Here is a 144,179-nt window from a genome sequence, read left to right as displayed (position 1 = left end):
CTTGTTGTGTGCCAGTTTGTCCTGCATGAATAGAGATGGAGAGACTGTAAGCAGGATAACTGCCAGGCCAGACAAATATGCCTGACATGTGCGGGATTAAGTGGTCCCATGGATGGGATGAGGATAATGACGGTGTGTATAAGAGAGTGAATTGTGATGTCCCTTGAACTGGCAGTGAGTGAGATCCCTGTGGCTGTGTGATGGGTTTGTGAGTGTGTGAGTTGAGAGTGATGAGAAGAGTGACTTACCCTGGTGGAACAGAGATCATTCATCCTCTTTCGGCACTGGGTAGCTGTTCTCTTTTGTAGGGTATTGGCACTGACCACCGCTGCCACCACCTCCCATGCTGGGTTGGTGATGTTGCTGCCCCTCCTGTGGCCAGAGCAGGGGTAGAGGACATCACGGCATACAAAAGGCACTCGAGGGATGTGTCACTAAACCAGGGTGTGGGGCGAGGGTGGCGCTGCAGCCTTCTTGCCTTTCGGGGCCATATCTTCTATGTGGCAGTCCTGGGCTGGAAGCAATGAGAGGTGTGTGTGCAGCTGCACTTTAAATATGGCACCTGGCCTGAAGAAGCAGCGAGGTGACAGCATCGCGGGAAAATGAGAGCCTGCCCGCCATTGAAACAGTGTGTTTTCCGGGAATGTATGATTAACGAGGCAGGGTTGGAACGACATGGCGTGAAAAGCCGCCATTGCGGCCGGCAGATAAGACATTCTTTTTCCTGCCCAAAACCGCACTTAGTGCAAATCTAGGATGATTCCACACTAAGAGAATGCACAAGGGTGAATAGTTTATTTCCATTTGTATAATTCCATGTGTTGTTGAATAAGTGTATTAAGGAAGTCTTTTGGTGGCTTTTATTATTGAATGGTCGCCAAGAGGACGCTTCGATGGAGTATCTCATTTGGGTGTAACTGATGGTGAGTCCATGTAGGTGTGGGGAAGTTGTATCACCGAAATCAGAGCCTAATAATCTGTTCTCTCACAGCACCTCTGGTTAAAATAGGTCCAGGATGCCTCCTCCCTGTGTCCTTTAGTTCCTCCTCCTCCTCTTCTTTGGCCTTCTCTTCCTCTCCCTCCACCATCCGAATTGGCCTCTGGACCCCTGGAGCTAATGGCTGTACCGTCATGGTGGTGTGGTTGTAGAAGATGCAGAAGATAACAATGAACTTCGAGACCTGCACCAGCGTGTATTACAGTACTGTCCTCGAGTGATAAAGACCACAGAACCCTTGTTTCAGGAGATTGATTGTCTGCTCCGCGATATTCCAAATGGTTCTGTAGCTTTTGCTATAGCTTCACTCTGTACTCATGGTGGAATAGTGGGATGGGGTGGTGGTGGTGGTTGGGAGCGACGGTAGTGGGGGGGTGGGGTGGTGTTGAGGTGGAGTGTTGTTATCAGATATATACAGAGGACCAGCCATTTTCCTCAAGCAGCCAGCCTTTGGTTCCTCAGGGATGACTGAAGATGGTAGGGAGGGGTGACTGGCACAGGGTGAATGCCACATTGCTGCTGCCAGGATAGCAGGAATTCACTGTAATGACGGTCTTGGCGATGTCGTAGACCAACTGCATATTTATGGAATGGAAACCATTGCTCCTGTAACTCGCCCTGTTGACATAAGGGTCTGACAGAGCCATGTGCATGCTGTCAATGGCACCCTACACCATCAGGAATCTTGTTATCCTGGCGAAGCCACATACCATTTTCTTCCCGATTTTCCCTCCTCAGTGAAAAGACAATGAGCCGGCCTCGTCTGGAATAGATGGCCTCCGTGACCTCCCAGATGCTGCAATGGATGGCATACAGGGAAATGTTACAATGTCTTCCATTCCTGCCTGGAAAGACAAAGAGGCATAAAAACCGAGGGTGACAATAACCTTTGCAACTACTGGCAGGGCTGCTATGAGGCTTCACTTAGGTTGAAGGAGGTTGCACAGTTCAGTTACTGCTTCCTTGTTGAATCTGAATAGCTTCCGGCAGCACTTGGATCAGTTGTAAGTGGGAGAAGTGCTCTCAAAAAAACCCTTGGTAAGTACGGCCTTCAGTGAGGAGCCCTGCTCCTCCTTCCTCCTCACAGACTCCTATCACTGCAGTCTCATTTCTGTAGAGTAAAGGGTTAACTCTAACACTACTTTAATAATAGCTACTGAGCATGTGTAAGGAGCTATGTCATAATGATGTCACTTAGAGAGAGATGAGTGAGAAGTACCTAAGAGAGGAGCAGCGGTTCTGTTCTGATGATCTGTAATCTGGTATATAGATAGTTATGTAAATAAAAGTACATTTAAGGAAACAAAAACAAAAATACCTGGAAAAACTCAGCAGGTCTGGCAGCATCTGTGGAGAGGAACACAGTTAATGTTTCGAGTCAAACAGATGTTTTTGTTTTTGTTTTGGATTTCCAGCATCTGCAGTTTTTTGCTTTTACATTTAAGGAAAGATCTTTGCCTCCAGGCAGATCTCTTACAAGAGTAAGACACCCAATATCTTCCAAGGCAACCTCACAATAACGTATTTCCCCGCATGTTGCAGACCATGAGGCTCTGCCACCACAGCCCCCACATCTCAGACAGGTATTCCTCTCTCCTCCCTGATTGTAAGCACCAGCCATCAACAGCCAATTCCAAACACACAGCACCTTAGCTCAACCTAAACATAAATCAAAAGTACCTCACCGGCAACTTGTTGACTGGCCCTTTAAAATGTGCTGGCGAAGGGTTCATCTTGCAGCTAAACGCTTGATCTTTGTTGAGTGACATACAAATTCGCTGAATGGACCTACATAGTCCCCAAATTTGGAAAATGGGCACCCCATTAGCTGGTAGGGCTGTGTGGTATCTTAATCTCACCAGAGCCATGGATGCCTGGATGCCTGTGTGAGCTAACACCCTTCTCAAGATATTTCAATGGTGCTACTGATCTGAATCTCACATTCTATTAAAACAGTTGATGGAGCAATAATGGGAAAAATGGTCAAATATTTAAGTGTCTTATATATACAATAGATATTCCAGGCGCATGTAAATTTCCTTTGCAAGACTCATAACCTGATCCTTGAAATACAAAGCATGAGAACAATTCCATCAAAATGCTGCACACAAAGAATAAAGAAGTATTTTAATCAATATTTAATACATTAATATGCCTCCATTGATTGAAAAGGTATTGTGTATTGACTAGGAGTGTTGTGTCTGCCTTTTAACAGAAAGCTAAACCGTGTGTTACAAGCAATCGCTGAAAAGGAACTGTAAACAGCATTTGACCTTTTACCCAGTAACTTGTAGTGCTCAGCACTGCTTGGTATATCATAATGTCTGTGTGCCACCTATTGGTTTGGCTGAGCAGTTGGTAATACTGCTAATTGACAAAGGTCTCATTGTAATGCAAATATTGGCGTACTGCCTGTGCACTGCAGTCTTTTTAAGCTACAAGCTATCTAATTTTATTCCATGAATTGCTTCAGAAGACACAAAACATCCGGGTTTCATCTAAGAAAATAATTTCAAAAAACAGCACATTTCAAAAAAATAACAAAAGGCATTCACCAATTTACGTAAGAACACGAGATCATTCAATAAGATCATGGCTGAACTTTTACATCAACTCTACTTTCTTAAAGTATCCCCTTGGTTTCCTCATAGTGCCCAAAGGTCTACAGATCTTAGTTATACTCCATGACTTAGTATCCACAGCTCTCTGGGTGAGAGATTTCCAAATTTTCACCTCCCACTGAGTGAAGAAATTTCTCCTCATCCCAGTTCTAAATGGCCGGCCTCTTATTCTGAGACTGAATTTTGCCATGGAGGCAGAGTCAGGTTCAGAGGTGGGCATTGGTGAGGAATTACAAATAGTTGTGTGTCGGGATAGCTCCCCGACACTGTCCTGTCTCTAGATGAGATTTCAGGTGGGCTGCATGAATCAGCAACCCGTTCCATGGAGGCAGGTAGGCAATTAGATCAATTAAGGTCCCACTTAGAGGCCATTTTTAAACCAGCCGGCGTTTTACTGGCATGGGACTGCCCCACTGCAGGGCCCGGAGCCCAGCCGCAACAGCCTCCAGGTGGCAGGTCAAAGGACCATCGAAGCCTGCTTTCACTGACCCGATGATTGAGCTGCAAATATGAAAAAGTTGCAGCCATAGCCAAAGCCAATCCTGTGGAGGGCTCTCTCCTCCACACTGATGGCCCGAACTGTTGGCTTTTAATCTAAAATTTTCAGTGGACTTCCAAATAGCGTCAGCATTTTAAGGCGCCCTCACACTCATCTTTCTGCTTCATCAGCGCCCACCTCTCCCAGTGGGTCTGCCAGCTGGGAAATGCTGTGGGACCTCTCATTGGGCCTTCCACCACAGGAACCGTCTACCACCCTTAATCGGATGGCAAAAGTGGAGGTGACCAATGAGGATCTCGCCTCATGAAAAGTTGTGCCAGCATCTTGACAGGCATGGGCTCGATACCCTCATATGATCCTGAAAATTGGTTCCTTGTAGGAAAATTCAGCCCTCTGCCACTAGTTCTAGACTCTCCAGCTATTCGAAACAGCCTCTCAGTATCTATCTCTGTTGAAACCCTCATTACCAAAATGCTATTTAAAGAATATAGGACTCATTAGTTAAATTGTATTATTTAGAAAAATGGAAGTTATTCTGATATTGATGAGGTTACATTTAAGAAGTGTTTTCGTTTTCCTGTCAAAATGGGCCTTAGCTGGTTGTATAAGAAGTTGTTAAATTAGTGTTATGATCTATCAAAAAATACTCACTTTATTCTAATAGGTATGTTTTCTTGGCCGGTAAGAAAAATAAAATATAATTTATACTATTGTGTATGGAGGATTAAACACCAATCAGAGAAGGAGGTAATTCAGCCCATTATGTCTGTGTTGGCTCTTTGAAAGATTAGTTCTATTCCCCTATTCTTTTCCTATAGTCCTGCAAATGTTTTCCCTTCAAGTATTTATTCAATTTACTATTTTGAAAGTTATTATTGAATTTGTTTCCATTACTCTTTCAGGCAGTGCATTTCTAATTGTAACACATTTTACGTTAACAAATTCTCCTCATCTCAACTCAGCTTTTCTTACCAGTTACTTTGGGCAGAATTTTGCCCTTGATGGGCAGGCGGGCCCGACCGACTCGGTGGCGGGCGGGCAGCCAATCGCCGCTGCCGAAAAGGGCCCCGCCACCATTTTAAGTGGGTGGGCCAATTAAGACCCGCCCAGCGTGATGCCCGACGGGAAGCGCTATGTGCTTCCTGTGCGGGCGAGTGGGGATTCCCCAACTGTGAGAGTGCGCTCTTTTGCGCATGTGCGTGAAAGAGCGCACATCTCTCTGAGGCTAAGTGCTGCCTCAGGGAGATCGCTGAAAGGCACTGAAACATTAAAAACAGAAAATTTTTAAAATCATTAACATGTCCCCCTCATATGAAAATGTGACACGAGATGGGACATGATAATGAAATACACAAAAACTTTATTACAATTTTATAATTCCGATATCAAACCTCATCCCGCCACTGGATGAGGTTTGTAAAAAAATCCTGCCCTTTGGGCCTGTGCGTCGACCCAAAGTTCGCACGGGCCCCTCAAAATCCTGGTCGGTTGAAGAGTTAATGGCCTTAACAAATGTCTTTAATTAATGGCAGGCGCGCGTCGCGCTCCATAGCGCACCAGCCGACCGAAACATCGCGATGCCGCGCACTGGCGTCGGGGTCGCGCGACATTTTAAGCGCTGGTGTGCGGGCTCCGCCAGCCGCACGCCAGCCAGAAGATTCAGCCCAAATATCTGTGATTAGGCCAAACAACCTGTTTCCATATTGTGATTTCAATGTAATGCTATGTAATCGCTATTATACACCAACACACTGTCCCACAAAGACGTTAACTATTTTCTCTGATACTATTTGCTATTTCATTGCTGACATTTGTGAAAAATTACTCCTTGTTTCTTATTTTGTCTAAAATAAACCAGACTTTTATATTTCTACTCCTTGAATGTTTTCCACATATGTGAAAACTGGCGAGCTCTATTCAGAAACAAAAAATAACTTTTGCATGTTTGTGCACCCTATTTTCTTGCACCGGGTCTGGAGCTTGTTAGTAGACCTATGCTATTTGTCAAGGTTGTTTCGATGGGTGGACTGTCAACATTTAATTAGCCACATTGTGCTGAATGTTGGTACATTACTTCCTTTCTTTAATTAACGAAGTTTCTCTTGTGCTGGCCCCTTCTACTGACACTTATGATGCAAGTAACAAGTCAGAATGCTACTTTACCATTTTTGCAATCCTTCACATAGATTTCAAGACACATTTAGAATTCCTGTTTAGGCGTTTAAGAACTTGTTGGAGCAGCTTACCGCAGAAAAATAGCTGTAGATACCAGTGTTGTAAATAGAATTTTGTGTTTACCTGTTGGTTGGTTGTTGCACCATAATTTACTTGGAAGACAACTAATGTTTGCTAACCTCCTTCAAAGACAAAAGAGAGAATTTGCATTTATATATTGTCTTTGAAGTACTTTTGAAGTCTTGTGGTTGTTACAATGGAGGGAAAGATGGCAATCAATTTGTGCCCCAAAAGGTGCAACAAACAGGAATGAGATATATCACTAGTTAAACTGTTTTAGTGCTGTTGGTTGGGGCATAAATATAGGCCAAGACACCCCTCCTTCACTCCTTCACATAATGCCATGGGATCTTTTACGTCCAGCTGAGCAGCTAAATGGAGCCTCAGGTGTGAACATTTCATAGAGAATAAACGATACTTTAGTGACTCCAAACCGCAAGTGCTTTGCAGTAGCCTGTGTTGTGATTTCATATCCACGAGCAAGATAACCATATAGTCAAGTTGCTGAAGAGTTATTCCTGAAAAATTCCAGCAACTCCCTAACCTCCTTCGATAACACTTTCCAAACACACAACCTCTATCACCTAGAAGGACAAAGGGCAGCAAAAGCATGGGAACACCATTATGTTCCCCTCCAAGCTACACACCATCCTGACTTGGAACTATATCACCGTTTCTTCATTGTCATTGCAGCAAAATCCTGGAACTCCCTTAAAAGCACTGGGTGTACCTGCACATGGACTGTGGTTCAAGTGGACTGTACTGCCATCTTCTCAAGGACAATTAAGGATCAGTAACAAATGCTGGCTAAGCCAGTGACACTCATGTCCCATGGATGAATGAATTTTTAAAAATGACATATTTTTGGGGTTTTCAAGTAAGGGGTATTTTGCATATTTGCCAGCTCCCAATGCATTATTCTCCCTGCCTGACTTTACCAACCTTTTTCTGCATCCTCCCACATCCCCTGACCTACGGACACCTCCTGTCTCTGGACTGACTACCATTTTATCCAATTGTCAGCTGGCTGAATATAACACAAGGAACACAGGTGAAGAAATTGTTATAGATGTCCCTTAAGTGTATTGTGTTATGGGAATAATAATTCCATAGGCTCTGCGATCAGATGGCTTCTCCCAAAGCAAGTTGTGCCATGACAGTTTACAAAATGGCAGCAGTTGAGGAGTGAGAAACAGGTTAAAAGATAAGGAAAAATTGTTGACATTAAAACTGGAAGCCCATGTCTAAAGGTGGAAAAATGCAAAAAGGGGCTGGTGAGCAAACAGTAAACCAGATAGTAAAAACAAAATGTGAATAGTTGGCAAAAAATAGTGTACCACAACTTAACACCCTCAAAGATCTTACTGTGGAAGTTGTTCACAGAAAGCTGTACAGTGTAGGTAACACAGAAATTGAAGAAAAGGAATTGGCTTCAGGTTCATTTAATTCTAATTGCCTACCTTCTAAAAGCAAAGGTGTTTCAGCAAGTGTAAAGTAATGATTATATTACATTTAAAAATGTGTCATGTATGGACTGCAACTATAAGACACCTAACTATATGCATTGACTTATTAAATGGCCATTTCGTATTTGTCTACATTACAGCATTTCAAAGTGAACCCTTTTATGTGAAGCACTTTGAAATGGTTCTAAAGGATGGGAAGAAGAATGATATAAACACGTGTCTATTTTTTCTTAGAGGTGTTCCTCAATCCCAGGACTGGCAATGAAACTCATCTCAGCAACAACACATACCAGAGCTCCAGGAATCACCATTTCGAGCACACATTCCAGAAGGTCTTAGTAATTTTGAGTCAGCAGGGGGTGAATCATTTCTGGTTGATATGGAAGGGACAGAGGAGGTAGATGATAGAGGAATAGTTGCACCTATGTAGAGACACAGCAAACTCATCTGCCCTGCTGATTTGCTTTGATTCCAGCTACACTGAGCCAGCTAGGCTATGGAGCATGAACACTTGCCTTCCCGCAGACCATGCTGAGGACAGTTAGCAGCACTTGTAGAATCTGCTAACCAACTGGTTGAAAACAAATTTAGCTTAAAGGACTTGAAGAATTCAACAAATTCAGAAATAAAAATTTAGAACAATAGCTGAAATAGCCATTTTAGTTACTTCTTAATAATAAACAATATTCAATAGAACCTGAGGTGCTTTGAGAAATGTTTCTACATTGAAGATACTAAATAAATAAAAGATCTTGTGAAGTAATTATCTGATTTTTGGTAGATCATGGATCACTGCTATAATCTACATGGAACACAGCAAGATCTCTGTCTATACTAATATAAGATATTGTACTCAACATTCTCCGATCCTCATCTGCAGAATAGTGATCTGCCTAGGCCACTGATCTAACAATTTGTGCATTATTCATGTGATGTACAAGTGAATGTTTGATAGATTGGATTGATAATTTTATACCATAATTGAGTGAGCATTGAAAAATGTTTATTTAATTTTTTAACTTAAAATCTGTTTTGACCTGCACACATAAATCTAATGTATCGTGAATTTAAGGGCTTTAAACTGCAGACTGGCCTTGAAAAGTAGTATGATCTTGTAATAACCTGTCACTATCTGTCATTCAAAACAACAGAAAAGAGTAATTAAATTTTGACTTGGTCACCACAAGGACTAAGCAAGGACAATATTCAGTCATTTTTGGTTTGTAGTTCTTCCAGCTAATGAGTCAACATGATTTTCTTTATATAAAATAAGTAACATTTCTACACGTGTTGTTGTAACATATATATATGTTTGCTTCATATATAATATATAGTATATTTATGCTTGTTATATGTGTACAATTCAATATCAAAAACCCTGAAGGAAGGCTTTTTGGGCCATAATTTAATTTTAATTGGAGGAAGTGTGCAATTTGAATTTGCGAATAATTTTGACATTGATGATAAAGTTGATAATTCAGCAGCTGAAGGAGCAACATTGTTAAACAATTATACACCAGGGCATTGAGTTGGAAGTTATTACAATCAGTTGAACTTTTTCTAAGACACTATTATTATAACATAACTAGTTGTAGATTAATGTGATGATTCCTTTCCATAAAGTTTGACCAGATTTTTTTTTCTCAGACCAAACAACAACATCAAAAATAATTTCCAACCTTAATTTTTGACCAGTCAAAGGTATTGTCTGAACAACAAGCCTTTTGGAGATGTTGTATAAGAGAATTTATCGTACCTAAAACTCAGGATACATTCATACTGCAGCTATCAGCCTGAGGCCAGTCACAGAATCTCAGAATTTTAATTGCACAGAAGGAGGCCATTCAGCCCATCATGTCTGCACCAGCTCTCCAAATGAACATTATGACCTAGTGCCATTGCCCTGCCTTTTCCACATATCCCTGCACATTGTTTCTATTCAAATAATCATCTAATGCACTCGAATGCCTCAATTGAACCTGCCTCCACCACACTTCCAGGCAGTGCATTTCAGACCTGAACCACTCCACAGAGGTGCTGAACTCTTTCTGTTTCTATTTCTACTTTTCCAATGGTGCAAACTTTGACCTGAGGGAATCTTGTAGTGTATGAAGGTCTTTCAGCAGGTTTTCCTTTTCCTTTCGGAGGTTGCTCATCACCTCATCTCGAACTCTGTCCTTAAGCATGGTCACTTCGAGTTCCTTCTGCTGTTCTTCCATGTTTTGGCTTAAGACAGCCTGCATTTCTTCAGGTTGTTGAGTCTGTACACACTCCTTTTCCAAAGCAGAAACGCTTCCTGCTTCCTTTTGGAATCTCAATGGTCCCTCAAGGTTGATTTCCCTTATCCAGTTTCGCCCTAGGAGGCTTGATCCTCTGCCTTTCAATACCAACACTGGTAGCTTTACCAATCGGCTCCCAGAACGAACAGTTACTCTACTTATGCCTTTGATTTAGATGTTTTCACCTGTGTATGTTGTTAATTGGGCAGCTGGTTCTTCTTGATGTTTGCCATTACTCAGATATTTGAAGGTATGTTCCCCAATTACTGTAGTGGAAGCTCCATTCAAGGAAGCTCATTGTGTCCACTTCCATTCAAACAGGTCTACCATTTACTTTCACTATTACATAGATTGGGTCTGCTCTTCCAACCTTCAAGCTATACAGTGAATAAATACCTGAATTTGTTGCTTCAAGCTCTTTCATATTGTAGATCTCTCTGATTTTTTCTTTTGTTTAAGAGCCTGTTTGACTCTTTCCTTACACTGTCTCATTATGTGTCTGTTTTTATGACAATAAAAACATTCTATTTTTTTAAAGTGCCAATCATTGAAAGGTTGTTTGTTTCCAACTCTATTTATATTACTCCTTGTTTTCACTGTTAAGTCATTTTTTCTCATTTTCCTGCTGTTTCCCGGCTCTTGGCAGAGTCTTGCATTTTCACGCCCTTTTTGGCTGGAGCTTTCCACCCGATGTGGAGGATGGTGCCATTTTGCGCGCCCTGTATGGCTTTCGAATCTCTTACTACTCTTTCCGTTAGCAGTGCAATCTCTAGCGCCTTCTTAAAATCCAAACTTGTTTCAGATAACAACTCGCTTCTGAATCGTATCCTCAATCACACTACACGCTAAACGATCTTTAAGCATATCATTTAAGAATGTACCAAACTCACAGTGCTCTGTTAATTGCTTCAAGCTTGCCACATAACTTGCAACTGTCTTCCCCGGGGCTCTAATTCTTGAATTAAACTTGAACCTTGCATCGCTACTGTGGGCATTACTTGGTAATGGTGCTTCACCAGGTCCATTAATTCATCAAAATTTCTCAAGCCTGGGGCACTGGGTGCCATCAAATTTCGAATCAAGCCATAAGTCTTATTCCTACATTTGAAGTATTTGGAGGGCTTGGGTGGGAATGTCCAGACACTAAGCACGTTTAAAAAAGTCTTGGGCATGTTTAAAAGATGCTCAGGAGGTCCATGTGCTGTAAAGCTGTCTCCTTCAGGAGTCTCACACCCCTTCTTGGTGGGACTGTAGGAATAAACTGGGACTGTTGCATTCTGGAAAGTGGAACCTCTATAAACCCTTAAATTGAAACACACCCTTAATGAGCAATTGTATACTCCTTAAAAAAAATGACATAAAAAAATTTTAAGTATTACTTCTGAACAATTTTTTAATCAGTGAATGCTGATGACATCATCAAAATTGTCGGTATACAAGAATGACATAGCCAGACAACAGGAAGGAACTGACTTAACGTTCAGGTGGGAAAAAAAGTGATAGAATAAAGTGAATATTATGGGGCTATTATATTGATCTATTCTCTGCGACCATGGTTATATTAAACAATGTTCCTTGCTCACGTTCAGTGATCTGTATTTAACATATAATTCTACTGAAACAAGGACAGAGTTTAGCTGTGTCAGACCCCAGGCTATTTTCCCAAAATATTTGTTCTTCCTTTCTCCAGTTTGTGCTCACCCACTCTCGGTGAGCAATTGCACAGGCTCTGGCTCCCAGAAAAAGTCTCAGGACACCCCGCCACTGACCTATCAATATTGGATACCTGGACATCCCTTGGACACAGAGTTTGACTGATGAACATGCTAAAAATAGTTAGCTAATGGAGCAGCGCTCGGGAAGATCTCAATGGAGGCAATACATCATTTCGGACTGAGATTTTGTGTGTCATTTATGCCCAACTTACATTGCTGTGGATACAAATTTGAAACAATAACCAGAAGTGAGTTCATCAATGACATACGTTAAATTCATTCAAATCGCTGGACTCAATAACTGGCAAGCCTTTCACTTATATAATTGCTTAAATAGATGTCATTGGGAGGAAAGAAACAAAAATAGTGAAAAATGTTGATGGTGATACTAATTAATTGAACTAAAACACAAATGGAATTGACCTGCGATTCCTCAAAAACAGATTCTTTTCCACCTCTCAAGAAATATAAGCCAATCATGCTTGAAAAACAAGGTTCTCTTTTAGTTACTCATCTATCCTATAGACAATCAATGACTCCACAAACTGGATTGGAATGGGCTAGGTAATCTCTGCACAAACCAATCTAAATATTTTCACCAACCCCCTTTGCATAGTCTTATGGGGTAATCCTCTGCATATTTGAATGCTGTTCACAGTCTTTTCTTATTAACTGCTGAAGTTAATGAACAATGGTGTAAAGTTCCACAGCACCAATGTGATATCTGAATGATGAGTCATGTATTTATGGGGTATGGTAACATAGTGGTTCTGTTACTGGACTAGCATAGATTAATGATCTGGGGCATCCCACCAAGGCAACTGGGGAATTTCATTCAGTTAATTAAATAAATCTGGAATAAAATGTTGTTATCAGAAATCAGAACCCCTGAAAGGTGATATAAATGCAAGTCAAGTTTGATGAAAGATCATTGACTTAAAATGTTAACTCTGGCACAGATCTTTTGGTCTCTGGATAATGGTTCCCCAGAGATACCCCGGAAGATGCACGGGAGCACCCCTCGGAGGTGTCCACACACTGATTACACGGGAATTGCCCAGGAAGTTTCAGCTTCCATTGGGCAATTCGCCTGCATCTGGAACCTTCCGAAACTCGGATTTAAAGTCAGAGACTTCGGATGGTTCTGAATTACTTAGCAGAATAGTTACCAAGGAAAAGTTAGCAGGATTAAAACCAGTTCTAACTCCTAAGTAACTATACTACTGACTCCAACCCCACCCCCCCACTGGACCCTCCGACTACCACTCCGTTCCCTGACCCCCTCCCCCAGACTACCCTCCCAACTACCCACCCCCAACAATCCAACGACCTCCAACCTCCAACTAACCCTGACTCCCTGTCTCCATCCGACTACACCCTCCCCGTCCAACTACCCTCCCAGCCCTCAGACTACCCCCCACCCCCCCAACTATCTTCCAGACTCCCTAACTACTCCCCAGTCCTTCTGACCACCTGACCATCCCTCATTCCCCAACTACACCCTGACCCCCACTGACCAGCTGACTATCCCCACCCTCAACTACCCCCAAACCCCCTTGACCACCTAACTAACCCCCAAGCACCCACCCCCAAATACCCCTGACTTCCCCTACACATCTGACTATCCCCACGCCCCCACATCTCCTGACCACCCCGTTATGCCCCCAAAACCCAACTACCCAATACCCTCTGACTCCCCAATTACCCCCAATTCCCTGACTACCGCTGACCGGCCCCCGACCACCCAACCCGCCCTACCCCCTCACCCACTTACACATTTACCTTCTCTCCTAGCTTGTCAAAGTGGCTGGGGCATTTAAACTTACTGGTACACAGCATGCCATGAGGGCATAGCTTCACTTCCCCTGATGATCCTTAACTATGAGGAAAGGACTCCAGAAGAATGTTCTACGTTTCTCAGCAGGCCTGGGTCAGAAGTCCAAGTGAGAAATGTGGAGCTCCGGCATAGGGCAAGTAGATAGGAGCAGAGTGGCAACCCGGCTGTGAATCCCGGAAGATTCGGCCCTCTGTTTCTCTTTCCACAGATGCTGCCAGACCTGCTGAGCTTTTCAAGCATTTTCCATTTTTATTTCCGCTTTGCAGCATTTTGCTTTTGTAAAGACATTTTAATGTTTCAGATAAAAATGTTTCTCTCAGTTAATGCGCTGGATTTCCATTTTGTTCTTTTGTTTTAATTTGCAATCCCCATTTGAAGTTTTTACTTTTTACTCCTAGTGCTATCAAGATTTTTCCTCATGGTCATCATCGCCAAAGTTCAATCTCGTTTCATTTGATGTCCAGCAATGTACTTTCTAGATGGGTTTATTGGACAGCAATCAGGAGTGACTTGTAGTTGTTGTTTAGCACGTCTAGCCCCGGGTGAGCAGGCTAATTGAAGTGCCCTTGTTGTTACCTCAGCTGAAATCAGATAACCACAAATCAAATCTGGGACTTTCATAGTTTCTCGCTTGAGTCAGAAGGTCACAGATTTCAGTCTCACTCCAGAGACTTGAGCACATAATCCAGGCTGACACTCCAGAGCTGCACTCAGGGAGTGATACACTGTCAGAGGTACAATTTTTGGATGAGATGTTAAATCAAAGCCCCTTCTGTCATGTCCAGGTATGGTGAAAAAGATCCTGTGACACTACTTGAAGAAGAGCAGTGTAGTTCTTCCGGCATTCTGACCAACAGCTACCTCTCAAACAATACAAAAGGGGATATGCTGGCCTAGTGGTGATGTCACTGGACAGAGGCCCAGGCTAATGCTCTGGGGACATGGGTTAAATTCAATTAAATAAATCTGGAATGTAAAATTAGCCTCAGTAATGGTAACCATGAAACCATCATCAAATGTCCTTTAGGGAAGGAAATCTGCCTTCCTTACCTAGTTTGGCCTGACTCCAGCCCCACAGCAATGTGGTTAAACATTCAGGCAGAATTTTACAAGTCGGTGTGCAGGGGCGGGGCCCATTCGCTGATGTGTAAAATAACGCGCGGTGACGTGGGAGGAACTCCCGACGTCGCGGCACCTCATTTAAATTTTCAGGAAGGCGGGGCTGCAGCAAAATCAGCTGCCCGCCCACCGACCTGTCAACGGCCAATTGAGGCCATTGACAGGGTCAATTAAGTAATTAAAGGACCTGCCCGTCCAACCTTAAGGTGGCGGCAATTAGAAAAAACATGAAACCTCATCCACGGGTGGGATGAGGTTTCATGTAGGCTTTAAAAAATTTAATTAAAGGTTTTGTGAAAAGTATGGATATGTTCCAATTCATGTGACATTATCACATGAGGGGACATGTAAGGGAAATTTTATTTTTCTATTTTGTCTTTTTCACATTTAGAGCCGATCTCCCTGAGGCAGCACTAAGCCTCAGGGAGATGAGTGCACTCTTTTGTGCGCATGCACAAAAGAGCACACTCTCGATTTTAGGATTCCCCCCGCCCGCACAGGAAGCATATAACGCTTCTGTGCAGCCATCACACTGGGCGGGCCTTAATTGGCCCACCCACGTAAAATGGCGGCGCACCCCCAATCGGGGGTGCTGATCGGAAGCACGCCCGTATGTGCCCGACAGGGGGAAAATTTAGCCCTTAAAGTACCCAGCAAGCCACTCAGTTCAAGGGCAATAAATGTTGGCCTTGCCAGTGATGCCTACATTCCATGAAAGAATAAATAAAAATAAATCTAAAGCAGTTGATCTGATCATTTGTTACATTGGAGCTTGCTGTGTTCAAAGTGACTGTGTTGTTCCCTACAGTGGCACACTGGTTACACTTCTAAAGTACTTAATAGGCTGCAAAGCACTTTAAGATGTCCTATGGTCATGAAAGGTGCTATACAAATGCAACTCTTTCTTTTCTTTGACTCAACACCATACAAAGATATTCATTTATTCACTGATCAGTCAGGAGCTTTGACAGTAATATTAAACTAATAAAATCAGAATTTTCTAGCAAAAGACAACACAAAATCTATTGACAATATTCTGCAGTGATCAGTTAATAAGCATTACTAGGTCTTTGGTCAATTTGCTAGCTATTTTATTGAGAGAGGATTAATGACACAGCATTGTTAATTTTCCTAAATACTTTTGCATTTACTCAGAATATCACACTTAGCTCCAAAAATAGATTTTCCTATGCAATGATTTTATTTTACTGTAATAATTTTCTATTTTACAATTATTTCACACAAAACAATCAAAACTGTGAAATGCATATTTAATTAATTTGTTTAGATCCACTAGGGCAGAATGAAAAGAGTAGAATCCTATTGGGTGCTTGTTAACTAAATTGTTATCCATTTGTTTAATTAAAATGGTGATAAATTATTAAATAGGACACCAGCAATATTAAAATAGAATGTTAATTATTCCAATCAGATATATTGCTTGACATAAAGAAAATGAGCTATGGTATCCTTTCTATTGTGACAGATACTTCTTTATATGGTACAGCCATTTTGTGTCATGAAAGATTGCTAACTCAGGTCAAAATTTATCTTTCACTTCTACCGAAAAGAGACTTAAAACAATAAAACCAAACTGCTAATCTGTGAAAACTATTAATTTAGTATTGAGTAGCAAATGGTGTAATATTATAGGAACAAATGACAATGCAAACCATTTTTGCTCCAACACATGATAACTTAGGGCAGAATCATCCCAGATTTGTACCAAGTGCATTAGCGGGCAGGAAAAAGGACATTTTACCCACCAATCACAATGGCAACTTTTTGCGCCTTATCATCCCATTCCCACCTCATTAATTATGCGACCACAGGAAACATGCCAGCTCGTTGGCGGGCCGCCTCCGATTTGCCCACCATGCCATTACCTCATTGCTTCCTCACATAGGGCGCCATATTTAAACTACAGCTGCAAGCACACGTCTCAATGCTTGTAGCCCAGGGTGGCACCAGTGAGGACATGGCCCCAAAAGCCAAGGAGTGTGCAGCTCCCCGAATCAGCGACGCACCCCTGAGACACCTTCTGGACACCGTGAATGTCCTCTATCTCCACTCCGGTCATAGGACACCCATCAGTCTTACCACTCTGTCTTGGGAGGGGGTGGTAGAGGCCGTCAGTGCCAATGCTGCACACAAGAGGTGATCAGCCATCCAGTGTAGAAAGCGGATGATTGGCCTCATCTGTGCTGCCTGGGTAAGGCAATCATCTCATCTCTCTAAATCCACACATTCACAAGCCATCACACATTCACTGGCATCTCACACACTGCCAGCTCAAGGGACATCACCACTCACTCTCTCAAACAAACCCACACATCACCACCTGGCCTCATCTCCTCTGGCTCTCACCATCTTGAGGCCACTTGCACAGAACAATATGTGCCCCCACACGCAGCCTGGAATATCCCTCTTCCCCAGTACAGCTCTCACCCTGCAGCCTCTTCCCTTGCCTGAGGCCACTTCTCCCCCTAGCCATGCAGCCATTGAAAAGCCACCCCCGCCTTACGGCTGGTCTGGTAGGTAGAAACTTGCCCATGACCCCTCCCCCCCCACTAAAAGTGATGTGGTGCTGCCTATGAAGCCTGGCATTGATGACCACGAGTGCTGCCTGAAGAAAGGTAGGCAAACAAACCTCGAAATCCCAAGGGAAGTGCAGCTCACCAGGTGCACGTCGCTTATGTACAGATGTGAAACACGTCGGCATGCAATCATGCCAATGTGACCAGATAATCCAGCGTGGCAGGATCATTCTGGTGAGCAGGGCTTATAATTAGATGCAAATGGATTGAAATGATGTTCGCAACATTGGACAGTGGGAAACCGGGCCCGCCATTGACAAGTGGAGCGGATCACAAACTGGTTTCACGATGGCGTAAAACTGATTTTTGGCCTTCATATTATCCCACCCCACCCACCATGACACCGAACGCCAACAGGGGCAGAAAATTCCAGCCTTAGATCTTTATGTGTAAAGTTCTTCCAGACTCAGCTGGAAATACCCACTGTAAAATCTAAAGCATATTAGAAACAATTCTTAAAATGGAAAATTAAACTAAAATAACTAAAACAGAATAGGCAGAATTTTCTGCCTGTCGGGCGGGCGGGCCCGACCCAATCTCCGGCGGGCGGGGAGCCAATCCCTACCGGAGAAGCGGGCCCCTCTGCCATTTTACGTGGGCGGGCCAATTAAGGCCCAGCCAGCGTGACGTCCGCCAGGAAGCGCTATGCACTTCCTGTGCGGGGGGGGGGGGCGGTGGGATTCCCCAAAGGCAAGAGTGCGCTCTTTCACGCATGCGCACGAAAGAGCGCACATCTCTCTGAGGCTAAGTGCTGCCTCAGGGAGATCGCTGACACTTCTAAAAACATTAAAAATAGAAAAAAAATACTTAACATGTCCCCCTCATGTGACAATGTCACATGAGATGGGCCATGTTCAAAATTTACACTCAAACTTTATTAAACTTTTTAAATCCCTACATGAAACCTCATCCCGCCGGTGGATGAGGTTTTATGTTTTTTCTATTCCCTGCCGGGGCTCCTGGCCTGCCCGCCAACCTTAAGGTTGGACTGGCAGGTCCCTTTAATTGTTTTAGTGATCCTGTCAATGGCCTCAATTGGCTATTGACAGGTCGACAGGCCCACAGCTGATTTTGCTGTGGGCCCACCTCCCTGAAAATTTAAATGGGGCGGGATGACGTTGGGGGTTCCCTCTGATGTCATCCCGCGTCATTTTACACGTCGGCGAGCGGGCCCCGCCCCCTGCTCACCGACAACAAAATAAATGTATTTATAGCATCAGTAGAATACTGTTTGTGGACAATTTATCTGTGAGGATGACTTATGTCATTGATAAACAGCCTTGTGTCTGGAATATAAAGTATCAGAAATGCCTCAGCATGCAATATAATTAAAAATATTAACACTCAGAAATTATTATTTTATAAGTAATGTCCACACTCATTGTTATTTTCAGTTATAGCATATTGAGGTTATAGAGTTGTTTTCATGAATTTTTATGCTGTGTCCCCTGTATCACTAATCTAAGCTTACCCCACATGGGAGATTGAAATATGAAGGATTGGGAAGGTACAGCAAGCAGAATAGGAAGGGATGAGCGTAGGATTGGGATATGGAAAAGGATGCTGGAAAGAATGAGCAGAAACAAGGCACAAAGGATTGAAAAAAAGTGAGTGAGCAGAACTTGAGGAGAGACCAGAAGAGGCGTGAGATTAAGCACTTGGACAGGGAGCAGGTGGCAATGAGCAGAGGTTGGCTACAGATGGAGTGGGAGGAAATGGTCCAAGGCTGGGTAATTAAAGATGCTGCAGGATAGTGTTCAGGAAGTACAAAATCACTGATTAATTACTCGCAGTACAAATGGAATTATAGAAAACTGTTCAAAGAAACACAAATAAGAAAGACCAAAATATAGGAGAACACGTTTACTGGGAGAAGTGTATTCTAGATCATTCCAGTTTAACTTCATGACTGATTTTACTGAAAATCTTTGCCTATTATGTTAAACCTTTTAACTTCCAACCTTTGACATAAAAATATCTCTAGTTAATTTATTTCACAGAAAAATACTTTGAAGATAACTGCTTGAACTGAAAAGAGATTTTGTTGCAGAAATGAAAGCCAATCTAATCTGTTACACAGGAGAGTGTGATATTGACTTGTTTGGTCAATACGCTATCAGTATGTTGTAATGAGTGTGTAGATTGGAAAACATCCTTTCACAATGTTTGGCTTTTTTTGAAGGTTGCTTACTTCAAAAGAAACAGGAAAATTTCCATTCAAGAGAAAGAGAGGGGGGGGGGAGGAGAAAGAGAGAGAGGGAGAGGAGAAAGAGAGAGAGGAGAAAGAGCGAGGGGAAGAGGTGGAGAAAGAGAGAGTAAGAGAGAGAGAAAGAAAGAGAGAGGAGAGAGAGGGGGAAAGGAAGAGAGTAAGAGAGAGAGAAAGAGAGTAAGAGAGAGAAAGAGAGTAAGAAAGAAATAAAGAGAGAGAAAGAAGAAAAGCCATTGAAATGATATTGATCCAAAACGTCCCATAACCAGTTAATGTTAGCTTGTTCCCTTGCCCATTTAATGTTGACAGATATTTTGTGCTTTAAGTTGCAGCAAGTGAGATGGAAACTGCACGGTGCCCTCTGCAGGGCATTTGGAATATGAATGAATGGGGCAAGCAAAGCTGTATCTCCTTAACCAATCAGATTGAAGAATTGTGAAGTGTACAACATAAATTCTGAACCTGGAATTGTACATTAGGATAATGAATGTAAAGCCAAATCAGGTATAAAAAGTAAAATCAAGAGAGGGAAAGTAAAATTGGATTAAGAGAGTGAGAAAAAAAGGAAGAAAAAGTTTTTTTAAATTATATTTTTAAGCATCTCCCACAGCAATTGAAATCTGAAGGAATACACAAATTAATTAATAAAATAATTAATTTTCAGTATCAGAAAGATTAATGGCCGTATTTAACACATCACATGGCTAAAAGATTACTTAATCTTTGAATGACTTGACTTAACTTCCTATGGCAAGTTTACTTCCTATCTACTGTGCAAGGACAGGAATTTCCCACCACTCAATGGGCCTGATTTTAACTCTACGCAAATGAATGGGCTTTGAGTGAGCTAAAATCCGACTCAATGCATTTGAATGAAGAAGACACTGAGATCGCTTTTTATGGAGCTAATGGTGGAACGGTACATTTCCAACAGCAACATTTCCTAATTTCTATGTTTAATCACACATCTGCCCTTACCTAAAGTTGCTGTGGCATTTTAACTTAAGTAATAGAGAGCACTATAACCCTTGTCATTATTTTGATAGCATTTGTGGGCTGGTTTTGATGACCTCAAGATATCCAAAGGTGCTTTACAGCCAAGTAAGTACTTTTGGAGTGCAGTGACTGTTCTAATGTAAGAAAGTTAGCAGCCAACTTGTGCACAGCAAGATCCAACAAACAACAATGAAATAAATGACTAAGTCATCTATTTTGGGTTTGGCTTGAAGGGAATGTTTTGCTAGGACCCTGGGAGAACTCTTCTTCCTTGAACGGTGTCACATGTGCTTTTATGTCTTCTTGAAAGGCCAGACAGGGTCTTGGTTTAATACTTGATGCAAAAGATGAGACTAGCACTTGAAACGTCAGCCTAGATTTTGCGCTCATGTTTTGGGAATGTGACTTGAACCCATGACCTCTGACTCTGAAATGAAAATGCCATCAGTGAGCTAAGGTTATAGCATCTAAACTACCTGGAATTACTGATTCTAGTACTTATTGGAAACATTGCACCATTATTTTACGTAAATATATATTATACTTGGAAAAGCAACCAATCTGCAATTTGTTCTGCCAGACTGCATTAAACAGGGCTTTCAAAGAATTAGCACAGGCATAATGAGCCATTGGCCTTCTTCTGTGCTTTAAGATTCCCTGATTCTTCAATGATTTACTCTATACATATATCAAACAGATGTAATGTGGCTTAACTTTCTATTCCCCTTATTTCAAACAAAATGAATTCTGTTGAAGTTCTACTGAAGCTACGACAACCATTTGAGACAACCCCCAAGGAAATTAGTGTCAGATGTGCCTAATACTGGATAAATTTCTACAGATTGTTGCATATGTCAAATTAAGCTCATATTGTTAGAGTTCCTTTAACTCAAATACAATTTATGATGCAATCAAAATGTCGTTTTCAAAAATCATCCATTGCTTAAGTTACTTTAAAAATATCAGGAATTGAACCATAGAAGATTAGAATGCATATATATACTCACAGAATGCAAAGGATATTTATGTCAAGAATATGATACCAGTGAGTAAGAATCAATATAAACTAGAAGGGCATAACGCCTACTTACGAACACGTTTTAACCGTGTTCAAATGGCAGGATGATACTTGTGTGATTTATTCGAATGAGATCTTGTTTCTGACAATAATTTTTTGAGCTGAATAGCTCCTTTGAAAGGAAATAAAATTTAAACAGGATCACCACAGTAGATTGCCTTGTGTCATTGGAAAACATATTTAACTGGTATATATATGATGCTGAAAAGAGTGATTGATTTGGAACTTGTTACATGGTGTAATGTGACTGAGATGCTCTGGTAGTGTTGAAACTTTTAACACAGTTAAGGATTGTATTACACTCAGTAATTCATTCCAGTCTTTTAGTCTTTTTGTACAGCATATGCACATATATAAGCTATATAATTTTCTTGCTCCCCCAATTTATCTCTTTATCACAGGTTTTCTGAAGGTCATGCTCAGGTATGGTTCCAGGGCTACTGGTCATCCTCTGCTACCTTTCCATTTTTAATGCATAAGCTTGAATCATAAATACTTATAGCTTCTGTAATCATAAGGACTATCACATCAATATCCACAAAAGCATACTGCTAACAGCATTGACCGAATAATAATCAATAGCAGGAACGCTTCAAGTCATAGGATCATTCTTATCCCACTCTCTCTCTTTCTTTCTCACACATACCTCAGATAATTCAGTACAGCCAATGGACCAAACCTGGGATCTAGTATGAATTAGTGATAGATACTGTAACTATCATTTGAGACATCAAGCAGTGAACTACCACATCTATTTTTAAATGACTATGTGCCATTCCAGAACTCCATTATCTGTCACAACTGGGAAGTTCACCATGTTGGTTCTTTGAAGCTGACTATAGTTTACACGTCACAAGAATCAAGGATATAACAAATCTTGGGATAAATGCTCTCAGTCTTATTTTGCCAGGTAGCAGCTAAGTCCAGTGATATGGGGATAGTCTTCACTGTGTTATACAGAAATTTCCTGTATCCTACAATTTTGTGGTATTAATTCCAACACTTCAAAAATGTACAGTTCGATGAAATACTGATACAAGGTTTTAAAAGGCTTTTACGAAACATTATTATAAGCTGGATAAGGATTGTCAACACTACTAATGAGATAACTACCGAATGCCAGATGTCTAATTGCCTTTCTAGCCTGTTTTAAGCTGTATTAGTTCTACTTGTAAGCAATGAGTCTTAAAAAAAACTTTCACAATCCATATACTTGGCCAACCTCATCCACATGGTTTGAATGAAATGAGACCTCTAAAATGCCAAAGGTCATTATCTATTAGAAAGACACATCTGTTCAGTTTTACTGCTCTCACTGACCATTTAATTTTACCCTTCAGACTGATATTTCACTTCATTTAGTCATATTGAGCCACTGACCAAAAGACACATAGGCACCCTGACAACAAGAAATAAAAGTGCAATGCCAACTCATTTGTCAAATTAACGACAACTCATCAAACAGTGGTCACATTTTTATAGACAGCCTTCACCTCAGGTCACCAATAATAACCCCATCCTCTGTAAGCAATCCCTTGCTGCTACTGATACCAGTAAGATTACAGGCTGTTGCAGCATTCATTTAACTTGTGAGCTCTTGAAAATGTCTTAATGTATTGTCACGATATAAAACAAAAGGATCAAAATGAACAGATTTATGTGTCTGAGTTAAGCACAAAGGTCATATCAGCTAAACCTGCAAATTTGGTCTTGGTCTTCGAAATCAGATAGCTTAGGCATTCATAGAGCTGAAACCAAAGAGCAGAAAGCAATTCTTTTACCAAATAAATCTTCCTCCATCATCAGACAAAATCACTGAAGTGCTGTATGTTGGCAAATGTCTCTAGATTGATCAACCTACCAATACACTAGAAGGATGTAGACAAATGTTTGCCACCAGAGATTGAATGTGCCCAATTGTTCTGCTAGTAAAGTCGAGTTGTGAGATGGACTGATAAGCCTCGACATTAAATACTCTGGGATTAGATACGCATCCTCAACATTAGGTTGTCAGAAACAAAAAGACCAGGGGATTAGGTCAAATGCCTAATAGTTGACCATGCAGTCAATTGTAACAATTGGTTTAGAAATAAAAACGCTTTTAATAAAAAGTACACATAATATTCAAATGGTACCAAATGACATTTTATCGCATTTTTCTTTATACAAGTTGAACACAATTTTCTTAGTTCACCAACTAATATAGCCTGCCAAGGCATAGTATTAACATACTATGATGCTGCTGTCTGTAGTTGGAGCCACAACAAGTGCTACTTTTACTAATTATTTTAATTTTACTAATTACTAAATGGAACCTGGTCTGTTGAGTGCAGAGGCAGCCAATCCCAAATATATGTTTATTTTTGCACTGAGGGTCCTACAAACAACGTCTGAGCGTAATATGAACATTTCAATAAGGCCTGTTGTGTGCAGGAGGCCTCATGGTCCACTTTAATGCCCACTTGAAAATTGAGTTGGGTGAATCTTGAGCCTCCAGTGGGTAGTGTAGTGTATTGATAATTGCATTGTGCAATTTGTCCACTTAAGGCTACCGTACACATATACCAGCAGAGGTAGTCTGCTAGAGGGAGAATAAATGAACCCATATTTTAAGAGCACCTGCAGCAGTTCTGCTTCTTATTGAATACTGTTGAATCTTATTCCTTCTTCCCAATAACTTCACAGTGGCGCTGAAGAGGGTGAAAAATTGGAAACATTGTTTTCAGGCAAGTAACTTTTGGAAGGTGTTTGCCTACATTTGTAGACAGCATTTTAAATTGGAGATTCAGAAGGAACATATTGAGAATGTAGCCTGTTCTTAGACACACAAGAGGCACTCTAGCTTGGGATTAGCAACAGGAAGGCGTGCATAGTGTACACACACACTGATCTTGTAAAAATAACCATCCAACTGGAAAAAAAAACTTGGATCATTACAGAGGAATTTTTTATTTGGAAGGAATGCAATCTGGGATCCTTGATCATGCACTATCACTTCATTGCTGGTTAAGATGGTGTTGCCTATGCCCAATCTACCACATTTTGATATGCATTCAGAGCCATCATTTATAATCCCACTTTTATCAAAAATGGCTGCAACATTATGAAGGTGCAATGGCAGATTTTACACTCACAGGTGACAAAAGAAAGAGGGCCTTATTTCTACACTATGGAGGAGAAGAATTGGAGGATACTTTTGAAATACTTACAATAGCGCAAGATGAAAATGACTACGACTCAGCAACAAATGCGCTAACAACCTATTTCATGCCCCTAAGAAAAATACAATACATGAAACAATTGTCTCCCAACATACCAATCAAGAAGCAAACAAGACAATTAACCAAAATTGTGTGTGATGAAGGCAACAGCAATCAAATGTGACAGTCAGTCCAACTAGTCGTGAAGAAAGGGTTGCCAAGCAACACCTTAACTATGTAAGCCTAACTGCAGTGCCAAAGTCACTAAAACCAACTGACATCAAAGCAGTAACAAGATAAGATAACATGTTGCCACTATGCATTATGACTATGGAATTATGAAACTGGAAAGACGTGATTGGGGGAGCGTCTACAAACAAAATCACTCACACACTACAAGGCCTTCACAATTTTAAAAATAAGTTCACCAGTGCAACCACATCTGATCTTGTAAAGCAGCAACTGTATTGTCAGGCACGATGTTCCCTTCCGGGACTAAGTCCAGTGGCAGCAGTGGGGATGGAGAACATTTCCTGCTGTGGAAGCCGATGGGAAATCGCGTGGTTTCGCGCGACCCTGGGCTCCTTTAATTATGCAGTCAGGGTTTCCCGATGCATCGCGCAGTAGGTGGGCTGGGTGATGCATGCCCCGTCATCAGATCCTGGCTCCGTATGTAAAAGGCACCCGGAGAGCATCTCACTAACAAGGCCGATCCAGATGGCAAGAACAGGACAGGGGCCTTCAGCACCAAATTTTAGTGACTCATTCCTTGGCATCCTCCTCGACCAGCTGGAGACCAGGAGGGATCTCTTCTATCCAGTTGATGGGAGGAGGAGGCTGAGGAGGGAAACAAACCCTGCATGGGAGTAGGTTACTGCTGCAGCCAGTGCCCAGCCCTCCAGCACAGGTCAGCCCTCCAATGCCAGGGGGAATTAAACACCCTCACCTGCACAGCCAGGGTAAGTGATTCCTCACATACTCACACTAACCACAATGAATGGTACAGGCGAAATAATCCTCAGTGGCAATGCCATAAGGTCATACCTGATAGCCCTATTGCAGTCCATCCATTCTGCAGATGGAGAGGCCACTGTGCCTCCCTAACCCTTCCACACAGAGAGCTCACATGCTGTCTGGGAGCAGGAGGCAGGGGAGAAGTGGGGGCAAAGGAGCTCAGATATTGAAAACACCAGAAAGCTCCGCAAATGACATGCCTCTCTGAGCCTTATCCTTATATCTGGATGGATTCACTACTCTGGAGGGTGGTGGTCCTGAACCCTTCTGGACAATCTGCAGTGCATCAATGAAATGCCACACAATTCAGTGGGTTATCTCTAAGACAGGAAGCATGAGCGAAACATGAAATTGCTATGTGCAAATGGATGCTACATACAAATCCTGTCAACTCCATCTTCTCTGTCCTCACTGAGCAGGAGAAGTTAAGCCATAACTAGCAAGAGAGGGAGAAGACGGGAGGAGGTCAGCCACACCTGAAGGACTTGACTGAGTTTGAGAAGAGAGCATTCCAGCTGGCAAGGGTGGAGCGGAATGGAGTGGGGCAGATGGAGAGATTGGTGTACAGCCTCTAGCCAGTGAGGATCCATGCATGTCATAGAAACCTCAGGGTCAGGGGTGCCTCCATATTGGGGGCAGCTCATACCCTCACTTGTTTTCTCCTCTCTCACTTACAGATGTCACCAGAGAGAGAGCAAGGGCTGAGCCACAAGAAGCCCTGTCCAGCTCCAACACAATCCCTAGCCCAAATGGAGCAATGACATGACAGAAGAGCAAAGCGGAACTGTAGAGTCACCATAGTAGTCACCTGCACCCGCCACCATCCCAGTAACACACACCTCGGTAGGTCTTAACTCCAGTGTAGGAATGGTCTCACATTCAGGTGGTCAACGCATGTGTCCACAGCAGGAGAAGGCAGGGTCAGTTGAGCTCACTGGCGCTTGGACGAGTGCTGGGGAAGAGGCATCTATGATGCCTGAGTCTGGTGATGGGCATCTGGAATCGGCCTTCCAACTTATGGTGGAAAGGTAGCAAGAGGATGGGAACATCACGCAGAGGTGTTTGATGCCCTCAATAGGGTGGTATGTAAGGCGGAAGAGTCCATCCGCCTGCTGGATAATGAAGTGGTGCCAACATGTGCACACATCAAGGTCTCCATGGGGAGGATAGCAGACTCCATGGAGATCCTAGTCCAACAGATTCTGCTGGAGATGCACGCAGACCTGCACTCTACTGCGGTAGCCATGGGTGAGCTTCTGTAGGGGTTACACGAGAGGGGGGTGGGGGCACCTCAACCTCCATCCAGGTGCCCCTTCCCCTCATGGAGTCAGGCACAGGCCTTCAGGCACCCAAAGGGAGGAGGACCTGCAGCTAGACACCCCTGGGACCTCCACTTAAGACTCTCTGAGGGTGTCTGGCCCCTTTGCCTGTGACCCCTTCAACCTCTTCCTCTGTCACTGCAATGGGAGCAGCTTTCCCATAGCAGGACAGCCAAAGTAAGCCGGAGCCCTCCAGAAGACGCTGCCAAGATCATCCAAGGCAATTGGGAAAATTGGTCAGCAGGCTGCCTCCGCCCCTACTGCAGATGTCAGGGGATCACTTAGAAGTGACAGGCAAAGGAAAATTAAGAAATACTGAAATCACAATTGGTTACACGAGCAAACTATTGAATGTCGCAAAGATCAAACTTCTTTAAATATATTCACTTTCACTTTAATAACTTTTAGCATGTTGTTTTAGTTATAGTCCTTAAAGCTTGTGCTCCCACCCCCTTCCCCACTTCATCTTCATGGGGACACCCCATCCCTTGGAATGAGGCATCCACTGGGAGGCAAACATATATATCAGGACACATGCAAGCCATGTGCAAACACTCTCCCGCGCACACTGAGCCTTTGGTCTTCAAACTTCCATGTGTCCCACGGCCCTAGCATTGTAAGTACTACATGCTGGGGTTCCCCTTCAGTTGTCCAGTTGAGCTGACCTGCATCTCCACCCACTCCCGTTGACCCAAGTCCCATGCAGCATCTCGAGATCTCCACCACAGGGCCCTGTATAGTTGTGACCAGCCCAGCAATGGTGGTAGTGACCTTCTACCTTTGCTGCAACACCTTTTCACCTACCCCAGTCACCCACACCCTATCCCTCATAACCATTGACCCCACACCATCCCTCCAGGCTAACTTTCAACCTCCCCACCGTCACTCTTCAAACCTCTGCCATCACCTTTGGAAATGTGCAGATTATCGTCAAAGTCCCCTTCCTCCCTGGGAATCCCATCACCGTTACCACTGACTTGCCTGCCCTCATCCTGCCCACCCCCATCCCCCGAGTCTGTGTCTATCTCCATGTCTCCATCAGTGACCCTCGGCACCCCATCATGTGACATCATTGCACCCTCACCCTCTCATCCTACTGGCTCCCTCTGCATCCTGTAACCCTCACCAAACCATCGTACCACGCTTACCCACAATCCGCACCCCAGGGGTCCACCATCAACTCCATCGACCCTTCCCTGTGAACCCCTTCAGACCTCTGCACCCCACCGATAGCACTTCAGATCTGCACACCCCTATAGCCCTTCAGACCTCTGCACCCTCCCTTCTATACCCCTTCAGACCTGCATAAGCAGCATCCCCCCAAATCCCAACAGACCCGCGCTGCCCAACAATACCTCCTGCAGCCTTCTAGCTGCAGCTGGAGGATCCGATTCCTGGGCAAAGTCTCTGGATGAAGATCCCTGGAAGAAGTCTCTGGATAAAAGTCCGATCCCTGGGCGAAGTCTCTGAATGAAGGTCCAATTCCTGGGCAAAGTCTCTGGATGAAGGTCGGATCCCTGGGTGAAATTTCTGCCCCGAGAACAACCACCTCCTGAATGCTGCTGTGCAGAGAAGGTCCACGTGGTTGATGCTCCACCCAGTGCTGCGTGTGGTGTTCCAGGGTACCGTTGCTGGAGGCCTCCATATTATCTTCCTCTCCACGAGCTGCCTAAGGCCGTCTTAAGGTGTGTCCCGACTTTTACATGCCACGTTGGTCCAGACGTGTTCTGGACAGGCGTGATTTCCCATTGACATCGCTTTCAGCTTGAACCATGGGGGAGACTGGTCCAAACCGGGATGATGACATTGCAAGGGGCTGTGAGTGCCTCCACCAATGACTGCTCCTTGGCCAACTTTAGCAAGGAGATTGTACAACATGCCCAGTCGTCCAACTATTCTGCAGTCCACTGAAACACTCATTAGTTTGCAGCCTGTGCCCAGTTGGTGGCACCTTCATGCCTCTGCATTGCTTGAGTGGGCAGATAAGCTAGAGACCCAACTCTGCGCATGTCAAAGTGGCTGCGTCTGAGCTGTCTCAACTGCAGAGGAATGGTCACTTTATACAAGGATTCCCTAATGCATGGCCGCTTCTCTCCCCCCACCTGCAAATGATCGTGCACTACCTTCAACCGCAGGACAGCCCTTTCCCCCCCATCCCAAGTCGCCTCAACCTTGAAGTCCAACAGATGACACTCGCGAGCACTGCCCAATGTTACTGTGCACTTACCTCCAAGTTCCCCTCAAAGTGCACGCCTTATATGTGCTGTTGTGAAACACGTTGGCATGTTTTCCCGCCGACGTGGGTGGACAGTCCAGCGTTGGTTGGGGGGTGGGAGGATATTTCTGGCAAGCTGGCCTTATAATGCCATGTAGCTGTATTACAATGAGGTTCCTGGCATCCGATGATGGGAAATGCGGCGTGCCACTGACGGGCTGAGCGGATGATCGCAAACTGGTTTCACGAAGTCATGAAACTGATTTTTGGCCTTCTCGCCATATTGTCCGCTCACGCCGTCTAACACGCCCAACACCAGTAGGCACCGAATATTCCGCTTTATGCCTCTCATTCTCTGAGAGGGGTGGGATATAGTGTATTGAAAGTAGCATTGCATATTTTGTCCACTTAATGCTACCATACACATTTACCAGCAGAGAGGGTCAAGAGGAAGAATAAGGGGATCTATGGGCAGGATTTTCCCTTCATCGGACGGGATTGGCAGGTAGACCCAGGAATGGCTGCAAAACGGACTGCCAGCATGAAACACGCGCTGAGAGCCTCAGCGCTGCCGGGGTGAGGGTGGGAGGAACATGAGCTCTGAAGCCTGCGCATGCATGGGGGAGCAAGCAATGAAAGCTCCTTGAACGCACAGAGCTGCCTCAGGGAGCTGAAGAATTTTAAAATAAAAAGTAAAGACCTTACAAATGATATAAACATATCCCCACACGTGACTCAGTCACATGAAGAAGGACAAGTTAAAAATGATGTTAAAAAAAATTCATTGTTTATTTATTTACCGTTGGAAACCTCATCCCGCCCGTGGATGAGGTTTCGTAAAAAATGCAAAGATGCCTTGCCAATTCTCCTGCCTGCAAACCAAATGGTTGAGCAGGTAGCGAAAAATACAAATGAATTACTTGTTTAAGGACCTTAATAGGCCTCTTAATTGTCGGCGGGCACGCTGCCAACTCTCATGTGCGCCCGCTGACCAATAGATCACGAGAGTGCGTGATGATGTCGGGGCGCTCGCCTGACGCCATCGCGGACTATTTTACACCCGATCGGGTCGGGCACCCACCCGCCCAACAGGACAAAAATTCTGCCCCATGTTTTAACAGCATGTGCAATCCTGCTTCATACGGACTCTTGCTAAATCATTTTGTTTTGTTTCCAAGAAATTCACAGGTGGTAGTTTATTATTAAATATTCATCTGCTTACTGTGCTGTTTTTCCACTTGATCAGGGCCAAAAGGCAGACAAAATGGCCCTAATATATCAGTTGGAATGAGGAACAAAGAGTGCAAGAGAAATTAGCCTGGATTAACCACCCCATTACCACCAACAACCACTTTGCTGCCACATTAACAGGAGCCTATCGCAGGGCAGCCATTGCCTGTTTCAGACATTAGGGCCCTTTTAATATGCAAATCATGGTTCTATGATGTACATAGGACGTCAGCTGATGTGTGGCATACACTCTCTGACCATTAGCACTACCAGAACGGGAGATGCCAAAGCATACCATTGCTTGGCCATCCAGAGTTTAAATTGGCCCTATAGATTTGGTGTGTAATTGAGAGGCAAGTGAAAATAACAAAACATTTGATGGTTTGATCCTAAATATTGTATTTAATACATTAGTAAACGTTCCTGGTGGTTTTGTATGAAAATGTTAAGTTGCCTTGAGTTGAACATTACACTTCTGCAGCAATCTTCACACCAGTGACCAGCACACTAATTATCATCTTGTTGTGAGCCCCTAGTGTCTTAAGTGTCCTCTTACCTACCCTAATGCTTCTTACAAGGTGGTTCCCTCATTGGTTGTTGTGGCTTAGTCAAGAGTTTGTGTGATGCATTAGAAGCTCAGGTCAAATGGGGGCCCAGCTATAGACTGCAGCAATATTCAATTTTTAAGTATCAAATGTATTTTTGGATGCTCTAAATGAATTTCTTCTGCTTTGTTTTCTGGAGGTCCTTTTCAAGTCATGCCTGCATTGCTATGAATACAGTTTGTGCACACATTCATAAAAAGGGAAAAGCTTAAATATTAGCTCCTGAAATTGGTACAAGTTTATAGCTTAATTCAAAACTTGCTCTTTGTTGGCACAAGACCAATTTGCTTGAACTCTGCTTTTAGGTTATGTTTTCTTGCCTGAGCTATTACTAAGTCCCCCCCCCCCGCCTTTTTTCTATATATTATATTGTAATATTGCTTCAAGTCTAAGCCCAAATGTTTGTGAAAATCTTACAAGTAAATTGGACTTTGTTGAATGCATGAGCTCATCCAAATTTAAGAATAATTTTCCCCTGATAAACTGGGATGTAAAGTTTTCCAGTCCTAATTAACCGGAATATTCTGTAGGGTATTTTGTCGAAAGAAAACTGCCAAACCAAAGACTTCTGTGTGATTCTATTGTACTCCAATAGTTGACTTTTGGAACAAACCCTGCAGGATAAATTGTAAGTCTCACAAGATATTAACTTGAGCAATAATTTGCATTTGTGAACAAAAATATGAGCCAATAAATGGTTCTCATGATGGGCCTTGACATTTAGCTAGAGGAGCCATATATTAATATATTGCTAAGAACTCTTGACAGATCAAAGCTATTGCAAAACATTTTGATGATTACTGGTTAACTTCACAAACATCCGAAGCACCATGTCTCTTGGAAGGTATAATGAATGTCATATTGCTATGTTACATGATTCCTGTGTACTGATAGGACAGTAGTATACTGGCCATAAAGTATATATCAAATTAGACTTGCAGCCTTGACATTTAGTTAAAGCACTGGAACTATAAGTTGATGAGGACACTTGGTAAAGTTACTTAATTTGATTGTTTGTTCAAGCGTTCTCAGCAATGATGGTGATTTCTGCAGATACTTTCTAGTTACATTGTGGCATCAGAGGGTACAGCCATTGTAGTCTGTTTGGATCTAAATGCTTTAGTTACATCAGGTATTTTTAGAGGTAATGCTGTAAGGGAGCTGTTGAGATTCCAAAAATCAGTTTCATTCATTCCTTCCTCTTTGCCTCCCTTAAGAATTCCCTTTGTTTCCTTATTTCCTCCCAATGGAAGGCTGTAGGGCTGATTTTAACTTGTTGAAATCAACGTTAACTGTGCCTCAAAATGGAGTCAGCCACTATCATTCTTACAGGTGACCTGGTGCTGGGTGGCGAAAGCATTGCCTGTTACAAGGGAGAGACCATTTTTAATATACAAACAAGGTTCCTGTAATGCACATATGCAATTGCCATTTTTGAACAGAACTGATCAGAGTGTGTACTGTGCACAATTTGACCAGTTTTGCTGGTGAAGCATTGGAAGAGACCCAAAAAGATAAGCTTCAGATTGTTTTCTGCAGGTTGAGGAGGAGCAGGAGCGACATTGTAACATTGAAGTGGAATTGTTGCAATTGTTGAATCAGAAGTTTCTGTAAGGCTCCCTCCCAAATCCAATAGTAAATACATGCAAGCACAGTTGTGCAGTTAAAATGGAAGATCCAGAAGTTTCTGTCCAAGATGCATCACTCCTCTGTAGGCTGCACAGAAGCGGCATCTCCCCATCAGGTTCCTCATTCAAATGTATTGAATGTCTTCAAGTTTCTGTAGTGACATCATAAACACAGATTAAACTTGTGACAGAAAGTTAAGGCTTGTCCTTTTTAGTGTAGGTATTTTTTTTAATGGTGTGATAAATCTAAATTACTGCCAAACGGCCACCTCTGCATTTCAAATAACAAATTTACAAAAATGCAGCCTCATTCTTTCAACTTTTAATTATCGTAAATTTTATTTAAAAACATGTTTACATACTTTTTTCTTTGTTTCTTTCTCTCCTCATCACATCTTTCTTTCTCACATTTTATTTCCGTTTATGTACCTGAGTTAACTATTCTAACTGATGCTTCTTGGTTCGGGGTCTGTGCTACTCATTAACAGTTCTTCAGTCTAATTAGTTAAGGAGTTACCCAGTTGCTTGCCCTGTTCACACATACCCCTGATGTCCTGTGAAGAGCACCATGACATTGGAACTCTAACTTCCAGTTAGACCAAAAAGTTAGACCATAGCAATTTTTTCCAATTTGTTTATTTTTCTGGCTGGTTTTAAATTTAATTTTCAGCTTTGAAATTTAAATTTTTTTGCTGTTGACCTATTCATCCTTTTCTTCTGGATTTGGCCTCCCCTTAATTGTTTACTTGAGATTCTGCATATCTCTTTGGGCCCTTCTCTGCTTCCCTCTCTCCTGCTCTTCCTATCTGCCACTTCTGGTGCTGGCCTTTGTTTTCCCCCCTGCGGCTTCCCATTGCCACCCCCCTCCGCCCCCAGCACCTATCACACCACTCAACAGAGCAGGAATGATCTCTATTCCAGTAAGTAGCCCAGAATTTACTTTTTGTACATTTTTAATAATTGCATAAATTACTGCCCATACTTCCACTCTACAATCCACTTAATTAAAAAAATCTTCTGTTACAGCCACCTGGTCGCCTTACACCTGGCAGAAAGTCTTGTTCAAAATGTACCCCTCCCCTCCCTTCACTGGCTTTGTTACCCTAGCTTTTTAATTCAGCTGCTTCTGTCACTCAGTCCCAACCCTGTCACTCTCACCTCCATCACTTCCACCTCTGCCATCCTCTTACACCTCTGCCCCAATAACCAAAGTATGGCAACCAGTGTCCCCTAACCCACCGCCCCCACATCTGGTACTCCCTCACTGAGGATTCAGCTGTGGCCCTGTCTCAGATTTTCCCACATCTCCTTCTCTCATCTGCACCCACCACCCACCACCCCACCTCCACCCAACCCCCTCCAACCCACCACCCCCACGCCTGAAGCTCCTTCCTTCAACTATGATTGGGAAGTCTGTTCTCAAAAGCACTACCTCCTCCAGTACCACAGGCAATCTTGCAGCCCAGCTTGCTCCAAACTCTTGGTGTAAAAACTCCTTCCCCAAGTAATACTTGTAAATATAAAAATAAAAGATATACATCATATAGATAATAAACAGCATATATAAAATTAAAGCAAAATAACTGCTCATTTTTCAAATTTTGTGGGTGCCATCTCAGAACCCCTAAGGACCCCCCCTAGTCACTTGTCCCCCTCCCTGCCCTGCACCATCTTACCTGCCTCTGTGGGGCGGGAGGCACTGTTTATCACCAGCCTAAGGGATTCCCTGTTGGAATATCCTTGTGACTGACTTCTGATTCCCTCCTGCATGTCTAACCAGCCATTCGCTCATCAAAGTGGTCACATGCCATGCTACCTGAAAATGCTATGGCAGTGGCACAGGACCAGTTGGGCCTACAGCCTCCTGTCCTGCTTGCTTTATTGCCATGAGCATCAAGGACAGGACAGGCCGTACCTGGTGGAAAAGCCAAGTGACAAAGAGGACATGATCTCCAGCTCTGAAGGGAACAACAGTGACAATGAATTTACATGAGAAGTGTTAGATTCGCAGGTTACCAATGCAGCAGAATATGCATTGTCATTTACGAGCTTCAATTTCAGCACCATTGTACACAGGTCAGTCATTTAAAGTTAAAGCTTTTAACAACCTCTCAAAGCACAGGTACCAAGCCATTAAACACATACAATATCATTTACAGACTGCAGTGAATGTCATGTAACTGAATGCTATGCACCTAAACTCCAGGAATAAATCCAATCAGAGTTGGCAACTTTAGAAATCAAGAGGGAGGCGATTTTGAGCAATATCCTTAGCTGCCGCTGGGAAAAGCTGGAAGGAGGTTTGGCACTTATTTTTTACTGCAGTCACTTAGGCTTTTGATCTGGCTTCCAAACCACCTTACTGCTGTTGGTGCTGCAAAAAAAAAAAACAAAATGCCTGCTGCTCAAAACTGGTGGTTCCTTTCACTAACAATCTAACAACATATCCACCTTTCCACTTTAAGGTGTTGCTGCAGGCCCTTCACAGCCCCCAGATCAGTGAACTGCTATTAGGGAGCATATTTCATGTTGGCAACTCGCTGAATTAAATGAGGCCCAGTCACAAATACACTGTGAACAACCCACTTACTAACTCCTCCAGGCAGGTCCAGCCCACACCCTCCCTACTGTTCACCTGAAATACACTGGTATTGAAAATCACTCCCACAATATTGTGATTCTGCATCGTAACATCGTGCAATCAGGCTGAGTACACTTGACAGAACAGGTGGCATGACATTTCTAGTCAATCTGCTCACGACACTGCTGTGAGACCAGACGATCTTTTCCACGTTCTTCTGAGACATAGACGCTGTGGCAATTCCCTCCAGATTGGCCATTGTAACTTTGGCAAATTTCAGAGGAAACCCTGAGGTTCTTACTGAGGTTATGCTGGCAATTGGGAGAGCTCCCAAGGAAATATTGCGAGACACTTGGAGCTCCTTAGCATTAACAGAAGGCCTTAATGTAGGTTTGGCTGTATTTTAATCTGCGGTAGAAGGGACAATGGATAAATCCTCCTGTAGTTTGTTTACTGTTTCAGAAAATAATAGGATAAATTTTATTTCTCAAATTTTTATACAAATTACCATGTTAAAGCAGACATTGCACTGAGATACATATTTAATTGCTTCATACAGCTCATCTTATCAGATGGACAGATCAAATTATAATGGAGATAATTACAATTATTATGTTACTTTTCATTGAATAACATTGTATTACATTTATCTGCAATAGCTTTCCAGCCACTGAAGTAAGAGATGTTAGTACTTTTCATTCATGTCTCCAGTGTTGTGTCATCTTTTGCTATCAGTCTTCCAAAGTTAATTCATATAGCTTTCAATGTGGCTATTCTTACCCCTCCTGTGAGGAACTATTTTTCTGAACATTAGTAAAGTTGGGATTTTTATCATCTTGGGTTCGTTGCAATATTGCTATAATCATGTAAGCAATGCCCGATCTGGGGCCAGTTGCACGAGTTCAACATTTCCTCCATAGAAATGTTGCACCACTATTAGAACCTTGAGTACATCATTTTGCTTGTGTTCTAACAGGATTTTGTGCCACTGTAATACATTCAGATGTTTTGAACAATGTGTTTGCTATACAAAACAAAAATAAAAATACCTGGAAAAACTCAGCAGGTCTGGCAGCATCTGCGGAGAGGAACACAGTTAACATTTCCAGTCCGTATGGCTCTTCAACGGAACTAAGTAAAAATAGAAGAGAGGTGAAACATAAGCTGGTTTGAGGGGGGGTGGGACAGGTAGAGCTGGAGAGCGGGCCAGTGATAGGTGGAGATAACCAAAAGATGTCATGGACAAAAGGACAAAGAGGTGTTGAAGGTGGTGATATTATCTAATGAATGTGCTAATTAAGGGTAGAAAGCAGGACGAGCAAGGTACAGGTAGGCCTAGTGGGGGTGGGGTGAAGGAATCGAAAAAGGCTAAAAGGTAGAGATAAAACAATGGATGGAAATACATTTAAAAATAATGGAAATAGGTGGGAAAAGAAAAATCTATATAAATTATTGGGGAAAAAAAGGGGGCATTGGAAAGGCGGTGGGGATGGAGGAGGGAGTTCATGATCTAAAATTGTTGAACTCAGTATTCAGTCCGGAAGGCTGTAAAGTGCCTAGACGGAAGATGAGGTGCTGTTCCTCCAGTTTGCGTTGAGCTTCACTGGAACAATGCAGCAGGCCAAGGACAGACATATGGACAAGAGAGCAGGGTGGAGTGTTGAAATGGCAAGCGACAGGGAGGTCTGGGTAATGCTTGCGGACAGACCGAAGGTGTTCTGCAAAGTGGTCACCCAGTCTGCATCTGGTCTCTCCAATGTAGAGGAAACCGCATTGGGAGCAACGAATGCAATAGACTAAATTGAGGGAAGTGCAAGTGAAATGCTGCTTCACTTGAAAGGAGTGTTTGGGCCCTTGGATGGTGAGGAGAGAGGAAGTAAAGGGGCAGGTGTTGCATCTTCTGCGGTTGCATGGGAAGGTGCCATGGGAGGGGGTTGAGGTGTAGGGGGTGATGGAGGAGTGGACCAGGGTGTCCCGGAGGGAACGACCCCTGTGGAATGCCGCCAGGGGGGTTGAAAGGAAGATGTGTTTGGTGGTGGCATAATGCTGGAGTTGGCGGAAATGGCGGAGGATGATCCTTTGAATGCGGAGGCTGGTGGGGTGATAAGTGAGGACAAGGGGGACCCTATCATGTTTCTGGAAGGGAGAGGAAGGTGTGAGGGTGGATGCATGGGAGATGGGCCGGACACAGTTGAGGGCCCTGTCAACCACTGTGGGTGGAAAACCTCAGTTAAGGAAGAAGGAGGACATGTCAGAGGAACTGTTTTGGAAAGTGGCATCATCAGAACAAATGCGATGGAGGCGAAGGAACTGAGAGAATGGGATGGAGTCCTTACAGGAAGCGGGGTGTGAGGAGCTGTAGTTGAGGTAGCTGTGGGAGTCCGTAGGCTTGTAATGGATATTGGTGGACACTCTATCACCAGAAATTGAGACAGAGAGGTCAAGGAAGGGAAGGGAAGTGTCAGAGATGGACAATGTGAAAATGATGCAGGGGTGGAAATTGGAAGCAAGATTAATAAATTTTTCCAGGTCCAGATGAGAGGATGAAGCAGCACCGAAGCAATCATCGATGTACCAGGGAAAGAGTTGTGGGAGGGGGCCGGAGTAGGACTGGAAGAAGGAATGTTCCACATACCCCATAAAGAGACAGGCTTAACTGGGGCCCATGCGGGTACCCATAGCCACACCTTTTACTTGGAGGAAGTGAGAGGAGTTTAAGGAGAAATTTTTCAGTGTGCTCACCGTCCAAGGGCCCAAACACTCCTTTCATGTGAAGCAGCATTTCACTTGCACTTCCCTCAATTTAGTCTATTGCATTCGTTGCTCCCAATGCAGTTTCCTCTACATTGGAGAGACCAAACGCAGACTGGGTGACCGCTTTGCAGAACACCTTCGGTCTGTCCACAAGCATGACCCAGACCTCCCTGTCGCTTGCCATTTCAACACTCCACCCTGCTCTCATGCCCACATGTCCGTCCTTGGCCTGCTGCATTGTTCCAGTGAAGCTCAACGCAAACTGGAGGAACAGCACCTCATCTTCCGACTAGGCACTTTACAGCCTTCCGGACTGAATATTGAGTTCAACAATTTTAGATCATGAGCTCTCTCCTGCATCCCCACCGCCTTTCCGATGCCCCCTTTTTTTTCCAATAATTTATATAGATTTTTCTTTTCCCACCTATTTCCATCATTTTTAAATGTATTTCCATCCATTGTTTTATCTCTACCTTTTAGCCTATTTCGATTCCTTCCCCCCACCCCACCCCCACAAGGGCTATCTGTACCTTGCTTGTCCTGCTTTCGACCCTTAATTAGCACATTCCTTAGATAATATCACCACCTTCAACACCTCTTTGACCTTTTGTCTATGACGTCTTTTGGTTATCTCCACCTATCACTGGCCCTCTACCCAGCTCTACCTGTCCCCCCCCTCCCCTACCTTAAACCAGCTTATATTTCACCTCTCTTCTATTTTTACTTAGTTCTGTTGAAGAGTCATACAGACTCAAAATGTTAACTGTTTTCCTCTCTGCAGATGCTGCCAGACCTGCTGAGTTTTTCCAGGTATTTATATTTTTGTTTTGGATTTCCAGCATCCGCAGTTTTTTGCTTTTATCCTAGTGTTTGCTACACACTCTGTATTGAGACACCAAGCTAGTTGATATATTTTTAATGCCGCTATTCACATAATACTAAAATATATTTTTATAACACTTACATTCAACCTCTGGCATTAATATGAGGTCTAGTTTTACTTTGATTTATACTTCTAGATGAGTATGTCACCTAGAAAGATGATTTATAGTGAAATCATAAACATGTATGAAGATTGCTTTTATGATATTACAACTAATAGTGAACAGCAAAAGCCTTCCACACGACAATACAACATTACAGAATGTCATGGGAGCCAGTCATTTCTTTGCTTGCCCATAATAATTGGCTTAATTGCTGTTTTTAGTGCAGCAGCATAAAAGATTCACCATCTTACGAAACCCAATTGTAAACCACTTTTACTAGCACCCAAATACATCTTTATCCTTAGTGAACTATCTTTGTCATGTGAAATAATTGTTGACAGGGAATCCTACACAATCTCTGAAAAATATATTTTGGTGTGAATTACATGGATTTGTGGGTTATTCTTTTACAACATAATGACTTCTCAAAACTTTAGTTATTGCTTTCTTATTATTTTACATTACACGTTCCTTAAAATACATGAAGTAGGAAACATCCTGTAGAAAATACCCAGCACATTGAGCATCTGTTTATAGCAGGGATGTACCCTGTTCATTGAAGTTATAAAGGTCAATAGTGTTTTTCCTTTCTTCAGCTGAATTCACTGTGCATTGTACTCATTCTCAATCAGAAATATGTCATCCAAGATATATGAGTAGATAGCGTTCAAATGAGTCCCCAGTTCTCTGTGGTATTGTAAGTAGTTTCAGGACAGATGTGAAAATAAATGACCTATTTCCTGTTTTTATACCCCTCTGAGATCTACATAGAATATTGATAGATGCTTATGTAAAATTAGCAGATAATTAGCTGCAACACTATTACCAGCATCTGCTACTATAGGAACAGCATCTTTTTTTTTACCTTTTAGAAATAGATTGTTAATTTGCAAGCATCCTTCTTACAGAAGATAATTTTGGATATCCTCGTGAATGATATCATCCAGATGTTCAGCTCAGACAAAGGTTTGCGAAAATGTTTCCAACCATCCCAGACTCATACTGACAAGCCAGATTGGTGCTCATTTAAAAAACTAATGGCTCAGGGTTGCTCAAAACTTTCCGGCATAACCACAGCACAAGAGCAATATTGCCTCATTTCTTTCTGAGGAAATTTACTTGTAATCAATTGTTTAACAGCAAAACGCCAGCAGATGCAAATTTACTCAATGCTTTGTGATCCATCTGCTGAAATCCTGTGCTGCTCATTTACATAGCCGAATGCCCATGCAAAAGAGAAGCTTATGCAAGTTTTCTGAATTTACACCAGTTCTGTGTTAGTATAGATTTTCACGCAAAAATGTAGGTGCAGTGCAGCTAAAATCATTCAATATCAGTATTATTCTGATTTCTGGAGTTTGATCATAATTTTCTTTAAAAAAAATTCATATTGAGACTTGAACGACACTTACCAAGGTCAGTCTTTTTTTGGTCCCCCTACCAAAACAAAAAGTACATTCAAAAGGACTAATCAGATGGAATTATGAAAGAATCCAGCTATAAATATGGAATTATAGAGCCCATGGTGTTAGAGGCAAGGTACTAGCATGGATAGAAGATTGGCTGTCTGGCAGGAGGCAGAGAGTGGGGATAAGGGGGTCCTTCTCAGGATGGCAGCTGGTGACTAGTGGAGTTCCGCAGGGGTCAGTGTTGGGACCACATCTTTTCATTTTATACATTAATGATCTAGATGAAGGAACTGAGGGCATCCTGGCTAAGTTTGCAGATGACACAAAGATAAGTGGAGGGACAGGTAGTATTGAGGAGGTGGGGAGGCTGCAGAAGGATTTGGACAGGTTAGGAGAATGGGCAAAAAAGTGGCAGATGGAATTCAACGTGGGGAAGTGTGAGGTCATGCACTTTGGTAGGAAGAATAGAGGCATAGACTATTTTCTAAGTGGGGAGAGAATTCAGAAATCTGGAGTGCAAAGGGACTTGGGAGTCCTAGTCCAGGATTCTCTTAAAGTTAACTTGCAGGTTGAGTCGGTAGTTAGGAAGGCAAATGTAATGTTGGCATTTATTTTAAGAGGACTAGAATATAAAAGCAGCGATGTGCTGCTGAGGCTTTATAAGGCTCTGGTCAGACTACATTTAGAATATTGTGAGCAATTTTAGGCTCCATATCTCAGGAAGGATGTGTTGGCCCTGGAGAGGGTCCAGAGGAGGTTCATGAGAACGATCCCAGGAATGAAAGGCTTAACATATGAGGAACGTTTGAGGACTCTGGGTCTATTCTCTATGGAGTTTAGAAGGATGAGGGGGGATCTGATTGAAACTTACAGAATACTGAAAGGCCTGGATAGAGTGGACATGGGGAAGATGTTTCCATTATTAGGAGAGACTAGGACCCGAGGGCACAGCCTCAGAGTAAAGGGAAGACCATTTAGAACAGAGATGAGGAGAAACTTCTTTAGCCAGAGAGTGGTGAATCTATGGAATTCATTGCCACAGAAGGCTGTGGAGGCCAGGTCATTGAGTGTATTTAAGACGAAGATAGATAGGCTCTTGATTGGTAAGGGGATCAAAGGTTATGGGGAGAAGGCGGGAGAATGGGGTTGAGAAACTTATCAGCCATGATTGAATGGCGGAGCAGACTCGATGGGCCGAATGGCCTAATTTCTGCTCCTATGTCTTATGGTCTTATGGTCTTATAAGAGTAAAAGGGAGATTCTCCTATGAAGTAGGGGTTAAAACTTTAGAAAGTAGAGTTCATCTGCTGGACAAAGGTTTAGAAATTTATAAACGTGCCTGGGCATAATTGTCTGCTCAAGAACACTAACATCCTGTAGCATAGCATATTGTATATCCTTTAATACAAGGCAGTTCTTAAAAAAAATTCAGGAACCAGCCTCTACATCACCTCAGCAAGGCATTGATAAATTGTAATATACCACAATCTGATGATTGATAATCTTAAGGATGCCCCTAAATCACTTGTTAACTGAATCCTTGAAACCAGGCATAGTGACCACCATCTACACCTCTCGATATCCTGTTTGATGTTGACTAAAACAGAGGATGTTTTCCAGCATGTGCTTCTTGCTGGTCCAGCTCTTTTATGGCATAAATATTGGAACCCACATAATAGGATTTTTATATTCACTGGATTCACTCCAGAATCTCTCAAGGTAAAGGCATAGCTGCTGTAGTGTAGTTCTCCCCTTAATCAGGATGGAGATATCTCACTAGACTTTGTAGCTTTCTATTCTGGGATTTAAGGTAAATACTACTTTAAATATTAATCAACATCTTAAGTATCTCTCTGTAACATTAATAAGACTTGGATTCTCTATTAGACACAAGATTATAGTTTCCTTTCCTAGAACTATCAATGTTGTGATTACCATCAAAATTGAATTGCATGTTTGGTTCTTTACTAAACTTTTATATCATTTAGAAAATATATTGTCTCATACAGTCTTCTGTATCCAAGCATGAGAACCCATCTCCATACCCTTTTCAGGAGAGGTACATTGTTGAGGAGAGATACCCGAAAACTTATAATAACCGAATTGTTATAATCTTATTGAAATGCGTTTCAAAGGCTATCTGGAGGATAGTAATATTCTTTGGTGGTTCCTTTCTTTCAGGGAGAGCTAGACCAATTCTTCAGGCCCAATTAAGTGTCTGTGGGGCCTGTCTTTCTCAACCTTAAGTGAGAGTGATCATCAGGGGAGTATGCCTGATCTGGAATAGTCCCAAAGAGGGGCTAGAGTTACAGCCCACTTCAGAACGGCCATCCCAACTATACCCCTGTTCCTCATAATCATAGAGGAGGAACAGCAGTGGTAAAAGATTCTGAGAATAAAGCTCCATGGCAGAAGAGAACCCATTCACTTTTACCTCTATCGGCACTTGCTTTAATACCAGTTTTTATGTTCTGGCACAGGCGAGAGAACCTGGCGGGAAACTCCGGAATAGATTTCCATCGACAGTCATGACATTGAAACTGTCATAAATTTTGCAGTAATCTGCATAAATGGAACCCAGGAAATTCTGCACGATTATTGTTTTATCCTTGGTTTTGTTTCTAGCCTGTTCTTTTTGCAACGTGATCAATCACCTATAATGGAATTGACTGCTGCTTTTATTGCAATATATTGCATGTATTTTTCTGCTGTCTGTTTGTACTTGTGTTCTTTGTATTTTGACTCCCTTGTGAAACGGCAAATAATAAAGCCAGCCAACATTCTCCCTCATTATCTGTGTACTTGACACACTCTTCTTCTCTGTCTGCTTGCTCACTTTCTTATTGTTTCTCTGCACTTTCTATATTATTTATTTTCTGTCCCTGTCACTTCAACTTTCTGGTAGCCCCTCAGTTTCTTTTCTTATTCACTTCTTGGATGTGGGCGATAGAGTTAGGAGGGGCTGCTGACAGTGACATCATTTATTGCCCTTCTCTAACTGCCCTTGAGAAGGTGGTGGTGAGCTTCTTTCTTGAACTGCTGTAGTCCATTTTGGTGTAATTACACCCACAATGCTGCTTGTGAGGCTCTTTCTTCCTTTCACTGTTTTTGACTATCTTTCTAACTTCCTTTTGTCAAAACTTGATAGTTAAGGTTGTCAACATCATCATTTAACAGTCAAGGACTAGTAATGGGCAAGCAAAATTCTGGAAAATGGGTTCAATGGCCATTTCCAATTACAATAGAAAAGTTAAAATTGTTACTCCAATTAAGTGCACAATATGAAGCAAAGGTATAAATATTTGAACATGCATGCTCTTCCATGTGCCTTGAAGACCTTGAGCTGAATTTTGATGGGATGGGCAGTGTAGGCCAGGTGGGGGTTGCAATTTGGAAACCCAGAAGTTTGCATTGACCCACCTCCTGTGGAGTATTGTCAGTCTGACTGTCAGGCATGGCTTCCAGTCAGACAAAGAGCATTCTAGAACAAGCTGCAGGTATGTCACCTGCAATTGTCAGTGGAGCATGGGGGAGGGTCCAATCTTCAACATAGTTGGGGATGGTGGGGTGAATTGCAGGGGCATGTGATTATGGGGGTTTGACCAGGAGGAGGCGTATCAGAGGATCTTGGAGCTGGATTGAAGCACTTGCCTTCTCTGAAGCAAGCCTTGCCTCCTTTCAACTGCCAGATTTCCAGAGGCTTGCAACTCCCAGCTGACCGGGGTTAAACTGGGTTAAATCCTGTCAGCCACTTCTAAATAGTTAATTGGGCAAACTGCCTTCCAGGAGCGGGTTAATTGCATGCTGCATGTCCCACCTCCATTAAACCTAGAAGTGGGATGTTTCAAGGCAGGTTGCGATTGTGTTTAAGATTGTTAAGATTTGAACCTCTTGCCTAACCTATCCATTTTTTGAGGTGGTGGGCTTTGGGGATAGAGAGTGGGTGGTTAAGGTTCCGACCACCTGTTTCACTGGGCGCAGCAAAATATTCCCAACATGACACAAACATCTGTGGAGAGAAAGACAGAATTAACGTTTCGAGTCCTTATGATTAGAGTCCACAGATGCTGTCAGACCTGCTGAGTTTTTCCAGCAATTTTTGTTTTTGTTTCAGATTTCCACCATCTGCAGTTTTTTGCTTTTATGACACAAACATAGCATACTTAAAATAAGAGATTCTTATTCCAGATGTTTACGTAAGTATCAATGTTTGCTGTACACATGAGGTTTAATGTTTGCTGATCATTGACTCGTATACATTTTTAGGGACCAAAATTATGAACAGACACATATGTTGATTTTCCAAATGAGCTTTCATCAGTGGATACAATTGGAAAGCATTGAGCAAACAGTCAATTAATGCTGTTTTTTGGCATTAAATTTTCCCTTTTTTATTTCTACATGTCCCTATAAATAGCAATTTGCAGATGTTACCAATGGAGAGAATCATTTACGGAGAATTGCATTTTAGTGCATCAGCAAAAGATTTGTGACTTTTACTCCCTTAACATCTAAACACGGAAAGTCTCATTCATCTTGATATGTATTTACTGTCATTGCATAAAGTCCCATCGTTGGGTTTCTATTTATCTTCACTGACAAATGCTGTGTGGTGATCAGTTCAAAACATAATGTATAATCTGTAAAGTTATTCTGAGTCTGATATCATGATTGAAAATGGGATTTATTATGAAATTTTTGAAAAAGCTGGTGTAACTTCAGTTTTCTGGATGGTGCTTATATGATTCTTATGTGCATCAGGATTTTATGATAATGCTTTAACTTATCAGCAGACCTAAAATATGCAATAAAGAGCAGGAATTCCATATTCTTGTCTATAATTAAAGATCGTAAAACAGATACAAACTGAATAAAATGAAGGTTATGAAGGAGAAGGAATTCAAAGGGTGGGTGACAGTGATTAAAAGGCTGTATGGTAGAGAATTGGGAAAGCAAGGGCACTGTAGGCAAAGGAGTGAAAAAAGACAACTTTGATGTATTTACATATCATAGATGCTGTTCATGTAGGCCAGAAACTGACGCACAGGTAAGATTAATGTTCACTGCACACTGAGTCTTTTTACAGCATAATTGTGTTTTGAATATCAGGTAGCATTATCATCACACAGCTTCATTTTTTACCACTAATGGGGCCAATTTAGTATACCTTGTAATGATTTCAATGGATGCTTACAATGGGGGACTTGCTTTTATTCAAAACTGGCTATGCAGTGAATATTGCTCCAAAATTATTTCTCACATTCACAATGCTAAAGGGAGATTATAGAATGTCTTCAGAGAGTCGAAGTAAAGGGTTGTTGAAGGTGATGAGGCTAAAGCAGGCTATTTGATTCAAATTGAGAGGTTTTCAATGCATCTTACCTTTGACATTTGGGGGCCTTTCGACCAACTTGGTATAATATGATTTCAGCAAAAAGATACACTGTTGCACCAGTAAATAAAGATAGAATACCATGGATTGTAGTGTATAAATTGACCTTTGAAGCTTTGAAAAACGGGGGTCTATTTATATGCCAAGTATAAAATATGAACCACTGTTGTTGGTTTAGGAAATATGAAAAAATTTTAATCGTTCATCACTAACATGGCCCATATCGTCGATTTGATCCCATGCGCTGAGTTATAAGGTGAGTATAACCCTAGTGACGTATATCTGAGCTGAAAATTTGAAGACAACACCTAATGTGAAAATAGCCCAAAGCATGTATTTATTAGCTGAAAAATGGGAATATAAGGTGGCATTTTCCAGTCCTGCCAGCAGGAGGCTTCGTGGCAGGTGGGAGCGGAAAATTCGGTGAGAGGCCAAAAATCAGAATCCTGCCGGTGGGAAATCGGTTCGGGATTTTCCCCTCACCATTTTCCTCACAGACTGATGGGAGGTCGGGTTTCCTGCTGATCCATGTCTGGAATTCCATTTGCATGCATTACCATGTCATGAACGCTCATTAAAAATGCTACTTGCCGGAAACATTGGGGAAAGGCTTGTGCATGAGGTTTAGGTTGCACAGAGACTCATGGAGGGTGGGGGGGGGGGGGCGGGGGGGGGGGTGAGGGAGACTATGTTGCGATCAGTACAGAAGGAACAGGAGAGTTCATTGAAAGACAGCCATAGTCCCTGGTCTGGGGCCAAGAGATTGACATGAGAGATTAAAGGCAGTCCTGGGGCTTTGTAGGCCATGTTACAGGGCTATGCGTGGGCACGCATGTCATAGTCCCACTTCAGGGAGGGTCAAGGCCTGTGTGCTGAATTGGGATAAGGCACAGCTTGGTGTTCAGGGTGTGTTCATGCTCTTACAGTTGATGGCAATGGTGTTGACTGGCTTGATACTGGGCTGCAGATGGTCAAGGTTAAGGGAGGCATCTACAGCCAGTAAATGGAGAAAATGTAATAAAGGCGGTGGGGGTGTATTTGAAGCTCTCCTGGATGGAGTTGGTGGGGTGGTGGGTGGTGGTGGTGGTTTCCTCTGTAGGTGACTATGCACATAGCCTTAAGATGGGGAGGGGTGAGGTATGCATGGGGACATCAACAGTGATGGGTTCAGGGGGAGAGCTGGAATGTCCACCACAATTGCAATGGATCCAGGGTTACTGGGAGAGGCGAGAAAATAACTGGAGGGAGCTCTGCTGCACATCATGAGGTTCCAGGAGGATTGGATGGACCCAAACACTGACAGGGGGAGGGTTGAAGCTGATCTCAAAATAAAAATGCAGCACCGCCATCTTGAAACCCCAAAGTTTTTGTGCATTTTAAAATCGAAACTGGAAAAAATCTGCATGGAAAGGGTCTGAGGCAGTGTGGGAGGAACCCATCGCTGGACTAAGGGGCCCCCTCAGGGGGCACCCTCAAACTGCTTAAAGCCACAACGTTGAAATAAAGTCAGAGCTGAGAGAAAAGAGGAAGACTTCCTTGAAGTTGCAATCGGAGCCACTGCCTTTTGGTGTGCTTTGACGAGAGACTGCAAGAGTCATTGGCTTCACAGTATAGTTGCTCCAATTGAGCACTAACGGAGAGGTATGTGAGAATGGAAAATGACAGCAACCATTAAGGAAGCATAGCTGCTGCACATCTGCCAGATCATCAATGAAAGCCTATCAAGGCTTTCTCCAATTGGCATGGATAACGGGCCAAAGGGCATCCAGTCATTGCTGAAGTACAAGTTGACCTTAATCAGTGTTACAGAGTTGATCTTCAGGCAACTTAGTGGAAACATTTAACTTTATTTACAAGACAGCAGCAGCAACTACACGTGTGCATCAAACTCCATAACTAAAGAAGTACTCCCTCCTAGAGATTCCCCGAGCTGCCGACACATTGGTTTACACAGATCATGTGATCTTACAACACAGGATTATTCTTAAAGCTACAGTGCTATATTTCCCAAAACTATAATTATTACATTCCTCCCCCTTTAACTTTTCTGTACATTTTTTATTTACACGGATATTTATCTCATGACATTACAATATTTAAACAGGTCATGACATTACAAGTTCAGTCTTTCAGGTGGTTTGCTGATCCGTGTGGAATGTCACAGCTCCACGACTTCAGATTCTTTTGTAGGGAACACATTCTCTGGAACCGCTTTAACATCAGGTACTTCATTAGGCACTTGCAGTTCAGTGTCTTTGACTCCAACAGAGACATTGGGCATGTCTGTCCTTGGCTGAGCAACTTCAACAGGAACCATTGGTTCAGTAATGGTTACAGGTGGAACATCATTTTATCGGGGTATCTCTCTTTTTCTTAAATGATCCATATGCTTACGGGTGATCTAGCCCTCCACTTCCACGTGGTACGACAATGGCCCAGTCACAGAACTTACTTTACCAGGCAACCACTTCAGTCCTCCACAGAAATTCTTTACATATACTGCTTCTCCAACAATAAATTGTCAGTGCAGTCTTTACGTGGTTGATACCATTGAGGCTGATAAAACGTTGGAACTCAGCACTCATAAATGCAGTACCATTATCTGAGACGATTACCTCTGGCAATCTGTGGATGGCAAAGCTCTGGTATAGTTTTTCTATAGCAGTGCCAGACGTTGGCAACTTTACCTCAAAAACACCTAATCGCTTGGAATGATCATTTATAATCAGTAGGAACATGGTTCCAAGGAAAGGGCCTACATAATCAATGTGCAATCACCACCAGGGTCTACCAGGCCACTCGCATGGGTGTAATGGGGCTGCCACCAGCAATTTTTGTAGCTGTTGACACTGCACACAATGTTTTACTACATTTTCAATATTGACGTTCATCACCAGCCACCAAAGATAACTCCATGCTATCTTCTTCATCCAGGAGACCCCTGGATGGGCACTGTGTAGCTCTATTAAAAATGGTTCCCTTCCTTGTGCAGGAACTACTACCCATGCACCCCAGAATAGAATACCATCTTGACTGCTCATCTTGTGTCCTTGGTTGAAAAACGACTTCAATTCATCAGGGTCTGGTTCCTGGGACCAACCATACTTGGTCTCTCACTCAAGACAGGACTGAATCACAATTCTCCCAGTTTCTTATCTGCCTGGCACAGACTGGTGAGGAATCTAGAAAATTCATCACTAGCACAAGCTCCTATGGGATTGGAACACACACATCATTTTCTTGCAAAGGAAGGCGACTTAGGGCATCGGCATTTGCTATATGAATCCCTAATCTATGTACAAAGGTGTATTCATATGCTGCCAAAATGAGGACCATCTTTGTATTCTTGCAGAGGCTATGTGAGGTATAACCTTTTCCTCGCTAAACAGACCCAAATGTGGTTTGTGGTCTGATACTATCGTGAACTGACGCCCATGCACGTATTGGTGGAATTTTCTTATGCCAAAAATAATCGACAGACCTTCCTTTTCAATCTGAAAATACCCTTTCTCAGCTGTGGTAAGTGATACATAGCCTTTTGGCCTCTCTGTGCCGTCTTCTGTCTTGTGAGATAGTACTGCTCCCACTCCATAGGGGGACACATCTCAAGTTAGCATCAATTCCTTCGTCTGGTCATAATGCACTAACAAATTTGAAGATTGTAAGAGCTGTTTTACTTTCATTAAGCCTTCTTTTTGAGGTGCCACCCAAAACCAACGCTGTTTTTTTTCTTAGCAGTGAATGTAGAGGAGCTAGAACTATAAATAAATTTGGTAGAAATGGCCCATAATTTATCATCCCTAAAAATGATTTAAGTTCAGAGGTGTTCTTGGGTGCAGGTGCCTCTCTTATTGTTTAATCTTCTCTTCAAATGGATGTAACCCCTGGGCATCTACCCGGTGGCCAAATAAATGACTTCATTCGTTTGAAAAGTGCACTTTTCCTTCTTCAGGTGAACTCCTGCTTCTAAAAATCATTTCAGAACTCCCTCTAGATTAGCCAAGTGTTTCTTTTCTGTGAATCCAGTTATCAGTATATCGCCCAGGTAGACCACAACATGAGAGAGTCCCTGCAGTAAGCTCTCCATTGGTTCCCTGGAAAATGGCACGTGCTGAGGAAATATATTGGTATAACCCTTTGTGGGTATTTATGGTTATGAATTCCTGGGAGGCATCATCCACCTCCCAGTTGCTGATGTATGTGACTCATGTCAAGCTTTGCATACATTGTCCCTCCTGCTAGTTTGGCATATAGGTCTTCAATCTTGGGAAAAGGGTACCTGTCCAGTTTGGCTGCTTTGTTGACTGTTAGTTTATAGTCCCCACAGATCCGGATGGTCTGATCCAGTTTTAGGACAGACACTATGGATGCTGCCCACTCTGAGAACTGAACCGCTTTTATGACACCCAGCCCCTCTAGCCGGTTCAACTCAGTGTCAATCTTCTCCCTCAGGACTAATGGCACCGGTCTTGCTTTCAAGATGGGAGGGGTTGCTTCTGGGTCCACATAAATCTTAGCCTGTAGGCCTTGGATTTTTCTCAGTTCCTCCTTGAAGAAGGTGTCATTTATTTTAACAGCTCTGGTAGTCCACCCGCTCACAACTGGAAGATTTCAGACTAGTTTAATTTAATCTCCTTCAACCAATCACGCCCTAGAAGGCTTGGCCCTTCACCTTCTACCACCATCACTGGTAGCTGTGCTAATTGGTGTCTATAATGACCAGTTGCTCTGGTGATACCTTTTACTTAGATTTCTCCACCTGTGTATGTTTTCAGCTTGTTTGATGTTTGTACCAAATTTAATTGTTGACCACCTTTATTTAAATGTGTGTTCTCCTATTACAGCGGTAGAAGCACTGGTGTCTACTTCCATTTTTTTGGTTTACCATTCACTTGCACTGTAACAAATGTTGGCTCTGTTTTCTCAACTTTCATGTTGAATAATGAATAAATGTCAGAATTGGTTGTTTCTGGCTCTTCGACACTATAGACTACATTGGACTTTGTTTGTTGTTTAGAGGCCTGTTTAAACCTCTCTTTGCACTGTCTCATTGTGTCCACTCCTGTGACAAAAATAACATTCTACTTTTTAAAATGGCCAATCGCTAGAAGACCGTTTCCATGTCGATAAAAGTTATTTTTCGATTTAGTTGCTAAGCTGTTTCCTCTCATTTTTCAGTTAGCTTCGCGGCGGAGTCCCAGCTTTTTGTGTCACTTTTGGCTAACTGTTCCCGCCTGACAAGAACGTTTTGCGCCCTTTGAATTCCTAGCAAATCTCTTTCCATTGTCAGTGCTATTTCTAACACTTTTTTTTTCTTAAATTCAAGATTCACTTCAGCCAACAATCTTCGCTGAATAGTGTCTTCCTGCAAGCCACATACTGAATAATCTCCTGAGCAGGTCATTCAGGGTTTCACAAAAATCTCAATATTCTGTTAGTTGTTTTAATTTTGCCACGTTGGTGGCAATTGTCTCCCCCTGGGCTCTATTCTGTTACTGAGGGCTTGGGTTGAAAATATCCCTTAATTAGGTCTACTAATTCACCAAAGATCTTCGAATCTGGGGCACTGGGGATCATCAAGCTTCAAATTAAACTGTAGGTCTTGCTTCCACAAGTGCTCAGGGGAATCGCTCTCCTTTTTCCTCTCCTGTGATTTTGTTTGCTTGAAAGAAGAATGCAAGACGTTCTATATATTGAGATCAATTGTCTGTGGCTGGCTCAAAAGGATTGATTCTGCCAAAAAACAGAAACTGAACTAGACTAGCCAAAGCTACAAGAGCAGGTCAGAGGCTGGGAATCGTGCGATGAGTAACTCAACTCCTAATCCCCCAAAGGCTGACCGCCAGCTACAAGGCACAAGTCAGGAGTGTGATGGAATACTCCCCACTTGCCTGGATGAGTGCAGCTCACACAACACTTAAGAAGCTTCACACCATCCAGGACAAAGCAGCCCGCTTGATTGGCACCGCATCCACCACCGACGCACAATAGCAGCAGTTTGTACCATCAACAAGATGCACTGTAGGAATTCACCAAGGCTCCTTAGGCAGCTCTTCCAAACCCACAATCACTACCATCTAGAAGGACAAGGGCAGCAGATAGATGGGAACACCACCACCTGGAAGTTCCCCTCCAAGCCACTCACCATCCTGACTTGGAAATATATCACTGTTCCTTCACTGTCACCAGGTCAAAATCCCGGAACTCCCTTCTTAACAGCACTGTGGATGCACCTACACCACATGGACTGCAGTGGTTCAAGGCAGCTCACCACCACCTTCGCAAGGGCAACTACGGATGGGCAATAAATGCTGGCCCAGCCATTGAAGCCCACATCCTGCAAATAGAAAAAAACCTATGGCATTCCGGATGAGTATATCTTCTTTTATTTTTAACTAACTTAGATACTCACAATCGCTTGGCGAGGTACAGCACTGAATCTGATTTATCCTCATTGTCAGTTTGTTATAGAGTTAATCTTCAGACAACTTTTCTTGGTGGAAACATTTAACTTTATTTACAAGACAGCAGCAGCAACTTACATGTGTGCATCAAACTCATAACTAAAGAAGTACTCCCTCCTAGAGATTCCCCGAGCTGCTGACACATTGGTTTACACACATCATGTGATCTTACAACACAGGATTATTCTTAAAGCTACAGTCTTACATTCCCAAAATTATAATTACTAAACTCAGCATACCAGATCACAGATTGCAGGAGTGTCTTTGGTATGGTGGCACATTTCATGAATGTGTCCAAACCTCTTCCAATCCTGTTGGGATTGAGACGTCAAGTATCAGGGTTGGCATCATGGTCACCTAGATCTGTGCCTTAGCTGCAAGGCTGTTTCAGTGAAAAGTTAATGGCACAGATGCAGCTCTAGGGCATGACATTAGTTTTCTGTTTGCGAGTGGGAGGTCTGCTATATTTGCCCAGTATTCAGTAATCTATTGCATCTATCAGTTCACAGGGAGAAGGAGGATTGAATAATGGAGCCTGCGCTCAATGCTGCCTTCTCGATGGCAGTGATCCGATTGAGGGGGAGGAGGGCCCAGCGTTGCCTAGTGCAGCTTCGAGAGGAGGCCTGGCCTGAGGTCCATGGTCCAGGAGGGTCCCAACAATACCTAGAGGATAAAGAGGTTACGTATATCCCACGGAGGCAATTGGCACAACCAAGGGTCTACCAAAGAAGACTTTTCTATCCGGAGATGAGTGAAAGACAATGCCACATACCTCTGCACTTGTCAAGAGATGTGGTGGATCATATGTGCCATTCTGTGGCAGGATCTAATGCCCCATGGACTGGGAGGACATCTCTTGCCACTGCCCTTGAAGATCAATTTTTTTTAGACAAATTAAAAAAAAACTTTAGCCTCATTTCTGGGTCATGGGTGTTCAATCACTGTATATATAATACACCTTTTGTAAATACATTTACTGCTCATGAGAATAGCTTCGCCATTTAAGAGTCGTGCATACACATCTATGTGACCTCTCATTGTGAGGGTGCGCCATGCTCCTACTCCAATCACCTCCCTTAGTGAGCCTCAAATTCATGTGATATGTAGCTGAATCATGATAGTTACTCCACTGTTGTGTTATGTCAGGGAGATATGTCAAACTCTTTAATGGAAGGGTATGCAAAATGTGTTGCCTGCATTGTACTCCTCTGTGGCTATCAGTGCGGCACAGGTACATTTTCCACATCGTGCTGCTACAATATCATCCTCACAAGGTAGCTGACCCTTATCTACCTCTTCAAGTTCCTCCCCTTCATCATCTGAGGAGCACTCAGCCTCCCCCATGTCTCCCTCTGGCAAGGGATCTCCCCTTTGAAGCACCAGGTTGTGAAGAGCGCAACAGACCACACCGGGTCACCCTCTAGAGAATACTGCAGAGCCCCACTTGAGCAGTCCAAACATCAGAAGTGCATCTACAGAATGCCAATGACCTACTTGATGATGGATTATGTTGACCTATGTGCCTCATTGCATCTTCTAGAGGGCCAAGACCTGGAGGGCCTCAACATGCTTTGGATCTCCTGCTGTGGGGCAGGTGCACTCTCCTCAGCCTATATAGCTAATGGGCTCACAGGCAGAGGAGATTGGGATTGGCTGGACACTGAGTCACCTGAGTGAATGGCCCTGCCTGACTCCCTGAGGAAAGGGGCTCCTGGAGGGAGGTCAAGATGCCCCTTCGCCCCCTCTATTCTTGCCATTGTTGGACCCCGCCAATGCCTATAGCGATAGAGTGCAGGTCTATGTGCAAAACCAGCAGAACCTACTGGACCAAGGTCTCCAAGGCTGCCACCACCCTTCCTATGGAGGACTCGAGCACTGGCATGTTGGAGCCATGACATCAGACAGAATGCAGATGGACTCCTCCATCCTTTGCTGTGGTCTGTTGACTTCCTCTCACAACTCTACCTGATTTTCTGCCTACTGTCGTTGCAACTCGAGCATGTTAGAGACAGCCACTTGCAGAAGCTCATCACCCGACTCAGACTCAGCGAGTGCCTGTTCTCCAGCAGTCCTCAGAGACCTGGGCTGTCACTGCCTCCAACTGCTGTGGAGGTGTGTCAGTGAGGTGTTCCCCAGAATGTGACCCCGGGTCTAATCTAGATCCATGAACTACTGGGATGTGTGTCTATGTGTAGGTGAAGGGTGCAGATGAATGCAGTGATGGTTCTTCCTCTGATGCACCTTCCTCTGAGGTGGCCTGGGGGCTGGGGCTCATGGTAGATCTGGTGATCTGTCTGGGACTGTTGGGGCCCATAAGAGAGAGAAGATAGATTTAGTTCATAAACAGGAAGAATACAACATTGCATGTCACTCACTGGTTATTAGGATGTGATCAACTCATGGAGAGCTCATCCGTACTGGTTTGCTGCGAGTAGCTGATCTCGCCTTCCCCACAGCAGCGATCTCTGTTCTCGCTTGGCAGCATCCTCCTCAAAGTGGGTCAGCTCCTGGGCATCTGTCATCCCTCATCCCATCTGGGATATGATCCTGTGGTTGTGGGTGATTTTAGTCTGCATGGGGATAAATGGAACAGAATGCAATGAGAAGCTTTGGAGCAGAGATTGGAAGTATATATGTCTGCTGTGTGTGCTGAGGATGAGATACTGGTCATAAAGTGTGAGACAATCGGTGCTGATGTCTCCTCCAGCAACATTGTGAGATCCCTGAGCAATGTAACCCTTTGAGTGCATGATGCCATTATGAGAGCGTGAGATTGGAGTGAGCTGAAGGTTGGCTTACCCTAGCGGAATGGATGAGATCATTCATCCTCTTCCTGCACTGTATTGTGTTTCTTGGGAGGTGCCTGATGAGCTGACCCCTCTTGCAACCGCCTCCCAAGCTAGCAAGGTGAGGCCGGTTGGCCTCCTGGAGCCATTCCTCAGAAAGAGGACATCCCAGTGCTGGCAGAGTCCATGGATGCGGCCCTCAGTTGAGTTATTGCTGAACCTCAGTGCAACCATTTTCCTAGGTGCAGACATAACAAGACATTTCCTGACAATCTGCTGAAAGTAATGTTACAGACCTCCCTGTCGCTTGCCATTTCAACACTCCACCCTGCTCTCATGCCCACATGTCCGTCCTTGGCTTGCTGCATTGTTCCAGTGAAGCTCAATGCAAACTGGAGGAACAGTACCTCATCTTCCGACTAGGCACTTTACAGCCTTCCGGACTGAATATTGAGTTCAACAATTTTAGATCATGAACTCTCTCCTCCATCCCCACCCCCTTTCCAATTTTCCCCCTCCTTTTTGTTTTTTCCAATAATTTATATAGATTTTTCTTTTCCCACCTACTTCCATTATTTTTAAATGTATTTCCATTCATTGTTTTATCTCTACCTTTTAGCCTATTTCGATCCCTTCCCACCACCCCACCCCCACTAGGGCTATCTGTACCTTGCTCGTCCTGCTTTCTACCCTTAATTAGCACATTCCTTTAGATAATATCACCACCTTCAACACCTCATTGTCCTTTTGTCTGTGACATCTTTTGGTTATCTCCACCTATCACTGGCCCTCTATCCAGCTCTTCTTGTGCCCCCCCCACCAAACCAGCTGATATTTCACCTCTCCTCTATTTTTACTTAGTTCTGTTGAAGGGTCATTCGGACTCGAAACGTTAACTGTGCTCCTCTCCACAGATGCTGCCAGACCTGCTGAGTTTTTCCAGGTGTTTTTGTTTTGGATTTCCAGCATCCGCAGTTTTTTTGCTTTTATATATTTATGAAAGTAATGTGTGTGTTTGGGTGACATTTAAATATGGCGCCTGCACCTTTAACCCCACTAGGTAAAGGCGGGGTGGATGAATCAGTGCCCTCCACGCTATGTGATTTGGAGAGTTACTCACCGATGCATAATTAATGAGCTTCCAAGTGAGAACTTAGGCGCGAGCTGCCACTCGGCAGGAAATGTGCCGCGAAACCCTCCCTCCTCCATACTTTCCCAGAAGGGAATATTCTACCCTAGACCTAAATATACATTTTGGTTTTAAACTTCTGTTATTCTGGGTTTATCGTGGGATTCATTAGCTTCTTACTCTAGACGAGATCTTGCTGGGGGCAATCATCTTTTGTTCAAAAACATTTTTTTACATGATAACTATTAACAAGTGTTAAATAAGACCAAGACACAGCTGGAGCTACTCTTTGAGATGCTTCATACTCATTTCCCCTCAGTGAGTGACATCACTGTGACATATAGCTCCTTACACACATGCTCAGTAGCTATTATTAGAGCTAACCTTTTAATCTGCATCTCTCCTCCAAGTCATTATCCCCATACTATTATATACACATTCTCCTACACCTCCTCCTCGAACTGTCTCCTTTAAAAGGGAAAGTCTCTTGGTAGTTTCACCAGTCTTCCCAAATGAGTGCGGAGCTACTCCTGGGGTAAATGGGAATTCTGTCACATTGAGGTCAGTTCATGTGGGTTGTCACTCTTGGTTTCCCTCATTTGGTCCTGTTGTGCTGACACTCTCTCTCTTGAGGATCAGGGTACTCTGCCCAGGCTGTTTAATAGTTTCTGTCCGTTGAAATTAGGGCAGATTTGTTCCTTCGAATGATGCCTGTGTCTTGAACAGATATGATCTCAGTTGTTGTGGCTTCTCAATTATCTGATACATACCATCTCTTCCCTTAAAATCTTGAGCCCTGTGCCTTTGATTAAACATATGAGCTTGACTTGCTTGGGAGGCTTCTTCCTTTTTCCTAGCCCAAACATGGTCTTCCACCCTGGCATTTGGTAGCAATGTGTGGGGCAGGAAAGGAAGTTAGGTCTTTAGCTTGCAGCCTATCAGAAGCTCGCATGGGGCAAACCAATTATGTAATGGTGTGGAGCGATAACTAACCAGAGCAAGCTCAAAGTCATCATTCTTCCTCAGTAGGGCTTTATTAGTGCGTACTCCTCACTCACCCTCAGTCTAATGGAGAAGTTATTTTGGGGAGTTTGTGGCATGCATAAATCCATACAATGCTGCAAAAGATTGAAAGCATTCATTGGCGAATTGTGGCCCATTATTAGAGATGACAATGTCCAGAATGCCATGTGCAGAGGACATTTTTTCAAGGGGGTAATAACAGTTTAAGAGGTGAGGCCATGTAGCTTTTGCACCTCCTATCCAGCAGGAATAATAGTCTACCGCTATAAGAAATATTTTCCCTTTATAGTCGAACAAATCCATGCCAAGGTGTTCCCAAGGCTTGATGGGAAGAGGAGAGCAGAAGTGGATCTTTATGCTCCTGTCTGTGAATAATGCAGGTAATGCAATTGGAGACCATCTCTTCAATGAAATGTGAAATCTCTGGCCACCATACAGAGCGCTGTGCCCTGGCTTGACACTTGGTTATACCAAGATGTCCTTGGTGGATCTTCTGGTGGTCCTTCAGGCAGAGAGCTCATGGTACCACCACTCTTGCATTGTATGCCAGGGGGTCATATACGATACTGAAGTAGTCACACTATTTGAAATAATTCCTTAAGACCCGGTTGCATGGAATACAATGTGTCCATCTGCCCTGGCAGTATGTGTGAATCTGGGTGCACTCTTCTTCTTGCCTTTTGGGCTGCATGAAACCTGTGCACTTTCTAGTCTGTTGCTAGCAAGTATCTGATTGTCAAGGCTGTGAAGGCTTCAATTTCTTTTATGAAGGTTTTATCTTCCTGTACTGGGTAAGTGGTGAGTACCCTGGACAGTGTATTGGCTGTAGTCTGATATTGACTCTGTTCATAGTCCTCTAGACTCGGGCTATACACACTACTAAGTCAGAATCACTGAAGCCTGGGTGACATCTTTGCAATTTATTTTCTATTCAGCAGGGTTGATGATGGCTTATGAACGGTCTCAATCTTAAAGTGCAGGCCCAGCACATAATCAAAGAATTCCTCACATGCCCAAGTTGCTGCGAGGACTTGCTTCTCAATAACTGTATAGTGCTGTTCGGTGTTGGTTAATGATGTGGATGCGTAGTAAACAGGTCTTCCATTACTATCACCTTGGACCTGGAATAGCACTGCTCCCATTGCAGATGCATCAGTGCCAGAATTGTGGGAAGCTCTGGGTCATAGTGGACTAGGATCCCTGAGGATGTTAGCATCGTTTTGATTTGTTTGAACAACTGCTGTTGATGCTCAGTCCAGCACCACACCTGTTCATGTCATAAAAGGTGTCCGAGGGATTCATTTATCTGGGCTAGGTGATGCAGGAATTTACTTAGTTTGTTGACCATAACCATAAACCTTTGTAGCTCTGTTACAGTTCTAGGTGGCAAAATTCCTTTATTGCCTTTGTTTTCTGTACATCTGTGGGAATCCCAGTAGATTGTATAATGTATAAGGGTCTGATGTGATACCAAATAGCAGACGGTGAAAACAGTGCCATCGAAGGGTGTGATGAAAGTACTTAGGAGCTTTGACTCCTGATCCAATGATAACTTCCAGAAACCACTGTTGGTGTCAGGTTTGGTGAACACTGTGCTTTTTGCAAGTTTGGACAAGTACTCTACTGATGCCATTGGATGTATTTCTCTTTCTAATGCCTTGTTGAGGTATATTAGATCAACGCAGATTCAAATGGAGCCATTAGGTTTTGGGACTGGCCCCATACCAGAGAACCACCCGGTTAGTTTTTAGTGACCAATGAAATGAAATGAATGTCACCGTAGTCCCAGAGGGTTAGTTTAACCTGAGGGTCACCAACTCTCAGGTGAGCGACGAGGTTCATGGATGACCTCAGCCGGTAGGGGAATTGAGACCCTGCTATTGGTATCAGTCTGCATCACAAACCAGCCAACTGAATTAATGACCCCTTGTTGCAGCATCACCTCTATCTCACTCCTGACTCTTTTCAGAAGTGGGTGTGAAACCTTCCTTGGCGTGAATAGACAAATTGATTTCGCATCTGTCTTGAGTGTGATACGTAGCCTTCAGCTTACCTAACCCTTTTTTTAAAAAAAAGTGGTGGGAATTCCCTCCGAAATTAATTATCTTCTGTTTTTGCGTTGACTTCAACTTTTATAAGCAGTTTCAGGGCTGTGCAGGCTTTTCTGCTCAACAAAGAGTATTCTTGACTATTGATAAGGTACAATGTTTCAGAAATTTCTCTATCTTTGTATTTTTGTTTTGTATCTACATAAGAATATAAGAAATAGGAGCAGGAGTAGGCCATTCAGCCTCTCAAGCCTGCCCCGCCATTCAATAAGATCATGGCTGATCTGCCCCAGGCCTCAACTCCACTTTCGTGCCAGCTCCTCATAGCCCTCAACTACCCAATATTTCTAAAATCTATCTACTTCGTCTTTAAATACTTTCAGTGATCTAGCCTCCACAACTCTCTGTGGTAGAGAATTCCAGACATTCACTACCCTTTGAGAGAAGAAATTCCTTTATATCTTAGTTTTAAATGAGTGTCCCCTTATTCTGTAACTATGTTCCCAAGTTTGAGATTCCCCTCTAGTGGAAACATCTTCTCAACATCTACCTTGTCAAGACCCCTCAGAATCTTGTACATTTCAATAATATCACCCCTTATTCTTCTAAACTCTAATGAATAAAGGCCTAAACTGTTTAGCCGTTCTTGATAAGTCAACCCCTTCATCCCAGGAATCAGCCTAGTTAATCTCTTTTGAATTGCCTCCAATGTCAGTATATCCTTTCTTAAATACGGGGACCAAAGTTGGCCTTGAACATTTAACTTGGTCCCCTTGGAGCTGAATACAGGACGGTTTGTAGTGTCACGTTTTTCAGCCATGAAACTCTGTCACATAACAGTGAAACACAAGCTCCTGTGTCCAGCTTGAATTTGGTCAGATGCCCATTTAAATTAATGTCAGCACTCCAGTGCTGATTTTTATTTTCCTTTATTTCTCCTAAGAAGGTGCATTCCTCCTTGTCGCGGTCTTGAATTTCTTGAATGGAGGTTTCCTTAACAGATTCCCCCTCATGCCTGCCAAATACAGACTTCCAGAATTGGCAGACCACTTTAAAATGGATTACCTTGCCACACCTATGGCACCGTGCAATTCAAGTGGGGCATTCTTCCCGCCTGTAGACCTTCTTCCCACCACAGCAAGGACATTGGAAACTGGCAGTTGGCGCCTTTCTAGAGCATTTCCCTGATTGCTGCCTTGCTATACTTTCGGTTTTACAATCATCAAATTGAATGACTTCATCAAGCTGTTCTTGGGAAACTTCCCTCACATCTCTGACAAAACCTTATCCTGCCTCCGCTCTTTGGCCTGCCTGGTGAGTTGTACAGCTTTGCTTAATTTTAAAACTTCTTAAGATTGTAAGAAGTCAGAGAAAAATGCCAATGACTATTCTATCTCTGATCAGGTCGTCTTCTAGTGTTCCATACTCTTATTTTTCAGCTAGATGGTACAATTATTTGATGAATAAGGCAGTCCCTTCACCCTGTTTTTGACTGTGCTGATTAAATTTCACCCTCTCTATGACAGTATTTTTCCAAAGTATGAGTCAAAAGCTCCAATGACATCCTCATAGGAGGCTGTCTCTTTGTTCGCCCCCTGTCTGGCCAGCACATCATCTACTATGCTCCCAACATCATATAACCAAGTGTTAACTTGATCTTTATTCTCTTTACTCCCAAGAGCTGGGGCATTGCAATACTGGGTAAAATGTCTTTGCCAGTTTTGCCATTGCTCAGCCTATCGGGAGGCCCCCCTATATTTTGAAAGGATTCTGTGAGGGGTAAAGTAATAGCCTGGTTCGAGGTTGTCTTTTCCTGCGCTGCTTGTCTTGCCAGTTGCTGGGCTGCTCTTGTTATTTTGTCATCTTTGGTGTGGTTGTTGGATTGGCCTCAAAGTCCTTCATTCCCTGGTTCTCCATTGACAGTCTCTGTTACCTCATCAACTCCATTAAGTTAATTAAATATGATTTGCCCTTAACAAATCTGTGCTGGCTTTTCTTAATTAACGCTCATTTACCCAAGTAACTATTAATTTTGTCCCAAATTATCATTTCTAGAAGCTTTCCCACCACTAAGGTTAAACTCACTGGCCTGTAGTTCCCAGGCTTTTCTTTATACAGTTTTTTGAACATTAGCAATTCTCCACTCTTCTGGCACTACCCTTGAGTCTAGGGAAGACTGGAAAATTATGGTCTGTGCCTCCACAATTTCCACTTTCGCTTCCCTCAGTATCCTTGGATGCATTCCATCCGGTCCTAGTGACTTATCAACTCTAAATACACAGAATCTATCCAATACATCCTCCTCTTCAATTTTAAATACTTCAACTATCTGAATTACCTCTTCTTTCACCATGACCTGCATCTTCTTCCTTGGTAAAGACAGGTGCAAAGGATTCAATTAATACCTCAGCCATGTCCCTTGCCTCCATGCGTAAATTTCCCTTTTTGACCCCTAATCGATCCCACTCCTCCTTTTACTATTTATAAGCCCAAAGAAGACTTTTGGATTCCCTTTTATATTAACTGCTAGTTTCTTTTCATACTCTCTCTGCTTCTCTTAAATGCTATTTCACAACCCCTCAGAACCTTCTATATTCAGCCTGGTTCTCAATTGTATTGTCCACCTGACACCTGTCATAAGTGCAATTTCTTTTTCACCTTACTCTCCAACACTTTTGTCATCCAGTGTGCTTTGGATTTGTTTGCCCTGCCTTTCCACTTTGTGGGAATATACTTTGTATGTGCCTGAACTATCAGCTCTCTAAAGCCAGCCCATTGTTCAGGTACCATCTTTCCTGCTAACCTTTGATTCCAATTTATCTGGGTCAAATCCATTCTTACCCCATTGAAGTTGGTCTTCCCCCAGTTGATTATTTTTACTCTGGATTGCTCCTTGTCCTTTTCCGTAACCAACCTAAAACTTGTGATGCAATGATCACTGTCCCCTAAATGTCCACCTAAATTTACATTGTCATTGGAATTCCATACCTTCTTCCTGGTGTGTATTAGCAATAAATCTGCTGGAAATATAAACACTTTTTTTAAAAATCAAAATGCTCTGCTTTTTAGTCAAATAGTTTCTCTTTTAATGGTAACCCCTTACAATGACAGTTCCTCTGTGTTAGTTCTCAGAAAAACTCTGCCACCAGTCATTTACAACTGCACTTTTAAATTCTCAACTGCCCAGTGTTATGGACAGAAATTAACTGAACCCCCTCCATCCCGCAATTTCCCTTCCCTTCTGTATGTAATCAATGTGGTTTATTTTTGAAAATGTAGATGTGTGTGTGTGTGTGTGTGTGTTTCTAAACTATCATTAGTGTGTGGCTTCATTTTAAAAAATATTTAAAAATATCAGCCGCAGACTCCCATGGGTTTAAACAAAGAGGATTATTTATTCACACACTCTCACCCCAAAATATCTAAATGCTACATCAACTCACATACTACACACTCAAGAAAGTGAAAGAAGATCGTGCACTTCGACAAGTATTAAACCAAACGCTTTGAAAAGTCCAGTGAAAAAAGAAGCTTTTCCCCACTTATTTCAGATAAGTTCAGATTGATGGGATCAGATCCGGTCATGTAGACAGGCACTCGTGGCTATTGTATCAGGAGGTCCAATTTCTTTAACTTGGAGTTTTGGAGATGGGCTGAAAGATGTTTTAAAAGACTTTTTAGCCTCAGTTCTTAAAAGATAAATGTGACACAGCCTTTCTCTGCAGCTTTTGTCTTGTCAGTGTTATTCTGCAGATGGCCCCAGGTCTCTTCTGAATTCTGGGATAAAAGGATTTCAGATCAGTGAATCAGTTTCAATCGCATGATAACTAGCCATTGATATATAATAGAAGGTATATGGTGGTCTTGCAGTAGCAGAGAACAGTTTTAGTCACATGGTCCATGGTCATTGATATTCAATAGAAGGTAAATGGTGGTCTTTCACACTTAACTTGTGGTTAACTGATTTTCATCAGCTTTCTTTTATTACATTTCAAACCTGGAGACAGAGAGTCCATTGACTTTGTGTTTTGGGGTAAGCTTCGACAGCAGCAGACATAAATACCACAAAGGAGTGCTATTTAGACATGTCCATTCAAGGGGGAGACCCCTACCCATTGTGATTCAATTTGGAAATTCCCAAAAGCTGGGCTAAAGTTACAAATGTCACCTGACCCCTTTGGCAGCCATCTTAGCAGTTCACCAGTTTTTAAATAAATAAAGGCAGTTTCAGAAACTTCTATACACTCACAGTCTATGTTTAAGGTTATGAATATGACATGCCTTTTGCTGGGCATGACATGCCTCCCTCCCATGGAGTAGAAAATGGAATATTATTACATTTTTTACATGGTTTTCTTGGGAGCAAAAAAAATGTAACAAACACTCTCAATACACACTTGGACTTTCACACATCGTAATCTGATATTGTTACAGTTTCCTCGGTCGCGCGTCAGTGATGTCATTATTCTTTCCTCCAATCTAAAGGTAACCTTTAGATTAACAGGCTCCAGCGGAACAATCTGGCATTGGTCTCTTTAAATTTTTCCAAAACATTAAGGCATTATGATCTGTGTATATTAGGGTCTCATGGTGCATGATGCCATCATAGGCCATAATATGCTGGAGAGCTAACACGAGGCTTAAGATTTCCTTCCCAACTGTGGAGTACCTTTTCTGATGTTTGGATATTTCTCCAAAAAGCTGAACAATTGGGCATTCAATTCCGGAGTCATTTTCCTAGAGTAGAACGACTCCTACCCCTAAATCACTGGCGTTTGTAGCTGCTCTAAAAGATTCACTGACGTTTGGAGTGGCTAGTATGGGTTCGTAGGTCAGGGTGGCTTTCAATTTCTCAAAAGCCTTTTGGCATGCCTCTGTCCACACTACATTGATAGTTCTCTTGAGTAAGTCTGTTATTGGGGGCGGCTAGGGTGCTAAGATTTGGGACAAACTTGCAGTAGAGTCTACACATTCCTAGAAAATGCAGCATTTTTCTCTTCATTTTGGGGATATGAAAATTGACTATGATGCTTTTTTTTTCACTTTTGGGCTAGTATTTGACTTTGCCCTGCCATGTGCCTCAGGTAAGTCACCTTTGCCTCAGTTCACTTTTAGCCTAAATAAAAACAGAAAATGCTGGAAAAACTCAGCAGGTCTATCAGCATCTATGAAAAGAAACAGTTAATGTTTCGAGTTCGTATGACTCTTCTTCAGTCTTCTTCACTTTTAGCCTAGTTCACTACAAGATTATTCCTCTGTAGGCCTGGGAACACTGCCTCCAGGTGGTCTAAATGGTCCTTTCAGGTGTCACTGTAAATGAACAGGTCATCCAGGTATACCGCACAGTTGGTTAATCCAGCCATGATCTGCTTTGTCAACCTCCTGAAGGTTGCTAGGGCATTTCTAATCAGCTCAAATTTCTCTAAGTGCTCAGTCAATGGCCCAGGTCTTCCGGTCTCTGTGTAGTTTAAGACCGGACATACCCCCCAAGATATGCTAGTGGACCCCTCCAAAGTCCCAACACAATAACTCGATGGGAATTGCCCAGGAAGTTTGAACTTCTGATGTGCAATACCCCTACTCCCCAGAATCCTTTGGAAAAAGTCTCCAACTCTGAGTTGGAGTTGAAGATTTCAGAAAGTTCCGACTTGCATACCTGGAATAGTTACCAGAAAATGTTAGATTAGAACCTGGTCTAATACCTGGATAGCTACAGAACTGACCCCCGCCCCCCCAGTCGCTCACATTGACACCCCCAGCCACTAGACTCCACCCCCTGATCTCTCAGCTTCTCCACTGACCCGACCTGACCTGACCTCACCACGCTACCCACCATTCACCCCAGCCCCTTATCCACTTAGCTCACCCGCCTTACCCTCTTACCCACTTACCTTCTCTCCATAGCTTTTCAAAGAAGCTTTGGGACATTTGAGCTCTACTTACCACAATAAAGCTGCTAGTGCCATTAAAAAGGGGGCATGGTTTCTGCGCAGATTCTCTCCCCTGCTCCTTCTGAGGTTTCCTGTGCCAAGTGAGTTTGGAAGGATCCTCCACTGGTAAACTGCCCTGAAAATCGGAGAGTGGTAGGTATGTAAGCCCAACGCAAACTGGAGGAACAGCACCTCATCTTCCGACTAGGCACTTTACAGCCTTCCGGACTGAATATTGAATTCAACAACTTTAGATCTTGAACTCCCTCCTCCATCCCCACCCCCTTTCCGTTTCTTCCCCCTCCCTTTTGTTTTTTCCAATAATTTATATAGATTTTTCTTTTCCCACCTATTTCCATTATTTTTAAATCTATACCTTTAATGTCCTGTTAGTCTTTCCACCCCACCCCCACTAGAGCTGTACCTTGAGTGTCCTGCCATCCATTCTTAATTAGCACATTCGTTTAGATAATATCACCACCTTTAACACCACTTTGTTCCTTTGTCTGTGACATCTTTTGATTATCTGCTCCTATCACTGCTTGCTTGTCCCTACAACCACCACCCCCCCAACTTCTCTCCCCCCCCCCACCTTAAACCAGCTTATATTTCACCCCTCTCCTAATATTACTCAGTTCTGTTGAAGGGTCATGAGGACTTGAAACGTCAACTCTTTTCTTCTCCGCCGATGCTGCCAGACCTGCTGAGTTTTTCCAGGTAATTCTGTTTTTGTTTTGGATTTCCAGCATCCGCAGTAGTTTTTTGTTTTTAAAAAAAATACATATGCCTTACTAAATGGCTATGTTGTTCTGCAATGAATACATCACAAAAATTCCACCATCTTTCTACAGGAATATTATAAAGCACTCCAGAGTACTCCAGTTGTTGTCCAAACGTTGGAACCCTTGCATGAGCATGCCAGCTTTCTGATCACTGTCGTCCCTGGATTTTGTATTGCTTTGTTGAATGCTCTTTGCTAGCAGTTATCATGGTTGTATAGAATATCATGAGTAATGGTTCAAGTAGGTAACACATCCCTGACAGATCATCGCACAACTTGTTTTAACTGTGAAATGAGAGCTTGAAGTCTGAAGAAAAAATTCAACAGATTAAAGGGCTTTCATTAGAAGGCAGGAGTGTTTGGATATTCTATTGCGGTATATCTTAACAGAAATAAATTCCAACTTTCAGCTCCTCTCATAAAGCCAATAAACTGCAGAATTCAATATAATGATAAATACATTGTTCATCAGTGTTATTACAATGGTACCATGTGCAAGAAATGTAATTGTGATGCAAAGAATTTATGAATTTGACAGAATTGTCTAAATCAGCAAAGCTTTCCCAAACACGACTCTATGATCAAGTTGGCAAATTTCCCATCAAGATTTAAAAACGGCTTATTTAATTTTATGTAACAAGGGAAAACTGTGAAATGAGTTGCTCATTGAATTTCAGTTTCAAAATCTACAAATATCTGCTGGGATTTTACACACAATTTCTTAAAATGAAGCTTATATTTTATTAATGGTCAATAAATGCAGTACATTCCTATTAATTGGGACATGTATTACCAGGAATTATTTGCTGAGCCATCCATTAATTTGATATGCATTATACAGTGCCTGTCTAATAGGAATGATTGGATAAATGGATCGTTTTGCTTGCCATGGAGGTGTTTTCATTAAGATGCTTCCAAGGAATTGCATTTTTCAAGTTTTAATTACATACCAGACAGCACGATTGCTTGAAACTGATTAGTATACATTTCTTTTTCCATCATTTTGACGTTTGATCATAAACGATTGATGCCAGGAATACGAAAGTACAGGCTCTATTTGAATTTGCTAACATGTATCTTCTTTGAGCACAGCAGATGCCGTACATGTGATTTATTTAATTTCAGTCTCTACTATGAGCTGCTTGTTCTGTACAGATATTTACACAAGCAGCCATGAGGCAAAGCTATGTGGCTTTTTTTCAGCTGATCATAGATTTTAATGTGCATTTCCTTTTGCACTTAAACATCTCTGATGAAACTGTTGTCACACATGAACATTCTGTGAATGCAGATATGAGATGAAATAATAGATGGGGTAAAAATGTGACTGCAATTCTAGATGTGTCCAGACAGATTTTTCTTCCTGGCGATGCCTTTAGCATATTAGAGTAATGTCTACTTGCAGAAACTGTGGTTTAAAGGTCATCAAGGAATTCTTTGTTTAATTAAGACTGAAGAAAAACAGACATACATTTAAACAATAATATATGTGCAAGAGTCTCATTCTGCATATAATTTATTCCGCATATTTGCTGCGGTTCATCCGCAGGTTAAGAGTTTCTGTATTGATTGGATTGAAATCCTGCTTTGTGAGGCAGTTATATTCCATACACTGTCATTATTTTTCACGTTGCATCTGAAGGGAAGTAGCAATTATGTGAAATTGTGGTTAATTAATCTTCTCCTATGATTGATTTTTAATTGATTAATTGTTGCTTATGCTAGCCCAAAAGCATTTTGTAGGATTGTGTATTCTTGCTTGACCTCCTTCCCAAAAGCAATTAGAATGATTCAAAATGAGTCTACATTTAGAGGTAGACACTGTCATCTTATACAAGGTACGTTGACACACAGTTGTAATGAAAAACTAAAGTTGCAGTAAATGATTGCATTTTTATTATCAATTAGCTCTATTTAGTATTCAGTTAAAAAGCAATTCATTTGTTTATTAGTAATGGTTTTCTTTCACCCATTATTGGCACAGTTTTCATCATGGTTTGGAGGTGTGACAGGAAAAGCTCAAGTCTAGTTGTTTTTTTTCTCATTCGCACCTGTCTTCCCACTCAATAGAATGGCTATTATAGCAGTTGACACATCAGTCCAAGGGAGTAGAGACAGCTGGGGTGGAGCTGTGGAGCAATTCAGTCTATACTTCAAGACAAAATTCTTGATTTTCTGTTCTGGCTATATTTGTTAACAGTTTAATATATTAATTCTACTAGCTTTTGACATTTTTAAGATGATATTTCAACAACATACATTATTACATCAGGAATAGCATGCTTCTGATCTGATTCTGTAACCATCAAGATGACAGTTCACATCACAATGTAACATAAGAACTTACGAGATCACAGAAAGATCAAAAGGCCATTTATGTCCCCTCCCACCCTTTTTTCTAATCATGGCCTTGGAATCAGAATGGTCACAGCACAGAAGGAAGCCATTTGGCCTGTCGTGTCTATGCCACCTACGCAATGTATTTACCTCTTGAATGAAGGTCCTACAAAAGAGTTCAACAAAGCTTTTTTTCCTGACTATCATTGTTCCCCCCAACGCAATCAGGTTAAAGCCTAACTATCCACCCATTGCTACTGGTGTATCCTGGTTGGTTGGTTCCATATATAGAAGTCAATACTCAAAATAATTAGGTAACTTCTACATTTTCAGTCTGTATTTTCTCATTAGTTTCATTTTGAGGGTCATTTGCACAAAAAAAATCAAGTTATAGACTACGTACTATGTGTGTATTGCACTGAGAAAAGACTCACTATGTCGATCACTGCCATTGTTGAACTAACTTTACTTACATCTCCCCAAACAGAGGGAGGGCAGCGGAGAAGGCAGCTCTTACAATACGTTACACTCCCTCCCCTCTTAAAAAAAAAATTATACTTTAAAATGTAAAATTGTACATGTACATAATTTCCAAGAAATATAACTAAACCATCAACAATACCTGAAATTTAACAGGTTGAGGTCCAAATTCATTTTTACTGTAATTCTAACTAAAGCACATGTATAACTGATATCATAGAACCTTAGAAAATTACGGCGCAGAAAGAGGCCATTCAGCCCATCGTGTCTGTGCGAGAAGTAATCAGAGTAATTTACATGTAAAATATATTTTCTTCCTTAACGCTAGTATGTATTTAACAAAAATATTATGATTTGACAGGAAATAATGAAAATAACAACTTTGGTCTTCCTTCTTCTTAAATACTTCCAATTAAACTATCTGGCTTTTTTCTCTATCTGTCTGGTTATCCTCTTCCATTTCCATTAGCTTGACTCTACTGTCTCAACACCTCTGACTGAGTCAACCATGAACCTTGACTTTGACTAACAAACCCACTTAATGCTTGGGTCTTTCACATTGATTGATCATCTTCATCAAAGATGTCAACTCACTTTGCTGGTGGACTCTGTGATACCAGCATACTTTCAGTTCCTTTGTGACTTTGTTTCTTTCTGGCTTTCACTTTGGACTTGTAGGAGGAATTTGGACTCTGGGAGTTTTAACATGCTCTCCCTTCATCCAATTTCCCATTTCAAGCAAATGATCTACATGATACTGTCAGAGGGCTGAATGAAATAAGGGGGTGGAGGGCGGGTGGTGGATGGCTTGTTTTTCCAGGAGGTAAAGCCAGCATAGAGCGGGTCCCACTGCAGATGGGTTTAAGAAGGGCCAAGTGGGACTTCTGCCCCTCACTGGGGTGGAAGTCCCACCCTCTGTAGTTGCCAGTTAATTCAATTGGCCAGCAGCTCCATCATTTCTGGCAGTGCTAAACGCACATTTGTGGCTGCTGCTGGAACTGCAAGAAGATGGAGAAGGCCCAGATCTCCCCAAAGCCAGTAAGTCCTGGGTCTTGGCCAGGGAGATTTCAGCTGGTCAGGGAGGATTGGGGTGTGAGTTTAAGGCTAGGGCATTTAGGAAGAATTCCATCTTAGTGGGCCTGTTCCCCTATCTGCAAGGGGAAGCCCCTGATGATCGAATGCCCCTTCCAACCCACCCTTTGAAAGTTCTCTTTCTGCGCCAACCTGGCTGCCCATGCCAAACGTTTAATGATGTGGGCAGCATATTATCAGGGTCATATCCACGGTGGTGAGAGAGTTTAACTTGAGAATCTAATCTGTAATAGTCTCACTTGGCAACTTTTTCCTTTGATGGAACACAAGTCTCCGTGCAATTTTGTTCTTAGTCATACCATAATGAATCCAGAATCTCATTAATTTCAGCATAATCCATTGAACGTGGGTCTCTTGAGCAACACAGGTTAGACACCACATCAAAAGCATCTGGCCCCATCATGGTGAGGAAAACATTTACGTTATCTTCAACTATTTTATTTGCTTTCAGCCAAATGTGTAACCTTCATTCATAATTACACCAATCCTCTTTGTTAGGGGTTAATTCCCCCATTGTCTCCAATTTTTTTCATTCAATTATGTACTGTACTGAATCACAAGCTGTATCTGAACACAATGTGCACAAAGAGCAATCTTTCAAACTTCCTCAAAATCAACTTTAGAAGTTCCAAAAAGTGTGTCACAGTCTTTATTTCTCAAAGTGCTTTATTTCTCAAGTGAAATGTGAAAAAGAATTTCATCCCTTCGTCTTCACCATCTTTCTGTTGTGTATTGCATTGAGAAAAGACACACCATGTGGTTTCACTGTAAACAGCCATTGTTAATCTAACTTTTATTTACACCTCCACAACAGAGCAGAGGGAGAGCAGCAAAGAGGACTGCTCTTATAGCATACTACATTCTACATGGGCACAACTGTGTGAAGTTTATTTTCATATTTTCAGATTATGAAAGAATGGAAAGCAATTCTGTGAATCCCATCAGATAATAAAAGGCAGCCTTCCAATCTATAAAAATAAGACACTTTACAATGGAATAGCAAATTAACAAAATACCGTCGTGCACTTTACAATAAGGCTGCAAATGGAACAATAAAAAGCAAGCTTTGTTGTACTAATATGAAACAAGTTTAGTTGGAAGCACTATAATCTGCTTCAACATAATTTATATGTTCAATATGAGATACCAGAACGTTTGTCCTTCTGTGTGAATACAGTTTGTGTTCTGCAGGATGAATTTTTCATCTTAATTTGGATTTGTCTCAATGATGGTTTTGGAATCCACCATAACATGTTTTGTATCAGGTTGGAGTCCTCCCTAAATGTTGTTGACTGAACAAAACTGCCTCTTATTTCCTACCAAATTCAACAGACTTGGAATGTACCATTTTCCTGAAGTTGCGTCTGAGACTACATTGACAACAACAGATCCTTCAGTTAAATCTGGAATATTTATTTCTGCTGTTAGATGCAAACTGGAAAAATGCTCCTCTCAAATTTTTTTTATTCTAAATGTGTTTTTGTAACAAATATTTTCAGATTTTGTTCATCCCACAAGTATTTTTCCCATTAACAGTCCAGCACACAGTGAAACTCTTATGTGCAGACACACCCAAAGGAGACGTGTTGCTCAGCGTGCTTTCAGTTGCTATGCTTAGCATCTCAAGGTTGGAGGGCTAAGCTAATTTTTTGCATAAAGACAGAATATATATCCCTTGTTAAAAGGTGATGGTTACTGTTACGATTCAAACTTTTTTCCAACATTCTAAACGTGTGTTTTGTAGCCAAGAATTGGTTCCATAAGCATACACAGTCCCAATGACATTTGCACTGTTCTATATGCCACGACATTAACAATTACCTTATTTATATGGTATTATGCACTGGAGACCATGAAAATGTCCATTGAATGTACATTGAAACTAAAACATCAACATCCTGGGGGTCACCATTGACCAGAAACTGAACTGGACCACGCAAAGCAATACTGCGGCTGCAAGAGCAAGTCGGAGGCTAGGAAATCTGCAGCGAGTAACTCACCTCCTGACTCTCCAAAGCCTGTCCACCATCTGCAAGGCGTGAGTCAGGGCAATGAGTGTATACTCTCCACATGCATGGAAGAAACAAATAACCAGAAAAACACAGCAAAGGCACCATACTTGTTTTACACCATACAAAAATGAAGAAAATTGAAATCTTAAATATTTCTTCTAACTAACTGAGCCTGTTTTGAGACATTACATGTATGATGACTCCTCACCTGCCTCATATTGAATAAGTAGTGTGAGGTAGGGAACAGAGGACCACAGGGTGTTCATCCATTTATATATGTTTATCCTGATGTTATTTAAGGATCAGATTATTTGCAACAGCCTATCAATTAATATAAACACTATTTAAGGTATGAAGATTTGATTAATAGCTCACATGCTTTTGACATTTGACCTTAACCATATCCATTGGCCCAGTTCTCTGCGGGTGAGAGGTGGGGTTGTACTCTGGAGGTTCCCTGGAAGATGTGCTGGGGTCCCCTTAGAAGTCCCCATGCAGGGACTGCATGGGAATTGCCCAGGAAGTTTCAATTTCTGTTCGGCAATTACCCTGCGTCAGGAACCCTCAGAAATTCCGATATAAAGTCGGAGACCTTGCATGGTTTCAACTCTCTTAGCAAAATAGTACCCAGGAAAAATTGGAAGGATTGAAACTAGTTCTAACTCCTGTGTAACTATAGTACTGACCAACCCCACCCTGCCGAACCCCCCCACACACCTGACTACACCCTGACACACCTGAATACCCACCTGACTCCCTGATTAACACCCGACTCCTTGAGCTCCCCATGCCCAGAACTATCCCCCCATGCCCGGAACTATCCCCCCAGACCAGCCTACGCCACTCTCTTATTACTACAGATCAAGTGATCTTCCTTAACTAGTATTATTCTTAAAGGTACATTACACACGAAATAAAACCATAATTACTACATTCCTCCCCCTTTAACTCAGCTATGTATATTATATTTAAAGTAAATATTTTTCAAGACAACATAGGGCAACATTTCCCCACCCCCCCCCCACCCCGTCGGGAGGCGGGAATGTGTGGGAGCAGGCGCGGGCAGGTGGGTTCCTGATCGGCGCCCCCAGTCGGGGGCATGCCGCCATTTTACGTGGGCGGGCCAATTAAGGCCTGCCCAGCGTGATGTCTGCTCGGAAGCGCTGTGCGCTCCCTGATCAGGTGGGGGGTGGTGGGTGGGGGAGGGGGGGAGGAGGAGGAATTCCCTCAGCCGGGAGTGCGCTCTTTCATGCATGCAGGCAAAAGAGTGCACAGATCTCCCTGAGGCAAAGTGCTGCCTCAGGGAGATCGGTGGAAGTAATAAAAAATTTTTGAAGGGTAGAAAAACATTTCCTGACATATCCCCTCATGTGCCACTGTCACATGAGCTGGGACATGTCAATTTCTTTTATTTAAACATTTTATAAAAATTTTAATACCCTCATGAAACCTCATCCCGCCCGTGGATGAGGTTTCATGTTTTTTATGAAACCCGCCAGGGCTCCTGGCCTGCCCACCAACCTTAAGGTTGGACGGGCAGGTCCATTAATCATGTTAATTACTTTTTTAATGGCCTTAATAGGCCTTTGACAGTTTGGGATGGGCACGCAGCTGAACTGAAAATCTAAATGATGTGGGGTGATGTCGGGACGCACGCCCGACGTCACCCCATGTCATTTTATGCGTCGGCGAGCAGGCCCCGTTCCCCGCTCACCGATCAGAAAATGCGGCCCATAACATTTACACAGGGTAAAGAATTTACAAGTTCCATCTTTCATGTGATTTCCTGAAACATGTGGAACATCGTAGCTCCACAACTTCAGATTCTTTGTCAGGAACCTCCTTTTCCAGAGTTGCCTGAACATCAGGCGCTTCGGTTGGCACCTGCAGTTCTGTATCCTCAACTCTTACAGGAACATCAGACATGTCAGTCCTGGGTTGAGTATCCTCAACAGGAAACGCTGACCTGGTCATGGTCACTGGAGGAACCAAATCTTGGTGATTTGTTTCTCTCTTTCTTAAATGGTCCACAGGTTTACGGATGATCTGGCCTTCCACCTCCACATGGTGAGATAGAGGTCCAGTCACCGCACTTATTTCACCCAGTAACCACTTTGGTTCTTCCCCAAAGTTTTTCACATTTACCGGCCCTCCCACTGTAAATTTCCTCTCGTCGTGTCTAGTTTTCTGGCTTTCCTGACTCCTTTCCACCTTCTCTTCTAAACACGGCATTATTAGGCTCAACCTTGTCCTGAGATGACGTTTCAACAATAACTCCGCGTGGCACCTGTTATTGTGTGAGGGGTAGTCCTGTAATGAAAAAGAAAGCGTGCTAGCTTGGTTGCCAAGGAATCACCAGTTAGCTTTTTTGTGCCTGCCTTGAACATTTGAACCGCCCTTTCAGCCAGTCTGTTTGAGGAAGGGTGGTACGGTGCAGTTTTCACATGAGTGATACTGTTGAGACTGATAAACTGTTGAAACTCAGCACTCGTAAATGCCGTGCCATTATCGGAAATAACTACTTCTGGTAGCCTGTGAATGGCAAAATCCTGATGTTGTTTTTCAATTGTCGCGGCCAACTTTGGTGACTTCACCTCATATATGTACAACCATTTTGAATGGGCATTGACAATGAGCAGAAACATGTTCCCAGGAAAGGTCCAACGTAGTCAATGTGTAACCACACCCAGGGTCTACCTGGCCACTCCCATGGGTGTAATGGAGCTGTCACTGGCAACTTCTGCAGTTGCTGACATTGCACACAGTGCTTTACTAAACTCTCTATTTTGCCATCCATCCCAGGCCACCATAGATAGCTGCATGCTATGGTCTTCATTCAGGAAATTCCTGGATGAGCACTATGTAGTTCAATTAAAAGTAGCTCCCTTCATCTTTGAGGAACTATCACTCATGCTTCCCACAATAAGATGCCATCCTGGCTGGTTATTTCATGTCTTCTGTTGAAGTACGGTTTCATTTCGTCAGGTACAGGCTCCTGTGACCAACCATGTAGCACTTCTTCATGTACTTGAGATAGGACTGTGTCCCAACTTGTCCAGTTTCTAACCTGTTGAGAACATACCAGAGAGGAATTTTAAAAAACTGGAAGTAAAACAAGTTCCTGTGGAACTGGGACATGCTTATCGTTTTCTTGTAAAGGCACGTGACTAAGGGCATCAGCATTTGCGATTTGATTGCCAGGCCTATGTACAAAAGTGTATTCGTACACTGCCAGAATTAAAGCCCATCTGTGTATTCTTGCTGAGGCTATGGGTGGTATAACCTTGTCCTTACTAAACAATCCTAGCAATGGTTTGTGGTTTGAGACTATTGTGAAATGGCGGCCGTGTACGTATTGGTGAAATTTCTTGACACCAAAGATGATGGACAGGCCTTCTTTTTCTATCTGTGAGTATCCCTTTTCCACTGTGGTGAACGTTCTTGATACGTAATCTATTGATCATTCCATGCCGTCATCCATCCGATGAGAGAGCACTGCTTCCACTCAGTAGGGAGATGCGTTACATGTCAGCACCAATTCTTTCGTCTGGTTATAATGCACTAATAGATTGGACAAGTGCAACAATTGTTTCACCTTGATGAAAGCTTCTTTCTGGGGCGCCTCCCAAGACCGACGCTGTTTTTTTTTGAGTAGGGAATGCAGGCGGCCAGCACTGTAGATAAACTGGATAAGAACCGCCCATAATAGTTGATCATTCCTAGGAATGATTTGAGCTCTGAGGCGTTCTTTGCCACAGGTGCCTGTCTTATGGCTCTCACTTTCTCCTCAACAGAGTGGATCTACCAGGTGACCCAAATAGATTACCTCCCTCAACTGGAATGAGCACTTTTCTTTTTTTAAACGCACTCCAGCTTGCAAGAAACATTTTAAGACTTCTACGATTGCCAAATGCTCTTTTTGAGTGAACCCTGTCACCAATACATTGTCTAAATAGACTACAACCTGGGGCAGTCCCTGCAGTAAGCTTTCCTTTGTTCTCTGAAAGATGGCACAAACAGAGGAGACACCGAAAGGCAGTCGTGTATATTGGTACAACCTTTTGTGACAAATTTCCGGGTGGCATTATCCAATTCTAGTTGTTGATAAGTGTGACTCATGTCAAGTTTTGTGTACGTTGTTCCTCCTCCCAGCATGGCATACAGGTCTTCGATTTTTGGAATGGGGTGCCTGTCTAGCTTAGCTACTTTATTAACCCTTAGTTTGTAGTCTCCACAAATTCAGACACTTTGGTAGAGTTTAAGGACAGGACCTTTGGGTGCTGTCCATTCTGAGAACTGAACAGTTTGTGTAACGCCCAGTTTCTCTAGTCTGTTCAGTTCAATGTCGACTTTTTCTCGCAAGATATATGGCACCGGTCTCGCCTTCATGAAGCAAGGGATTGCTTCCAGATCCACATGAATCTTAGCCTGCAGGCCCTGGATTTTCCCCAGTTTGTCCTTTAAAGATGGTGGTGTACTTTCTAAGTAGCTTTGTTAGCCCACTTGCTCTCAACTGGAAAATTTCAGCCCAATCTAACTGGATCTCCTTTAACCAATTTTCCCCCAGGAGACTTGGCCCTTCACCTGCTACCAACATCAAGGGTAGCTTTACTGATTGGCTTCCATAATGGACAGTTACTCTGCTTATGTCTTTTGCTTGAATGTCTTTACCCGTAAATCTTTTTAGCTTGGCTGCTGTTTCTTCTAAACTTCTAAACTTAATTGATGTTCATCATTATTCAGATATTTGAAGGTATGTTCCCCAGTGACTGTAGTGGGAGCTCCCGTGTCCACTTCCATTCTAACAGGTTTACCATTTACTTTCACTGTGACAAACATTGGTTCTGTCTTTTCAACTTTCAGATTAAACAATGAGTAAATGTCTGAATTTGTCTAACACTCTTCTACATTGTAGATTTCATTGGGCTTCTTTTGTTCACGAACCTGCTTGAATCTTTCCTTGCACTGCCTCACAGTATGTCCATTTCTGTGACAATAATAGCATTCGATTTTTTTAAATTTCCAATCACTAAAAGACTGGCTGTTTCTACCTCTATTAAAATTATTCTTCAATTTCACTGCTAAATTATTTTTCTTTTTTCTTCAGCTAGCTTCTTGGTGGAGTTTCGCTTTTTCGCATCTCTTTCGGCTGAGGTTTCCCACCCAATATGGAGGACAGCGCCATTTTGCGCACCCTGTATTGATTTTGAATCTCTTACATCTCTTTCCATGGGCAGCGCCTTCTCTAGCAACTTCTTGAAATCCAGATTTACTTTGGACAATAATCTTTTCTGTATAATGTCCTCTTTCACACCACATACTAAACGATCTCTGAGCATGCCGTTCAGACTCATACCAAACTCACAATGTTTCATTAGCTGCTCCAAATTTTCCACATAGCATGCAATTGTATCACCAGGGGCTCTTTTGCGAATTAAACCTGAACCTCTGCATTGTGACCAAGGGCTTGGTTTGAAAATGACCCTTCAGATGGTCCACCAATTCATCAAAATATTTCGAATCTGGGGCATTGGGTTCCATCAAACTTCGTGTCAGACTGTAGGTTTTTCTCCCACAAGTACTCAAGAGTATTGTTTGCCTCTTTTCTTCCCCCGTAATCTCGTTTGCTTGAAAAAAGGGCGTCAGGTGTTCTATGTATTGAGACCAATTGTCTGTGGCAGATTCAAAAGGATCAATTCTCCCAAATTGTGGTATTTTGAGAGGGAATAACTTCTTCAATTCTAACAGAGCTTACTACTTATAATCACTGGGTGAGGTACGGTGCCAGTTTCTTTCTAACTTGATTCCTTCTGTTCAATCCTGTTTTATCCTTGTCACCAGTTTGTTGTAGGGTGGCCGAATTGTGCTATTTATGATAGAGTTGATCTGCAGACACTTTTTTGGGTGGAAGCATTAACTTTATTTACAATATACTCAGCAGCAACTACACGTGTGCTTTCAACTCCAACTCTACACTGACTGCTGAGGTAGCCTGCACTACTCTCCTATTGGTTACTACAGATATGTGATCTTCTTTAACAAGTATTATTCTTAAAGGTATATTACACACTAAATCAAACCATAATTACTACACACACCCACCCCCACCTATGCCCTGTGACAACCCAACTACCTCCCCAACCCATCCTACCCCCTCACCCCCATCTCTTACACACTTACCTTCTCTCTCCTAGTTTGTCAAAGTGGCTCAGACATATCAGCTTACCAGTTTATGGTAGCTAGTGCCATGAAAAGGGGGCATGGCTTCACTTTACCCGACGAATCTACACTGCACTGAAGGCCTCCAGGAGCAGTTACACTGCACGTTTTTCAGCAGGCCCAGGTCGACCGAGAAATGTGCAGCTCCAGCTAAGGTAAGTGAAATGGAGCGGAATGGCGATCCGACAGTATAGCCGCTCCACGGAAGATTTGGTCCTATTTTCTGAGTTGAGTCTAAAACTAAAGGTCCTGCTAGCATTTTCAGAATAACTCAACCAAAACCAACCAAACCAGTGCAAAAGCTTTTAGAAATTCAAACGCAAATGACGAATGAATTTTTCCACTCTTTTATGCTAGCTTCAAAAAAATCTCACTGTAACTTCAGCCCACCCAGCCAGAACCCCAGATCAAATTAATCACTCTGGCAAGTTTCCTGCTAATTGTTACCATTTTCAAGCCTTTGAAGAGAATCTTAAAATCGAACGTATTTTTATTTTTGGTGCAAGGGCACAAATAAGCCTTGTAGTATTTTTTAATTTACGGAAAATTTGATGAGTGCACATCAACGTAATCAGTAAATGATTCGGTTAAGTTATTTTGTAAATTTTATTTTTGTTATTTAAAATCAGGTTACTCACAGGTGGTGGGCAAGGCAGTCTGATTAAAAGTGCTTTCGTTTGTGATAAGTCCATTTTCAGCTGCATTAATCAAACTGCACCAGATTATTACTCTCAAATATATACAGCTTTAAAAAAAATACGTTGTAATATGCTGCCTGATTGCACTGGTTCAAGGAAGATCTTACATTTGGCGATGTGCATATAAGTTTGAGGCAAAACTTGAAAAATACATTTTGCAAAGCTAGCACAATTTGTGCCCTGATTGCTAATTGCACTCAAAGCAGAAAGTCTTGACCCTAATATCCATTATCCTTTCAGGGAGCACAACTCCGTTATCCTCTCAGCCAAGCTTTAGAGCAGAATTTCTACTTCCGCGTCTAAATCCCATGGCGGGGGTGGGGATGAGGAGTATTTCCCACAGTGGAGGCTGCAGCAATTCACAAGGTATCACACGACCCTGGCCTCTTTAATTATGCAGTCGGGGGTTTCCCGATATATCGTGTGTCGAGGTGGCCTTCAGATCTGGGCGCCTTATTTAAAGGCGCCCGGGCAGCAACCTACGCAATGCTGAGGGAGGAGATGGCCAGAAGAGGAAAAGGAGCTCCGGTGCCCAAGTTCAGCGATTTTGTTTGACCAGCTAGGGATGAGGAAGGACTTCCTTTATCCACAAGATGGGAGGAGGAGGCCGAGCAGGGAAATGAACCCTGCATGGGAGGAAGTCTCCAGGGCAGTCAGTGCCCAGGGCCTCTATCAGAAAGGATGAATGACCTCATCCACGCCACCAGGGTAAGTGAGCCCTCGACTGCTCACACTCACCTCACTGAATGGTACAGGAGAGATGGGCCTCAGTGACAACGTGATAAAGTGATGCCTCATAGCCCATAGCAGTTCATCTACTCTGCAGGTGGATAGGCCACTGTGAGTTTCTCACCCTTCCACATGCCCACATGCTGTCTGGGAGGGGGAGATGGGGGGAAAGGGGTTCAGGAGTTGAAAACACCAGCAAGCACCCCTAAGACATGCCTCTCTGAGCTTTATCATTATATCTGCATGGGCTCACTGCTCTAGAAGGTGCTGCCCCAGAGCCATTCTGGGCAATCTGCAGTGCATCAATCACATGGCATACAATCCAGTTGGTTATTTGTAAGACTGAAGCATGGGAAAGATACCTGAAACCCTCAATTGCTGTCAACCCCATCTTCTCTACACAGGAGTTAAGCCATAATTGGAGAGAGAGGGTGAAGACGGGAAATGATCGGCCACACTTAAAAGAATTGACTGACTTCGAGGAGGCATGGAGCAGGACAGACCCATCGGAGATGGAGAGATTGGCTTGCGGCCTCCATTCAGTAAGGATCCATGCATGCCGTAGAAGCCTAAGGGTCAAGCGTTCCTCCATGTCGGAAGCAGCTCATGCAGTCACTCACGCTCTCCTCTCTCACTTACCGGTGCTACCAGGAAGAGGGCAAGGCCTGAAAGTGAGGAAGCCCTGTCCGGCATCTACACAAGCCTGGAAATGAGTGAGGACATTGCGGATGAAGAAAGTGCGCCTGTAGAGACATCACAGCAGACACCTGCACCCTCCACCAGCCCAGAGACACACACCTCAGTGGGTATTAGTTCTAGTTTGGGAAGGGTCTCACATTCTGGTGCTCACTGCCCGGACACGTGTCCGCAGCAGGAGGAGGCAGGGTCAGCCAAGCTCACCAGCACTTGGAGGAGTGCTGAGGAAAATACATCTGTGATGTTTGTGTCCAATGACGGGCCTCTGAAACCGGCCTTCCAAGAGATGCCGGGGAGGTGGCAAGAGACAGACGAAAGTCAGGCAGAGATGCCGGAGGCCCTCAACAGCAGAGGAGTATTGGCCTGCTGAGTGATGAAGTGCTGCCGACCTGTGCACGCATGGAGGTCTCCATGGGGAAGGTGGCAGTCTCCATGGGGAACCAGGTCCAGCAGATTCTGCCAGAGATGCACGCAGACCTGCACTTCATTGCTGTAGCCCTGGGTGAGCTTCAGTGGCTACGCGAGAGGGGGATGGGATACCTCAACCTCCCTCCAGGTGCCCCTTCCCCTCAAAGAGTCAGTCAGGAACCTTCCAGCACCCAAAGGGAGTAGGAGAAGCAGCTGGACACCCCTAAGACCAGGACTCTGAGGGTGTCTGCTCCTTCAGAATCCCCTTTGCCTATGACGCCTTCAGCCTTTTCCTTTGTCACTGCAGAGGGAGCGTGTGCCCCACAGCAGGACAGCCAAAGCATCCCAGAAGGGAAAAACAGTAAAAACTAGGAAATAAGAATACTGGTCCAAACTGGTCTTGTATACCTTAAAATGGAACAGCAGTAAAAACTGGGAAATAAGAGTCATGGTCCAAACTGTTTTTTCCTTCCAAGGGGGCCCTCCAGGCCTCGGGTCTCCAGAGGACAGCCACCAAGGCCGTCCACGGCAACAGAGTCAACTTGTCAGCAGACTATCTCCACCCCTGCTGAGGATGTCGGGGGAGCAATTAGAAGAAGTGTTAGGGAAAGAAAAATTAAGAAGTTCTGAATTCACAAGTGGTGGCACGGATGCACTATGATTGTTCCACATATCACACTTTTGTAAATATAGTTCAGTTGCACTTTAATCATGTCTGATGTGGTTTATTTGTGATAGCCCTTAAGCATGTGCATAGCCACCCCCACCCCCTCCAACATCTTCTGAGGGACACTCCATGTCCCCTGGAATCAGGCATGTGCAGGGAGGCAAGTGGTGCAAGAAGTTTCCGGTGCACGCTGAGCCTTTGCCCTTCACACCCTCATCTGTCCCAGGGCCCGAGTATTGTAAATACTACACGCTGGGGTTCCCCTTCAGTTGTCCAGTTGAGCTAACCCGCCCACCCCCGATGACCCAACTCCCATGCAGCATCTCGAGATCTCCGTCACGAGGCTCTGCAATTGTTATGAGCAGCCATGGTACTAGTAACATTTGATGTCGCATCTAATATCTTTTCTCTGCTCCCCCCCCTCCAACATAACCATTGGTCTGTCCCAGGTCATTTGAGCTCCCACGGTCATTCTTCAACCCTCCTCCATCGCCTTTCGTCTTGTACAGGTAAATGTAAAAGCCCCCTACATTCCCAAACAACCCACCCCCACTACAATAGACATGCCCCCCTCATCCTGTCAAACCCCAGATCCACGTCATCTTCCACATCCCCTCCAAAAACCCTCTGCGTCCCTTCACTTGACAACACCCACCCACCCTACCAGCTCCCACTGCCCCCTTTTAACCATCATTAGCCTCTTCTACCAGTGGTACCCTCATTATGTCCCCCAAGGAATCCTCCATTTGACTACACTGCCCCCTCCCTCTGAACCCCTTCCCCTCTATTCCCCCCCTATCCACACCTATATACCCCCCATGCCTCTTCACACCTGCGCAAACCCACCCGCCTGCACTCCAGCACAGCTCTTCCCACCGTCCCACTCCATACCAGCTCACCCATCCCATGACCCCCAAAGAATCTCTGTTTTTCCCCTACCACCACCAACCACCCCCGGCCGCTCTAGACCTCCACACCCAACCTACCTCTTCATTCCTCTCCTCCCCTTCTATTCCATCCACACCCTGGACCCCCAAACACAGACCCTCACCTCCCACCAATACTTCCTGCAGCCTTCCATCTGTAGCTCGAAGATCCAAACCCTGGATGAAGTTGTTGGTTGAAGATCTGAGCCCTGAGCGAAGTTGCTGCCCCAAGAACAGCCACCTCCTGGATGCTGCTGTGCAGGGAAGATCCACGTGGTTGATGCTCCACCCACGTAGTACTGCATATGGTGTCCCAGTGTCCGGTTTCTCGCGGCATCCATCTTAATCTCATCCCCACGAGCTGGCCCAGGCTTACTTCAGGTAAGTGCCAACATGTACACACCACGTCGGTCCAGACATGTTCTGGATTGGCATGATTTCCCGCTGGCGATGCGGATGATCGGGCTGGGGGGGGCGGTGGGGTTGATTCCAGTCGGGCCTTCAGCTGTAACCCGTTAGTGGGAGGCAAATCGGTTTCAGGCCAGCCTCTGCTGGGAATTGCGACCCGCAATGGCGGGCAACAGCAGACGATCCTGCCCTCGTTTTACACTGGTGGGAAGCTGATTTTTCAACTGCACTTTTCCCCCTTGCCCACAATTGAACCCGCCGCACGGATTGGAGTAGTCTGGAAAATTCCCATAATGGTTTTGTTCTCAAAAATCCTGCCTGCTCTCACAGAAAGTCTCCTTATGTCTCATAGAAATCATAGATCTTCTCCAGACAGCTTTGCATATTTGCAAATGCTGAATCACATAGCCAAAAGAGTTATTTTAAAGATATGGCCAACTGAAGCCCATTTTTCAATTCACATCACTCCATCGATCTAATGTCAAATATAATAAATGTAACACAGATATTTTCCCAATTGGAAGTATAACAAAGTCCTGCTTTCATTGCTGTTACAATTTTTATTCTAATTTGTTATCTTTACGATCCAGTCATTCAGCCACTTCTGGTCGATAGATAAAATTAATCAGAATAACCTTTGATTCTTTAAAGGGAGCTTACTGTGTTATTCCTGTGCAGCACGATACTTTCTGCTAAGTCTGATTTGTAACAGTTCCAGTTCCTTCTGGTAGACAGCCTAATTCAAAAGAATCCACCTGTTTACGCTTCACCGTTACTACTACACGAGACCCAAATCTGTATTGTGAGATACATTTTTCACTTTAGAAGTCATTGGACTACCATTTCATTCCTTTTTGTAGCCTTCCAGTATCTATACTCCCTCCCTCGGCCAAAAATAAAAGCTGGTCTGAGCCAATAATCTTTCATGGTTGCTGCCAAAGGTGGAAAGCATTGGGTGACAGGAAGTGAATTTAGTCGATCACTCTAGGCTTACGCAGGTGCAGAATAACCCTCCCTACCAATTTATATTCCACCTCCAAAATGGAGTGCTCCAATTGCTGGCCAAAGATCAGCATAAGAGCTGTAGAAAATAGCTGAATTGGAATAGTTGTTAAACTTGTGATTCAAATCCAGATGGTCCAAATGAAAGCCCAGCTACCAACAGAATTATCTATCTGTGTAGGAGGGTTGTGTTTCCACACTCCTATGCCCATGGGAGATGTTATTTAAAAAGATTAAGGTTGTCAAACGCAACCTAGAGCTCTGTACATGTTTGATTTACTCTTGGATGAACCTGATAGCAACCAAGCAAGTTTTATTTATTTTATCATCGTGTCAATCAGTTTTCCTATTCTAATTTATTCAATTCCGACCTTACATTAAGACTGCTGTTTTCAGGTTTAAAATGGCAAAAGTGGTTCTAAGGGGTTTTCCTCTTCAAAGATTTGATAAATTTCAACTGTGAGATAAAAATAATAAGTTTGTAAAAATGTGTACTATTGTCACTGTCGCAACTTGTTACAACTCTGAAATAGCCATGTGAGATGCAGTATAATCCACAGAATTCTTTTAGGTAAGAATTATTTCCCTGCAATGTCTACTAACAGAGCACAGATTAGGATTTAAACTAGGCCCGTCCTAGCCTGTTTAGCTCTGTCACTCACTGTGTTAATCTGTTTGGCCATTGGGAAAGGAACATGAGAAACATACAAAATACAAACAAGATAAGACCATTGGGCCCCTCGGCCTGCTCTGCAGGATTTGCCATTTCAGTGGGCTTGTACATTTGATTAAACTCGAAGTCCATAATATTTATTAATTGCGCATCTAACAAAGTAACGATTTGTTCTCGAAAGAATCTATTTCTCAGCGTTCATGACATCAGTTTCAAAAATTTGCATGAAGGCCAGATTACTCGCTCAGCTTCCCTTATAGCAGTGTAAGTGAGCCAAAATCATAAAATCGTGATCTCTAAAAAGATGTGTTGTTTTTTCTCCATCAAATATATATCCTCTTATGGCCCTGGAAGGAATGCCATGGAAGTATCACTATTAATCTACAGAGAACAATATAGCCTACGTAAGTTTTACAATCTGACAAGGTACATATGAATCAGGAGAGAGTAGGCTATTTGGTTCCTCAATCCTGCATGGCCATTCAATAAGATCATGGCTGTCTTGACTGTGGCCCCAGCGCCACATTCCTGCCTACCTCCGATACCTTTGGACGTCCTTGTTAGTCAAACATATATCTATCCCTGCCTTAAAAATAAATAAAATAAATAATTAATATATAAATAAATGTAAAAGATGCCATCAGAAATCATCAACTGTGGCAAAAACAGTGTCTCAGAATGATTAAATTAATGGTTTTTGGTACTCTATAAATTTCTCATGCTTCTCGATTAGATTTTTTAATTAACATTTTCTACATTTTGTCTCATCAACTGTACTTCAACTTGGTTATTTAATTTTCAAAGTACCTTCTCCAGTGATGCATAATTCAAATTAATCTCATTCATGTAAGTGATAGTTCCACTGTTGTGCAAATAATCAGGAATGCTAATGTCTATTCAAGTTTTTAGGTAAGAATGTTCTATTCTGGAAAGAGGTGGTAAAGGATAGAACTGAACCTAATCTTTAAATAAATGCTTCTACAAGTGAGTAAAGAGGTACAGATTAACATGTGCACCTCTTAACCCAAAAACCATTGTTCAGTCTGCTGCTATGTATAGGAATCTCCTTCTTAGGGAATCCCTCAGGATCAAGGATGACTTGCTTCCACTACAATTTGACAGGTTCTGAAATGTGTGTTCAATCCAATGCGTGATCTACAAACTCTACCACATGTGGGGAAGGTGGTGCTTGAAGGGTTAGGTAGATGGGTTGTTTGGAGGTTTTTGTGCTCTCTCTGATGCCTCAGTTTGGAGGTTTTTGTGCTCTCTCTGATGCCTCAGTTCATCTCTGCATGTTCCCAGTGAGATTTATTAATATGTTTGGTGCCTTCCTGAATGAACCTTCTCTATTTTGGTCACAAACCAGGGTCCCTCATGAGTCACCGGGTATGTTTGACCTGTTCAGGGATGCTTTGAGGACATCCCGAAAGCGTTTCCACTATCCTCCTGGGAGTTACCTGCTGTGACCAAGTTCTCAGTAGAGCAGTTGCTTTGGGAGTCTGGTGTCAGGCAGAGGAACAACATGTCCCATCAGCGGGCATGGTTTTGAGTACTTAGCTCCTCAATGCTGAGCAGGTTGGCTTGGGAGAGAACGCTGCTGTTGGATCACTTTTCTTGCCACTGGATTTGGAGGATATTGTAAAGGCACCACTCGTGGTACTACTCCAGTGCTTTGATGTGCTTGCTGTAGGTCTCCGAAGCATATAGGAACATGGGATTACTGCCACCCAGAAAGCCAAGACTCTAATCTCAGGTTTGAGATCCTGGTCCTCAATTCTCTTTTCCTCAGTTGGCCAAAGGCTGAGCTGATGCATTGGAGGTGATGATGAATTTTGTCATATCTGTCTGTTTTCGTCAAGTGGAGGCTCCCAGGACATGGAAAATGGTCCACATTTTCCAGGATTTCACTGTTGATCTTAGTCAACAGGAGATGTTTTGTTGTGGGAGCTGATTGGAAGAGCACCTTAGTTTTCTGGGTGTTTGGTGAAAGGCCCATTTTCTCATATGCTTCAGAGAAGGAATCGACAATGACCTGAAGCTCGTTTTCTGATTGAGCAAACACACAAGCGTCATCTGCATAGTGAAGCTCTATGAGTTTGGAATGGTTTTAGTCTTGAATTGAAGGCGCTGCAGGGTGAAAGTTTCTGATCTGTTCTATAGATTATTTCCATGCCTGTGGATAATTTACTGGAGTTGAGGTACAGCATTGCAATGAGGAAAATGGAGAAGAGGTTTGATGCAATAACGCAGCCTTATGTGGCCTCAGTCTTCAATGAGATAGGATTTGTTATGGTTCCGTTAGTGAGGAGTACAATGTAACTCTTTCAAGTTATCAACAGTCACAGAATGTAACTCTTTCGAGTACATTCACAGTTCTTGGTTTCCGGGAGTGGGACATGAACCCACAACCCTCTGATTCAAAGGCGAGGGTGCTATGAACTGAGCCACAGCTGACACCTCAGGAGTACAATGTACTCTTTCGAGTTATCAACAGTCACAGATTGCAACTCTTTGAGTACAATCACAGTTCTTGGTTTTCCGGGAGTGGGACATGAACCCACAACCTTCTGATTCAAAGGCAAGGGTGCTATGAACTGAGCCACAGCTGACACCTCAGGAGTACAATGTAACTCTTTCGAGTTATCAACAGATCGCATGTAACTCTTTTGAGCACATTCACAGTTCTTGGTTTTCCGGGAGTGGGACACGAACCCACAACCCTCTGATTCAAAGGCGAGGGTGCTATGAACTGAGCCACAGCTGACACCTCCAAAATTCTTTCGAGTTATCAACAGTCACAGATTGCAATTCTTTTGAGTACAACCACAGTTCTTGGTTTCCAGGAGTGGGACATGAACCCACAACCTTCTGATTCAAAGGCGAGGGTGCTATGGACTGAGCCACAGCTGACACCTCAGGAGTACAATGTACTCTTTCGAATTATCAACAGTCACAGATTGCAACTCTTTGAGTACAATCACAGTTCTTGGTTTTCCGGGAGTGGGACATGAACCCACAACCTTCTGATTCAAAGGCAAGGGTGCTATGGACTGAGCCACAGCTGACACCTCAGGAGTACAATGTACTCTTTCGAATTATCAACAGTCACAGATTGCAACTCTTTGAGTACAATCACAGTTCTTGGTTTTCCGGGAGTGGGACATGAACCCACAACCTTCTGATTCAAAGGCAAGGGTGCTATGAACTGAGCCACAGCTGACACCTCAGGAGTACAATGTAGGAGCAAATGAGAATCCCCAGTTAATGCCCACCACCTGAACACAATTAAATCTTCAATTACTATACAATTAACATAGAAGAGTGACCGGGATGTAAAACGCTCTTCATACGTTTTTGTTTCACCTTTCCAGAACACCGCCCCCACTGTCTTCCCATTCCAGCATCTAGTCATTTCTTAAATAACCTCAGTGATCTGATTACAAACATTCTTCGTGACAACCTGCTCTAGCCGTTGATCACCTTCTTCATGAAGAACTGAGAAAAGGATGCAGGTCATTAAAAAAAACTCAGTAGTCATTTTATATTCTAAAGCATCATGACTTCAAAATAATTTTACCTTACCTAAATCTAACACTTTTGGAATGTAGCTTGTAAAAGCCAAGCATCACAAGCTAAGAAAAATTCCCATCATAGGTATGTGTTCCAGAAGGATACTAACAATCTCAAGGGCAAATAAACTTATTGGGTTTTCCCCTGTATTTGCAGGGCGGCAAAGGACGTTTGACTAAAATGTATTATATCTCTTAAGTAACTGCACTACTGTTTTTCAGATGAATGACCTCCTGTGAAAGAGAAGAATGTTGCTGATAATTTGATTGAAAGATCAGCTCCACTAAAATTTCCTGAATTGATTCCAGTCTGCTTAAGTATTCAGAGGAAACCAAATTACAAATGTGTCGACTGGGCAGAATAGAAATGATTCAGCAATAGTAGCGTGTGGTTTATTTAATATTTCTGAACTTTTCTAACAAGTAATGAGAAGCAATTCACTAAACCTTAACTAAAGTGGGTATTCAATTTATTAAGTGCAAGGATTTTCTCCAAAGAATTAGCTTAACATCAGTATAATAACACATAGCAAAACTAATTGCCACCATCCATTGGCCTGACTGCCACAAGTAACAGTTCTGCTGCCACATTGTTCAGGTTCTCCACTTTCATCATGTTCTATATTATTGGCATCATCATTCTGACAAATTGCCTAAGGATGAGACTTATGTGGGGGTCTGATTAATGTCTTTGGTCCCAAATGAGTTTTCTGCCTGCCTTTGCTAATGCATCTCTAGCAGTGTTTTCAGTTCATCATCGGTAAAATGATTTCAGACATTAGATTTGTTTTTCAAACCTGACAAGAGGCTCATTCTTATAGAAGATAATGTGGCAGTGCTTATAGGTGTCTTCTTTGCCTTTGTGTCAATGATTTAGCTGGTTTAACAATAGGAAAGCTAATGTTCGCAATATAAGAATCATTAAATTAATAAAGTTCTGTTAGTCCATTGATGACTGTTGTCACGCATGGAATTTATTTGGTCTCTTACTTTTTCCCTTAATCAGTGCGTTTTGTAGGAAAAGAGGTGTGGCTTTTTCTCTACTCTTGGAGTATGTATTCTAATTAATTGATTTTGCAGCAAGCTTTTAGTGAGTTTAAAAGTAAAGAAAGTTATTTATTCTCGCACGTTTACCTGGTATTAATGCAACGTCACACACTTGGTCTCATGTGCACACGCACACACACACACACACACACACGCACGCACAGGATACAGATGAAGATAGTGCACTTTTACATATTACAATTAATTTGGTCTCTGATTTACAATTTCCAGTCTCCCATGTGGCAGGCTTGTGGTTTCTCAAATAGATTCAATGATTTAAAGTTGAAGTGAGGGTCTTATAAAGTGAAGGGTTCACAGCAGGTTGTATTTTAATATCTAAGAGGCTGGTTCTCAGGTGAACTGTGAAACTGGAATAGGTTAAGTACTTTGGCTGCTTGGTGACTTGCAGCAAGTTTGAGTTTAGTTTTCAAACCACAGCTGATGGTTCTTAAAAGGCAAATATGGTGCAGCCTTTCTCTGCAGCTGTTATCTTGCTGGTGTTCTTCTGCAGTCTGCCCAGGTCTCTTCTGGGTCTCAGGATAATAAAGGATCTCAAAATCAGAAATCAGTTTTGGTCACATGGTCAATGGCCATTGTCTGCCCAGAATGGCTCAAAGCTGAAAGGTCACTGATACATAATAGGAGATAGATGGTGGTCTTTCCTACTTAACATGTGGATAAATGGGCTTGTCAACTTTCCATTGTTGAACTGCAAACCTGGAGGCATAGCGTCTAGAAGTCCATTGACTCTGTTTTGAGTAAGCTTCGAACAATGGCAGGTGGGAATTCCACAGATAGCATTTGTCTTGGTATGTTCATTCCAGGGGGAAGCCCCTACCCCTGGTTATTCAATTCAGAACTTTCCAGAAGTTTGAAAGTCTGCATTGAGTAAGCAATGGTCACCTGGCCCTTTGGCAGCCATCTTAACAGTCCATCAGTGTCCATTTTAAACAAACAAAAGGCAGTTCCAGAAACTTCCATAAAGCTCAGTCCATATGTAAGGGTATGAATATGACATTGCTTCACTGGGCATAACACTGTCATTCCCGTGAGAGTCAGATTAGGCAGGGTTAGAGGAAGCTTCCAAAAATGGCAGCATTAGGAGTAGTATTTTGTTGGCAAGAAACGTGCTTCAAAAGAATCTTCAATTTTTAAAAAAACCTTTGCAGCATTCAGGCTAAATGCCAGTTTCAAACTTAAAATGCCCATACACCTCCTTTCATTTGGTATTCCCAACCCTGTTGTTTTACCCCAAACCATAGAAGTTGTCAGGAAAGATTGGGGAATAAAAAGGTTTATGTATTGCTTTTCACTAATGCTGGACAGCTCAAAGCAATTTACAGACAATGAAGTATTTTCAAAGTGTAGTCACTGTTGTAATCTGGTGGCCAATTTACACCCAACAAGCTCTCACAAATAGAAATGTGATAGAGACCAAATGATCTTGTGATGTTTGTTGAGGGATAAATATTGATCTGCTGCCAAATATCTGCTCCTCTTCAGAATAGTGCAATGGAATCTTTCATGCCTAGCTGAGAGGGCAGACAGTTTAACATCTCACCTGAAAGATGGCATTTCCAAGAGTGCCGCACACATGTGTCAACCTTGATTTTTGTGCTAAGTCTTGAAGTGGGACTTGAACCCAGAACTTTGTGAGTCACAAGGTGAGCGCTGCCAACGAGGTCACGGCTGCCACTGAACAAGCATATGTAGGTCGAACTCCAAGGGGAGGATCTTCAGCTCAGCGAGCGGGCACTGCCGCCTGAGGCGTAAAATGACGCGGGGTGACAGGCGTGCTTCCCAACGTCACCGCATGTCATTTAGATTTTCAGTTCGGCGGGCGCCATTTAACTAACAATTAAAATAATTAACGGAGCTGCCCGTCCAACCTTAAGGTAGGCGGGCAGGTGAAGACCCCAGGCGGCCTTCACATTTCATCACTGATTTTAAATTTTCTCAAAAATTTTTATTGAAATTAACGGACATGTCCCAGCTCATGAGACAGTTTCACATGAGGGGACACATCGTAATTTTTAAAAAAATTTTTTATTGAACTGTTAAAACTTAAAACTAATCTCCCTGGGGTACCTCTGTGCCCGCCATCCACACAGGGAGCGCCCAGTGCTTCTGGGTGCGCGTCACGCTGGGCAGGCCTTAATTGGCCCAGCCACATAAAATGGCAGCACGGACCTGATTGTGACCTGGCCAATCGGGTCCACGCCTGCCCATGCCCACCCCTGCACAACCTCCCTGACAGGTGGAAAATTCTACCCTAAACTCTTCTGTCACAGTTCCACTGAACATTCTGTTAGAGTCATAGGCCCGGATTTTTGTTCCTGAGGTGAAGGCGCAGACTCAGGAAATTTTCTGGCTTTCTGCAACGACCTTGGGAAAAAGTGATCTGAATTGCGGGATCTTTGCTCCATGGGGTGGTGTGCGCTGGACCACTCCCGGAAACAGATTGAAAGTGGACACAGAGCCTGCCGAGTGCCAAGGTGAGCCGATTAAAAGGCCTGCCTAAGCTCTCTGGGCCTTCATCCCAGTTGCTTTATTCAATGTTGTGTCCTCTAGCCCTCCTTGCATCCCTTCACAACTCCATCCACTCCCATGCCAACTCATGTCAACTCATTCTCCCCACCCACCCCAATGGCCCCTTATATCCTCCATGCCAACTCATGGCCCTCCAATTAACACCATAACCCAATATACCCCTTTGCCATCACATGCCAACCTATGTTTCCCACCCACCATCTTTTGCCTTTACGCCTTCCATGCCAACTCACCCAGTATTGACCATGGGCAGACCTCAGGAGCCATGCTGAGATGACATTAAATAAAGTTCTAAGTATCTATTACAGACTTCACTATATTTTAAAAAAATCATTGATAAAAGCCTATTCAATACATTTAAATCCCTCAAGTACTTAATCCAGTATAAAAACAAACAATTGTATTCATAACCCCACATCAAGGGTAGTTAATCCCTTAATTACCTCTTTGAGTTGTCAATGAAACTGTGAATTTTAAGCCCCCTCCCTCGCAAACTGTGATAATGACAGGTTGTGGAAGCAGGCAAGCAATAATAATGCTATAAAGATAGCCCTTAGGGTTATGTCAACAAATAGCTACTGATACATTCAACCCAGAGACACAGGGAGGCTGTTTTTTTTTAAATTAAAAGGATGGGATTTAAATAACTTTGCTGCTTGACAGTTCCACAGACCATATCTGCCTTTCATGAGCATTTACATCCACTCCTAAAAACAATCCTAAACCACACATTGCAGGATAAGGCCCTCACTCCAGCAAAAATGGGGCCTGTTTGAAATCAGCACTGAGTTTAAGTGGCCCTGCTGAGCTTGGGTTTCACCCATGTGAGTCAGGTCTTACCTCCCATTTCCCTACTGGTGCAAATAGGATCTGGTGGAAGTGGGGGTGGGATGTTTGGATCCAGATGTCATTTTGGATACGGCATGAAGTCTCAACAACTCTGCAAAAATCTAGACCATAGAGTTTCAGCCCCATTTTCTTCAGTTTGCCTTTCCACTCTTCATGGGAAGAATTTTACTTTGAGCCAGGGACCCTACCCCACCCCCTAGCGTAAATCTCAGGGCTAACTTATGTCCATACCAGCGGGCTGCCCTGCAGCTTTTAACACTTGGTGGGGCATTACTTGGCTCAGGGCAAGACTTTTACCCCTAGTTGGGGAGGAAGCCCTGCCTCTGAGGGCTGGCGACCAATCAAATGGCCAGCAGCTCTCTTGCGCCCCACAGCTCACTGCTGGCCACTGCTGGGATTGCACCCTGCCCCAAAAAGATCTTTGCTGCAGCCAGGTGGGGAGGTAAGTGAGGGGTGATTTTGGCAGGTCAGGCTAGCATGCCCTATTGAGGAGGGTGAGATGCCAGGGTGGACAGTTTGGGGGAGCGAGGAAACCTGGGGTAGGAGGAGAAGACTGTGGGAGGCCCCACCAGCCCAAGCAGTGAGTGTTGCCATATTTCCCACTTGGTGCTAACCCCTACCCAATATGGGAAAAATTGTGACGAGGATGAGACGAGCCTTGTGGACATTAGTTGGCTATTTAAGCGCTTCAATTGGCCCATGGGTGGGCCGCATGATACCTCTCCTGTCATTCGTAAAACTGTGGAGGGGTCAGTGATGGGCTAGTAGGTGCCGGGAACACTGCCCATGGCTTATGCTCAATTTTACACCTTCTGCCCACTTTCCAGCCCGCTCCCAGGATCGTAAAATTCTGCCCCATGTTCTGTTTACCACAAAATGCGTTCGTTGCAAGATTGTATTTTTTGGTTCATGTTAAAATCAATGCATGTGCTTGGTCAATAAGTTAATATTTATAGGCCCAGAATTTCATCAAAGCTCTTTACATTCATGGCCATAATCTTGATGGATGTATGGTGGAAACCTTATTTATATTGCATGAATGGAGTTTCCACTACATTTCAGGTGAAGCAGTGGAGTGAGATCAGCTGTTTGGTTAAATCTGGGGTATATGTTTCTTTAATGTTAGGCTAAGACTAATGCCTTTTGAGGAACTAGAGGGTTGCCACCACATAAAATAGCATTGCTCTTCATGGCAGGAGTGGAGGAACGGGGAAGAAAATGCTTCAGTGTGGAAGAAAACTACACCAGGTTTTCAAAGAGAAGAAATACAACAAAGTGGCTGGTCTTCCCATTTCAGAATGGATCTACTCACATGTGTGATGTGTGGTGGGCCATGGAAGTTTACCCTGGCCTCCATTGCTGCCTTATTCTGGAGTTTCCTCGATAGAAGCAGTAAGTGGGGTAGTAGACTGCTGATTGCCTATGGGAAACTCTTAAAATTGAGTTGCCATTCTACCCCCTTTTGCCAAGTCAAAAGATGGTGCTATCAATTCTGCCACATTTACTTCACAGGAATGACCCAAGGATGCTCATTTTCTGGCACACCTACTCTTATTGAAATGAGAGGCTAAAATGGGCTGAATATCAGCATTGGCCTAACAGATAGAAGCATGTACTGTAACCATACTAGTGCTGTTGACCCTTCCCTTAGCAATCAGTGGTCTGCATTGGAGTAGGCTCCTGGGTAGCAATACAGGCAATGAAGCATTATGTTGTGGCTTTCTCTATTAAATTTGCCAACATATTGAAACTAAATAAGAGAATTTGTAGATTGTAACCCAAGGTCTATATAAAGGTAACCTGAGTACCTATAAGAGATGTTCTCAATTGGCCTAAGGCCTCTACCACTGGGGAAGCCAGTGCAGCTGTCCATGGAGTTGCCATGTTACCTGCAACTGACAATATTCTTCTAGCACAATTGGCACAGGTGAAGCTGCTGGACTTTTCCTTGGTCATTGCCGCACCTTCCACGTTGTGTTGAACATCTTGAAAGTTACAGGTCAAGTATCCTTTATCCGAAACCCTCGGGTAAATAAAATGACTAGTAAAGTAAGATGTATCACTGAATGATGGATACAGGGCACCTGTAATAAGTTTCTTCTTGACATGTTCACCACAAAAATCACAAGGTAAACAGACAAACAACTAGACTTCCCACGCTAAATGTCGATGAGGTTCAAAAAATGTGCAGTTTTTGGATGTGTTCAGTTTTTGGATTTACAGATAATGGAGACTCGACCTGTATTTCAGAATATGATTGTGCTCAAATAGCGTTACTTGAGCAAATCCATTAACAGACAGAATACCAGGTTTTGAAGAAGGAAGCAAGTTGACGCTCAGACCTGCTGATTCCTCCTCACTCATGTTCAGTGCTGAGCTTTGTGCTCCCTTCTAAGCTCACTGCCTAATTCCCTTTGATTGATGTGCCTGTGCTGGTGGTGGTGACAAGTGGACTAAATGATACAGGGTGTTGTGATCAGCATGCTTTTTTCATAGAGACTCAGAGCAGGTGAAAGAATACTTGGGATATAGTGACTGTTATCTACTTAGACTCACTTTAAAAATAGAAAAAGAAAGTGAGAAATCCAAGATAAAACTGTTGGACTAGAAAGTAACTAGTCTGAGTGGCACGAAAGGTGACCTAGCCCAGATTGATTGGTTGGAAAAAAACTCTCATATTAAACGGCAGAGCAGCAGTGGGGCACATTTAAATATGAGATGGAAATGGTGCAGGTTAAATACATTCTGGCTAGGAATAAAAAGATTTGTCAAAGTTGAGCGGTTTCTTAATAAAACAGTTGATAGAGCAAAAAAAGGACTGAAACAAGAGGCATGTGGTGAGTGTACAGAGGTAATACAAAAGAAAACCATGAGCAGAATGTTGTGCTTGTCGGGCGGGCGCGCACCCGACCCAAACAAGCGTAAAATGACGCACGATGACACTGGGTGAGCATACCAACGTCATTGCGCACTCGCACAATATTTCGGTCGGCGGGCGCGCGCGGGAGTCAGCAGTGGCCTACAAACAATTTAGCAGCTATTAAGGCCCTTAATCAACTAATTGTTTGGAATTTTTCGCTGCCCATCATGACGTTCGATTGGCGGGCGGGCGAAAAGGCCAAGCGGCCTTTGCATTTTTGGCAAAACCTCATCCACGGGTGGGATGAGGTTTCTTCCAGTGATTAAATAAAAACTTTTTACACTCATATTTTACATGTCCCTGCTCATGTGACCGAGTCAGATGAGGGTGCACGTTTTCACTGTTTTAAAATTCTTTATTTCTATTGATAAAAATTTTCAGCTCCCTGTGGCAGCTCTGTGCCTCAGGGAGCTTTTACTATACGCACCTGCATGCTTGCGCGAAAATCAGCACTTGCGCTCCTGCCGCCTTCACCCCGGCAGCGCTAAGCGCTGCAGCGCGCATTTCACGCTGGCTGGCCGTTAATTGGCCAGTCAGCGTGAAATCCACGTCGGGGCCCAATCGCGGGTTGTGGTCTGCTTCGCGACCGCTCCCGGGCCTGCCCACCGCGCCTGCCCAACGAGGGCAAAATTCTGCCCTATGAAAATTACAAATAGTACAGATAGGAATCAAAAGGAGAAGGCTCAAATGGAATACAAAATTGCAGAAGTCTTTGTCGTACGTGTTACCCTGTAACAAAGAAAGAATGCCCTCCATTTAAATAAAGGCTTTAGTCCCTTATGTTGGCACTGCAGCAGCAAGTATCCTTCCCCTGAATCAGTCAGATACCCTCTGAGTAAGAATTATGCACTGAGAGTTTATTTGAAATTAGTAATATGGGAGAAAACTAGAATAAACATAGGAATACTTATGCATTACATGGAGAGCCACAAAGCCTGCTACACATTGACTTGAGTTTTACCAGCTCACAGGATGTGGGATGGAAGATGGTGGGGGCTGGAAGGGGGGCAGTAAAATTGTAGGGAGTTATGTTGGATCGGTACCGTGACCCTATCCCACTGTCAGAGCATTTTACTGGTGCCAGACCAGAAGCAGGCAGGATACTTGCCTCGAGGAAGCAGGCAGCCAATTTTCATAAATTAGGTGTCATTTTATGGCGCCGTTGGCGTTTTTGCCAATGGCGGAGTGATCGCTCACCACATGAGGAGGCTACCAGCTAAACGGAGGTGACCTTCCAGCAGTGTGGGGCAGAGGGCATTGGCGTTGGTGGTTTTTAAGCAGAGAGGGGGCCGCGGGCAGGGAGGGCAGCCCCCGCAGCCTCGAGCAATTTCTCCAATGGGTTGTCCCCATCCAGCACTCACCAATAAAATTTTTTTAAAGATTTTTTTTTGCCCTACCTTCTGTAGGCTGTAGGGCTCCTACCTGCTTCAGCAGCGAGCACAGCTCCTGGTGGCACTGCTGATGCTGCTGAACTGCCTGGCCTCTGATTGAGCTGGCAGCTCTTGGGGATGAGCTGCTGTCCTGAATAGGATAGCAGCCCCAGCAGCAGCCACTTAATTGGCTGACACCCATAAAATTCATGGGGAAGACTCGCTTCCTGCCCGTGCATGCCAGCAACATGCATTTCCTTCCGATGTCCAGCGGTCTGCCGAATCGCTAAAATTCAACCCATTGTTTCTGTCACCTGTTGTGATTGAAGCAAAATCCACCCCAATATAAAGCTAAAATTGTAACAACTATTAAAGTCAATCTATACAATATCATAGAGCTTTGTTCCTTTTCTAATTATATAACAGCAACCCTGGCTTATTAAGTACACTTGATTTTCTCATCAACTTTCTCCTCCCATCTCTTCAGTTCTTAACGTATCCTGGAGCATGGTTACATTGCGGGGAGGCGGTAGTGTAGTGGTATTGTCACTGGGCTAGTATTCCAGAGACCCAGGGTAATGCCCTGGGGGCCTGCCTTTGAATCCCACCAAAGCAGATGGTGAAATTTGAATTCAATAAAAACCTGGAATTAAACATCTGATGATGGCTACGAAATCATTGCTGATTGTCAGGAAAACCCCATCTGGTTCACTTAGCGAAGGAAAACTACTGTCCTCACTTGGTCTGGCCTAAATGTGATCCAGGCCCACAGCAATGTGGTTGACTCTTAAATGCCCTCTGAACAAGGGCAGTTAGGGATGGGCAGTAAATGCTGTCCTACCCAGCGACACCCACATCCCAAGAACGAATATAAAAAAAAGTGTGCCCATATGACTGTTATTCATATGTTAGCCTCAATAAGAAGAACAACGGTGAATGCATGTTTATAATCATTTTACTAGGTTAGATGTCAGGAGGTTTCTCTTTCCCAGAAGGTCATTGCCCTTTGGAATAAAATAGTTGCTTATGTGTTGGGCGCAGATTCACAGCAAATGGTCAAGGTTATGCTGGCCAACTCCTGGAGGAGGCTGATATTACTAAGCGCAAAAGGTAGGTGGGATGTTAGACATGTTCCTCATTGTCATTGTTATCTGCTGGAACTCGAGGATCAGAGAGGAATTTCCCAGGATTTATTTTTCTTAACTCGATCTGAAATGCTTGTTTTCTATATATGTTTTCTTCCCTCTCCCAATAGATTACATGGGAATCACTGCACGGATACACTGCTAGTTGCAACTTAGCTGCATGAAAACAGACTTGATGAATCAACCAGTCTTTTTCTGTCCATCTTTTTCCCATGCGTGTATGGATTTTAAGAAGCAAAAAATTATATATCCTGTAAAGCTTTAAGACCAGAACATAGATAGGGACTGGTTGACAATGAGTAAAGCAGAAGGGGGTAAAAAGGATTTCAGTTTACTGGGCAACTTTCCCTCTAATTTTTAATTGGGGTTCGCTGTTGATTTACCCAACATTCTATCCCATTACATTTTTTTGCACAGCCCCAAGAGCACATTAACTTAAAGGGGCCAAGTTGTGCATGGCCTGCAGGGAGGCTTTAGGATTGCGCACAGCTTATAGGGAACAGTATTATCTAGAGAAGCTAATGGCATGAACACTGTGGGGAGTTAGGGGGCCTTGACGGATCAAAAAAGGAGACACGGACAGTATGTATCATGTTCTCCTGGAACTCCCTCCCTGCTAAATCCCAAACCTGTTAAATTCTGTTCTTCCCCTTGAATCTCAAAAATGATCAGAGAACTCCTATAATGAAAGCACTGCCCTACAGTCCTAAAATAGCAAGAATGATCCAGAGATCCCAAGAGCTAGGACTTGCTTCAATGTTTCCTGAAATGTTGTCTCCCGTGTTTGCAGAACCTGACACCCTCATGCTCCCAGACTGTGAGACTCCTTCAAAATATTGCTAGGCTCTGGGATCTCATCCACTCCAGTCAGATTCCAAATCACACCTAATGCTGATAACACAGTCATACTGGTAATATTACTTGGCATAACACCTGTTCTAATAAAACTCACCAACAGTGCCACAAGAGATATGTGAGTAAGATCATAACATTCTTATTTATATACATTGAATAGCCATGCTATTGATCATATTCCATTACTAGGTTATAAAACCAGGCTTCAGGAAGCTGAGACAGCAAACTGTGGATTCACTACTGCAGAATAAATATTTGAAAATGATTTAATAAACATACTTGGTTCCTCTCTTGTGAGAAACTAGAGACAAGCAGTAATCTGCAGTCTGTCAATCAAACTTTGCAATAAATCATACATCTACCATTTTAACTTCATGACAGTGAAAATAATGAACCATTATACAGAATTCCATGAGGCCAATGCTTTTGTCCTAAATTACCCATCCTCTAGATACTATACTGCATAATATTCCTCAGTCTGGAGTGAAATTAACCCTTGCCATTCTGATTCTACAGAAATCATCAAGATACACTATAGAAACTTGACTGAAATATTATTGTATCTATAATGTTATAATCTTCATTGATTCTATGTCACTTCATATATAGTGGAGAGTATTAAATGTTAGTTTGACTTTATCCACCTTTCACCTTCAAGTCCTATTCCAGAAGACTTGGCTGCATATTCTAGACTGTCACTTCAGTGCAGTACTAAAGGGAACTCTTGTCTGTTGAGAGCTGGTGGGCAGAATTTTGCCCTCGGAGGGGGTGGGCGGGAGCGGTCGGGAAGCCGACTGCTGCTTGCAATCGGGGCCGCACCGCGATGTCAGGCTAGCGGGCCAATTAAGGCCCACCCAGCATGAAACGCTAGGCCCAACCATCTTCAGCTGCTTTACAATGACCTTCCTTCCATCTTAAGGTCAGAAATGGGGATGTTCGCTGATGATTGCACAATGTTCAGCACCACTCGTGATTCCTAAGACACTGAAGCAGCCCATGTCGGAATGCAGCTAGACCTGGACAATATCCAGGCTTGAGCTGATAGGTGGCAAGTAACATTAATGCCGCGCAGGTGCTAATACCAGACAATGACCATCTCCAACAAAAGAGAATCTAGCCATTGTCGCTTGACATTCAATCCCATTACCATCACTGAATGCCTCACTATCAACATCCTGGGGTTACCATTGACCAGAAACTGAACTGGACTAGCCACATAAATACTGTGGCTACAATAACAGGTCAGAGGCTAGGATTCGTGCGATGAGTAATCACCTCCTGACTCTCCAAAACTGTCCACCATCTACAAGGCACAAGTCAGGGGTGTGATGGAATACTCTGGATGAGTGCAGCTCCAACGACACTAATGAAGCTCGATACAATCCAGGACAGAACAGCCCTCTTGATTGGTACCACATCCACAAACATTCACTCCCTCCACCACCAATGCACAGTGGTAGCAGTTTATACCATATACAAGATGCACTGCAGAAACTCACCAAGGCTCCTTCGACAGCACCTGCCAAACCCACGATCGTTACCATTTAGAAGGACAAGGGCAGCAGATAGATGGGATCACTTCCACCTGGAAGTTCCCCTCCAAGCCACTTATCCTGACTTGGAAATATATCGCAATTCCTTCACTGTCGCTGGGTCAAAATCCTGGAGCTCCCTCCTTAACAGCACTGTGGGTGTACCTACACCACATGGATTGCAGTGGTTCAGGAAGGTAGCTCACCACCACCTTCTCAAGGGCAATTCGGGGTGGGCAATAAACGCTGTCCTAGCCAGTGCTGCCCACATCCTGAGAATGAATTTAAAAAACTCAATGCCTGATCAGGGGGCTCGACATTGAAGTTGGGAAGGGTGTTGAGTGCTGTCCCCCTTCCTTTGCTGACAATGCCCCTACACCCCTCCCCCCATGGCCCCCCACATTCCTTACCTGTGGCCTGGGTCGCTCCGTGATCCAGGGACTTCATTAGGTGTTTTTACAGCCTCCCCAGTGGTACTGCTGAGCTAAAGAACTGCCAGTCTCTGATTGGCTGGCAGCTCTCAGTAGGTGAGACTTCCACCCTTGGGGCTTTGATTCTAGGGGAAGCCCGGCCACTGGCTTCCCCACTGCCTGATTGGCTTGTGGTTCAGTGGGCCTTCCTGAAAAGAGGCAACATGGGTCTCTCGTTATCTCTCCAGCATAAAGGCAAGAACCCCAACGCCTCAACAAGATTCCAGCCCTTATTTGGGCCCGTCCCAAGCCTTGCACCTGCTCTCAGTATAGGCCAACACTTTAGTTTTCTGAGCTGATGTCAGGGTGGATGCTCAGACACCAAGGTCACAAGATTGGATAGAACTCAAAAGCAGATGTTGGTATCAAAATGAGTAATTAATCCATGCCTGATGCTTCTAAAACAGGCAGCACACAGATTTTATGCTGCCTGCTGTTTTGTAAGATAGCTGTGTGCAGCCAGCACTAGTTGCACTGCTGAGTGGTCGCACACATCAGTAAAGGTGTTCACATTCATGCAATGCCAGTACCGCTTAATGCCAGCCTGCATCTCTTAAAGGGAAGGTGCATTCTGGCTGGAGCAGATACTGGAACTGGCTGGAGAAGTGAGTGTCAACAAGAAAATCATCATGGTGCACAGGGCAGTCAGCATACCCCAATGTTCTCTGACGCTATGCTGGATATATTGATGGGGGAATTGGAGAGGAGGGGAGATGCCCTCTATCCACAAGGGATCAGCAACCACCACCACCACCCACCCCCTCACTAGACAGCACCTTCCAAACCTGCGACCTCCACCACCAAGAAGGACAAGGGCAGCATGTACATGGGAACACCCCCACTCTCCAAGCCATACACTATTCAGACTTGCCATTCCTTCATTGTCGCTGAGTCTGAATCCTGGAATTCCCTTCCCAACAGCCCCCCATCTATGCGGTGCTGTTCTTGAGCACCTGATCACTGAGATCCAGGAGCTGGCTGGCAATGTGGCTGGGTCACCAAGAATACCCACATCATCCTCCGCCGCCTGCAGCTCACCATTATCAATGACAAGGAGCGCAACAAGCTGCCGAGAGAAGCCATCATAGCCCAGGGTGGGGTCCTCCCCAGCGTCGTGGCCGTGCTACTGCCCAAGCAAATCAGACATCCCAGCAAGGCTTATGCCCGAAGGGTAAAGATCAGAAAAAGGTAAAAATATAACGGGAATAAAAACATTTTAAAGTAAAAGAATACCGCCCGATGCCTGGCTAAAAACCACAGTCTTGAGGTACGCTCCTCTCTTCAGTACTCCACTGAGCCCATAATCCCTGCTATAAGTTGGCAACATCCGGCACCCAGCTCTCATGGCCCCGACACTTGCCCTCCCCTTCAAGCCTGCCGGAAATGTACTTACATGGGATTGTGTGCCCACCCCCATCCCAGTCTCGGGGCCTACCTCAACATCCCCTCAAGTCTAAGCTCTGTCTCCCCCCCCACCCCCCCAACCACCTTCTAAAGTCTCTTCCCCTCCACCAGCCTCGATCTCCTACCCTCAGCCCCTCACAGCCTCTCTCAGCCCCTCACAGCACCTCACAGCCTCTCTCAGTCCAAAGCTGATCTTGTTTGATGGTCCCATGCAGGCTGCGTATGGTTGACTTTATAAATTTGGTTTGGAATGTGTGTTTTTTAGTCGCTTTTATTTTATCATTGCAGATAAGACAACACTTTGATGGCCAGTAACAGATGGATGGGAAAGTGGGGGACTGTTGGTGAATAGGGATTTGGGGTTGCATTCATTGGTACTGCAGTTGAATAAGTGAGTCATAGATAACTTGGTCAGAAACGGATGTGTTGTTTGCTTTATCCCTTCCTCCTTCTCCTCTCCCAACTCCTCCTCTTCCTCCTGCTCCTCTACCTCCTCCTCCTCTTCAGCAGGCTGACCTATAGTTGGTGGAAATGACTGTGCCCTCATGATGGTGAGGTTGTGCAGCATGTAGCAAACCATGCTGAAACTTGACATGTGCTCTGCTGAGTACTACAAGGTTCATCCGCAGCTTCCCATGCAGCAAAATTATTGTTTAAGCAACCTGATGGTCTGCTCCATCACATTTCTTGTGGCAGCGTTGCTATCGCTATATGAGTATGCTGCCCACATGTGCACACGTTGTGCACCAAAGTCATGAGCCTTGTAGTCAGCAGATGACTCTTACTGCCCACTAGCCGCCCTCAGGTTTGTTGTGGTGGCACGAATGCTGATGAACCACCATCATGGTTGCTGTGAGGATACCAGGCATTGACCTGCATGATAGGCTTTGTATGATCGCACACCAGCTGGGCCTTGAGAGGATGGAATCCCTTTTGGCTGTGGCACATCCAGAGTTGACACGAGGCATCTGTAAAGTGGCCTGTGTGCAGCCAATGGCACCCTGCACCACGGGGAAGTCTGCAATTCTTACACAACTGCCCGATTTCTCCAGCTGCTTCTCTCTGGTAAGAGACAATGAAATGTATTGAGCTCTCTTGTGGTACAAAGCCTCAGTGACCTCCTTTACGAAACAGTGGTCAGCAAACTGGGAGATGTTGCAAATATCACCTGCTCCAGCTTGAAAGGCACCAGATGCATAAAGGTTCATCGCCACGGTCACCTTCACAGTTCTTCTCATCCTACTCTTAAGTTGGCAGTTGTGGCTGCAGCAGATGGCAGATCAATTCCAGTTAAGACCTCCTTAGTGAAGCAGAGACATTGCACGCACTGTTCCGCACTGAGGTTCAACTGGGAGAATTGCTCCCTGAACATCATGGGCGGATCTTATTGAAACGTATAAGACCCTAGACCCTGAGGGGACTTGACAGGGTTGATGCTGAAAGGTTGTTTCTCCTTGTGGGACAGACTACAACTAGAGGACATGGTTTAAAAATAAAGGGTCTCCCATTTAAGGTGGAGATGAGAAGAATTTGTTTCTGTCAGTGGGTCATGAATCTTTGTAACTCTCTTCCCCAGAGAGTGGTGGAGGCAAGGTCAACGAATATTTTTAAGACAGAGGCAGGTACATTCTTGACTAACAAGGCAGTCAATGGGTAGGTGGAATGTAGAGTTGAGGTCACATTCATTTCAGCTATGATCTTATTGAATAGTAGAGCAGGCTTGAGGGGCCAAATGGCCTACTCCTGCTCCTAACTCGTATGTTCATATATTCATACAATATGGCCTCCTGCTGAAAGTCCTCCCACTCCTCCTCCCTCTTCCAGCTCTGTCCTTCTCTGCTATAATAAAAGCAAAATACTGCGAATGCTGGAAATCTGAAATAAAAACAGAAAATGCTGGAAGAACTCAACAGCTCTGGCAGCACCTATGGAGAGAGAAAGAGAGTTAATGTTTCGAGTCTGTATAACTCTTCTTTAATTTCTTTCTGCACAGACGCTGCCAAACCTGCTGAGCTTTTCCAGCATTTTCTGTTTTTATTTCTGTCCTTTTCTGCATCGCATCTGCTCATTCTCCTTAATGTGCCATAGCTTATGACTCAAGGCAAGCGATTTGTGCAGAATCCTTCAAGTCAAGACAAAGTCCTTCAGCACATGCCACACCACTTCCTGTAGGCTTCTGGAACTTTAACCATCAAAATCCAATACAATTGCAGAACGTGCCAGTAGTGGTGAAAGAGGTTGATGACTGCCCTCTTGCCCCCCACCCCACCCCAATACCCTCCCATAAATAGGGCTGACTCTTATTGTGTGTTCAGTTGTGCAAGGTTAAGAGAGGATGGCAACTCTAAAATTATAGCACTGGCATAAAATCAGTGTTGCATGCTGATTGACATCATGGTCTGCCTACTTCAACTTTACGCGCATGGCACAAGAACACAAGAAATAGGAGCAAGAGGAGGCCATATGGCTCTTTAAGCCTGATCCACCATGTAACACAATCATGGTGGATCTTGGGCTTCAACTCCATGTTCCTGTCCGCTGCATATATCTCTTAATTCCCTGAGAGACCAAAAATCTGTCTATCCCAGCTTTAAGTGTATTCAACGATGGAGCATCCACAACCCTCCAGAATAGAGAATTCCAAAGATTCGCAACCATTTGAATGAAGAAATTTCTCCTAATCTAAGTCCTAAATGATCAGCCCCTTATCCTGAGACTGTTCTCCCGTGTTTTAGACTCCCAATCAGCAGAAACAGTCTCTCAGCTTCTACCCTATTAAGCTTCTTCAGAACTTTGTAGGTTTCAATGAAATTGCCTCTCATTCTTCTAAACTCCAGAGAATATAAGCCCAATTTACTCAGCCTCTCATCATAGGGCAACCCCCTCATCCCATGTACCAATTTAGTGAACCTTAGCTTCCTGGCTCCAATGCAAGTATACCCTACTGTTCATCGACTTCACCTGCTACTTGTCCACCTGCTAACGTCCTCACCAAAATGGTGTCTGGCACTACAAGCACCGGTGTGTTCCCACACATGCAGCAGATGCCATTTTGGAGTCAAAACGGCAACCATGGCACTGAAAAGTTGGGTGCTCCATAGCCGAATTTCACAATGCAATACTTTGCCCCAACCACACAAATAACTATTCCTGCAACTTGGAATGGAATCCATGTCTTCAGTTCTGGGCAGCTAGGATTTTCACTCTGCCAAGCTCCTGCTGGCACAATTCCTGAAATTAGTGGTTCCAAGTGTTTCACCGATCGACCATTACTATGTGGTAAGCATTTAAAGGGCTGAAATGGTTTGCATGGAGCAGCATCGCTAATTTACTTGGTATAAGGTACTAATTGGTAGTATTATTTTAGGTAGAAAGCTTCTTCTTAAATTGGCACCACTGGGTGCCCAAAGCCACATTTATATATTCCACTGCATCCCACCAGGCTTTGGCAAAAGACTTCTCTTTTGAAGACAAATGTGACACTTTAAATAGCCGCAGCTGTATCAGTATTCTGCTACTCAATCTGGAAGTTCCCAGCAAGTTCCCGCTGGAAATTCACACTGGTTATTTAATTCCTGCCAACTCCAGAAGATTTGTCAAGGTTGGCCATGTTCTATTTAGGCTGGTACAATGGCTGCACCGCAATCTTCCAGCTGCAGCCATGCAATACCGCATCAAATCTACCCCATTGACTTTTGGATTCATAAAGCTCCAATCTCATTTGAACATGAAATTCAGTGCTGGTCAAGCCTGGAAGGACTGACCAAATTCAGATTGACTCATACTTCTAGCATGGTTTGCCTTTATACTCACCTGCCAATACAAATACAAAATGGTATTCTTCCAAATAAATTAGTGTCGCACTTTAAACGATTTTATCAGTGCACTTCTTCCTGGGTAAGTATATAAAAAAAATCTCGGCAATCTGTTGAAACACTTTCAAGGCATCACACTGCATCACCTTTCTTCAGGATGATTGAAAATACATCACTCGTCACATTATTATCCATCAATCAGTGAAGACAGGTGTAATAAAGTACTGTTACACTGGATTATACTTTGCATCATTGCACAAAGCTTTTCACTTTGTCTCAAATGAAGCTTTGAGGAAAAGGAAGATTGCAAACATCAATGTAAGTAAAAAGAGACTTGGATGACTCTTCCTACATAGAATAAGAGATTTACTTTAATTAATTAAAGGCAAATTCGTTGTAGGTATCAGAACCAGACCTGACACATTTCAGAGTGTATTAACCCATTTCTTCATTAAGGAGTCTTACAAACCTTTGACTTTAAGCTGCTGACACCAACAAGCAGACACAAAAAATGCCAGCAAAGAAGACAAATGAGTGCTTGAATTTATTTCAGGTTTGTGCATTTGCTTCTCTTACATCACTTACTTCCTGAAAGAAAGAAATAGATAACTGAAATTCCTAGTTCCGCCTAAGTGCCTACATGAAGACCATTCTGATACACATTGTGTATATATGCATTTATATATGTGTCAGCCTGAAAAACGGTTCATTGAGTTCAATTTTTTTGAATATCCTTAAAAAGGTTTCTTTCCATTATCATTTATTTTGTAATATGGTGACAAGCGGGATGAGCATTTTACTGAATCTGTCCATCCGTTTACGAATTCTGCCATTGTTTTAAAGGAATAAGGGCATCCAAGCCACCAGTATAGTTTCACTAGAAAGGGATGGGCTTTCAATTTCATTTGTAACTAATGTACAAATTTCTACAACGCCAGCATTTTAACTTGGTAAATTTCTGTGCCATTTTGTTGTTTAATACTAAACTTTAGTCATCATTGTGGCCAACACTGAAATAGATTAGTCAAGTCTGTTAAAGTAAATCAAAACTGATTCTATTCATTAACAAGTACAATTAGTTCCACTTCTCCAATACTTCCCTAGTCACAACTCTACTGAATACCCACTTATAATTCTCCCAAAACACTGCTACCTCAGAAGTGACAAGGGAAAGTTTAATCCCTTCTGCCCTGTAGAAAATGAGCCGGCTGTGAGTTAAAATCATGCTCTTTACCTGACCCATGCTAATATTATATCCAGGCAGGTGGGATTGCTATTTATCTCTGGTGAAATAGCATTTATGCTATTTTTACACTCCACTCAGTAGAAGTTGTGAGCAGAAGCAAAATCCCTCCAAACTAAGGAAAGCAGCTGACTTTTGTGAGACCAGGTGGAAAAAGCAAAAATAGATCAGACAAACGCCACCCTGGGCTCCCCACAGCCAAATCGGAGAAACCCCTCCCCCACCCAAAAACTTGCCTTATATTAAAATCAACCAGGCTTCCTAATGTACCTTCCAATGCTCTGCCTGAGGAGTTAAAATGTCTCCTTTATTACCATCAATTCTTATTCAATCTGTCTTTAGCCTGTTCATTTGGTATTTATAGAGGCTATTTCAAAGTTTATGGGGGAGAAATTCATTTACGTTATGCCACGCAGATTTGCATCGATTCCCTGGGGGCAGACAGCATTGCAGGTCATTACCTGTGTGGTCTGCATTCTTCATTGAAATCATTTAAGACTGCATGGTGCGATGACAATGAATTTCCTCCCCTAAATGTATCCCTTTTTGCTTTCACAAACTCTCCCCCACTATAAAATTTTATTGTGTAAATGTATTCTCACTTTGCTAAGTAGCTATTTCTGTTGGATTGTAACTAATACAAGAATCAATAGTCATCTAAAATGTTCTGGATTAAAAGTAATGCTGTAGTATCAACAGCAAAGGCTTTTAGTATTTTTGGATTATTCACAACATGTTAGGCCTTTGCTATAATTTCACTGAGATACTTTTCAAATGACAACAGGTTTAAGTATTCCTTTTTGCACTTACATGATGGTTAAAAGCATAGTCTTGCTGTAGAATCTCACTATTCCCCTGACACCCTACTCTATACGTGATGATACATGCAATATGCATTTTTGCCGTTTGAGTTGTTAAATGCAATTTTAAAACTCTTGTAATTATGCATGACCCACTCACACTAAATTAAACTGACAGGTAAAATGCCACTTTAGTAATGCACAGTACTCAAAGGCCAATTATCCTGACAACTGATATAATTTGACAACTGAATGGAAAGGCAAACCTGCTCATCATACTGCTGATTAATCCTTAGCACTCACTTCTTTAAGGTATGAATGCTAATTTTGAAAAGTTGCAAAACAACTTTTCCCCCTCAGCGAAGAGGTTCAAATCTTACAACAGCTGCTACCATCTATTGGACAATAATGGTTTCACATCAACAACTAGAAATTGCATTAATATTGCACCCCTTTAAGCAAATCAATGGTGCAGTGAGAGGAGGGTGATTCACAAGGGACCAAAGCTTAAGGAACCAAGTGCTTTAAAAGGGGTGTAAGAATGGAGGAGGTTATTGGAAACTGGAAGGGTCAAGGGCATGAAGGGATTTAAACATGAGAATGAGAATTTTAAATTTAAGGCATTGAGGGACCTGGAGCCAATTGGGAAGTCAGCAAAAACAGCAGTAATGGGTGAGTACAACTTGTTGCAAGACAAGATACCAGCAGCAAAGTTTTCAATGTGCTGTTCCACAAGGTGCAGGATGGGAAAGGATTGGAGAGGCGACAAGGGCATGGATAGGAATAAGAGGTGAAGAAAAAGGGATTGAGAAAAGTGATGTTAAGGAGATGGAATTAGGCGGTCCTTGTGATGCAGGGGATAAGGGATCAGACCCTTGCCTAGGGATTGAATAGGGCACTGAGGTTGCGAACAGCCTGTTTCAACCTGAAGCAGTGGCCGGGGAGTGGGGATGGAATTGATGGCCGGAGCACTGAGTTTGTGACAGGGCCAAAAACAATGGCTTTGTTCTTTTAACACAGTGACCTGTGGTTGCTGCCTGTGCCCAGGGAATTGAGTAAGTCTGTGTAGCACCACTGGAATCGGCATTACATGAACTTATTTCTCCCTCCTGGAGTTTGGTGTGCATAAATATGCATGGGTGAAAGCTGACACATTTTGACCGAGCAGCAGAACCATAAAACCTTGATCTTCGAGTTTAGATCCAGAATGCCTGAATTCATTAAGTTCAGATCACTATATCATTTCCATCCTGTTTTAATACTTGTTCTGACCATTATTTCAGCATGATTATTTGCATTACTTTGCTAACAATTCTTCCAGGAACATAAAGAGACGCTGTGTTCCACAGAAGTTCTTAATAGCATCACTATATTTAAATTAAGATGAATTAATTAAAAGGTTAAAGGTGCTATCTAAATTGTGGTTATTGTTGCTTCCATTTGTGCAGGTGTGTAATCCATTTCATAGGTAAAATGTACATTGTTATTCCCCTGATCTATATGACTTTGGACATAGTAGTTTGGAACCTGAATATTTCTGCATTAAATAACATTATTTAATCAATTAAATTATAGATTTTATGTTTTACAAAAAGTGCTTTTGAATCCCTGACTCGTGCTTTTATTCTTTCATGGGATGCGCGTGTTGCATAGTGGCCAGCATTTGTTGCCCATCCCTAATTGCCCTTAAGATGAGTGGTTTATTAATCAGCTTACTAAGAATGCAGTTAAGAGTCAACCACATTGCTGTGGGTCTGGAGTCAAATGTAGGTCAGACCAGGAAGTATGGCAGATTTCCTTCCCTAAAGGACATTAGCAAACCAGATGAATTTTTACAACAGTCAGCAATGGTTCCATAGTCACCATTACTGAGGCTGGCTTTTCAATTCTAGATTATTAATGAATATAAATTCCACCACCTGCCATGGTGGGATGAATAAGTAACCTTCGTTATTTTAAAACTCAGAAAAAAGGCTTGCTGTTGGGATTATTTAAATTGGGCAACCACTCTGATGGTAAGAAAATACACATACCTCACATGCAAAAGACATTTATCATGGACCATAAGAAAACACATAAAACTCTGCTTGTGACATATGCATGTCAGGTACCGATGATGTAATTGGGACACAACTGCAATTTTAACTTGATGGCCTGAGCAGGAAGTCACAGTGACAATCCTGTCAAGTGAAGACAGTGCGAGAAACGGTCCACGACCAGATGATGCCCAAAAGTTAAGCTTGTTTTTACTTTTCTTTTGGGGTCAGGTAAAACATTGAAATCTATTTGCTGTTGACCATTGAATATGATTTTTCCTTCTGCTCACAGGATCATGATTTCAGTTTTATCTAATTCTCTTACTCCTCCATGCTGCAATTCTGTTCTAAGAGATCACAGATTTCCCACTAACATTGGGACCTTGCGCTCTGTCAAGCTGGCGCTTACATTAGGCCCCAGGAGAATATTGTAAGAACCTCAAAATGCATTAGTTGACACCAACCCCTGTTAGCAGCTCACCTTAAAGTACAACCATAAGAACATTAAAATAAATCAGAGCAGGAGTAGGCCATTTAGCCCTTTCAGCCTGCTCCGCCATTCAATATGATCATGGCTGAGCTATGTGTCATAATCCCATCCATGGTCCTTGGTTCTACAGCCCTTAATACCCTTTCTTAACAAAGATTTATTAATCTCAATTTGTAAATTTTGGAAATTTAGCCCCATCAACTTTTTGGGGGGAAGAGCATTCCAGATTTTCACTAACTTTGTGTGAACAAATTTCTGACATCACCCCTGAGCAGCCTCGTTCTAACTTTAATGTTATGCACCTCTCTTCTAGACTCCCCCTCCAGAGAAAATAGTTTTTATCCACCCTGTTAAATCCTTCAATCATCTTAAACATGTCAGTTCGATCATCCTTTAATCTTCTATGCTCAAGGGAATACAAGCCTAGAGTATGCAATCTGTCCTCATAATTTAACCCTTTTAGTCCCACTATCATTCTGGTGAATCTGCACTGCTCCTGCTCCAAGGCTTCCTGAGGTGCAATGCCAAGAACTATATGCATTGCTGCAATTGGGGTTGAACGAGAGCTATGTGCAGCTTTAACATGACTTCCTTAGTATTCTAGGTGCAATTGCATGGAATACACAAAGCATAGTGAAACAAAGGAATATCCTAAAAAGTAATTAATGTAATTTATGTTAAGTGCCACTCAAACTGTTGGCGTAATCCTCAACTTTGTTCAAATGAGTACAAGATCTGACATAGTTAACTTAATGTTGCAATTGCCGCAGAGCTGTTTGGAATCACCAACACAAGGTCATATATTGTTCTGGTAAAGTTTAGACTGCATCTGCCATAAGTTACATGATCTATTAAGGCCATTGTATTAACCTGACATGAATCTTGCCCAATTAGATATTTACTAATAGCCTAATAGGATTATTTACTGTATTTTAACCTTAAATGAGAAATACAATCACCACATAGGTTCTACGTAGAAGTGGCTGTAGAGACAGTAGAGGCATTGGTTGTAACCTTCCAAAATTCCTTGGATTCTGGAAGGGTTTCAGCAGATTGGAAAATAGCAAATGGAACACCTTTATTCAAGGAAGGAGGGAGACAGAAAGCAGGAATCTATAGGCTAGTTAGCCTAACATCTGTCATAGGGAAATTGCTAGAATCCATTATTAAGGAAGTTCAAGAGAACACTTAGAAAATCATTATGGTTTCAGGAAGAATCAGCATTGTTTTGTGAAAGGGAAATCATGTTTGACTAATTTACTGGAGTTCTTTGAGGAAGTGACTAGCAAGGTGGATAAAGGAGAACCTGTAAATGTAGTGTACTTGGATGTCTAAAAGGCATTTGATACGGTACCACATCAAACATTACTACACAATAAAAGAGCTCATGGCATAGGAGGTAACATATTAGCATGGATAAAGGATTGGTTAGCTGTCAAGAAGCGGAGAATAGGATAAATGGGTCTTTTTCATGTTGGCAAGCTGTAACTAGTGGACTGCCACAGGGACCAGTGCTAGGGCCTCAACTATTTACAATCTATATTAATGACTTGGCTGAAGGATCTGAATGTATCGTAGCTATGTTTGCCGATGACGCCAAGGTAGGTAGGAAAGTGAGCAGCAAAGAGGAGGTTAAGAGTCTACAAAAGAATATAGATAGGTTAAGTGAGTGGGCAACTATTTGGCAGATGGAGTTTAATGTGGGAAAATGTGAGCTTGTCCACTTTGGCAAGAAGAATAGAAAAGCAGTATACTATTTAAATGGAGAGAGATTGCAGAACACAATGGTATAGAGGGATCTGGGCATCCTGGTACATGAGTCACAAAAAGTTAGTATGCAGGTACACCAAGTGATTAGGAAGACAAGTGGAATGTTGGTGTTTATTGCAATGGGAATGGAATATAAAAGTAAGGAAGTTTTACAGCAGCTGTACAGGGCCTTGGTGCGACCACATCTGGAATACTGTGTACAGTTTTGATCTTCTTATTTGAAAAAGGATATAATTGTGTTAGAAACAGTTCAGAGGAGGTTTACTTGACTCATTCCTGGGGTGAGGGGCTTATCTTATGAAGAAAGTTTGAACAGGTCGGGCCTGTATCTATTACAGTTTAGAAGAATGATCTTATTGAAACATATAAGATCCTGAGGAGACTTAATGGGGTGGACATAGGGGGGATGTTTCTTCTTGTGTAGGAGACTAGAACTAGGGGGCACAGTTTAAGGATAAGAGGTCTCCCTTTTAAGACAGAGATGAGAATTTTTTCTCTCAGAGGGATGTTAGCCTGTGGAATTTTCTTCCTCAGAGAGCAGTGCAGGCTGGGTCATTGAATTCATTCAAGGCTGAGTTAGATTTTTGATAGACAAGGGAGCCAAGGGTAATGAAGAACAGTCGGAAAGTGAAGTTGAGACGACAATCAGATCAAACATGACGTTAAAAAATGACAGAGCAGGCTCAAAGGACTGAATGGCCTACTCCTGCTCCTAAATCCTATGTTCCTGTCCCAGATCAAAATGCATTGTAAGCTAAATTGGATTGCCCCAGAAATGAGTGCAGAGATCATGATGTGTGATTAATCCATACCCATTCAATACGATGCAGAAAGTATGCCAACATCATGCTGCCTGCTTATTTGAATGATTGCTGCGTACAGCCAGCACTAACTGTGCTGTTCATTGGCTGCATGCGTCAGCAAAGGGTCCAAATTCATAATTTGCTAGCACCAGCTAAAGCTGGTCAGGACCTCTGAACAGGGAGGTATAACGTGGCTGGAAGTGAATCTGACCTAGAAAACAGTGAAAAATGATACAACATAATAAAGAGTGGACTTCTAGGTTTTTAGACACTGCCTGGAGGCTTTGCTGAAAGAGATAGAATGGAGGATAAATGTCCTGTATATGCAGCAGATCAGAAGGCCCTCCAGACATATGACTAAAAGGCAATGGGAGCAGATAGCTGTGGAGATCAATGCCAGGAGCCAAGCCCTGGTGACCTGGGTGCAGTGGAGCAAAAAGTTCAATGACCTCGCAGGAGCGGTCAAGGTCATTGAATGCATATTCACATTCCATATCCTAGCACTGCATCACTAGCTTCAGACACTGTCCAAATAACCCTCTTCTATCACTCATCTACCAAAAATCTCTATCAATCAAGACTTATATCTAACATTTATATGATTCATCTCACGCTAACATGCTTAGCACTGCTGCAAGCCTTATACTAACAATTCACAACTTGCACACATTGCTAACTATTCAGCCACATCGACCAAACGGATTGTATGACACTTCCTGGCACAATTCCCTTTTCCTTGCATGACAAGTTGGTGCACATCTGGAGGCAGCTGGAGCTAACCAGGGTATAGAGCTGGGGAAATGAGCATGCCTGCATATTCTAACCTACATGGAGGAGACAATGCTGGCCATTATTAGGATGCCCATTGCTGAGGCCATCGCCAGTGGAGAGGCTGAAACCATTGAAAATGGTAATAGCCTCAAACCAAATCCTCCTTCTCACATCCCACGTCCCCCTCATCCCACATTCTCTTCAGATTTACAAGCTGCAGTTGGTGTAAGCATGCACCTCTTTCTTTCTCCCATTCCCACAACACAACCTTACCCTTCTGCCTTTTTCTTTCTGATACCCAAGAGATGTAACATGCCTGGCAGTAGAGGAACACTAACAAGAAAGTGCTGATAAAGATACAGCACCACCATCACTTATTTCAGTCCAGATACTGACACTGTACATATCTTAGAAGATAGGTTACAGGTGGGGTCTGCATGTAGTGAGAAACCAGGCAAGAGTTTGCTGCAGCCAGGACAGGAAACAAGAATAGTGCAGGTGCTAGTGCAGGATCAAACTGCACAGGGGTTCTGCTACAATGGACTCAGATAAGCGTGTTGGTGGGGACAGCTTTCAGAAGAATACAATGCTTGGTGCCAGGGAAGTGTATATTGAAAAAAGTGACACGTACAGCTACTGCTGAGAGCAAGTCTTCTCAATCACCTCCTCAAGGGCAGCTAGGGATGGACAATAAATGCTGGCCTAGCCAGCAAAGCCCACATCCCATGAATGAATTAAAAGAAAGTCATGGAAGCAGGAGTTGTATTGCTTTTTTCTCAATTACAGAGCGACTCCTCACTTGACTACTGGAAAGCTACCAGCTACACCCATCTTTGCATATTCTGTGTGCACAGATCTTCCTGAGTTACCCTGTGGAGCTAATGATCAACATGTACACAAAAGTGATTGAGAAGAGAAGGATCGAATGAGAGAAAATGCAGATGGGAACACGAAATTTAGAGTTACACAGCTAAAGCCAGGAGATGAAGTGCTCGTGAAGCATAATGGTCATGTTGGAAAGCAAACAACCCCTTATGCCATCCTGTAATTTATTGTGACCAACACAAAAGGATCAATGATCACTGCTAAGCATGATTCGCTAATCATCACATGAAACGTCATTCTTCAAAGCACTAAAAATACTATTTGTGAGCATTGAATCCGATTCCAACATCAACATCTCAGATGAAGAACGAGTTAAATGAGACCTTACATGAGGTTAGACGATATCCTACTCATTACTCATGAAAGAAAACATCCATCATACTAAAATGATTATGTCACGAAGTGAACTGTTCTCAGTTGTTGAACAAACCTTTTATCTCATTGCATATAACTGAATGTTTTGTTAAATTACTACAAGTTAGAATATGTAATTGTGACTGATGAAGTTGAATATTCAAATTCTGCTTAAGTTTATTGTTTACACTTTCTAAGTAAGCCAATGAAACAGATACACCTCTCAGTAGCCACACTTTGGTTTTCTTTAATGACTCAAATGCAGTTGGCACAGAAGACTACCACAGAATGAAGTTATCATGACCACTGTCAGGATAACAGGCATTGACCTGCGTGATACGCTGAATATGGTAGAACATCAGCTGCATGTCAAGGGCTTGGAATCCTTTTCTATTGTGGTATATATCAAATTGGACATGTAGCACCCACAAAGAGATATGCGGTACAACCAATGACACTGCATAATGGGGAAGCCTGTGATATTATCAAAACCACAAGCTCTCTCCCTCACTGGTCTCTGACAAGAGAGACCAAAATAAAGTTTGGGCTCATTGACTAGTGACCTATCTTACACATAAGTGATTGTTAAGTTGTTACAAGTTTCCTTAGCTCCACCCTTGAAAAAGCCAGACATGTAATCGCTTATCACCACAATCACCTTCTCAGACACTAGCATTGAGGTCCTTGCCGTGTTCTGAGGTTGCAGTGTGGCTGAAGCAGATGACAGTTTTCATTGAGGGTATCCTTGATAAAGTACAGATGTTGCACTTGCTGTTCTTCACTGATATTTAAGTAGGAGAATTGGCCCTGAACATGAGCATCTGGTTTGGGAAAATAAGGTCTCCAGCCAAAAGCTCTTCCCTCTCTCTCTCCTCCTCCTCCTCTCTCTTCCAGAAGCTTGTCTTGCTCTGTTCAACCTCTGCTCATTCTCCAAATCATGCTATTCAAAGAGGAATGCCTACTAGAACACCCAAGCCTAGTAATATGTTAATAATAAGTGAAAACCTGTGAAAACGTTTGGCAGACAGATGATGTTTTATCAGGGGGTAATTTTCTATGTTTGATTGGGTGATGCAAAGATTATCCATTACAGCTCTTGTTGATCCAGTCAAATGGTGCACAGGCAGAAAAAAAAGAACTAGATGATGTTGATGTATAGACTCCTGATTTGTGCAGAAGTGTTGAAGTCAACAAAAACTCCTTGAGCAGCTACCACACCTCTCCTTATAAAACTTGACAACTTAAAACAACTATAAAAAGTAGCATATGTTGTGGAGTTGAAGCAACAACCAGAAGAAATTAACCAGAACCTAGCCTTCAAGTAGTTGATGATCCCTTTAAATAGCACTGGTGAGAGGAGGGTATTGGGGGAATTGGGGGGAGCTCCTTTCTGTTGCTGAAAGGCTGTTCAGCTGCACAAGGTTAAGAGAGGGCATTAGCTGGAGTGTTGAGCTCCAAAATTGCACCATAGGTGCCAAATTAGCAATGTACACTGATTGACATCTCATATGCCTGCTCTGCATACTTCTGGCAGATATTCACTCACGCATGTTAATGCTTTTGCCATTATGGTTTCCAGCATAATTTACCCCACAAGTTTGCAGACACCATTTTGGAACTCCAAGGGCATGAGCAACACCTTTCAAAAAGAAGGAATCCAAAGAGCCCAATTTCTCACCCATTGACCTTACTAGCATGTAACTAAAGTGCACCTATTAACCACACCCTTTCTTTTCCTTCTTTTATTTTATTGTGTGAAATCAGTCAGAAGAATCCAACTGTACAGCCTTATTCATGTGCTAACATCTGTTCATGTCAATTCTGCTCAAACCACAGGATTTAGCTCCTACAGGAAATGCCTCGAGCATTTTCTTTGCCGGTGACAATGTCTATACATCAACATCACCCATTTCTTTTTCTGCCTGTGCACCATTTGACTGGATCAACAAGAGCTGTAATGGATAATCTTGGCATCAGCCAATCAATCATAGAAAACTACCCCGATAAAACATCATCTGTCTGCCAAACATTTTCACAGGTTTTCACTTATTATTAAGATCCTGCTTCATCTTAACATATTTATTATGATTCCTGTACTGTAGTCATTCATCTCGCTACCTCACATTTCAACACCCACAAGGCTGTTGATTTTTTTTAACCCCTTACCACTTCAATCCTTGAATGTAAAGTATTTTGACAACTCACTGAAACAATAGGAAAGACACATTCAGTGGAACAGGCTGGAATATGATATGATACTTTCCAATGTCTTGCAGGGTAACCGCTCCAGGTGAAACAGCTCCTTTTAACATGTAGGACAAAGGGTTCAAAGGGTTCTCTTCAAAAACTGAGAGCAAGTGAAATTAATGAGAGAAAATAAGGACTGAAAACATTCACAGTCACAGCAGCAACTCTATCCCCACTGAACTTCAGCTTAGCCTGGAAATTGTGGGTGTATGTTGTTACGACTGGGTGAGTAGAAGTGAACTGGCTCCCCTTTATTCAGCCCCCTCAGTTGGTTACAACAAAGGAGTTTTAAAATTTCTTTTCCACATAAATGCCTTTTCCAATCTGAACGCATTTACTTTTTAATAAAGAGCCAATCGAGCCAGGTTTTCTTGAGTCAAAGAAAGAGTAAGTTTATTACTAAACACAAGAAAAACCAATAAAAGACATGACCACACACACAGATCTCAGAAGTAAGAAAAGTTAAAGTCCAAATAAAAGTTAAAAGACCATACAATTAAATTCTTTGCTTGTCCTTGAGGTATAGATTGTTGAATGCAGTGGCCATTTGAAGTTAGCTGGTTTTGTTTAAAATCCTTGAGTTGAATTGAAGTTCAGGTAACTACACTTTGCTGGAGACAATCTTGGCTTAGAGAGAGAGAGAGATTCCATATTGTTTCCTTCAGCAGATGTTCTGGATGTCTTTGATGACTTCTCCCTGTGTCTGGCTTGGCAAAACCAGTTCTTAAACATCCTGTCTGTATATTCCAAGAAAGGAATTTGCTTAACGTGTCTTGCAGTCATTATTGTAGAACAAGTAATCATATTTTGGCTCTTTCACCTCAGAAACTTTTGGCACATTTCAAGATAGTAGAAGCCAACAGAAGTTGGGGTTATTTCATCCTCCACAGGAGGTTTTGAGTGTCTGTTAGGTTTATATGACTGGTTAGCAGTTCCCATTGTCCTGACAGAATTACCGTTGATCAAGGACCAGCATTTTGCATTTTTAATGCCTTTCTTTCAAGAGTCCCTTTCTGAAGTGGACCTTGACACCCTCCAGGCCTGAGATTCCATGCAACATGTCAGGTCAGGTCTGCAGTACAATCCATATTGGAACTTTCCAGAACAGTGGTCAACTTACAATACAAGACATCAGGTGACTGGTAGTAGCCATCTTTGGTCAATGTCTTTTCTTGTATTTTTCTAAAACAGGTCCTTCTTGACCAGTTCAATACGTTTTTGGTTAGCTGGTGAAGCTATCGGTAGTTCTCACTCAGTCACAATTTCCTGTCATTGTGACAATGTAATATTGAAACTATTTCATATTATGTAATATTATAAAAATAGTATATTTGAAAAAAATATGAATATTGAAAAGCACATATAATAAAGAGGTAAAATGTAAAAGGTAAGAAGTAGCTAGCTAAAAGAAATTTAAGATAATCACCAAAATAGAAAATAGGAAAGGTTAGGAGACTTATTTTTATGTAGAGGGCTGTTAGGATATTACTTTTTTTGTATTCATTCATGATATGTAAGTGTCACTGGCATCGTCAGGATTTATTACCTATTCCTAATTTTTTTCATTGTTTCATGGGCTTTGGGTATTGTTGGCAAGACCAGCATTTGCAGCCCAACCCTAATTACCCTTGAAAAGGTGGTGGTAAGCCATCTTCTTGAACCACTCAGTCCATGTGGTCTAAGTACACCCACAGTGCTTTTATTAAGGCAGTTCCAAGATTTTACCCAGCAAAAGTGAAGGGATGGCAATATAGTTCCAAGTCACGATGGTGCGAGACTTGGAGGGGAACTTGCAGGTGATGGTGTTCCCATGCATCAACTACCCTTGTCCTTCTGGGGTAGTAGAGATCACAGGTTTGGAAAGTACTGTTGAAAAAGCCTTGGTGAGTTGTTGGAGTGCACCTTGTATATCATACACACTGCTGCCACTGTGTGTATGTGGTGGAGGGACTGAAAATTTAAATTGGTGGGTGGGGTGCCAATCAAGCAGGCTGTTTTGTCCTGGATGGCATTGAGCTTCTTGAGTGCTGTTGGAGCCATGCACATCCATGCAATTTCCTGATTTGTGTCTTGTGGATGGTGAAAAGGGTTTGAAGAATCAAGAGTTTGAAGAATCAATGAAGAATGAAGAATCTCACTGCAAAATTTCCAGTCTCTGACCTGCTCTTTGAGGCACAGTATTTATGTTGCTTGTCCCAGTTAAGTTTCTGATCAGTAATAACCCCCTCAGGATGTTGATGGTTGGGTTAGAATTATAGTAATGCCATTGAATATCAAGAGGATATGGTTCAATTCACTCTTGTGGGAAGTTGTCATTGGCTGGCACTTGTGTGGCATGTATTTTACTTGAGACTTATCAGCTCAAGCCTGAATGTCTTGCTGTATGTGGGTAGAATCTACTTCGGTATCTAAGGAATTACAAATAATGCTGAGCACTGTGTAATTATCAGCAAACACTTCCACTTCTGACCTTATGATGGAAGGAAGCTTATTAATGAAGCAGCTGAAAATGGTTGAGCTGAGGACAATACCCTGAGGAATTCCAACAACCACAGCCATGTTCCTTTGTGCTAGGTATGACTCCAACTATTGGAGAGTTTTCCTCCTGATTCCCATTGACTCCAGGTTTGCTTGGGCTCCTTGATGCCACAGTAGTCAAATGCTGTCTTGATGTCAAGTGCAGTCACTCTCACCTCACCTCTGGAACTCAGTTCTTTTGTCCATGGTTGGACCAAGCCCATAATGAGGTCTGGAGCTGAGTGACCCTGATGAAACCCAAACTGAGCATAGATCAGATTGGATTTGTCCTGCATTTGTAGACAGGACATATCTGGGCAAGTTTCCACAGGGTTAGATGTCAATGTTATAGCTGTACTCAAACAACTTGGCTAGGAGCCCAGCTACTTCTGGAGCACAAGTCTTCAGTGGTACAGCCAGAATGGTGTCAGGGCCCAAAGCCCTTGTTATATCCAGTACCGCCAGCAGTCCTTGAAATCATATGGAGTGAATCAAATTGACTGAAGACTGGAATCTCTGATGTTGGGGGCCTCAGGAGGGAATCAAGATTAATCATCCCCTCGATGTTTCTAACTCCTTGTCGTGTCACTCCACTTCCCCTTGCCACCGTTCCACACAGGCTCTAGCTCAAAAGTTGATGACTTTCAAATCTTCAGGTTTGGTTGGCTGCGATAGTAGAGGACATTCTAAGAGATATTTTGTCATTTGGGATGTCTCTCCATAGTCACAGTTGACAGAATTCATTTGGCTGCACCCTCATTTCTGCATCGGGCCCCTAAAATAGCCGACATCAGTCTTGAGCTAATTCAGATACTGCTAAGTTGATCATGTTTCACTGGTTCTTAATGGGAGGAATTATTCTTGGCCAATATACAACTTGTGTGCTTTTTTCTGTAGAAGTATTGACCAATCAGCCAGGTGGTAGCTGTCGGCTTTACGGTCTAGGGGCTGGACAGTATGTAAGATGGTGCCCCTGTACTTGAATCTCTTTGTTGCTGGCTCTTTCTTGGAAGAGAGGATCACAAGGGTCACTGGTCTGCTTTGTCCATTCTACTCTTAATGTAACTTGCCTCTATATGTTGTGCAGTGAAATACCAGCAAGTAGGTACAGATCTTCTGGCTGAAGTTGGCTGCAAATTCTTAGCCTAGACTTTTGCATTGAAGTACTGGGCTCCCCCAACCCTCCTTGTATAAAATGGGGAAATTTGTGGATTTTCCTCCTCCCATTAGTTGTTTAATTGTCCACCACCATTCACGTCTGGATGTGGCAGGGCTGCAAAGCTTTGATCTGATCCGTTGGTTGTGTGATCACTCTCGATGCTGGTTCTGCTGTTTAGCATGCATGCAGTCCTGTGTTGTAACTTCACCAGGTTGGCATATCATTTTTAGATATGCCTGGTGCTGCTCTTGGCATGCTCTCCTACAGTCCTCATTGAACCAGGGTTGGTCCTCCAACTTGATGGGAATGGTAGAGTGAGGGAAACACTGGACTATGAAGTTACAGATTGTGGTTGAATATAATTCTACTGCTGCTAATGGGTATATAATGGGTGCCCAGTTTTGAACTCCTAGATCCATTCTGAACCTATCTTTTTTTTATTATTTGTTCATGGGATGTGGGTATCACTGGCTAGGCTAGAATTTATTTCTTATCCCTAATTTCCCTCATTCAGAAGCTTGAAAAGAAAATCAACCACATTGTTATGTGCCTGGAGTCACATGTAGGCCAGACCAGGTAAGGATTTCCTTCTCTAAAGGGCATTAGTGAACCAGATAGGTTTTCACAACAGTGGTCATCATCAGACTCTTAATCCAAAGTTTTTATTGAATTCAAATTTCACCATCTGCCAAGGTGGGATTTGAACCAGGGTTCCCCAGACCATTACCTTGGGTCTCTGGAACACTAGTCCAGTGACAATACCACTACTCCTTTTAGCATATGGTACTGCCACACAGAAGGATGGAGGGTCTCCACAAAGACTGTGTGGTGGTCACTCCTACAGACATGGACAGGTGCATCTGTGAAAGCTATATTGGTGAGGCTAGGTCAAGTAAGTCTTTCCACCTTGTTGATTCTCAATTCCTGCAGGCCCAGTTTGACAAATTGCATTTATAAAAAACAGATATATACATATTCAGCAATGCCACAGGCTTTGTTCAGGATCACAAAGAAGGACCCAAGAATTCTTCACAGTACTTTAAAAAGAGTTCATAGCTGTACTCTTTAGGACTATAAGCTCAGACTTAAGTAATTTCAATTTCAAGGCCTTGAGTCTCATTCACACTGATAATTGGCACTTCCGCACATTGCACTAGTTTTTACATAGTCTACAGTTGTCGATGGACTTTCCAGTAGGGATACCAGTATTAAGACACATGATTATACTTATGGAGCTCTTGGTTGTCATTTCCATAGAGGGCTAATTGACTAGAACATTGTGCAACTAAACAAAATATCTAAAGAGCATGTTTAATCAAAATGGCTGCTTAAGTTTCAGCTAAATGTCTTGCACAATATTCATAACAAACAATTTATTCCAAAACAATGAAATTGCTGTTTTTCTTTGGACCAATATAATAAATGTGGATACTGCTACTGTTAATCAGTGGAGTTGGTTTGAAGAACTCAGTATGTGTGATATAATCACTGATCTATTAGAATTTTATAAAGAACATTTTTAAAATATTTCATCGGTTCTCAAAAATAAGGAATGCAAATTTATTGATTATAATCAGTTCCTGAAGATCTACAGTAAACAGAACAGTCTTTAAGTGACCTTACATGCCATTACCATTTGGAATTATTAATTTTTCTACAATAACATAACTGCCCAAGCCCAACAATTTAAGAACATAAAAGCATAATTCTGTTAAAGCTGAATGCAACATTAACAGCTCCCTTACGTAGAATCATCGAACAGTTATAGTATAGAGGAAGTTATTCGGCCCATTGTGTCTGTGCTGGCTCTCTACGAGAGTAATTCACCTAGTACCTCCCCTCCACATTTTCCCCTCTGCAAGCTTTTCTCTTCTGATAATATTCCAATTCTCTTTTGAAAGCCATGATCGAATCTCCCTCTGCCACACTCCAGTGCATTCCAGAACCTAACCACCCACTGCATAAAACGTTTTTCCTCATGCCCCCATTGCTTCTTTTGCCAATCTGTGAATCCGTGTCCTCTTGTTCTCAAGCCTTCTATCAATGGGAACAGTTTCTCCCTTTCTACAATCTGTCATGATTATGAATACTTTATGAAATCCCCTCTCGACCTCTTCTCCAAGAAGAACAGCACCACCTTCTCCAATCTATCCACATAACTGAAGTTCCTTATTCCTGGAACTATTCTCGTGATTTTTTCTGAACTCTCTCTAATACTCTCACATCCTTCCTGGAATGTGGTGCCCAAAACTGGACCATTGAGGTCAAACCATTGTTTTATACAGGTTTATCATAATGTTCCTTGCTTTTATACTCTATGCCCCTATTTATGAAGCCAAGAACTCTGCATGCTTTATTTACTACTTTCCTTCTGCCACCTGATTTGTGCACCTATTTCCCCAATTGCTTTGCTCCTGCACCACCTTTAGAGTTTGTGGTAGCTGAGGGTGTAGCCCCTCCTGCTGTCTATCAGGAGTCACGTGATGTTCTGTCAAGGCTCCGACCAGTGAACCCTAAGTGCGGGCAATCTGGGGGGGGGTGGAGCTTCCTGATGAGAGTCTTGTTCGAGCATATAGCACCTAAAAAGCTCTCTGTAATAAAGTTTTACTGTTTCTTGTTAAAACCTGTCCGCTCCATAGAGTCATTACAGAATTGTATCCTTTATTCTCTGTGGCCTCTGCCCGTTCTTCCTACCAAATCAAACTATACTTCTCTGCATTGAATTTCATTTGCCAGTTGTCTGTCCATTCCACCAACCTACATATGTCCTTTGGAAGTTTAATAATCTCCTCCTTATAATTTACAATACTTGTGTCATCCGCAACTCTGAAATTGTGCCCTGTACAAGTGCCTCTCCAGTGCCTCTACATCCTTTTTATAATACTCCAAGGGTGGTTTAACCATGATTCAATGCAAGATTAGCATAACTTCTCTACTTTTCAATTCTATTCCTCCAGAAATAAACCTCAGTGCTTGGTTTGGTTTTTTTTTTGTATGCCTTTATTAATTTGAGTCACTACTTTTGGTGATTTGTGTTATTGTACTCTAGAGATCCCTTTGTTCCTCTGCCCCATTTAGATTTGTATTTCCAAAGTAATATGTGACCTCCTTATTTTTCTTACCAAAATGTAATATTTCACACCTAATTGCGTTGACATTCATTTGCCACATAAGTGTCCATGCTGCCTGTTTATTGATGTTTTCCTGTAATTTGTTGCATTCTTTCTCAGTATTGACTATACACCCCCACCCCCGAACCCCATCAAATTTGGTATAATCCGCAAGTTTAGAAATTGTACTTTTGATTTCATCGTAGCCATTAATACAAATTGTGAACAACAGTGAACCTGGCATTGATCTTTGTGGAAAGTCGCTTTCCATCTTCTGCCACTGTGACTAGCTATCCTTTACCCTTACATTCTGCTTCTGTTTTGCAGCCAGCTAGCCATCTATACTGCCACTTTCCCCTGACTATACATGCGTTGACCTTATTCATTAGCTTAGTTTTACATTTAATAGTCTTTATGTTTCATGAGACGATGTTTAAACCATTTGAGTTACTGAAAGTAATTCTAGTCAGACCAACACTTAAGTCTAATACACCAACAAAATGGCCCAAAATAGCTTTGTCCTCTTCACATTGCATTGGATATGAGTTTAAACTGGTGTCATTCATTTCAATTCCCATCTCAGTTTGAGATTCATATCCCTGATTGAACAACAAGAAAATAATCTTTTTCTCTCAGCAATTGTTTTACCATCTCAGACACATTTCTGTCATGTGTATGGTTTTTGATCTCTCGAGTCTATGCCTCACTGCTGCTATTTTATGTTCATTCATTACCATTGTGGGCATTGAGAAACATTGATTGCAATAATAGAAATTGAGATTGTGTGGATTTTTTTCTGAGCAGTTGGTTTTGAAGCTATTGTTGTAACGCAAATAATGGCGCTACTATTGCTCATTAATATGATTATATGAACATTGACCGAAATAGTCATATTTAGGTAGATGGTTTGAAAAATGTTTTTCTCAGTAATTGGATCAGTCATCAATGGTTAATATTATATCAGTTTCAAAGGACATCGTCCTGAACAGAATGTATGCGTTTTCCTACTGTCCATGTTCAATTTGTTTTGTATGTGATGGGTGTGTATTTTCTTACTCTCAGAGTGAGTGTCCCAATTTAAATAATTCCATCGGCAAGTTTTTTGTGAGTTTTAAAATAAAGGTTATTTTTTTATCGCACACTTGCCCAGAGGTTTAAAAAGCACAATGTCTCACTCACTCGACTTGCCCACATTATCACTCACACAAAAGTTAGATACTGATGAAGAATAAAACAATATCATTACATAGTATAATTGTCTCAAGGTGGAATTTTCCCTGAATTGCAATAAGTGTGGCGGCCGGCGTGGAAAAGATGCTTTTCCTGTTGGCCGCAATGGCAGGTTTTTGCATCATTTCGTCCAACACCCCCCAGTGAGTCCCACCTCATTAATAATGCATTCACTGGAACACAGCGGATCATTGATGGGCAGGCTCGGATTTGCCCACCATGCCGTGACCTGAGCGCTTCTTCGCTCCGGGTACCATATTTAAAGTGCACCAGAGCACAGCCTACTTCATGTCTACAGACCAGAGGACTGATCCAGGGGACAGATGGCCCCGAAAGCAAAGAAGACAGCAGCCCCCAAATTTAGTGACGCCTCTCTAAGGCTCTTTAGTGGAAGCCTGCCATGACCTCCTCTACCCCCGCTCTGGGCGAAGACCAGCCAGCAAGCTTGCCAATCCAGCATGGGAGGCGGTGGCGGCAGTGGAGGGTGCCAACACCCTCCAAAAGAGGACAGACACCCAGTGCCGCAAGAGAATGAATGATCTCCTCCATTCCGCCAGGGTAAGTCATTCTTCTCATCACTCTCAACTCACACACTCACAAACCCATCACACAACCACACTCACTGCCAGCTCAAGGGATATCACCACTCATTCTCTCACAAACGCCCTCAACTCCCTGCCCATCAAGTCCTCATGCCATCCATGGCACCACTCACACTCCACACATGACAGGCACCCATCTCATCTGGCTTGGCAAGCATCTTGCTTACACTCTTTAAATCTGTCTCTGTGCAGGATAAGCTAGCCCACAAGAAGGAGACATCCCAGACTGGGGGAGGAATGCCTGACATCAACTTCCTCATGGCCTTTGAAAACAAATCCATCCAGCTGGCTGGCAAGGTTGTGGACCATTCCTGCACAGACAGTAAGGTCGGCAGTGCTCAACCAAGTGAGGACCCTGCACTGCAACATCCATCAGACACCCATAGGAGTGATGTCTCCTATTTCACAGTCTCCTGCCATGCACTAATTATCTCTCTTTTCTCTCGCAGGCACATCTGGGAAGCAGCCGAGGGCAGCCACATGCCAGGACTTTGACTCCGGCCCCGAGGACACCTCGGAAGAGAAATTTGCAAAAGCCGACATTGGAGACCCATCATGGCGCTCACCCATACACTCCACCAGTGCAGAGACACACACCTCGTTGGGACCTAGTTCTAGATTAGCCTCAGGGTCACAATCTGGTGTGCACATTGCACTGTCTAATCCACAGTAGGTGGAGGCAGGGAAATCCAAGGGTTCCGGCACTTGGAAGACAGCTGAAGGTAAGGAATCTGCTGAGTCCTAGTCAGATGACGAGTCTCTAGACTGGGTTCTATCTCAGTTGCTGGAGCTGCAAAGGCAAGCTCAGGAACATCAGGAAGGGATGCCCGCTGCACTCCTCAGATTGCAAGGCACAATGGAGGAGTCCGTCAGTCTTCAATCTGAGGTGATAGCGCCACATGTCAAAACACCAAGTTCAACATCGTAGGATGGCTGCCACCATGGAGACCTTGGTCCAGAGCATTGGTCCTGCACTGCTGCAGGAGCTGCACTTCATCTCTGAGACAGTTGCTGATATCCATCATTATCAACGCAAGGGGGGTGGAGGGGCTGGAACTCATTCCAGCTGCCCCTTCCTCTCAAGGAATCAGCCCTTGGGCAGTAATAGGGAGGAGGATCAGCAGGTGCACAACCCGGGGTCATCCACCCAGGTGACTTCAGGAGTGTCTGGCTCAACCAATTCCCCCCACTTCCTGTGAGTCCCGCAGCTCCAGTTCTGCAGGCTGAGGAGGATGCCACTGCCACACTGCAGTACCATGAAAACAGGCCGCAAAAGCAGGCGGGGACCCCCCAGCTCTCAGCCCTCCAGATAATGCCCACCAAAGTCATCACAACCAGGGCATAGCAGTCAGCAGGCTGCCTCCACCTCCACTGTGGATGTCAGGAGAGCACTGAGAAGTAGTGAAAAGGTGAGGAAGGTTAGGAAGATGTAGTTGCACAGCGTGGGCACGGGCATTAATCACTTGTACATAATGTTCACGATTGAAAATAAACTCCCAAGAATATCTCCTTGCCTATGGCTCATTGTTCTGATGAGCAGTGTTCATGTCATTCAGATGTGAAGCCTTGGCTCCTGCACAAGATAAAGCCAGATGTCTCAGTCCAGGGCCTCTTTCTTAAGCGGTGTGTAACCTTCAGAGCAAAGTGATGGCCTGGCGTCATAGTCACTCGACACACCAGTGATGCCTGCTCCTCGATGGTGCTTGTCATTGCTGCCGGAATGTCATGGGAAATCATCACAGAGTTCTCTCATTCTCTCTGTGTGCTCTCAGCACCTTTGAGATGGGGCTGGCCCCCATCTCTTCAGCATCTGTGTCCGGTGACGGTGTGGTCCTGAAACTGACAGGTGATGAAGACTGCCAAAGAATCAGGTGCTGTTAAAGTATCACCGCTGCGTTTCCATGATATGACCCTATCCACAGAGAGCAAGTGAGCTGCCCTCTGCCAGACAGGAGTCAGACGTTCACAGAGGCAATGTGAAGATCTATGGAGTGTCCTCACTGCATGTTGTCATCATCCTCCTGGAATCTTGAAACTATTAGGGTCTCCACTGCATCTCCATGACATGAGTCTGATCACAGAGGATATATGCACTGCCTTCAGCCAGACAGGTGTCAGATGCAATGTGAGGAAGTCAGGAGTGTCCTCATTGCATGTCGTCACCACCCTCCACAAATCTTGTGGCTATTAGGGCCTCACAAGCACACCTGCCTCGTCTGGCCACTGCAATGGCCTCATCGCTGGCGTCTTTGCCTTCCAGGACCTCATCATCATCATCTCTTTCGACATCTTCCTCATCAGAGGAGACGAGCAGCTCTTCCATCTTCTCCTCGGCCAGGTCCTCCCCTCATTGCAGCGCCAGGTTGTGTAGCACGCAGCAAGCTACAATGATGCATGACACCCTCTGGGGACAATATTGCAGGGGTCCACCAGACTCTGTCGAGGCACCGGAACCCCATTTTCACGATGCTAATCGTCTGCTCCATCAAAATCCAGGCTGCGCCATGAACCTAGTGGTACCTTCTCTCTACTGCAATCTGAGGCCGCCACACGGCCATCATCAGCCACATCCTCTGTGGGTAGCCCTTGTCCCCAAGGAGCCAACACTGAATCCTCTGTGGACCCTGGAAGATGTCAGGGATCTGAGACCTGCTAAAGGTGCAGGAGTCATGGATGCTCCCGGGGTACCGTGCGGAGACCTGAAGGATGCATTTGTTGTGGTCACAGACCAGCTGAACATTTAGCGAGTGGAAGCCCTTGCGTCCAATCCATACTGGATTGCTTGTTGCCACGGAGATCTAAGCGCAACACGAATGCAGTTGATCACACCCTGCACCTGCGGAAAAGCAGCGCTCTTGCTTCATTGCTTGCCTGATCCTGTTCGAAGTGCACAAGTGCCTTCATGAAGAAGGCGTCCAAGACTTCCTGGATACACTTGTGCGCGGAGGCTTGCGAGATCCCACACAGGTCACCTGTGGAGCTCTGGAGGGAGCCACTGGTGCAAAAATTGAGCACTGTGGTCACTTTCACGGCCACTGGCACTGGATGCCCTTCATGTCCCCAAGGCACCAAACCCTGCAGAAGGTGGCATATGTGAGCGACCAGTTCCCTCGACATGCTCAGTCTTCGGCGACACGGGTTCTCGTTCATCTGCAGGAATGACAAGCGTTGTCTATAGACCCTTTGTCTGGTGAGGCACCCATGAGGGATGGTTCGCTGTGGATCTTCAGCTGTGTCTGGAGGAGGCCCTGCCACCCCTTCATCTTGAGGATGGTGCTCCTCCCTTTGCCGAGCCAAGCGCCTCACCACTCTCTTCTTCTTCTTCTCTGCTTCCTGTAAGCCCTGAGGCACACAGCCAGATCACCAGGCTCCATGATCCTGATGTTCTCCCCCTGCAGATTCAAAGAGAGAGACGCATGGGTTAGCATATGTCTCCTAAGGACCTCTCTCAATTAAATCTCCAGCTCCGGCTACATCTAAAGGCCCCGTCACGCATGCAGGAGACTGCTGGCCACCACTTGGATGACCAGTGTGTAGTGCACTTCATAGCTGCCCAAAACCCCACCCACCTCCGTCCCACTCCACTTGACAGATTGGCGGCAGTTTTGGCCAATGGACTGCATTCTGTGCTCTCAGCGGAGGTGCAGGCATTCTCCTAACCTGCACTGCAAGGCTGCACTGTTAGCTTGAACCAGGAGGGTTACTGGTGCAAACCTGAATAAATACAGTGCAAGAAGGTTCTGAGCACCTCCTACAGAGACTGTTCCATGCCCACCTTTCGCAAGACCAGTTGACCAATTGTTCTATAGCCCCTAAAACTCTCATTAATTTACAGTCTGCAGTGACATAAATCCAGGGTGTAATTGTCCCCTCCCCCTGTCAGTGGCAAGCCGCGTTTCCTGCTGTCCAACATTGGGAACTTAATTTTAGTGCATTTGCATCTTATTATTGTGCCCAGACACCGGAATCATCCCCCCATGTCAAATTTACCCCACACACTGGTTTAGCTACAGAGCAGCTTGATTTATGACTGTCTTTAAAAGGAGCAAAAGGTTCTGGATCATTCGGTGCATTCCATTGCTTGAGTGGGCAGAAAAGCTTCAGAGACCTGACTCCAAGCATGTCAATGGAGCTCCTGCTGAATAGTCTCAGCTGCGGAGGAATGCTCACTTTTGACAAGCTTTTCCAAGTGTCTGGCTGCTTCCCTCATCTTCCCCGCACCTCCCCCACAACGCCAGGCATGTGCTTCTGTATTTCCATCAGTCTGTGCTGCCTTGCCCCCAACCCTGGCCCCACCCATACTAGAGCCTTTGCTCTGGCACCGCACAGAAAGCCAGCTGGGAAAAAGTGACTTTCCTGTGCCCCACCGACCCCCCTCAGAATGCCTCTTCCTTGATGCCCTACGGGCGATCCTCGCAAGTACTGCACAAGGATGTGTACACTCACCTCTGGGTTCCCCTCGAAATTCAGCTCAGTAGATGCAACCCTTTTAAAGACAGTCATAAGTCCGGCTGCACTGAAGTTACGCCAGTGTGTGGGGTAAATTTGACATGGGGGTATGATTCTGGTGTGTGGACACAATAAGGATTGCAAATGCATTAAAATTAAGTTCCCGACGTTGGACAGCGGGAAATGAGGCTCGTCACTGACAGGGGGAGGGGACAATTACATCCTGGAGTTATGTCACCGGGAAAGGCGACCAGGGCCACCTCACGATATTTTCCATTCATTCCGCTAACCAAGCCCACCGCAAATGGGAGTGAAAAATTCCGGCCTCAGTTTGTCTTTCATGGCAAGTCTGTAGTTTCTAAGGTGAGTTGATGCTTTTAGTTGAAGCAAAGGTCTTGTAAGCAGAGAGTTATGAGTAAGCTGTGAGGCTTCTTCTAGTTGAATTTCCAGGAGGTTGGTTCTCAGATGAACTTGAAGTTGGAACAGAATGGGGAGAGTCCTTCTCCCGCTTTCAAGGTATTGCTGTTTATTATTTTGGCTACTTTCATTGACTTTCAGCCAGTTCAATTACTTTTCTGATCGACTTGGATGGAACTCTCTCTCTGCAAGCAACTTCTGCCATTTTTTTGAAGCAGACAAGAGAACATGGCTGTGGTCATCATGTGACTTGTACAAAATCAAAAATCCTTTGTTCAAAGCTAAGTAGGGTGTTGATGACACATCCTGTGTTGTCATTTGACACTTTGAAGCTCATCCCATCTAGTTTTGATGAGGGACCATCATAATACAATGAAAGGTCAATGGGGTCTATTTCGCATTTGTTTAACACACACTGAGTTTCGATGTTTTGTTTGTTCATAGTGAAACAGAAAGACGAGTCAGTTGGAATGCTACAGCTCTTTTAGTTGACAGTCCATCCTTAAACAAAGAGATGTGTGAATTTCCTGGCAGGCTGTGAATGTCTTTACTTAATTGTGTATTTACTTGAGATTCGGGACTAGTCTGGAGCCCAAAATGGCAAGGATCACACGCTTTGCAGTGGCCATTTTAATCACCTGTTTGTGTCCAAAATTTTTAAGTATTGCCTGATGGTTTAGAACATACTGGAACATGACAATATTCTTTGTTGAACCAGTAATAGTTTCTGTAGACTTCCTGTCTTCGCCTTTTCAATTCAAAACATATTTTTTGAAGGATGAGAACTTTCAATATGAGAAGGATGGGAAGCAAAAGGACATGCTTTCATTCATTTTCTTTAGATATTATCTGGAAAGTTTTCTCTAGTCTGTTATTTAATTTACTACAAAATATAACCTGGTACATTGCAGCTGTATCCTTCAAGCATTCAGTAGCCTCTAAACCACTCAAATGGAAAACAATATTAAACAGACTTGGATTGACTGCACTATATAATTTCTCTAAGAACACTGTCCGAAGATCTGATTGTGTATGTCCACAAATTATTCAATACACTATTGAATCGTGTGTAAAAGTTCCTCAGCTGCATGTTGTATCATGTGGCTGCTCATCCACGATTGACGAGATTCCAATGGCCACCATGCAAATGCAAAATAGTTGAAGGTCAAGGTCACAAGGAATCCCAGCAGATATCTACAATTTTGGCTGTAGCAACCAAATCCTTTTCTCCAGCAGGCTATCGCTCAAGAAGGAAAAGGTGCGAAGTGTGAACCATCTAATATAGAACTTTACAGAGAATGCCCTCCCCAAGGATCAAACTGGGTTCTGAACACAACAGAGACAGGAAGAAATAATTTGCACTTATATAGCACCTTCCACAACCTCTCAACATCCCAAAGCAATTTATAGCTAAGTAAGTCGTTTTTGAAGGGAAGTCACTGTTGTAATGTAGGAAATGTGAGAGCATGATAGTGGGCTAATGAAACTCAATGAGGATGCAATGACGGGAATGGAGAATTCAGTGTGAATCAGGAGATAGACAGCTAAATTTTGAACAAGTTGAAATTTGTGGCAAGTGGAATATGGGAGCCTGGCAATTAGGGAACTGGAGCCCGTCAATGACAGGAGCAGGATAATGGTAAGTATGGGAAAGGTAAGGGCGGAGATGAACAATGTTGTAGAGGTGCAATTAAGTAATCTTGCTGATGCATATAATGTGGGGTTGAACAGGATGCCGAGTTTCTGCATGAAGGAGATGGTGAGATAATCTTAACCATCATCAGCAAACATTTGGGAACTGATCCTGTGCCTGTGGATGACGTGACTGTGGAGTAGCATGTTGTGTAGACACACCAAGAACCTGAGAATTTTCTGTTGATATAATTACCCTCAATATGAGGGAGCACAGTATTTAAGTCTTTTAGCTCACTACTCACTAATGTATTCAATACCAGTGTAATATTATAATTCATTACACTACATACACTGCAGGGGTTTAAGGTGAAGGTCCAACATTAGCTTCTCAGAGCATTCAAGGCTGGGCATAAACATGGCCTTGCTAACAAAGCCCATATCACATCCCGAGGATGAAGTAAAGGTTATTTACTTGCTGGGTGTCTTAAATTTTCATATGACTGTATTTTATAATAATTTCTAAATTTAGTAAATATTGTTAAAAAAACATTTAAGATAACTAAACAAAAATCTGAACTAAAATGTGTTGATCGATTTACAGCAAATAATTTTATTAACTAACTAATTTGCAACCCTTTAATTAATTTAAACCTATTAGGACGTTCAGATGAAAACATTGGCTAGTTTCTACAAATCAATGCATTTTCTAGAGTGTTTGTCACTCATGAGCATCTGCAACGTTGTAATTTGCTTTGCTTCAGTTTGATTTTTGATTCAGAGCTACACATCTCTACAGAACTTATTTTGTAATAATAGAATATTATAGCTTAAAAACCACCTTACAGCAAAGGCCAATTGTTTTACAGCACCAGTCCAGATTTATAAATACTTTTAAGTATCAGTGGTCAAATTACATGAATAGTCTAGCTGTTCATGAATGGGTTGATACAAGTTAAAACCACAACCTTGTGATTTTTATGAATCTGTGTCATAATGAGGTTTAAATGGAGACGCAGTGTCTCCATAGAATCCCTGAGGTAAGGGTATCCCCCATATAGAGGGAGCAGAGTCTCCCTTTACAGCAGTACTCAACGTAGAAGGTAAACAGAAACAAGTTCCTATAGCTGAAGACATGAATTCAGTCTGACCTGGTTGTCATGGAACTTCATTCTAAGTCACCACATTTTTGACAAGGGTACCTTTCACCACGCAGCTTTCATGTCAAGGCTTTTAAGAAAGTTTGATATCATTAAAAAAAACTATCCCTAAAAATACAAACAAAGTAGTGATTGTTAGTCACCAGAAAGGCTGCATTTGATGAATGGACATTCAAGAGTTAAAAATAATAAACTTTCCAATCCATTGAAGAGTTCTTTGAGTCAATTGTTTTTATAACTCCAAAAATAAGGGGAAAGGATTGAGCTAGCCTTCCTGTCTATTGCAGAATAGAAACCACATTTAATTCTATGAAATGAAGAAAAAACTTACATTTCCATCTTGCTTTCCATGTCCTTCCAAAGAACTTTATAGCCAATTAATTACTTTTGAAATATGGTCACTACTATCATGTAGATAAATTCAGAAGCCTATTTGCATGAAGTAACAACAAATAACCACTATCAACATCCTGGGGGGTTACCATTGAGCAGAAACTGAACTGAACTAGCTATAGAAATGCTGTGACTACAAGAGCAGGTCAGAGGATGGGAATTCTATGGCAAGTAAGTCACATCCTAACTCCCCAAACCTTGCCCACCATCTACAAGGCACTAGTTAGGAGTGTGATGGAATACTCTCCACCTGCCTGGATGTGTGCAGGTCCAACAACACTCAAGAAGCTTGACACCATCCAGGACAAAGCAGCCCACTTGATTGACACCTTATCCACTACCTGAACCATTCACTCCCTCCACTACCGATGCACACTTGCAGCGGTGTGTACAATACACAAGATGCACTGCAGCAACTCACCAAGGATCCTTCAATTACACTTTCCAAACCTGTGACCTCTACCACCTAGAAGGACAAGGGCAGCAGATACATGGGAACGCCATCACCAACAAGCTCCCCTCCAAGACACACATCACCTTGACTTAGGACTATATCGCCGTTCCTTCACTGTCACTGGATCAAAATCTTGGAACTCCCTTCTTAACAGCACTATAGGTATACCTACATCACATGGACGGCAGCAGTTTAAGAAGGCAGTTCACCACCACCTTCTCAAGGGCAATTAGAGATAGCCAGCGGTGCCTGTATCCCATGAAGAATAAAAAAAAAATCTGTTCCACATCAAGGAAAGAATTTTGACTACTTCAAATAGTGTCACCTAAATGTGGAAACAGGGCTGCAATTTAGCATCCCATCTAAAGGGCAAAGCTTCTGCAGCGCTTCCTCAGTGATGTACTGAAGTACCAGTTTAGGTTATGTGTTCACCCTTAAATGAGAGTTGAACCCACAACCTAGTCTCAAGAGGCAAGCATGCCATCAGCTGAGCTAAACTCACATTAAGGAAGATACAAAAGAAACTCCCGCTAAAGCTCTCAAAAAGCATTGTTATCCAAAATTGACATCATATGCTACGACCAGAGAATCATTGGCATGAAAAGAAATGTTTTCGATAATCAAACACGCTCCATAATAGCCCTGGATGTGACACTCAGTATCAGCTGAGAAAGCAAAACCAAACCCTTAAAAGGGTCTCCCTATTATGAAGTAATCTCTACCGGCCACCATTCCATATGGTCCACCGCAGCGGCTCCTAGTGCCTGAGTCAGCCAGTGATTTCAGCTAAATTTGGATTGGGCACTGATGGGTCTCATGTAGGCCAGGCCTGAGAATCAGGGTCTCTTTAGTCTCAAGCTGTAGGTCTCTTTCAGCCCCACCAATAGTTAAAAAACAGACTTTGGGTTATTTTCTTGGGACAGTGAAGGCTGAGAGATTTAAAAGAGACTTTTTAAATTTTGAAGGGTTTTGATAGAATAAGTAGGGAAACGCCATTTCCTCTGGCTGGGGAGTGATGAGGTGTTGACAATTTAAAATTGACACTAAGTGGCTGAAGGGCGAGGTTAGGAAAATTTCTTTACTGGAGCACTGGATGTTTTGCCGCAACGGTTGAGGCAAAGACTAGTGTATCTTTTAAGGGAAAATTAAGATAAATACTTGAAGCAGAGTGCAGCAAACAATTAGGAAGGCAAATCACATGTTGGCCTTTATTGCAAGGGGATTAGAGCACAAGAATGAGGAAGTCTTGCCACAATTGTACAAGGCTCTGGCTAAACCACAACAAAGAACTGTGTGTAGCTTTGGGCTCCATATTTAAGGAAGGATATACTTGCATTTTTTAAAATTCATTCATGGGACGTAGGCTTCACTGGCTAGGCCAGCATTTGTGGCCCAGCTCTAATTACCTGAGAGAACGTGGTGGAGGCACTCAACAGAAGTTCACCGCATTGGTTCCTGGGATGACAGGTTGTCCTGTGAGGAAAAGTTAAGTGAATTAGGTCTATACACTCTGGAGTTAGAAGGTGATTTCACTGAAACATAAAAGATTCTGAAGGGCCTTGACAGGGTAGACACTGACAGGTTGTTTCTCTCTGACTGGGGAATCTAGAATGGGAACACACCCTTAGGATAAGGGGTAGATAATTTCTCTTCTTAGGCAGTCCCTCCAGATTACAGGTGACTTGCTTTCACCCCAGTTCGATGGGTTCTGAAATGGCTGATAAGTCCGATGTATGATCTGCAGTCTCTGCCTTATGGGGACAGCCGGTGCAGGGTGCTTGAAATGGTCAGGTAGCTGTGTTGTTTGGAGGTTTGTGTGTTCTCTGACACCTCAACTTCGCCTCTGTATGTTCCCAATGAAGCTTCTCGATAGGCGGGATCAAGGTGGGGCAACATCAAGGAGAGCTGTTGAAAGCCCTCAACAGAGTGGCACGTGAGTCAGAGTAGTGGATTTGTATCCGAAAGGCGGAGAAGCAGCAGCTGGATACCCCTGGGTCATCCACTCAGGAATTTCAGAGGCTGTCCTCCCCCTCCGAGTCCCCTTTGCCTGTGACCCCCTGAACCTTGTCTTCTGTCACCGCAGAGGGAGCAGCTGGCCCACAGGAGGACAGGCAAAGCAGGCTGGAGCCTTCAAGGCCTTGGCCCTCCAAAGGACCCAAGCCAAAGCCATCAGAGGCAACAGGGCCAACCATTGCACAGGCTGTCTCCACCCCTGCTGCGGATGTCAGGGCAGCACCTAGAAGAAGTGGTATGCCTGGAAAAGTTAAGAAATTCTGATCACAAATGGTTGCACGGGTGAACACATTTTGTCACTTTATAATCTGAAAATATATTCACTTTCAATGAATAATTTGTAATGTTGTCTTTGTGCTTCATTTACAGGCTTTGCAAGCCCTCCCCCTGCATTCGCACCCCCCCTCCCCACCCCACTCCCCCTGACGCCTCAACAGGTCAGCTACACGCAGCTGGACTATGAGTGATTCTGTAGGAAGAAGTGTGGGTGCGGCAGGGCCTTTTGGAGCCTCATACAAGCACTCTCTCACACAAATGCGGATCCTTCATCCATCACACTCATCTCAATGTCCCGAGCATTTTCAATGCTGCCTACTGAGGTTCTCTTTCAGTTGTACATCTGAACTGACCTGCATCTCTGCCCACCCACTGATCACACTCCCATGCAGTACCAGTGCCCACCAAACATGAGGCTCCATTCACTCTTGATTTGAAAAGCCTGGTCGTAGCCAAGTTTCTCGTTAGCTCCCCCATCCTTTCCCCCATCACAGTCGACCCCCCTGGCATCACCTTCCAACTCCCCACCATTACCCTACAGCCCGAACACTTGTCACTCCAGGATGTCCAGGTGAACGTGCACATTCCCTACCTTCCTGAAAATCTCACCCCCATCCACAATGGCTTCTCCGACCTCCTCCTTCCCACCTCCAGAGTCCGTGTTTCCCTCCATGTCCCCAACAACCACCCTCACCGCCCCTTCTATTGTTACCAATGCACCCTCACCCTCCCACCCTACCAGCTCCCTCTGCCCCCTCTCACACTCACCATTCCCTCCTACCATGCCCACCCTCAGTTCGCTTCGCAGGAGACAGTAATTGTCTCCACAGGCCCCTCCCTTGCACGCTCACCTCGACATCCCACCACCTCCCCTTACTCCTTCCTCCACCCTTACTCTTTCCTCCATCCTTACTGCCTCCTCATGGATACTTTCCCCCCTCGGAACTCCCTCCTCCCCTCAGACACCTTCCCCCTCCGAACATCCTCCCTTACCCCTTCCTCCCCCCTTGCAACTACCTCCCCACTTGTAGAATTCTCCCCCATTACACCCTTCTCCCTCCTGTACTCCCTCTTCCCCCAGACACCCTCCTTCCGCCTCCCAACCTCACCCCCCACCCGATCACCTTCCTTCCCCTCCAGCCTTACTCCCACCAACATCTTCATTTCCACCCCCCTCCCAATCTCACCACCCCCCCAACACCTTCATCCCCCCCTTCTAATCTCACCCCACCAACCCAGTACAACTTCCTCTCCCATTCATACCTGGACCTTCCTCTCCCTCACATCCCCCCTACCTTCTCCGATCATCTGTACCGGCCCATGGCAAAGTCCGTGGAGTTTTGAAGCAGGCTCGAAGCATCAATGGAGACCCTGGAAGATGGTGCGAGCCTATGGTGAAGTGTGTGAAGGTCCAAAGCCTCAGCGAAGTCGAAGCTGCTGTGTGGAGACCTCCCACCTTCCGAGAGCTGCTTCACAGCGGAGCCATGTGCATAAGGATCCATTCAGCATGCGATGCATGTGTTCCTCCAGGGTCCAGTAGCTGGAGGGCTCCATCATCATCTTCTCCTCAGGTGTCCGCGATCTGAGCAAGGCCCTAAAGGTAAGTCCCGACTTCTGCACGTCACGCTTGTCCAAACGTGTTCTGGGCCAGCGTGTTTTCCTGCAGGCATAACGGTAAATTGGGGGAATGATTCCAGTCGGGCCTTACTTTGCATCCTATTAGCAAGATGCAAATGAGGTTCACGCCGGCCTCCTGCGGGATTCGTGATCTACCATAGCAGACACTATCAGATGATCCTGCTGCAATTTCATGCTGGTGTGAAACATATTTCTGCCCCTCCCACTGAATTCTCCCCACCCCCACACCTCCCGCCCATCGTAATGCTCACCGCCAATGGGAACAGACGATTCCGACCATTGCGCTCGGCACCTTCCCAAATGAACCTCCATTTTGGCCGGTCACAAGCCAAGGACTCCCAAGAGTTGGGGGGGATGTTTGATCTCTTCAGGGATGCATTGAGGACATTCCTAATGCGTTTATGCTGTCATCCTGGGAGTCACCTGCTGCGATTGAATTCCAAGTAAGCAGCTGCTTTGGGTGTCTGGAGTCAGGCATACAGCCAGCATGTCCTGCCCAATGGAGCTGATTTCGAGTGATGCTGGGAATGTTGACTTAGGAGAGACACTGCTGCTGGACTGTCTTTCTCGCCTTGGGATTTGAGGGATCTTGTGACAGCACTTCTCCAGCGCAAGTCTCCAAAGCATTTATGAGCACGGGGATCACAGTTGCTTGGTAAACCATGAACTTAGACTTGGGTTTGAAATTGTGGTCCTGATATATTCTTTCCTCAGTCAGCCACAGGCTGAGCTGCCACATTGGAGGTGATGATGAATTTTGTCATCTGCCGTTGTCAAGAGGAGGCTCCCAAGATATGGAAAATGGGCCATCCAAGAACGAAAAAACAGTAAAAACTGGGAAATAAGAATATTGGGCGGAAGTGGGCTTGTATATCTTAAAATGGAACGCCAGTAAAACCTGGGAAATAAAAGTACTGGTCCAAACTGTTTTTTCCTTCTGGGATAGTGAAGACTGGGGTCAAATAAGGCTGTGTCATTACACCAACCCTCTTCTCCATCTTCCTCGCTGTAATGCTGCACGTCACCTCCAGCAAACTATCCACAGGCATGGGGATAATTCACAGAACAGAGAGGGAACTGTTCAACCTACCCCACCTTCAATCAGAAACCAATATCACTCCAACTTCAGGCAATCAGCTACAAGATGCAGATGACGCTAGTGCGCGCATTCACTCAAAAACTGAGCTCCAAGTTATTGTCGATGACTCCTTCTCCGCAGCATATTAGAAAATGGACCTTTCACTAAATATCCGGAAAACTAAGGTCTTCTTCCAACCAACCGCCACAGTAAAACACCTCTCCCCATTGATTAAGGTCAATGGTGAGACCCTGGAAAGATCATTTAGGACTGAGTTGAAGAAAAGTGTCTTCACTCAGAGGGTTGTGAATCTTTGGAATTCTCTACTGCAGAGAGCTGTGGGTGTTCTATCATTGAATATATCCAAGGCTGAGATTAATTTATTTTTGGTCTCTCAGGAAATCAAGGGATATGGAGAGCAAGTGAGAAAGTGGAGTTGAGGCAGAAGATCAGCCATGATGTTATTGAAAGGTGGAGAAGGTTCAATGAGCCAAATGGTCTACTCCTGCTCCTATTTTTGATTTTCCTATGTAACGCAATACAGAAGAGCCACCTGTGGGATTAGTTTGGGATCACTTCATAAAGAACTCACAAATACTGTTATAGAGTTGATTTTCCAGGCAACTTTTCTTGGTGGAAATATTGAACTTTATTTACAAGACAGCAGCAGCTACATGTGTGCATCTAACTCTCTAACTCCTCCTAGAGGTTCCTCATGCTGCAAACTCATTGGTTTACACAGATCATATAATCTTACAACACATGACTATTCTTAAAGCTACAGTCCTACATTTATCAGAACTATAATTACTACATTCCTCCCCCTTTAACTTTTCTGTGTACATTTTGGTATTTACAAGGGTATTTATTGCATGACATTACAATATTTACACAGGTTATGAAATTACAAGTCCAGTTTTTCAGGTAGTTTCCTGATCCATGTAGAATATCGTAACTCCATGACTTCTGATTCTTTGACAGGAACCACATTCTCTGGAACCGCATTATCATCAGGAACCTCATTAGGCACAGGCAGTTCAGTGTCGTCCACTCCAGCAGAGACATTGGGCATGTATATCCTTGGTTGAGCAACCACAACAGGAACCACAGGTTCAGTAATGGTTACAGGTGGAACATCATTTTGTTGCGGTATCTCCCTTCTTCTTAAATGAATCACATGCTTATGGGTGATTCGACCCTCCACTTCCACGTGGTACAACAATGGTCCAGTCACAGAGCCTACTTTACCAGGTAACCACTTTGGTCCTCCACTAAAATTCCTTACATATACTGCTTCTCCAATAGTAAATTGTCACTCACGGCTATGCAAATCATGAGTTCCTTTTTGGTTCCCTTGACTTTTCTCCAGCATCCCCTCCAAATAGGGAAGTATCAGGTTTAGTCTTGTTCGAAGGTAGCACCTTATCAGTAACTCTGCAGGCGTTGCACCTGTCATAGTGTCGGGAGTTGTTCTGTAGTGACATAGGAAATGAGCAAGTCTAGTTTCCAATGATTCACTTGTTAACTTTTTCCTTCCCACCTTTTATTGAGTTTTCGGAACCTTCTTCCTTTTTCTCTTTTCTTTCTACCACCGAGTTTAATCTCGACCTTCTTCCTAGCTTGACTGTTGGCCAGACTGCTCTCAGGTGAAATCTCACCTTGTCTGAGTTCAGTAGTTGAGCCACCTGTGATTTCATTATCTACTCACATCTTGGAAAATTCTACAACTTCTGCTTTCAAAGCCTCTTTAGCTTCATTTAGCTGATTCTTCAGGTCTTCTGTCTCCTTCTTGTGTCTGTTGGCTTCCTCCTGGAACTTTGAACATTGCTGCGTCTTCTCTGCCAACTGGTTCTTCAGTTTGTTCAGAGTGACGTTAAGTTCTTCCTGCTTCTCTTCGTAATTTTCCAGAAGTACAAACTTTGATCTGAGGGATCCCTGTAGAGTGTGAAGGTCTTTCAACAGGTTTTCCTTCTCTTTGTGAAGCTCACTCACTTCATCTTGAATTCTGTCATTCAGCAGAATCTCCTTGAGTTTCTTCTATTACTCTTCCATGTCTTTGTTTAAGACAGTCTTCATTTCTTCAGGTTGCTGAATGGCTACACATTCCTTTTTCATCCAGTTGCAGTCCTTGGACTCTCCAGGTTCTTTCTGTAGTATTTTGCCTTGTTCCTTTTCCAACTCAAGAATTCTTCCAGCTTCCTTTTGAAATCTCACTGGCCAATTAAGGTTAATTTCCCTCAACCAATTTTGACCTAGAAGGCTTGGTCCTCTGCCTCCTAATACCATCACTGGTAGTTGTGCTGTTTGGTGTCTATAATAAACAGCTACTCTGTGATACCTTTTACCTAGATTTCTTCACCTATGTACGCTTTCAACTTGGCAGAGGTTTGTTCTAAATTTAATTGTTGAGCATCTTTATTTAAATATCTGAAAGCGTGTTCTACTTCACTGGTATAAGCAACTGTGTCTACTTCCATTTTTAAGGGTTTACCATTCACTTGCAATATGACAGTAATTGGCTCTGTCTTCCCAACTTTCATGTTGAATAATGAATAAATGTCAGAATTGGTTGTTTCTGGCTCTTCATTGCACTTTGTTGCTGGAAGCCTGTTTTAATCTTGCTGAGCAATGTTCCCATATGTGCCCACTTTTGTGACGAAAATAACACTGCACCTTTTTAAATTGCCAATCTTTAGGAGTATGATTGATTCCATGTTGATAAAAATTCATTTTTGAATTTGCTGTTAAGCTGTTTCCTCTAAATTTTCAGTTAGCAGGGGCTGTTTCCTGCTTTGCGGTGGAGTCCCAGCTTTTCACGCCACTTTCGGCTGACCATTCCCGCACAACTAGGGAAATGGCGCCATTTTTCACACCTTGAATTGCTTGTGCACCCCTTACAGCACATTCCATCGTAAGCGCTATTTCTAATGCTTTCTTAAAATCAAGATCCACTTCAGCCAGCAATCTTCGTTGAATAGCATCCTCTTGCACGCCACAGGCCAAATGACCCCTGAGCATATCATTCAGGGTTTCACTGAAATCACAATATTCCATTAGTTGTTTTAATTTCACCATGTAGATAGCAGTGGTCTTCCCCAGGGCTCTGTTACATGATTTGAACCTGAACTTCTGCATTGTGACTGAGGGCTTGGGTTGAAAATGTTGCTTAATGAGGTCTACTAGTTCACTGAAGGTCTTCAAATTAGGGGCACTGGGGGCCTTCAAGCTTCACATTAAACTGTAGGTCTTGCTCCCACAAATACTCAAGAGAATTGCTCTCTTTTCCTCCCCTGTGATTTTGTTGGCTTGAAAGTAGAATGCAAGACATTCTATATATTGAGACCAGTCGTCTGTGGCTGGCTCAAAAGGATCAATTCTACCAAACTGTGGCGTCTCAGATGGGTATATCTTCCTTTCTTTTTAATTATCTTGGATACTCACAATCGTCGGGCGAGGGACAGCACCGGGTCTGGTTTATCCTCATCGCCAGTTTGTTATATAGTTGATTTTCCAGGCAACTTTTCTTGGTGGAAACATTGAATTTTATTTACAAGACAGCAGCAGCAGCTACATGTGTGCATCTAACTCTATAACTAAAGATGAACTCTCTCCAAGAGATTCCCCACACAGCAAACTCATTGGTTTACACATATCATGTGATCTTACAACACAGGATTATTCTTAAAGTTACAGTCCTATATTTATCAGAACTATAATTACTACAAATACATAATGGGCAGAATGGCCCTTGTCTGTCATGTATATGTCTATGAGCTCCAACAGTTAACCTTCCCAAGTGGGCAAAGAGTCCGTCACCAGCTTCAAAGAATTCTGCAAGGGAATGTCAGATTATGAAATAGTCATTATGATATATTTTTGCACAGGAATTTCTGTCTCCTTGATCTAATTAGAAGACAGTGGCCTGATGGCTTTGACTGACAAGGCTTACCCTGTACCACCATGAATTGTGACCCCTCTCTGCTGAATAGAAGCTGAAGAGCACCACAAAAAGGCTCATTCATCAGCTTGATTGCCCAGTCAGAGAACTACGGGGATGGTGAAGGACAGGTTTCAGTGCCTGCACAGATCACTGGGGACACAACAACATGCTCCCATGTGTACTGCCCGCATAGTAGCAGCTTGCTGTGGACCTTTTACATCTCACTTTTACATCTCAGAAAAAGCCTAGAACCCCAGAAGAGCTGTCTCCCAGCAGAACAAAGAAGGTAAACCTCATGAGGAGCATCACTTGAAATATTGCCTTGACAGTTTCCAGGGGGATTTCATTTGCAAATTATCAGTGATTATTACTGTCATTCTCATTTATCTATCAGCATTATTGTTCTCACATTTCCCCTCCTTCAGGCATTGTCCAATCACTCACAGCAGAATACCTTTTGGAACCTCACTACACAGCATGGGCTGAATTTTGTCAGGCAGTGGTGCCCCAATAGCCATCAGGAAAGCCAGGGGCAACCCTGCCTCAGCTGTTTCTGGAAGCTTAGGCCAGATGCTGGGCCAATCAGACAATTAATTGCCTGGTGCCAGGGCTCCTGTCCCTTTAAGGGCAGAGATTCTGCCTCCAAGAGCTGCCAGCCAATTAGAGGGCTGAAACCTCATCAGTCCCACAGCACCAC

Source organism: Cetorhinus maximus, chromosome 12, assembly GCF_964194155.1.
Source record: "Cetorhinus maximus chromosome 12, sCetMax3.hap1.1, whole genome shotgun sequence".
Lineage (NCBI taxonomy): Eukaryota > Metazoa > Chordata > Chondrichthyes > Lamniformes > Cetorhinidae > Cetorhinus > Cetorhinus maximus.
Note: the sequence above shows the minus strand (reverse complement) of the source record.